The following is a 142,908-nucleotide window of genomic DNA, read 5'->3' on the forward strand; positions in this document are numbered from 1 at the left end:
TTTGTTTTTAAGGCGGTACTGGGATTGAACCCAGGACCCTGTACATGGAAAGCAGGTGCTCAACCACTGAGCTACACCCACCATTTATTTATTTATTTATTTGGTACTGACATTTTTGAAGAATACAGTTATTTTGTAGAATATCCCTTGGGCTTATCAAAGGTTTCCTCCTGAAGTGGGAATACAGTTATTTTGTAGAATATTCCTTAGTTGGGTTTATCAGAGGCTTCCTCCTGGAGTGGGGTTATGCATTTTTGGCAGACATATCAGAGATGGTGTGTCCTTTTCAGTGCATCTTATTAGGAGGCACACTATACCTACCTGACTCATTTCTGGTGATGTTAACTGTAATTAGTTTGACCACTCATCCCACTAGGTTTTGCCTCTGTAAAATCACTCCTTTTCCCTTTTTAATTATAGGTAATTTATGGGAGGCACTTTTATCTGTAAATATTCTGTTCCTCTAGTTTAACCATCCATTGTTTATTTTATAACCATGGTGATTATTATCTGGCATTCTACTGCAAGGGCTTTCCTTACTCCCCCATTCACTTATTTACTTTTTTACGTCAGTAAACACTCATGGTTATTCTATTCAATTACTTATAACTCATTCATATCATTACGTATTTTGATGCTGAGATTGTCCGGATGTGGCCAGTAGGATCCCTTTAGAGTTAGCTCCTGTGTCATTTAACATTTTTAGAGTACTTTCTCACATTCTTGTGCAATAGGATGTTTCAGGTTCATTTGATACTTTTCTTGCCCCGACTCTGCAAACGACTTTTTCTTCAAAGAACCCCGACTCTATCTGAAAAACTAACAGCCGCTGCGTCCCTACGCTTCCGGTCTGCGGCGGAACCTTGGAATCAGGGACTTAGGCGGGAGAACTGTACGGTGGACAAACCTCTTCCGGTTAGGGCCGGAAGTTTTTCGGAGAGGGGAGGCCCTGCGTCAGGTGACCAGAGTCCGCGTAGAGTCAGAGGTCCTGCGGCGGAGACCGAAGGGACCGGCTGTCTGGCGGGTTGGCAGATAGGCCAATAGACTGGGTCGGCCTTGGTGGCGTTAGCTGCGCGGAGGAGGCAGGTATGTGAGGAGCTGGGGCGGTGGTTAGGAACCGTCGAGGTTGGGAGTCGGGGGTCGGGGGTGCCGGCCCTCCGCCTCAGAACGTAGGTCATGTTGACGTTGTGGTCTTACTTCCTGTGATTACAGAGTGGGAAAACTGAGGCCCGAGAAGTCGCGGGGCTCCCACGAACTCCCATCCAGACAGAGACTTATCTAAGTGCCTTTTTGGCCCTCGCGCGGATCCGCCCCTCTCACGTTAGGTTACTTTTACGAGTTTACCCTGCGTGAAGAACCCGAGGCTGGGAAGCGTGGTGAACAGAATTGGTTTGGAAATTAGAAACCTAGGTTCTAGACCTCGCCATCCACACGCCACTGGATTGTACGTTTTGGGCCAAATCCCTTCCCTGCCCTGGGCCTCAGTTCCCTTTTGTAAAGCGGGACAGTGTTTCTCAAAATAAGGTTCTACACCAATAGCTTCGAAATCTCCCGGGATGCATGCTATTTAAAAAAAGGCAAATTTCTGGGCTTCACATCGATCTCTGATTTAGAATCTGGGTAGGAACCGGGGGTTCTGCAGTTTGAACGTACCCTGAGGTGTCCTGATATGAGGTACTGATATTTGAAGCCCTCCGTCTGCTTTCTTGCAGTGAGTACTAGATATCCATTTTTCACTTTGAGGCATGTGGAACATGTGTAGGATCTTGAAAGAATTGGGATATTTAGTTCAGAAAAGAGCACTGGAAGGGAACTCTCTTTAAAGAATTATTATGGTGAAGAGGCTTTCTAATTCATCCTTGGGGATGAAAGAGGCAGAACTAGACCAGTCGGTGAATTCCACAGGAAGACAAGATTTGGACTTAATGGAAGAACTGTCAGAGGTGATCAGCAATGGAATGGTTTGCCCCCAAAGGAAGTGAACTCCCTCTCAAGGGAGGAATACAGGTATTAGATGGAGTTCCTTTCCAACTTGAAAGTCTTTAGTTGTAACTAGTTCTTTAGATTCTTTATGATACTGACTCTGCCCACAGAGTAAATGTGAATCTTCTTTTTTCTTCCTCCTTTTCTTGACACCCCACCCTCCAAAGTAGGGCCCACTGGCACCCTCCATCCTCCATCTCTGGGAGCAAGGAGCGTTATAACCTTATGTAATTTCTTCCTGCCTTGTCCTTTGAACCATTCTTCTTTTCAGGGGCTTTGGAATGGCCCAACATCTGATAGGGTCTTGAATGAAAGCAGGGCCCTCTCTCCATGGCTTAATAGCTTATTTTCTTAGGACACCTTGGAAATGCCTCTCAAGTCTTTGCATTTGATCAGGAAAAGCCAGTGAACTCTTTAGATCACAGAATTGAGTTCTCAGTTGGAAGGGCCCCTTAGGGTTGTTCAGGCCGGCCTTCTCCTCTCTAGGACATAAATCCCTCTAATCCTCTCTTTAGCAGTGTGTTGAATAGATATCATGCCAAATGAGAGAATTTTTAGAGTCATCTGCTAACTTTCCATCCAGCATATAAAATCAGTCTTCTGGAATTGCCAGTTCATTCTCACTTATAGAAACAGATAAAGTTGCTAGCATATCATTAGTTTTCAATCAAACAACAAAACTTCTTTCAAGGAGATCCCTTAAAAACCTGATAGAGTGCTTAAAAATGTTTAAGTTGCTCTATGGACAGAGATTCCATGTTATGACCCAGTTCTGCTGATGTGCCAAAAAAAAAAAAGGGGGGGTTAAGCCAAGACTTCCTGCTTGTGTTTATCTACTTGCTTGTTTATGTTCTCCAGGACTTTAAAAATTGTGAAATGCTTGTTCAATATTAAAATGATCTTAATTTGGTGGTGAGGAGATAAGTGTTTTTAAAACTTCCCAATTTGAAAGTTTCCTTTTAAAGAAGTACGTAAATTGACTGTTCTGAAGTGTGTCTTTTAGGCCACTGGCCTGAAGAGATGCCTCTGAAAAAAATGATTTTATGGTAAAAAGAAGTTTGAGGAAAACTACATGTTTTCCCTTCTTGGAGTTTCTCAGTGTATAGTACCACATAATGGCACTGAGAAATTCTACAATAAAGAAATATGTTTAATCTTAATTTAGTGATGCCAGATTTATTTGATGTGAAACTTTTTTTTTTTTTTTTTAATCTCACACTGGTAAATTCTGACCTAGAGCACAAGAGTCTGCAGACTTTGACCTATGGGCCAAACCTGGCTGCACTGCTAATTTGTATGGTGCATGAGCTCAGAATGGTTTTTATATTTTTAAGTGGTTAGTAATAAATCAAAGGAAGAATTATATTTCATGATATGTAAAAATTATAGGAGATTCAAAGTTTAGTGTCCAGAGTAAAGTTTTATTGGAACTCAATCATGCCTTTTCATTTCTGTGTTATCTTTGACTGCTTTGTGCAACAGTGGCAGAGTTGAGTAGTTGCCAGAGAGACCATATGGCCCACAGAGTCTAAAGTATTTATTATAAGGCCCTTTTCAGAGAGAAAAAAAATTTGCTGACCTTCAGCATATATCATGTATAATTTTTTGAAATATATTTTTATTTATTTTTAAAAGATACATAGATTACATAAAATGTTACATAAAAAAATATAGGGGATTCCCATATACCCCACTCCCCACACTTCCCACTTTTCCCACATTAACAACTTTTTTCATTAGTGTGGTACATTCCTTGCATTTGATGAACACATTTTGCAGCATTTCCACACAGCATGGATTATAGTCTGCATTGTGGTTTACACTCTCTCTCACTCCATTCTGTAGGCAATGGCAAGATATGTAATGCCCTACATCTGTTCTTGCAGTTTCAGGACAATTCCAAGTCCCGAAAATGCCCCCATGTTATATTACTTTTTCCCTCTCCCTGCCTTCAGCAACTCCGGTGGCCACTGTCTCCATCTAGAATCACAATAAGTCTATAGTAGAATACCAGTAAACCCACTCTAGTCCATATTTTATTCCCCAGTTCTGAGTATTCTGGGATGGTGATACCCGTTCTACCTCTGATTGAGAGGGAGCTTTGATCCCATATGGCTGATGAATGGGACTCTCTTGCTTGCAGTTGTAGACACTCTCGGTTCCTTGGTGTGGTGGTTGTCCATCCTTCCCTCCTTTTTTTTTTTTTTAAATATTTATTTATTATTATTATTTTTTAATTACATTAAAAAAATATATGAGGTCCCATTCAACCCCACCGCCCCCGCCCCCCACTCCCCCCACAGTAACACTCTCTCCCATCATCGTGATACATCCATTGCACCTGTTAAGTTCATCTCTGAGCATCACTGCACCCCATAGTCAATGGTCCACATCATAGCCCAGACTCTCATGTTCCATCCAGTGGGCCCTGGGGGGATCTACAGTGTCCCGTAATTGTCTGTGAAGCACTATCCAGGACAACTCCACATCCCGAAAACGCCTCCACATCTCATCTCTTCCTCCTGTTCCCCACACCCAGCAGCCCCCATGGCTACCGTTCCCACACCCATTCCACATTTTCTCTGTGGACATTGGATTGGTTGTGTCCATTGCACACCTATGTCAAGTGAGGGCTTAGATTGCACATGGGTACTGGATGCACTCTTCCCGCTTCTAGTTGTAGACACTCTAGGCTCCATGTTGTGGTGGTTGACCTTCTTCAACTCCATGTTAGCTGAGTGGAGTAAGTCCAATAAGTCAAAGTGTAGGAGCTGAAGTCTGTTGAGGCTCTGGGCCTGGGTGTCATATTATCAGTCCAGAGATTCAAATCCCCTACATATATCTTAAACCCAGCACCAACTACAATTCCAATAAAGTAGCATGCAAGTCTTGTGAAAAGAGATCCCCTCTGAGTCCATTTCCATCACGCAGAAACACCAGCTCCAAAGAAGGGCCATCTGTCATGGCAGTGAACCCCTTCTGCCATGACCATAGAACCCGTGGGTCTCTTTATCCCTCAAAAGAACCAATACCTGGGGTTGTATCTACCTTATCTGTCTCTTAGACTCTGTTTAGTTGTACATAGGGGTAGTCCTTCTGACAACCTCCAGACTCTTTTTTAGAGACTCACAGCCTTATAATCTCATTTCTCCTTTCCATTTCCCCCTTACATTAGGTCAAACCGCTTCCCGAAGTCATGTTATTATATGTAGACAGGTATATTCTGCTGTTCCGCATTGAATCTTTAATTCAAGGTCATTTTCTAGTTGCTTCTTCAGCTGGTATGTGGTAGTGATCCCTCGGTGCCAGGGAGGCTCATCCCCGGGTGTCGTGTCCCACGCTGGGGGGAATGCATCACATCTACACACTGAGTTTGGCTGTGAGAGTGGCCACATTTGAGTAACATGAAGGCTGTCAGGAGGAAACCCCCAGGCACAATGCTACTCTAGGCCTTGTTCTTATTGCAGGTGCATAGGCTCAAAAGTGTAGCCATTAGTATCAAGAGCCCACTGTTGGGCCCTCCTTCCTTCCTGGTTCTTGCCGTTGCACCTGGAGGATTGCCGCTGCTCTCCCAGGGCCCACAACGGTGACCCCCCGGCCAGGAGCCCAGTACCCCCCCAGCTGTTGTTTTTAATTGTTTCCACTATGAGTATATATAGACATTACCATATACCCTGGGCATATGCCCTGTATAACTCCCTGTCAACCATATATATCCTGTCAATAACATCCCATATCAGTATTCCTCCGCTGCCATTGTTGAACCACTCTGTGATCCAAAACTTCCCTTAAAGTGAATCCCAACATAATGTCAGCTTCAGAAGAGTCTTAGATCACCAAAATTCATATATACAATATACAGTATTTCCCCAGATCCACCATTAAACCTTTTCCCTTCCACAGCAATAATCTTTTAACTTATTCATATCATATTTCCTGAAACTGATGTACAGATTCCGAAACTATAGTTTTCAAACAAGGTAACATTTGTGCTTACTATGTGGTCCATACTTTAGGTTGTACAGTTTTCTAAATTTTTTAGTTATCCTATGTTTTGTCTTATGGTTTTCATTATTAGTCTGTCATCCCCTATATGTTTTTGGTGTAATATTAGCTGTTTTATATTCATCCTCGTGTACTCTCACATAACTCCTCTTTTGCCCCCTTATTTACCTTTGTTCCATCCATTGCACGTCCATTTTCCCCTCCCCTTAGGGCCCACAACGCCTGCCAATCTAATGCCCTGGGAGCCGTCCTTTCTCACGAGAGATACAGTTCTCTCTATTCGATGGCATTAGTCTTCCCCAGGATATGGGTCCACCCCACCCAATGGTAGAACCCACCTTGGCAAAATGAGCCTTCAGCTATTCCCTCCGGAGTCCGTCCCGCATCAGACCATACCCCCTGAGCGTCCTAACCAGGTAACCCTCCTACTTATACTTTGATACGTTTTACTCAACATTTAGTTCTCAACGAACTTCTGGCACTCTCCCATGTTTGTATGTTGCCCCTCCCTCCCACCTATTTCTTGGACCATATTACCCCTCTTCCCATCCCCAGCCCCCTCAAACCCAGAAAACCCCACCCGAAGGTAACCCCTTGCCCCCATTTTGTCCCTTCTTTGTGCTCATACTTACCCCCAGCTCATCACAGATTCCACCCCTACAGACATTCACTCACATCCTTCCTCCACCCCCTGATTTCCAGTAAGCCACATCGTTTCAGATGAGAAATCAGCACTTAATCTTATGGAGTTTCCCTTGTATGTGATGGTTTTCTTTTCTCTTGCTGCTTTTAGAATTTTTTCTTTGTCTTGAGCATTGGATAATTTGATAAGTATATGTCTTGGGGTGGGCCTGTTGGGGTTTATGACCAGTGGAGTGCGCTGTGCTTCTTGGATATGTACATCTGTCTCTTTCAGTAGATTTGGGAAGTTTTCATTCATTATTTCCTGCAACACTCCTTCTGACCCCTTTCCCTTCTCTTCTCCTTCTGGAATGCCTATAATACGTATGTTTGAGCGTTTTGCGTTATCATTCAGGTCCCTAAGTCCTATCTGGATTTTTTCTACCTTTTTATTGACCACTTCTACTATCTGTTTGATTTCCAATGCACTGTCTTCCACATCACTAATTCTCTGCTCTGCCTCTTCTAGTCTGCTGATATTTGCTGCAAGTGTATTTTTGATTTCTTGAATTGTGGTGTTCATTTCCATCATATCTGTTATTTTTTTGCGCATGTCTGCAATTTCCCCTCCAAGTGTTGTCTTCACGCTGTTAACCTCTTTCATTACTTCATCAAATTTGTCGGTGATAAATGTTCTGAGATCTTTCATTACTTGTGCGAAGTCCTGCCCCCCTTCCTGTTTGACGGGTTTAATCAGTTCCTTAGCTTCTTTGTCTAGTCTTGGAGATTAATTAGCTGTTGTTTTTGCGTAAGTGTTATATCTTCTCTTTGTCACTTTGTTCTTCTTATTCCAATTTCTTATTGCTAGTTAAGCTCACTTTAAAGGAAAGTATTAGTGCTGGGGAAAGTCAATTGTGTAAGGAAGGAAAAAGTGTGAAGTAGTATTGGTGATATATGTTTACAAAGCAACAATATGAGTTCTGGGAGGATGGAGGTTAGATCATGTAAATTGTGTAGAGTTATAGTAGTAGGAAAGTACCTATAATGAGGTAGACGACTGAATATGGGAGGAATGTGGTACGTACTAAGAGGCTATTGTTTTCGTGAGACAGGGAAAGAGAAAAGAAAGGTAATAGTTTCAGGGACGAATACCAGATGGAAAACTAAACAAAGGTATTAGAAATTAAGAGTTAGACACTTTGTGGATCAAAGAAAGGGAGATGGAATATAGGAGAGATAGCAGATGGTGGAGGATATCAAGTTGTAGGGGAAAGGGGATAGTGTAGATAGGCTAAATCTATTCACAGAGAAATGAGGCAGTGGAGGGTGAGGAAACCCAGCAAATGTGAGGTATTTCCTGTAGGACCTATTGTATTGTTAAGGTAAAATAGTATAAGAAGAATATTGGGGACAAGAAAGAGAGGATTGAAAAAAAGAAAAGAGAAAAAAAAACAACAACAAGAACAACAACAACAACAAAAAATAAAAAAAACAAAAAACAAAAAACAAAAAAAAACAAAGAACAGAAACCCCACCGCCAGGCTCGGCTGGGCTCAGCTAGGCTCCGGTCCCCCGCCCGCCGCGGCTCGGCTGGGCTCGGGTCCCCCGCCTGCCGCCCACCGCGGCTCGGCTGGGCTCAGCTTCCCCTCCCGCCGCGGCTCGGCTGGGCTCGGCTTTCCCGCCCGCCGCCCGGCGTGGCGCAGCGCGGCTCGGCTCTCCCGCTCGCCGCCTGGCGCGGCGCGGCTGGGCTCAGCCGAGCTCAGCTGGGCTCGGCCCCCCCGCCCGCCGCGGCTCAGCCGGGCTCGGCCGGACTCAGCTTCCCCGCCCGCCGCCGCGGCGCGGCTAGGCTGGCTGGGCTTGGCTCCTTTGCCCGCCGCCCGCCGCGGCACAGCGCGGCTTGGCTCTCCTGCCCGCCACCCGCCGCGGCGCGGCTAGGCTCGGCTGGGCTTGACTCCCTCGCCCGCTGCCCGGGCGGCTCAGCGCGGCTCGGCTCTCCCACCCGCCGCCCACCACGGCACAGTGCGGCTCGGCTCTCCCACCTGCCGCCCGCCGCGGCGCGGCTGGGCTCGGTTGGGCTCGGCTTCCCGGCCCGCCGTGTCTCGGCTGGGTTCGACTGGGCTCGGCTGGGCTCGGTTCCCCCACCTGCCACCCGCCGCGGCGCAACGCTGCTCAGCTCGGCTCTCCCGCCTGCTGCCTGCCGCGGCGTGGCTCGTATCCCCCGCCCGCTGCCCACCTCGGCCCAGCTAGGCTACCCTGGCCGCCTCCCGCCGGGGCTCCGCGCGGTGCTAGCTGCCTTGGCTCCGCCTACCCAAGGAGGGAGTCCTCCACACGTAGCTGGGATCTCCGTGTATATTTCACAGATGGATCCTCTCTGTTACCTTCCCTCCAAATCGATGTCCAGACACCTCCGGACCAGGAAAAATCCCGAAACAGCCGGTCCCAAAGAGTCTCCGACACCTCCCAGCCGATTCCCCCCAGGAGCTAGTAACCGGGAAGTTCACTCAGCCGCCATCTTGCCTCCCCCTCCTGAAAAGTCCCAAATTATATCTTATAGACCAGTCCTTTCCGTTACCTTCCCACCAAATCGATGTCCAGACACTTCCTGCCCTGAAAAAATCCTGAAAAAGCCTGGTCCCGGAGAACCTCCAGCGGTGCCCAGCTGCCTCTTCCCAGGAGAGACGGCAAGGCAAGCTCACTCAGCCACCATCTTGCCGGAAGTCTCCATCCTTCCCTCCTTGTTAGTTGTCCTGGGTGAGTCCAGTGAGCTGGAAAGTAGGCGTTGCATCTCCGCTGATGCTCAGGGTCCAGCTGGCACATGGACAGCCCAGAGATTCAAGTCTCTTGGATATACACCTACCAACTCTAGTGCCAACTGTAGGTTCAATAGAAGGGACAGAAGAGACGTGTAGAGAAGTAACATCTGAGTCCAACTCTGCCACACTTAGGAGTACAAACTCCAAAGTAGGGCCCACTGGCAAGGCACCAAACTCCAGAGCTATCTGCCATGACCATAGGACCTGGTTGTCTCCGTAGCCCTCAGGAACCCCACTATTTGGGATAGTATCTACTTTGACTGTCTATGAGATCCTCCTGAGACATGCATAAGTGTTACCTCTCTGATGACCTCCTGACTCCTTTTGAAGTCTCTTAGCCATATGAACACATTTGTCTTTACCATTTCCCCCTTTTATTCAAGTCTTTTTCCAGTTGCGTCACCTGCCAGTATTTAGTAGTAATCCCTCAGTGCCAGGGAGGCTCATTCCCAGCAGTCATGCCCTACTCTGGAGGGAAAGTAATGCATTTATATGCTGAGTTTGACTTAAAGAATGGCCATATTTGAGCAACTTGGAGGCTCTCAGGAGGTAACTCTTAGGCACGCCACAACACTGGCTTGAAATTTTAAGCATAGTCATCAATATCAAGGCCCATCAGTGGACCATCCTTCTTCACTGGTCATTGCCCCTGTTCTTCAGGGATTGCATCATGTATAATTTTTAACTTGTTATTTTGAAATATCTTAGACTTAAAAAAGGATTGTGAACATAATACGCAAACTTCCTATGTACCCTTCATCCATCTTTCCCTAATGTTAACATCTTATATAACCATATTAAAATTATCTAAACAAGAAAATTAACACTGATGTAGTACTAGTAACTAAGATATAGACCTTATTCAGTTTTGCCTTTGTCCCACTAATGTCCTTATTCTGTTTCAGGACTCAGTTCCAGATCCTACGTTGCATTTAGTTGTCAAGTCTCCTTGGTCTATTCTAATTTGAGGCAGTTCCTCAGCCTTTTTTTTTTTTTTTAATTTGCTTGCTTGTTTTTCATGAGTGTTACACTTATGAAAAACAAGCCAAATTTTTTGGCAAGAGACTTGCCAATTATTTGGCAAGAGAATGAATATCTCTCCATTTTTTTTCGTATAGCATTTTAAAGTGTACAATTCAGTGGTTTTTAGAACATTCATAAGATTGTGCAGCTGTCATCACTGTCTGATTCCAGAACATTTCCATCATGCCAAAAAGATACCCTGAATGGCTGTTATTAAAAAATGGAATATAAGTGTTAGCAAGGATGGAAAGAAGTAGGAACCCTGGTACATTTTTGGTGGGAATGAAATATGTAGCTGCTATGAAAAACAGTTTGTGGTCCCTTCATGAGTTAAAACATAGAACTACACATATGACCCAGCAATCCCACTTCTAGGTGAACACTATTAAGAAATGGAAACAGGGATTTAGACAGATATTTGTATGAGGTTGTTCATTGGAGCATTATTCACAGTTGCCAAAAAGTGAAAGAAACCCAAATGTCTTTCAGTAGTGGATTATATGGGAATCCCCTATACTTTTAAGGTAACTTTTCTGTAATCTAAAACTTCTCTAAAAATAGAGTATATAAAAAAAGAAATAATAGGAATACAGACTGTAAGTTTGATATCAATATTAAATTTCTTGCACTTGATAACTAAGGTGATTACATAAGTGACTATCCTTATTCTTAGGAAATGTACATGGAAGTATGTGTTCAAGGAGCATGTTTTTACAATCTACTATCAAATGTTCAGAAAACAGATAAAGTGATAGGTGGATGGATAGATGAATGGATGGCTAGAGTGATATTTGCAAATGTGACAAAATGTTTAGAATTTGTAGATCTGGGTATCTGGGGCAGGGGTTCATTGAAGTTCCCTGTATGGGTTTTGTATTATTTTTGCAACTGTCCTCTAAGTTTGAAATTATTTCAGAATAAAAAGTTTAAAGGGAGAATAAAAGAAACCCCCAACCTGTTAGCAGTCACTCTCCCTTCCCCCTTCCATCATCCCCTGGCAGCCACAATCTATTTTCTGTCTCTATGGATTTTCCTATTCTGGATATGTCATGTAAATGAAATCATACAATATGAATCTTTTGTGTCTGGCTTCTTTCATTAAACACGTGTGTATTTTTTTATTAGAGAAGCTGCAGGTTTACAGAAAAATCATACAGAAAGTACACTGTTTCCATATCCCTCTCTTAACACCTTGCATTAGTGTGGTATATTTATTATAATTAAAGAATATTACTTTTTTTTTTAAAGATCTATTTATTTATTTATTTCTCTCCCCCCCCCGCCCCACCCTGGTTGTCTGGTCTCTGTGTCTATGCTGTGTCGTCTTCTTTGTCTGCTTCTGTTGTTGTCAGTGGCACGGGAATCTGTGTTTCTTTTTGTTGCGTCCTCTCGTTGTGTCAGCTCTCCGTGTGTGCGGCGCCATTCCTGGGCAGGCTGCACTTTCTTTCGCGCTGGCTGTCTCTCCTTACGGGGCACACTCCTTGTGCATGGGGCTCCCCTACGCGGGGGCACCTCTGCGTGGTAGGGCACTCCTTGTGCGCATCAGCACTGCATGGGCCAGCTCCACACGGATCAAGGAGGCCCGGGGTTTGAACGCGGACCTCCCATGTCGTAGACAGACGCCCTAACCACTGGGCCAGGTCTGCCACCAAGAATATTACTTAATTGTACTATTAATTATAGTGTGTGGTTTACATTAGGGTTCCCAGATTTTTTTATTATTATAATAAAGTAACATACAACTTAAAATTTCCCCTTTTAACCACATTCAAATATATAATTCAGTGTTGTTAATTACATTCACATAGTTCACCATCATCACCATCCATTACCAAAATCCATCCCGACCCCTGGTAATCTGTATTCTGGTTTCTGACTCTATGAATTTGCTTTATTCTAATTATATCAGTGAAATCTTTGCAATATTTGTCCTTTTGTGTCTGGCTTATTTCACTCAGCATGATGTCTTCCAGATTCATCTGTGTAGTGGCATGTATCAGAACTTCATTCCTTTTACTTTTTACTGCTGAGTAATAGTCCATTGTATTTTTATACCACATTTTGTTTATCCATTCATTGGTACATGGGTGCTTGGGTTCCTTCCATCTTTTGGCAATCATGAATAATGCTGCTATGAACATTGGTGTGCAAATATCCATTCAAGTCCCTGCTTTCAATTCTTTTGTGTATATACCTAGAAATAGGATTGCCAGGTCATATGGTAATTCTATGCTTAACTTTCTAAGGAACTGTCCAACTGTCTTCCACAATGGCCGCACCATTTTACATTGCTACCAGCAATAAATGAGTGTGCCTATTTCTCAACATCCTCTCTAGCACTTGTTATTTCCTTAATAACAGCCACTCTAATGAGTGTGAAATGTTATTTCGTGGTTTTGAATTGCATTTCCTTAATGGCTAATTATGTTGAGCATCTTTTCGTGCTTTTTGGCCATTCATATATCTTCTTTGAAGAAGTGTTTATTCAAGTCTTTTGCTCATTTTTTAAGTGGATTGATAGTTGAGTTAAACATAGTGTTTTCAAGTCTCATCTGTGTTGTAGCATTCATTCATTCTTTCTTATGGCTGTAATAATATTCCATTGTATGTATATAACATTTTTTTAATCCATTCATCAGTTGACGGATATTTGGATTGCTTCCATCTTTTGACTTAATGCTGCTATGAACATACATGTACAAGTTTTGTGTTTTTTTTGTAAAACATATGCTTTCAGTTCTTTTGGGTATATTCTTGGGATGGAATATACGTAAGAATATACCCAACTCCATGTTTAACTTTTTGAGGTGTTTTCCACAGCACCATTTTTACATTCTCATTGGCATTGTATGAGTGTGCCAATTTCTTCACATCTTTGCCAACACTTGTTATTGTCCTTTTTTTTTTTTAAAGATAGTAGTCATCCTAGTGGTGTGAAGTGGTATCTTACTGTGGTTTGATTTGCATTTCTCTAAAGTCTAATGATATCTTTTCATGTGATTATTGACTATTTGTAGTCTTCTTTGGAGAAATGTGAATTCAAAGAGTGTGCAGATCCCTTGAGGTCCCTTGAAGTAACTAGAGTGAACTGAATGACAGATTCTGAGGCAATGCCAGTAACTCCGAGATCTGAATGTTATTGAATGTGAAATGTTGAACTCCAGTGTAGGTTGTCTGTTTGAGACTGCTGAGCATGCAGAGTTGGGGTAGCCATGGTCAAGTGAAAGGGGTGCAACTTGAGTCCAGGAACAACAGCATCCTCCAAGATATGAGGAGAACTCTAGGAAATCCTGCCATTTGGTGTCTGCTCTGGTGTTTGGTCATAGCCAGGGGGTAGAGGAGTCAGTGGTGGTTTGGAATGCTCAGGATTGCTGATGGTCTTGGTCAGCTGCTCTGCCAGTAGACTACTAGTGCGCCCAGGCTTCTCTTGACCCCACAGCATTTGGCTGTAACCAGACAAATCTTTGACATTTATTTATAAAAGAAACAAAACATTAAAGTTAATTATAAAATAATAGGTGCACTTTTTAGACATTTTGTTGATTACAGAAAAGCCCCTCTCCATCTCCCACCCTACCCCAGTCACCCCTAGAACCAGTATCAACTATTTCCTTCCTGTTTTCCTGGATCACCTTTTTATGGTTATCATTTAGTGTACACAGTTCTATATCCTGTTTGTTTCTATTACATTTTTTCTCCTTGTTTTGTTGCCAACTTCTTTTGTAAACATTACTTCTAATACCTGCATAGAGTTCCATTTACTTAACCTTTAACTTATTCACTAAGTCAGTAAGCCAATAATTAATAGTGTAGACAGAATGTTAACAACTTAGCATGGTCTTAGTGGAGTGGAAATGGCGTTTTTAAAGTAGGAACCAAATGACTTCTAGCCACAGAGTCTCAGAGGTGGCCCTGTGCTGCATGACTGTCATAGACGCTATCCCTCTCTCCTTCACATCTGCTGGGGCAACATAGATCCATCTCTTCATTGGTCAGTGGGAACAAAACACCTGAGTAGTGAGTCCTGGTCCACCATTGGCATAAAGACACAGAGGGAAGCAGATGTGGTTCAAGTGATAGGGCTTCCACTTACCATATGGAAGGACCTGGTTTCGATCCCTGGGTCTCCTGGTAAAAAAAGAAAAAGAGAAAGCTTGCCTGTGTAGCAAGCCAGTGCCCGAGTGGCAAGCCAGGTGCCCGCGTGAGTGCCCGCATGGCGAGCTGAGTGCCCCGGTGGTGAGCCAGTGCCTGTGTAATTGAGTCACACTGCAACAAAAGAGAAACAAAGGGGAGAGTCAAGGGGAAGCACAGCAGGAACCAGGAACTGAGGTGGTGCAAGTGACAGGGAACTTCTCTCCACATCCAAGATCCCCAAGACCGAATCCTAGTGAATCCTAGAGAAAAAAATGAGAAAAGAAGACAAAAAGAGAATCAGATACAAGAGATTGTGCAGCGAGTGAACACAGACAGCAATAACAGCATGGCGGGAAGAGGGAAGAAAGAAAAAGACACGTAGAACCCAGAAGCAGCACTTGTGTAGTCATTGAATCAGGCTCTGTCTGATTCTATGGAAATGGCCTAGGGGACTGCACAGGCAATGCCTGCCTGGGACCAGTTGCCAGGTTGACCCCTGTCTCTAGCATCTGGCCATTTAATATCCACTCTTCCAGTTGCCCTTCAGAAGTCCCTTGTGGTGGTGTAGGAATGGTGGAGGTTATTAAAGATGGACAGCTTTGTGAATGTGGGAGTGGACCCTGGGCAAAGCCCAGGAAAGTTTTCTTGTTTTTTCTCAACACTATCACCTCTGCCCGGGTGCTTCTGAGTGTGAGGCGTTTTTTTAGAATAACGGTTAAATTCTGACTAAACCATGGACTCCATGAGAGCAGAGCCAGAATCTTGCCTAATTTTTGCCATTGAGCCCTAGGCATGCTATTCTCTAAATGTTTGCTCATAGTAAACACAATTAATGGAGGTTTGTGAAGGTCAATATTATAGACTATTCAAAATACTCAAAAGGTATCATTTTGATTTTATTATTTTTAAACACAGGTAGTATATCATAATGTTCTCCTGATGGTCCTCTTCTGAACCTATTGAAAGGAGAGATGAGGTAGTTGTTTTCTTAGAAAGTTTTCAGGAGCAATCTGTTGTCAGTTTTAGTCATTTTTATTTTGTACTCTGCCTTCAGAGTATTTTACAGGTCTTTAGCTCAACCTCTGGTAATATCTGAATTAATGAGATATGTAGACTCTGAATTAATGAGATTTTACTGATGGAGTGAATACAAAAACAACTCTCGGGAAGCAGATTTGGCTCATCTGACAGAGCATCCGCCTACCACATGGGAGGTCCAGGGTTCAAACCCAGGGCCTCCTGACCCATGTGGTGAGCTGGCCCACGTGCAGTGTTGATGAGTGCAAGGAGTGCTGTGCCACACAGGGGTGTCCCCGCGTAGGGAAGCCCCATGCGCAAGGAGTGCGTCCCGTAAGGAGAGCCGCCCCGTGTGATAAAAGTGTAGCCTGCCCAAGAGTGGCACAGCACACACGGAGAACTGACACAGCAAGATGAGGCAATAAAAAGAGACACAGATTCCTGTGCTGCTGACAAGAATACAAGCACACACAGAAGAACACTCACCGAATGGACACAAGAGAGCAGACAACTGGGGGGGGGGTAGAAATAAATTAAAAAAAACAGCAACTCTCATTTTGTAAACTTTCCTGATAACAAAAGAGAAGCAGCAACAGTGATCCCCGTTTTCAGGTAAGGACACTAGCTTGGTAAGTGGCAGAGCTGAACCTCACACTGAATCCTCTGGTTCCAGATTGTTCCTTTCCCTGTATTATACTAGAAATCCACTCAGATTTCTTCACTTGGATCTGTCTGGTCTGAAGATCTTTTCTTTAATACAATATTTTCCTCAGCTGTGTTGGTTTGACTTGAAAGAGGCCAATCCCTGTCTCATTCACATTTATTGAGCATCTCCTCTGTGTCAGGCACCATGCTGTTACCTCTAGGAGGTGTCTAACTAGAATGGGCAATGGACACTTCAGTGAATAATTAGTCTTCTGCATGAGTATTTTATGTCTACTGGAGGTGGACACCAATTTAGGAAAAGTTGAACCTTTTTCTCGTCGATCTTCCCCCCTCCCTTTTTTTTCATTTACGAGTTTTGGGCAATACTTAAAACAAAAATTACCCATTCTAAAGCAGTTACATAATGTTTCTAGTTCTGAAAAATATAGTCACTGAAGAATGTCTTGTTCTTTTAGAATAATGATTTTCCACATATTTAGTTGGCCAAATTGACTTACTGAACTTTGCAGTTGTAAATATTCCTGGGTGTCATCAGATCTGTCAACCCACATACTTTTATGTGGTGCTTCTGAGGTGCTTGACCCTGCCTGAGTGAGTAAAGCATCTGGAAGCTAGATCCAGGCTTAGGAAGACAGACACACAGTCACATCACTGATATGCCATTTGTTAAGCACATTGGCTTGGGGGTTGGGAAACTTTGCCTCTGACTGGTTCTGTGACCGTGGGCAAGTGACCTCACTACTCTGAACCTTAACGTCACCATCCCAGGGGAGGCTAATGATGATCGTAGTGTAAAGGCTGAGCAGAGTGTTAGCTGATGTTATTCATTATACTTTGGGGGAAATCTGAATTTGTCTGGATCAAACTGTGTCCCATTCTGGATTTCCTCTCAGTGCATAAACACGTACAGTTCTGTTGTCTCACCTTTGGCTTCAAGGAGCATTGTTCGTTCAGCAAATCAGCCAATTACCTGCTAAGATTGCATAACTCTGTGGAGAATACAAAGAAGCGGTATACCTTCAGTGTACTCAGAGAACTTACAACTGTGGGAATTAACATTTCTTGGGTACTTCTGCCCCTTTATTTTTTTTTTCTTTTTTAAAGATTTAGTTTTTATATATTTTTCTCCCCTTCCCCTCCCCCCCTTGTCTGCTCTCTGTCCAGTTGCTGCATGTTCTTCTGTGTCTGCTTGCATTCTTGCCAGTGGCACCACAAATCTGTCTCTTTTCGTTGTCATCATGCTGCGCCAGCTCTCCATATGTGTGGCATCACTCCTGGACAGGCTGCACTTTTTTCACACGGGGCGGCTCTCCTTACGGGGTGCACTCCTTGCGTGTGGGTCTCCCCTACGCGGGGGACACCCCTGCGTGGCATGTGCACTCATTGCGCGCATCAGCACTGCCCATGGGCCAGCTCACCTTATGGGTCAGGAGGCCCTGGGTTTGAACCCTGGACCTCCCATGTGGTAGGCGGACGCTCTGTCAGATGAGCCAAATCCTCTTCCCTGTCCCTTCCTTTTGTAGCTCTAATCCTTACAGCTATCCTGTGAGGAAGTTCACAGATGAATAAAACAAAGTCTTAGTGAGTAAATAACTCACTATGGAGTAGTGACAAAGCTCAGACTTGAACCCAGGCCATCAGATTCTGTGTACCATGCTAGTTTTTTGTTTTCTTTTCTCTCCCCTTCCCCCCTCCACCCCCCAGTTGTCTGCTCTCTGTGTCCATTCGCTGTGTGTTCTTCTGTGACCCCTTCTATCCTTATCAGCGGCACTGGGAATCTGTGTTTCTTTTTTGTTGCATCATCATGTTATGTCAGCTCTCCGTGTGTGCGCATCATTCTTGGGCAAGCTGCACATTCTTTTGCGCTGGGCGGCTCTCCTTAAGGAGTGCACTCCTGTGTGTGGGGCTCCCCTACATAGGGGACACTCCTGCATGGCACGACACTCCTTGCATGCATCAGCACTGCACATGAGCCAGCTCCACACGGGTCATGGAGGCCCGGGGTTTGAACCGCGGACCTCCCATGTGGTAGGCTGATGCCCTATCCATTGGGCCAAGTTCACTTCCCCCATGCTAGTTTTTAAGGACAAAAGTCCATAAAAGTTAAGACAGTGATATTAGGAACAACAAAAATTAACCTCTTGGATGACTTAAAAGCTTGTGACACTGGTAGTCTAAATCCCATTTTACCCTTCCTTACAAATCCTGGTAATCCTTAAGAAAAGTTATTGGAGGGGAAGCGGCTGTGGCTCAATCTGTTGGGCTCCCATCTACCATATGGGAGGCCCTGAGTTTGCATCCTGGGGCCCCCTTGTGAAGGCAGTCTCACCCGCACAATGCGGAGAACCACCAGCTGGCCCAGGCTCCATGGACTGCTGCCTGGTCCACCCACAAGCGCTGCTGAGAGCCAACTCAGCAAGGTGACGCAACAAAGAGGGAGACAAGCAATAACACAGAAGAGCACACAGGGAATGGACACAGAGAGCAGACAGCACACAAAAAGCCACAAGGGGAGGGATAAAAAAAAAAAAGTTATTGGAGGGAGTAGATGTGGCTCAATTGGTTGAGCACCCATCTCCCACACAGGAGGTCCCGGGTTCAGTTCCCAGTTCCTTAAAAAAAACAAAAACAAGCAATATAAATGGAAAAAACCAACTTAGGGAAGCTAGTGTGGCTCAGTGGTTGAGCACCACCTTCCCACATACACGTTCAAAAAAAAAGTCATTGGAGTTTAAAACCAAACAATTAAAAAAAAAAAAAGCTTTTCGGTTCAGAAATAGTGGAAGAGAAGAAAATGTGAAAAAGCAGGAACAGTTGACCCTAGAATCTCCACCTAAATATTTGTTGTATTTGAAAATTGCTGTATCTCTAGGGCTTAGCACAGTGAATAAAACTATCAGTCTCAGTAACTAGTTAGTGAACAAATTATTGAATTTAAAATATCTTTCAAAACTGCCAGAAATTATACATTCCTTGTTTCAAACACATGTTATTGGCAAAGACATCAGGAAACAAGCAATCTTTCCTAAAGGGTATCCAAATTACGAAATAGACATCTTTTTGACCGAGGATTTCTATTTCTAAGATTTATCCTAAAGGTATTGTCTAGTATCATTGGTCTCCAAGGTAGGGAATGGGGTAGCTGGTGCCAGGGATGGGAGAGAAACTTTTCAATTTATATCCTTTTGTTTCTTTTGAATTTTGAGCAATGTTAATATGTAACTTATTAAGATGTAAATCAGTAAGTTTGAAAAATGGTCAAAACTCCGGGAGAATTATTCTGCTAAGGACCATTTATACCTTACTGAGAACTACTTTGCTTTCCTTTTTGTTTTCTATCAAGATCTGAAGGGACGGGTCTTTTAATATTTTCCCTTATTTTTTTCTGGTTATTAAAACAATAACACAGGGAAGCGGATTTGGCTCAATGAATAGAGCATCTGCCTACCACATGGGAGGTCCAGGGTTCAAACCCAGGGCCTCCTGACCTATGTGATGAGCTGTCCCACACGCAGTGCTTATGTGCGCAAGGAATGCCATACCACACGGGTGTCCCCCGTGTAGGGGAGCCCCACGTGCAAGGAGTGCACCCTGTAAGGAGAACTGCCCCTTGTGAAAAAAAGGTACAGCCTGCCCAGGAGTGGCACCGCACACATGGAAAGCTGACGCAGCAAGATGACGCAATAAAAAGAGACACAGATTCCTGGTGCCACTGACAAGAATATAAGTGGACACAGAGAGCAGATAACTGGGGGGGGGGGAGGGGAGGGAAGGGGAGAGAAATTAAAAATAAGTCTTAAAAAAAATAATAACACAGAGAAACATGTTTATCGCTCTCCTCAGTTAGCACACATCATGGCAACCCCTGCCCAGCAGCTTCCTCAACCTATTGGTGGGAAGTATTAAGGGAAGACGCAGTATGTGCAGGGCAGACAGGCTCGGCACTGCAACACTTGGAGCCTGGGCTATAGGACATCCTTAACACCTGAAACATGAATAAGTGCAAATGCATAGAGGAAGCTTACAGCCTGCTCAACAAATATGGTGGTGACATGCATGGGCCGGAAGAGTTTATAGAGAAGTATCTGCAGGCCCTTTGGAATTGAGGAAGAAGACAATGATATGGAGGCTGCCTTGAAGAAAGAGGTTGGTGACATTAAGGCATCTGTAGAAATGAGGCTGAGATTCCATTCATTGGAGAGTGGAACAAATAATGTAGTCTTCATCGGGACATTTGAAATAGAACATGAGAAATTGGTACATCATATCCTCCCGGATATGTACAAAACCAAGAAGACTCCTTAGGTTATTCTATGAATGTTACCCATCTCTAGCACATGGAAGGCTTTTTTAGAGTATATAAAATACATGCAGAAACATTTTTGGAACCCTGGTTTAAAGCTCTAAATAAAAGGGCATTTAAAATAATATATAAATCTCAAAATAAGTCACATGAATAGAGAAGTAATCAAAGAATTGGCGGGAATTGTTGGCAGCCTCAATTTGGAAAATAAAGTGAATCTCACCAACCCATGGTACGCAGTGGTGGTAGAAATCGTCAAAGCTGTCTGTTGCCTGAGTGTTGTGAGAGATTACTTTTTTTCCAGAAAATATAATCTCCAGGAAGTGGTGAAGAGTGTTAAGGACCTGTCATGGTGTAACCCAAAGCAGACAGCACAAGCAGGAAATGTGAAAGAAGCTAAATTGGAATCTGTTGACAAATCAAATCAAAGTGACCCAGAAGAAGGAAAATAACCAGTAGCAGGTGATATAAGAGAATAGTGAGGAGGTGGAGCAGACAGAACCAAAATCTGAGACACACTGAGTGAGTGAGGCAGGAGCTAAACGTGAACTTCCAAGTCAAGTCACAGAAGAATCCAGTCAAATGAAAATGACCTTTCATAGGGAAAAAATATGATCTGGTGGGGGCGAGTTTTACAACTTGGGTTCCATTAATATGTAAAATTAACACTGAAAATACTGTTTTAAACTTTGTGTGCTGTACTCCCAAGTAGTGAACAGTGAGCTGCTCTGTTAACAATTTTTCATCTTTCAACCCTGTATGGCAGTGTGCATTTAGGCCCACGTGCATTTGGTGGGAAGCTGTTGATTATTGGTGGAACACTGTATTATATGGAGGAAGAAAGGTAAAACAATAATGTTGGCCTCTCCCTCATGATTACCTTCCCCAGCCTTCTTCATGCCCTGCCCTCTGACCTGGGAGTGAACGAGCTCTGTGTAATAGGAAATTTCCCTTCTAAGGAAGGAATTTTTACTTGACAACTCAGATGTCCCTGCCATTTTGTTGTAAATCTTTCCAAAATGTGGATTGTATAGGTTAGAAATTGTTTTGTGAAATTTTTGTATTTTTGTATGAATTTCCTTAATTATTATGCTAGTTTTTGTATTTTATTAACATTTGTTTGTTAAAAACAAATCTGATGTGATCCAGCACTATGCTGTTTGAAATCATGGTGTGTGATAAAAGAAGACCAGTCTAGATCTAGATCTAGATATAGATCTATAAGGTTAGTGATGAAGAAGTAAAATCTTCTGAGTTATTTCAGTATACTAGTGCAATGGGACACAAAGTTGTCTTCATAATGAAAGCTCCTTATCCAGGGTTTTTTAGGTACTCGCAAGTTGTCCTGTTCCATTGTGCAATGTCTGTGGCATACACTTAAAAATACAACAATTGCTCCAACAATTGTAACTATAAATCAGAGGCATTTGACAAGTAAAGATGTTGATTATTTTAAATGGCTATTGGAATATCAAAACATAGTAAATTTTGTTTAAAAAGTTACACACATTGAAAAGGCTTAGGAAGCAAGTTATTTTGTTAAAGAACTTACCCCAGAAAAGAAAAATTTACAAATCTGGTAGGAATCTAATAATGCCAACATCAAAATGCTAGGTGAATAAAGTGAAAAGACTTATTCTTGGTATAGTAGGTTGACTTATTGATAAGTCTCATCATAATGAAGAGGTTTTGTGTAATTAACTAAAAAGGAACAGCTTCTTTATCTCGGTTGATGAGTCAACAGATTTCACCAATATTTGTCCTGCTATAGCATTTGTAAGATTCGTAAATGATGGAGAAATTCAAGAAAAGTTTATCTGCACAGGGCTGCCTGAAACAAATGGCAATATATATTTAATGTAGTGTCTCTTATCTGGAAACCAAGTCTGTCTTCTATACTGTTGGTACATTGGTTGGCTCCATGACAAGTATTGTCTCGTGAAAAAAGAAAATCCAAATGTTAACATTACAGCACATTGCTTTCTTCACAGAGACCTGCTGCTGTCAAAAACTTGGAGACTGAAGAAAATTCTGAATAATGATATAAAAATAGTTAGCTTTATTACCTGCTCATGTAAAAATATTTTTAAAAAACCAAAAATAACTAAAACCCGAACAAAGCACATAAATTTCCTACTACAAACAGAAATCCAGGGTGGGAATTGAGTGCTTTTTTTCTTTAAAAAAATAGTCAATTAAAAAAAAAACCAAAAAACTCTAGTGTGATTTAACTTGTTTTGTTCTAGAAAGGAAAGAGTGTTAAACTCGGTATATTTTTAAACATGTTTCTCTAAAGTTAAACATGATTTTCAAATGTTATTTGTATTTCACTTTTGCTACAGCCAGAATATTCAGCTTATTTTTCATAGTCCCTAATATTTTCAGAAAAAATGAAAATAAATTTTTCCCTAAAAACAAAACAAAAAACGAATAACACAGTACTCACTATAGAAAAACTGATAAGTTCGGTTAGGTGTTAAAAAAAGAAATTTTCCCATAATTCCACTATCTGGAGATGACTGCAATTAATATTTTTGGCCCCATCTAGTTTTTTTTTCTATAAATTTTCAACCTGCTGCTACACAATATATTCACTTTTGTATACAATTATGTGTCCTCTTTTTTGCTTAACGTTATATTATGTAATTAAAATTCTCATGTAAGCAAAATCCCTACCTAAGTATCATTTTTAGTGGCTTTGTAGTTTGTCATGTAGATGTACTAATTAACCCAAGAATGAGATTGGATGGGGAGAGAAAGAGACTGTGGAATCATGAAGCCCTTTGGAAGGCTGGATGGTTCTGGGTTAGGTGCCCCAATAGGGAGTGTGAAGGTCAGGGCCGAAGGGCACTTGGCATCTAAGCTTTCTGTAATGAATGGCATGTGACTCCTTCATGATCTGGCCCCTGCCTGCTTACTCCTTCAGTCCCAGCCCTTGCTGCCCCCACACCCTCATTGTGCCCTGAATGGCACTGGGAGTTGTCCACTTGTCCCGCCTGCTGTGTCTACCTCCTCCCCTGCATCTCCTGCCTTCATGCACTCTACACACCCCACTTAGCATCTGACACACTGGTCCTGAATGCCTGGTAAATAATAGGAGTTTAATAAATCTTTGAAGACAGGAGAGGGGGTTGATTGAGTAGATAGGGAGATAAGAGGTTACCAGAAAGGACAGACCCAAGAAAAAGAGGCTAGTCCTCTCAGCCTCTTCTGTCCCTCTGGACCTGAAAGTCCACCTATGCCCTTTGTCTTGTCTTTGAGGACCAGGCCTCTGCCAGCCAACCTAGGAGCCCTAAACACCAGTTAGCGTCTGAACTTTAGAGCCTAGTTTCTGTGTGTTCCAGGTTCCAATCAAGTTACTCAGATTTCTTCTCCAGTCTTCTGTGAGTGTGATGTAGACATTCTCGGAATACATATCCCATCTGCTTACATGTGGTCCAGCAGCAGCCCAGTGAGCAGCTCAGACAGATTCAGGAGTGCCAAAATTCCTTTGCAGAAGGCTTCCTCGTGAATAAGCATGTGTCGGCAGGAACAAGACCTCTGCTGGGTCCCCTTTCAAATTGCGCCATTTTTTAATCAACCAATTTTGGAATCTTCCTACCTAGAATGAACATTTCTAGGGGCCTCTGTGCACCCTGCTCCTAGAATTCTTAGAGTTAAAGGGTCAGAGAAGGCAGATTATGTACATCTTCAGTTCTGTAGAACCTGAGAAATGAATAGGAAAAAGCTACAAAGAGATTTCCTCATGAGGTCAAGTTCCCTGGTGGTTCCTGCTGGCATACACAACTCTTGGATTTTCTCCCTTGCTCATTTCTAGTCCAATGCAGGGCAAGTGGACCAAAGGCCAGCTTTGGGGAAGGTAATAGAATGCTGAGTTAATCAACTTAGCTGCCAGGATCTGCATTTCTAAAGAATCATTTAGTATTGCAAATCTGCTCTAGTCCCAGGACTACGTGTGTCACCCTGGGCGTCATAAGTTGGAATTTTTTTTGTATGTTTTCAAAATAAGGTGTAAACTAGTTTCTTAAAATAGCTCTGTCCCAGGTAGACCAGGTGCTAGCTGGTCTGGATCTTAGCAGACTTACCCCTCAAGTTTATCTGGCTTTATTGTGGTTCCTCTGGACAGCAGCTAGGGCATGTGCGTTTCTGAAGGTGAGACCCCAAGGTGACTATCCCTCCTTAAGCACTACTGCTGTGGTGTTACTTTGTAATTTTGGTATAGTTCTTTGTTCTAGAGCTGAGTTTCTAAAACTTTGCTTATCAGAATTATCTGAGGTGGCGTTGGGGGGAACACTTATTTAAAAATATAGATACTTGGAACCTATCTATATCCAGATTTTAAGTCCTTGGAGGAGTCTGAGAACGATTTTCTGGGAGTTTGCCTGTTTAGGAAAAACAGGCAAGAAACAGGTGAGTTTGATGTTTAAGAATTCTTAATTATACATGTGCCTTCCTTAGCTCCTGTTCTAGTCTACAGGACCTCAACTTGGTCTTGCTTTTTTTTTGTACACATCCCTCACTCCCACCCCTCAATCTCCCTCTCTCCCTCATTGGAAGTACCAGGGCTCCATTGTAGTTGGTACTGGGGAGCTGTTGGTGGAATGAATAAATTGATGATTGATGGTTTTGCTCTGTATTTATTTTTTTTTAAGATTTATTTTTAATTTATTTCATTCCCCCCCCCCCCCCCAGTTGTCTGCTCTCTGTGTCCATTCACTGTATGTTCTTCTGTGACTGCTTCCATCCTTATCAGCGGCACCGGGAGTCTGTGTTTCTTTTTGTTGTGTCAGCTCTCCGTGTGTGTGGCACCATTTTTGGGCAGGCTGCACTTTCTTTTGCGCTGGGTAGCTCTCCTTACGGGGTGCACTCATTGCACGTGGAGCTCTCCTACGTGGGGGACACCCCTGCATGGCACGGCAGTCCTTGCGTGCATCAGCACTGCGCATGGGCCAGCTCCACACGGGTCAAGGAGGTGTGGGGTTTGAACAGCGGACCTCCCATGTGGTAGGCAGATGCCCTATCCGTTGGGTCAAGTCCGCTTCCCTGTATTTACTTTAAAGAGCTCAAAAGTTATAGCATTGCACTGTGAATTTAAGGAGAAACATACCAGGTGTTGAATTTTGTGCATATTAAAGGAATAGCACAATTAAAATTTTAAGTGTGGGAAGAACACTGGATCTCATGCTATGTAATCTGAATTTGTCACTGTACAGTGTTTTTCAGTTCTCCGGCAAGATCTCTAACCTCCTTGGCCTGATGTCCTCATAAATGGGTGAGGATCAGAAGAGGTGATAGAAGTGAATGTGCTTTAAAAACTAGAAAGTGGGTTCAGGTCAGGGGTGAAGAATGATTAGGGTAATGAAAGGGGCATAGAACCAGCCCCAACAAAGTTGCTGTATATTTAAGTCAAAGTCTGTAGGCCCTACAGGGACCAGAAGAGATTTTTGCCGGACATAGATCAGGTTTTAGAGTCTGCTTCCCTTTTGCTCTAATTTCTGAGCTGACCAGGCAATTCTGGACCCTCTGTCCTCTGGGCCGCTATCCCGTCATGCTGGGCTCACGAGGCTATGGCCACATTCTGTGGTTCTGTAGGTTCTCAGTGGACAGTCTCCTGGGGATGCTGCTCACTTCTGCCATGCTGCCCTGGTGTGGTGAGGTTCCCATGGATGGGGGTAGGGAGGAGGTGAGGAGAGGAGGCCCCAGGGTTGTGGGCGTACTACTTGGGGACCCTGACTGTGTGGCAAAGAGGTTTGTGAGTTGCTGGCCAGGGAGTTGACCAAAATCAGTCATACATGCCTGCATTCAGCAAATATTTGAATACCTACTGGACCTGAGGCTCTAGGTCCTGGTAGGCTGTAGGTGCCATATGGTCAGTCTACTTGGAATTAGAATGATAGTTGTATTATTTATTGGTCCACAGAGAGTTGGGATGCATGAGCCTGCACAGTGCCTGACCCCCAACTGCTAGCCTGTTGGAAGGTGCCACTCCTTGAAAACTCTTGAGCTGACCTGTTCCCGTCTCCAGATCATTTCCACCCCTACCTCCTGCCTTGACCCTCGTGGTTCCCTTGTGCCTGTTGTGTAAGAATGTGGGCCAGGCAGAACCCGTGAGCCCAGGCACTGGGAAAGGCAGCAGGCCAGGGGAAGTGATATGTGTGAGCACCTCCCCAAGAGCAGAGCCCTCCAGGTCACTGTGTTATCTCATGGGGCCACCTCAGCAATCCTGTCGGAGGCATGACACCTTGCTTTTCAGGTGAGAAAAGAGATTCAAGCCATTAAGGGATTTACCCAGGGACACATATCTAGTTAGTGGTAGAATCAGAACTTGAACTCAGAGCTTTTCAGGATTGGGAAAACCTGAAATGTTAAAGATTTTTAAAAACTTGTTTTTGTTATTGTTCTGCCTGATTTCAAAAGTAATACATGTAAAAATGCCAGTATTATAAACATGGAGGACTTAGAAAATAACAGTCATTCTCCCAGCTCCCCACCAATTCAGAGAACCTGTCTTATTTGTCCTGTGGAACGTCCCACATTCTGAATTTGTCTGATTGCATCCTCATGGAGTCGTTTCACACATTCATTGTCTGCCCGTTTTCTTTGAATGGGTAATTTGTTTTAGAGGCTTGATTAGAACACATCATAGGTATTAGTGTGTACTTCAGGAGGCTGACTCATGGGCCAGTGAACCTAATTTGTATTGTTGCCCTTTCACATCTGTGCACATAGTTCTTAATTTTAAAAAGATACATATTTTTAAACAAACATACATGGGTTGGTACTTGGGGTACTTGACCCATAATGCAGCTCTCAAAAGCAGGCTTCACCCCAAAGAAGAGAGCAGATGGTCGTGTGTAGAGCAAGAAGCACCAGGCGAGGGGGAAGGTCTTGGAGCCGAGGCCGGGAAGGCACAGTACTGCAGGCAGCCAGCTGCCCTTCTGGGACATCATGTAAAATGATGTAACTGACGGAAAAGTGGTAGTGAGCCGGCCTCCTCTCCCTTCTCCAGTCACTAAGCTCCTGTCGTGGTGAGGGATGCTCCTGAGCCCAGAGCCCTGAATCCGTAGTGTGAAGGAAAGCTTCTTAGTCTGAGGCAGCCACGGGTCCTTATCTCCTCTTACTCAGGAATCTGAAATTAGGGTAGTCTTCCCGTGCTACAGTGGTGAGTCCCAGACTTGTGGAGGGAGGGACTGCCCTGTTTGGGCGGGGTGGGTAAAGTATCGTGGAGTAGCAGTCTCAGAGATGGAAGGGGAGACCTTGGAGACCACCTAATCCAATGCCTCATTTTACAGATGAGGAAAGGGAAGGGAAGTTTCCCAAACAAGCTGGCAAGCTGGCTGAGACCAACACCAAAGCTCTGGTTCTCTGACTGGTGCCCAGCTAGTATTTCCTACTGGGTTTCTGAGATGGTGAGGGTGGCCAGATCAGGCTTCTGACAGATTCTTAGTCTGTACCTAGAGTTTCTGGGTCTCTCTGGTGTTGGTGTTCTCCTCCTTCCTGTTCAGCTCCTGGCCAGGTTCTTTGACTTGGAGGTGGTAGTGAGCAGCACTTTTGTTTCTACAACATTTGGTAGCCAGCTTGGTCTGTGGTGGTACAGTTGTTTGAATATATCTTGAACATCTTGAGACTCATCTCTGTACTAGTCAGCTAGCTGCACGATCTCAGACCTCAGTTTCCTAAAGAGATTGAACCAGATCAGGTGTTCCTGCAGTGTGCCAGATGATTTCAGGTGGTATGGAGATAAACAACTTCTTTTTCATTACAGTCATTACTTAAACTTCCTCTTTAGATGTATTTGGCTAGAAAGTTGATAGATTTAAACAATATTGGTGTTATTCTAACATGGCAGAAGGGGACACACAAAAGATTGAAGTGTGGAAGATACTGAACCAGATGACCTTTCTGGTCTTTCCCAGCTCTGACCATTCACAGTTATGGAATTTTCTTTTTTAAAAAAAATATATATTCTGGCATAGGCCAATCATGAGCTTCTAGCCCAAGCAGATTCATCTGTCAATATAGTGGTTGTCGAAAGAGCTAGAGGATATCCTGAGGGTTCAGTTTGGGATGGTTATCATGGAAGAGTATAAAGACAAATGAGATAGGGTCCTGGTTCCTATGGAGAATGATCCAGAGATGGTCTCTAGATTTGTGCAATTCAGGGTATTTGTGTGCTGCATTCCAGGCTGTGTACATGGGAAGTTTCTGAGTCATTGCCCTCCAGGTCATTCTCCACCGCTGTCTTCCTCTGTTACCTCTGGGAAGTCTACACAGGGGTTTAGCCATAATCTGAGCTTCTGGTGCTGAGAAGAGGTGGGGGTGTTAGCATGGAAGCTGGGAAGAGTGGGCTATGGAAATGGGCAATTAAGTGCTATCTGCCTTTCAGGATTTCCCTGGGGAGAATCTTCACTCAGAGCTTTGCTGCAAGCCAAGGATGGCGAGCAAGGGGCCCTCGGCCTCTGCTTCCCCTGAGAACTCCAGCGCAGGGGGGCCTAGCGGGAGCAGCAACGGTGCTGGCGAGAGCGGAGGGCAGGACAGCACCTTTGAGTGCAACATCTGCCTGGACACAGCCAAGGACGCTGTCATCAGCCTGTGTGGCCACCTCTTCTGGTCAGTACCCTACCGCTGCCCTAAAAGACACTACCAAGTTTGGAAAGTCTGTGGCGCCAGGCAATTTTGGAGCAGAAGGCTTTCTGCTCCTGACACACCAAGTCCAAGAGGCCTGGGTTCCCATTTCACCCCTTCTCCTGATGAGCATGGTATCCTCAGACAAACCCTGTCCCCATCCTGTGCTCCAGATTCCCATCTCTAAAGTAATAATACTGACCATTTAGTGAGCACTAACTGTGCCACTTGCTGTGCTGAGCAGAGAGGCCATTATTACCTGTTGGTTAAGAGCTCGGTCTGTGGAGTCTAACTGCCTTGTCATGTCACCTCCTCGCGTGGGGTTCTTGGGCAAAGTGCCTACACGGTCTGTGCCTCATTTTAGTTGTTTGTGAGCACTAAATGACTTCACATATGTAAAAGCATATAGCACAGAGTAAATACTGTTTTTGCTGAGCACATCATAATTGTTACTATGGTTTATGTATGTCAGAATGAACTGGGAGAGAGAGAAAAGAGAAAGGAAAAAAAAAAATGAACTGGCCAGTCAGTGTTCATTCCAACCTGGATGATTACAGAGTTCCTCCTGGGTCTAAGAATCTTGATGAATGTTGAGATTTTATGTTTTCTTTTGAGATTTTGAGCTGGACATTGAAGAGTGGGTTTGTGTAAGTAAAGGGTTGAGAATGTCAGCTAAGGCAAAGGATGTGCTGCCTGAGGCAGGCACGTGCACTGTTGGGTACATCTGTGACCCCCAGAGCTACTGCATACCATGCACAGGCCCCTGGCTGGGGAGCTGGGAGTGTTAGGAAACAAGAATGGTTAAGGGAAGATCGTGCCAGATTATCAAACCCAGATTTGACTAAGTAGGATATGGAGCAGGGTAGGGATGTGAAGGATCATTTAAGCAGTATTTAAGGAGTTTAATTTGGCAACAATGTATAAGATAAATTTATTGCTGAGCTACTAGAACAGGGCAGAGTTTTTTGTCCTGAAGGCTCTTGCTCTAGTCGTTGTTTTACACAAAGACTTTGTTGTGATTGAACCTTCTAGAAATTGTAGCTATTCTGGGGTTTCATAAAGCCAGCACTTGAAATGCATGACAAAATTAAGAAATAAGAGAGACACGTAATCAGAGGAAAGAACACACTCCAAAATGAAATGGATGCTTCCAGTCCAGGCTGTATGTCCCTGGATGTATGCTAGCTCTTCAGTTTCCTCATCTGCAAAATGAAGATAATTATACCCCTGGTAGGTTCATGTGACCATTCAAGACTGTAACAAATCCAAAGCTATTCAGCCATAGTTCAGTGCACAGTAGGTGCTTAGTAAGTGGCAATAATCATTATAATTTTTCTATCCCAGGTAGTTTCCAGGAGTGTCATTCAGTCACCTCCACTTCTCCCCCACTGCTTTTGGGGGAAAATTGCCAGTGGAGATCTGCCACAATTGGGGGTGTTATCACCTCAGCTTGGAGTAACATTGCAAGTTTAAGGTTGGAGCCAGATGTCAGGCTTCTGTACATCCAGGGAAATTGTGTGTCTGGTTTGTGAAGCTAAACCTCCTTGGTTTCTTTGAATCCATATTTTACTCAGCTAGAGAAGATGCATGTTATGTGAGAGACAGAAACCATGTCTCCATGACTGCTGTCCTGGCACATAGTAGGTGTGCCGTAGATATTTGAGTGCATGTATATGTGAATGAATTAGAAAGCAAAAGAAAAATAAAGAACGTGGAGTTAGAAAACTTATTTTTCCTTTCAAATCCGTAAATGTCAGTGTAACTCACTGAGCTGAAGTTAGCCCTTTCTGCCAAGTAACAAAACCCATTCTTTCCGTTATTTAAAGAAGTTTTTAGAATAGGCCCAAATTTTTATCCTAATCCTGCCAGCAAAGCACTCAAGGCTGAGGGTAGCCTGAAGATTTTGTTAAACCGGATCTGGACTGCCTGGGAGTTCACACATTCCATGAGGCTGAGGAGTCTATGAATCCACTGAAATTGAGTCTAAAATAGTGTGCAGGTGTGTATGCACGTGTATGCTTGGGAATGCTCCCATGTATTTTTCTGCGCAGAGCTTATTGGATTCCTTCAGAGGCCATAACCCCCCAAAGGCTATTGCGTAGGGAAGCTGGCTCTGGGATGCTCTGGGACCTGGGGTCTCACATGGAGTGTTACCCCTGAGCAGAGACTGGGATCTTGTACCCATTGCTGCATTTTTCCTGTGGTTTTAGTCTACTCTTGCCTTTCACATTTCTACTTCCTGACATCTGCCAACGGAGCCCCTGGTAAGGTAGTTCCAGGAGAAGAGATGAGCTGTCTGTTTGGGGGTGGGGGAGTGGGGGCAGTGCTCCCTAGTCTCATCCTTTTCCCATCTTACTGCTCCCATCACTGTTATCTGCTAATGAAAGCATTTTTCTTCCTTTCCCCCTTTCTCTTTCTCCTTGATGGCTGGTTGCTCTGGGGATTTTGGCAGTTGGCCGTGTTTACATCAGGTAAGATGCATTTCATTTTACTTTGTCTTTCATCAGCTGTGGTTGCACAATATACCTCTGGTCTCAGGAGACTGCTGTCAGAAGTCGCAATCTCCCCTGCTTGTGGGCTCATTTACTTGTTTCCCCCAGCCCTCTTTATATAGTTACTTAAGTAAGGGGCCAGTGTGGTAACCAGAATGGTCCTAGCTCTGCCACCAACAGCCTTTGTGGCCTTTGCAGGCCACCACCTCTCTTGGCTCAAGTCTGTGTTTGTAAATTGGGTTGGATTTGATATATGTTAAGTCCTTTATATTTTTGAGAATCTACCCCTAGAAAAAGTACCTCCTATCATATCAATAATCTCCCCCACCGTTAAAGGTATCTTGAAAATGTTAGGAAGGGAAAACTTTTAAAATTTTAACAGAATGCTTTTGTAAGGAGAAAAAGTGTTTTCCCAGCTTTATATTATTATGCAAACCAGTTAGTATTCACCAAGACCCAGGCACCTGCTCCGTGAGACAGAGCTGGGCCTGGCGTTCACAGTCAGCTGAATTCACTGCAGGCTGTTTCTGCATAGTGGGCAGTAGAGCCCCATACTTTATAGGTGGTTTAGGAATGTGGGGGCCAGACAGAAGTTCCAGACCTCTAGTGCTTTGGAATCTGGATTGAAGAAGAAAGAAGGGGACAAGAAAGGCATCTCCATTATACCCAGGGGTGCTCATTCTGACCCAAGCAAAGCCTGACAGAACAAGTCAGCTCTAAGTTTATGAAGAGCATATGACATGTAGGTTTTGGAAGTACTGGCAGTAAGAAAGGAGGTAAGATATAAAATCATTAAATGCTCCCTTCTCCTCATCCTGAAGTCCTAGGCTGATATTTTTGTATACAATTGAGTCTAAAGATGGAATTTATATTTGAAAATAAATGTCAAGAAAAAATGTATATGTATTAAATATTATTTAATGTCTATAAAAACACTACAGGAAACACATTTTATCATTTTTATTTGTTTTTAAGAAAGTTAAATGAAGTGTTTTTAATATAACCAGTGAAATATCTGGGAAGCCCAAGACAGGATTCTGGGTTTTTTAATATTGAAAGAAATAATTGAATGCAAAATCAATAAATTAAAAAGAGTAAGCAAATTTAGATAATGAGTAAAAACTATCCTTTAGCATAGAGTAAATCACCAGAAAATTATCAGCTTATACCTGGATGCTGATGTCTGGGATACAAGGTTGTTGGGGAAGTATTGTAGAAATAGGAAATCACTGAAAGAAAAAAATGACACCTGAATAATAAAAAGTTGATCCACTGGGGAAGACAGAGATTTAAAGGTATTATGCCCACATTGGCAGCCTAAACTGAGGATGGGTCTGTCAGAACTCCTGATAGAGCCCCAGGCTTATGGTTCTTTCCTGCTCTATTTCTGGGAACCCCAAGAGAGAAAGCTTAAAGAAGCCTATTTCATGTTAACAGAATTTAAAGGCAATTTTGATTTCACTATTAATAAATATTGATTGAGTGCCAGGAGCAGGAATCAAAGAGTCAGGTTCCTTGAGATATTTCGTAGTTTAGAGGCCTCTGACCCTCTAAATCAGATCTTTGTGCTCGCCTGGGGTGGGTTGTTCTGCTGCTGAGTCTGACTGGCCACTGTGTCGTGGGTTGCAGGCCGGTCATGCATTTTTCTCTTCCATTTGCAGTGGTTGGAGACCAGACCTAACAGACAGGTGTGTCCTGTTTGCAAAGCTGGCATCAGCCGAGACAAGGTCATCCCACTTTACGGCAGGGGCAGCACTGGGCAGCAGGACCCCAGGTGAGGACTTGGGCCAGCTCTCACATGACCCCATGGACATGAATTCATTTGTGTTCAATACCACACCCCACCCTTTACTGACTACTTGCCGACTGCTCAGGTCTGAGACAGTCAGGATCCAAGTGGGCATTGGCCATGTGGGGAGAGGAGCCAAATTGCCACTTGTTGCTCTGTAAAACAGATATCCACTGGGCGTCTCCCAGTGGGCAGGCACCGTGTGCTGGATCTGCAACCCAGCAGTGCCCCAAATAGCACAACTGCAAGTGTGCAAAGGGCTGTGAAGGAGCAGCCCGGGAAATGGGATGGACGGTAGGTGAGTCTCCAGACAGTGGAGTGGCTCCAGCAGTGAAGAGGGTATATAAAGTAGGCAGAGAGAAGAGAAAGGGGGTCTGGTAGGCTTTGTGGAGGTGGGGATTTCCAATAATGGAGGCAAGTGGGTCCAGCATTCTACAAAGAGGCATGCTGAAAGCCCTTCAGGGTCTGGCATCTGCTGACCTCTCTGGTGGCTTCTCTCACCTCCTCCACACCATTCTGGCATACCCTGTACACCGGCCATATTGGACTTCCCCTGGAGGGACATACACTTTCACAGTGATGAGACTTCATATTTGCACTGCCTCTGCTTCTGTCCCTCCCGGTCTTGCTTATCCCTCTCTTCCTCCTCTAACTTCTTCCCATCTTTTATGAGCAGTCCTAAAGTCATCTCCTCCTTGAAGCAGTCTTTCAGTCCCACAGTAGTTGCTCTCATCTGTGTTCCCACCACACACACCCTTAGTTTATAGCTCTGTTAAAGAAATCCCTTCCCCTAAATCATGAATACATCAAGAGTAGGGTCTTTGTATTGTCTTAGTCTTGGGAGTGTCCCACCTAGTGCCTGACGTGTATTCACAGTGAGGGATGGGAGGCTGAAACTGCAAGGCAAAAAGAATAGTGTGGGCTACTTGCCCAAGAGCAATGGGAAGTAAAGCTGAGGTTAGATAGGGGCAGATCAGAGAGGTCCTGACTATCAACCCTTTCTGCTGATGAGCTGTTTTGGTTTGGGGTGAGGATTTCTGACATCTTTGCCTCCATGACCCCTGTATCACAGACTCAGGAAGGGTCTGGCCATCTTTCATAGCCACCAACCAATGAAAGGAGTAGGCTGCAATCTGATGAATATCTCATAACAAGCTGGTTTTCTACCTGGTTTCTTTACAGTTAGGAAAAAAATTGCAGGTTGAATGAATTTGGCATAAGTTCATTTGGGCCAGGTGCTGGGCAGGAAGGGGACACAGCCAAATATAGAGAAACTTTAATGCCCTGGCCTTGCTGGGGAAGAGCCTCTCAGTTCACAGCATATTATAATTTTACATATTTCTGTTTCAGAGAGAAGACCCCACCCCGTCCTCAGGGACAGAGGCCAGAGCCGGAGAACAGAGGGGTGAGGAACATTCTAGGAGAAGCTTTTAGAATTGAGCCCTGGCTTTAGAAATTTCCCTCTTGGCCGTACAGTTTTTCTCTCTGATTGTAAAAGTGAAGGAAAATATTTAAAATACAGAAAGGAAAAAAGGGGGAGAAAATCACTTACAAGCACACCAACTGGAGATAACCCCTGGAAGATAACCACTGGAAACTGTTTGGTCTATTTTCTTCTTTTCTATTTTTCTATATACACACACATACACTTTATAGAGCTATTCATGTGTATGTGTGTTTTGTACCTACAGAAAATGTATGTCTCTCTCCCTAAATATATATATATAATTTGGCTCCTGTTTTGTAAGCCCCTTTTAAAATGTCATTCATTCTACAGATACTTAAGTGCCTTCTATATCCTGAGCATTATTCTAGGCACTCGCAATATGTCAGTGAACATGGCAAAGATCCCTTAACCGAGTTTATATTCTCCGAAGGGAAACTTTCAACAGTATGTCTTGGAATTTTACATTTCAGTAATATTGTGTTATGGACTTAATTTATTTAACTAATCCTTTGTTGGACATATAACTGTTTTTTTCCCTCTATTTTAAAAATAACTCTTAAGAGCTTATAGATAAATCTTTGAGCAGACTCACAGTTATTTTATTGGAAGACAATCTTAGACGTAGGATTACTGCCTCAAGAATGTTTCACATTTAAATAAGACCTTAGTCTTAAAAAGCCATTTCTTGTTAAAATGTCATTGAAGAAACTTTAAAGACAAAATTTTCATCCATATGGTCAGAATCCCAGCATAAGTATATTCTCATTCCTCCATGTTCTCATCATCTGTATGCTTGTGATACGTATGTTTATGAAGCTATTGCCATTCTGTTTACTGGAAGTATTTTCCATTGGCCTTAAGTATTTTTAAAGGCTGCTGTTTATTCTATTGAATTTTGATACACTGTAAGTTTTGTTCTGGTTTTCCTCATTGGAGGACCTTTCAGTGCATTCCATATTTCGCTACTGTAAATAATATTTAGAGACCACCTTTGTATACATTTTTTTTCTTGTTTGAATTATGGCATTTCCTTAAGATTCCTAGGAGTAGGATTTTTTAATCAGGGACCCTGCTAGAAATTGAGGCTCTCTTTTCCAGATGACCCTTACTAATAATGGCAATCACACTTGTTGAATGGTTAGTATATGTGAAGAACTATTATATTAAGAGCTTTATGTGCAGGATCTCATTCACTTCAATATCAGCCTTCTAATAGAAGAGGAAACTGAGGTCCAGATAGGTAAAGTGACTTGTCCAGGGTCACACAGGGCTGAAACCCAGACGGGGCTGATTCTCAAGTCCCTGTTCTTGACTTTTAGGCAACACAAATTTAACCTTTCCTAGGCACTGGTTCCCCACAGACCATTAGCTCCTGCTCAGGGATAAGAGGCCCCAGGAAGCCAGACACGCTGGCCATGACGACTGCATTTCACATATCTTCTGCTTTTTTTACAAGTACCTGCGTCCACCTGTGATGCTGTTTGCATACCTTGCCCCAGAAACATAAAATCACCATATGTGAGAACATGTAGGATTGTGTAGATGTTGCTAGAAGGAAGGCCAGAGGTCAGTCCTTAGTATTGCGCTAAATGAAACAGTGGTTCCTGATGAAACAATTGCACTTTCCTGGGTAAGGCAGTCACAGTCCCAGGAGCCCTCAAACGCTGCCATGCTGGGTCTGAGCAGGAGGCAGAGGAGATAGAAACTGGTTGTTTTCCTTCCCTGTAGGTTTACTGTCTTACTAAGTCAACCATTTCATAGGTAGTGCCACACAGCAAGAAGTTTGAAGCTGGGTGCGAGCCTGCTCAGCATGGGACAGGGTGTGACCACTTTTGTGACTTGCCAGTGACTCAAAAATGAAGTTCATTTGGCTTACTATGGAAGCACTTGCTTTAAGGATCTAGCAAGGGAGGCAGGGGATGAGAGAAATTTTTTAAGATGTACACAATCATTAAGAGTGAGGATTTTCCAGTCAGGTTGACCTAGTTTTAGATTTAAACTCTACCTCTTACTAGCTGTGTGACCTTGGTTAATTTATTCTACCTCCCTGAGCCTCAGGTTGGTCATCTGTAAAATACAGATAATGCTAAAGTAAGAATTAAATGTGACACTGGTGTCTCAGTGCTTAGCACGGTGCCCAGAGCATCATTTGCGCTTACAAAATGGTGGTTATTGATTCACACTATTGTTATTCCTACTGAAGCTTTTCAGTGAAAGGTGATGCAGTGTAGAATGTGCATAGGGAGAAAATGCTCAAGACAATACACCAAACCGCTAACAGTGGTTATTTCTGGGGAAGGGAGGTATGAGATGGGAGGGCCAATAAGGAGACCTCTGACTTTCTGTATCAGTTATTCTTGTAATGTTTGAATATCTTAAAACAAGTAAACTCTACTTTTGTCAGTCAGAAAAAGTTTTAAATTTTGAAAATTATATGTAGCAATATTAAAAGAAGTTTTTGAGGGAAAAAAACTAACCCATATCTTATCTACACACCTACCTATTATCAAGTACTTGTGACCGTCTTATTCAAACAATTTTGTTTCACAACTTTATCCCAGAATATTTCTGTGTTGCTGCACAGTCTTCATAATGGTCCTTAGAGAGCCTGAATCAAGATTTTGATAATGACTTCCATTGTTTGCTAACTAGGGTTCTACTTTTTTTGCCATTACAGATACTATGTAGTTTGTTTTGACATTCTCTTGTAATCAAGCAAATAGTGCCATTTTTTTGCTCTTACAAAAATGTAGATAATGTCAGTAGCTAGTGTGGGACTTTGGGAAAGAACCTCAAGATCTGAGAGGTCAGCAGGGTGTTTCACTTTGGATCAGAGCCATTCCTTTTGGCCCATTCACACCTTATTAGCTGGAATCCAAGGCTAGAAGGGCAGGGGGGCCCCAGAATTCCTCTGCTTTATAGTCTAGATTAGAGAAGAAGATGTATTCTCCCTTGGAAACGGATGGCAGGGGAAGGGAGGAGAGGTAGGGCCCCATGAGTTTAAGTGCCCACACATATAGTGTGCTACATTTGATAGGTGCAGGAGACACTTGCGTCTCACCTTAATTGCATTTCTTCCACACAGGGCTTTCAAGGGTTTGGATTTGGAGATGGTGGCTTCCAGATGTCTTTTGGAATTGGGGCATTTCCCTTTGGGATATTTGCCACAGCGTTTAACATAAATGATGGACGGCCTCCTCCAGGTAGGAACCTATCTCCTTGAGAAATCAGGAACATATCTTGGTAATCCTGCTTGAAGCCTCCTTAAAATTCAGCAGTGTATCCCTTACAGATAGTCATCACAAGATGGATTACAAGCCTTTTCAAAATGTGCTCAAGTGTTTTCAGATTACTGGCAGTCATGCCAAGGATAGTGAGTGCCTCCTGAGGTGGGAAACAGTGTACAGAGCCCTCACCATCACCTGTGGGACAGGTGTGCGAATTGCTCCATTTTATAGGAAGAAAATGCTCAGAAAAATTTATCCAAGATATACCCTATGTCCATAAAATAGAAAATTATAAATGATGCTCACTTTGAAACAGTTTGGGGGTGGGGAGGGTGAGGTGATCCGCCAAGGAGTCAGAGCCTCTGGAATCTCTGGCATCACAGTCAGCATCCCCCAGGGCTACGGCATGGGACTGGTCTCGAACCTCAGCTCTTTGGGAACCCTGCCTAGGGGTGCCACCTTTTGCTGCATTTCTCCTTCCACCTAACTTGAGAGCGCCTTTGGTGTAGAGCTGGGTGGTGGGCTGGGTGGCCCAGATCCTTATCAGGGAGCCTGAGGAGATGCCATCGCCAGTTGAGCTCTCTTCGCCCTCCTTGGTGCCTCATGTACACTGAGCACAGTGCTGGATACAGAAATGACCAGTGTGTGGTTCCTGATGGCAGAATCTTCTGAGCTCGGGGCTCACCTGGGTTGTCTTAGTTGCTGCCCATCCCACCCTGGTGCTTGGCACATGGCAGGCCATCAGTGAGCCTCTGTTGCCTGCCTGCATGGATCCATGAGGGCTTTCACCTAGTGAATCTGGTACAGCACCGAGAGATCTTGGGGATGCCCTTCCTCACCTTATATGCCTTAAAATTTTCTGCTTGGTGCATGCATTGCTTTTTCAGAGGAAGGAGACCCCAAGGGGCAGGGCATTCTCTGCTCTGGGCAAAGGACAGAGTCCTGTGGAGGCAGCCAGAACCTGCCCAGTTCCTGACTCAAGGCTCATACTGTGTTCCCCAGTTAAATAGCATTCCACAGCCAGCTGGGCTCTGGATTGCTTTATTCCCCTGCTACAATCACAGGAAGTTTTCTCCTGTCATGTTTGGATATAGTTTCCCCATCCTGGATATAGATTCTCTTCCCCTCAGTCCGGACAGGGATCTGTAAATTATAGCTGTTCTCAAAGCAGAGAGGAGTAGAGCCCAAGGTTCTCATCCCAGTTTGCCCCTAGCCTGTTATGTGATGATGGAGATAAGTCACTTTCTCCCTCTGGGCCCTAGTTCTCCCATCTGGAGAAAGAAGGCATTCCAGTGCAGGGCTTTCTGAGGCCCCTCCTTGCTCTACAGTGCCAGAATCTTGTGACTCTGTGACACAGGGGGACTGTTGTGGAGAGGTTGGGAGTATGACTGTGGAGCTCTGCCAGATGAACCTCATGAGCTTGGGCAGGTCACCTCATACCCCCCACTCCCATGCTTTGGTTTTGTCTTTCATAAAATGGGAATAATAGTACCCACCAAGGAATGATGTGTACAAACCACTTGTCACATAGAGGATGTTTAACAAACAGGTAACCTTTCTGCATCTCAGGCCAAAATGTTTTAGGACAATTTGGAGACCTTGTCCTCATTGTTCTGTTGTTCCACATGTTTTTGTTTTGCCTGGTATTTGGGGGGTTTGGAAATCATGTGCAGGATTTTGTTGTAACAAAGACTGATGTTCTCAACGCCTGGGCTGAGTGGGCAGTGTGTCCAGTTACAGTAATCTAACAGCCTCTCTTCTCCCTCCTGTGTCTTCAGCTGTCCCTGGGACGCCCCAGTACGTGGATGAACAGTTCCTGTCACGCCTCTTCTTGTTTGTGGCCCTGGTGATCATGTTCTGGCTCCTGATTGCCTAATGCTGGGCTCCCAGCCTGCATCTGTGGCAGGGCCTCTGGACTGGTGATGCGCTACCCCCACTTTGGTGTTTGGCTCTTTGGCTAATACTGACCTGTAGAATCAGTGGGGTCAGTACACATCAAGGAATCTTGCTTCTTTATCAGAGCTTTGGGACTCAGGACCATTTGGTGAGGACCCTTGAGTGTGATCATCACTGGGAAGACCTACTATAACTTTACTCAGGCCTTGGCGTTGAGTCCCCTCTCATGAGTGACACCATGAAATCCTGTTCAGCCAACTCAACAGGTTCTGGCTCCACAGGAACGAGGCAGGAAAAGAAAAACTGCCAGAATACAATTTCATTTGAGGCTAATAGTACAAAAAACAAAGGGATGAACCAAATGGTATTTATGGAAACTTTCTTTCATCAATATAAATACCCCTTGGTAAGTGGCCTCCAAAGCCAGTGGGGCTCCTCAGACAGAAAGGCTCCCTTTCCAGATCTCAGTGCTGCTCTGTCCTCCTCCCTCCCCCTCTTCCTTCACATCAGAGAGGCAAGAAATTGCTCTCCCGTAAAGATCATAATTGCAGCAGCTGAAGTTGGAGGTTGTCTAGTCACATCATGAATTCACCAGAGACCCAAAGATCTTTTATCGGCCTTGGGTCATGCTCACAGTCTTTGTCCCCAGAGAGCAGCTTGAATGACCTCCTGATTTCCCAGTATAGCTTACCCCAGTGAGGCATGTGACATAACTCACAGATTTCCCATCAGCTTTCCTTCCCAGACTGTGCACATCCACCTCTCTTGCCAGAGGGAATAGAGCTCAGACTCCAGTGAAGCCTGGACTGACTGCTGCATGGTAGGAGAGACCTGGGCTTGGGGCTCCAGCAGGATTTGGAGCTTTGATGCAGGAGCAACTGAGTAAGCAGTCCTGAACTTGAGGCCACAGAAACTCTGTTGTATCCTCTCCCAGAAGTCATGCAAAGGAGTCTTCTCAAGTCAGCTTAGCTGCATGTTAAAGACTACTCTCCTCAGAAGCCCGTTTGTCCTTGATGAAGAGGCAGGGAGTGGGGAGACCACAAGTAAGCCTGATTGTGGTATGGCTTGATGGACTCCCCTGAAAACTCCTTGTAGGTGTGCTAAAACCAGGGATGCATGTGACTCCAGAGCACGCAACCCCTGATGATTTCCAAAGCCAGATGGCAGGCCCTGGGACCCTCAGCACAATGATAATGATTTCTTCCTTCCTGTGGAATCCAGGGGACATTATACTTTCCAAGCCCCCCTTATTATTTTTTATTTCACAGGCTTCTTTCTCTGAATCTGATCAAAGGAATTTGGTGCTGGGCAGGTAGGACAGTTCACCTTGTGAAGTAGGTCTTGCTCTGCCTGCAAGGCCTGGAGACCCGAAGAGGGGAAGATGGATTTCCTCTGGGGCCTCTCCTTCACGTTGTCAGTCTGCACTGCTCCTGGCTCACCCCCAGCAATAGCCAAAAAGTGGCAAAAGCCCCACCTAGTGCTTTTGTCCAGACATGGCTCTGCATAGTGAATGGTAACCAAGGTCTTGAGGAAGACAAGAAGCTCTTTTCCCCACAACCCTCTCCCCTTCCCCTTTGCACCTATCTACACCAGAGTTCAGTGTTTAAACAGATAAAATACAAGTATTGAGTAGGTGGTTCACTTGCTGATCTATTCTGTAGAAATAAGCCGCAGCTTTACTGTGTGCCTGATGGATTTTAAACATTCTTGGGGCACCCACTCAAGAGTGCTCTTTTCATTACCTTCCAGAAATCCCCATGGTCAGATGGGGTCCTGGAGTTTCAGCTCTAGAGAGGATTGGTGGGATACTTCGTTGCAGTGGCCCCATCTAGTGGTGGGAGAGAGGACTTCAGTTGGATGGCCACAACAGAAGTTTATTTACAGAAGAAAGGTTCAAGAAGGGTTCTGGTTAGGAAGATTAATCATTTGGACTTTTTAACAAAATGGAGTGAGCCCAGGAGAGTTCCACCAGCAGAGGCATCCCAAGAACCTGTTATCAAAATCAGATTGGCTGTGTGCCCTTTCTTTTTAACCTTGTAGTTCCCCACTCATCCTCTGCCAGGAGCTGGGACAGGAGAGCAGTCTTGGGATTGCTGGCCCAGCCCCAGCAGGAAGCCCCTTTCCCCCCATGCACCGTCAGGCTTACCACCTCATCTTCTGCCAAGTTAGTTTTCCTTTCTTTTGTGTGTCTGTGTCCATCCCCCTTCCACCCCTCCGCCACCACTCTGTGGACTTGGACCAGATCCCAGCCACAGTTAGACAGTGACATTATGTACAGTGGCACACCTTGACAGTCACTAATTTTCACTGTTGTGAAAGTGATTTGATTTAGAATTAAACAAATGGTTTTACATTACTGTGAGCTGTAGACTTGTCTGTCATGGGGGACGTGGATGGGGGGGAGTAGTCATACTGGTCTGGCCTCTGGGACACATCTGCATCCTTGGAAATGTCACACTGAGGATGAAAGTTTTCAGACAGCTGTTGGTAATTAGAGACTAAGAAACTTCATTCACTGCCCTGCCCAAGGTGTGGCCTATCTGACAGGCGGCCCCAGTCCTGACAAGTACATGGAATTCCTCAGTTTGCAAGTGACAGGCTGCCAAGATGGAGCTGAGTTTGTTGACAACCAGGGCCTTGAGGATAATACAAGTTTATTCAGGGACAGCACCTCTCTGCATGACAGGGTAGGTGGGTCCCTGAGCAGTCCACCTGAAAGAGGGGGTGTGCCCCTCAGGGAGGTTCCTCCATAGTGGTGTGAGTTGGAAAATGTTGGTGTGATTACAAAGTTGACCCAGCCTCAGGCTTTGGAACGTACCAGAGCCACAGGCCATCAGAATGCAAAGGTAAGGAGGCAGGCATGTCCTCAGAGAACTAAGTCAATGGATAAGAACAAACCATGTGCCAAAGTAGAATAGGGCAATAAAGCCTCCAAGTGCAAATCACCCAACTCCAATGACTCAAGTCTAGGCTTGTTTGCATCTATCCTCCCCTCACACTGCCCTGGCAGAGGGGACTATTTTGACACAAATCCCATCATCTGCCTTATGTTAGTACTTCAGTATGTACCTCAAAGGGGTTTTTAAACAAAAAGTACTATTCTGTACATTCAAAACAATAATTCCTTAATGTTATCACTTACCTAATCATTGTTCATATTTTCCAGGTTGTCTCATAATTTTTATATGGTTGATTTGAATTGAAATCCAAATCAGATCTGTACTGGCATTGGTTGTCTCATTATTATTACTGTTATTAATAAGTTGAAGGTTTACAGAAAAATCGTGCAGAAAGTAGAGTTCATTGGTTGTCTCTTAAGTATCTTTTGCATTTATAGGTTCCTCTTCAATCTCGTTTCTTTCCCTTGAAGTTTATCTGTTAGGGAAACCAGGTCATTTGTCCTGTTGAGTTTCCCACAGTCTCAATTTTGTTATTTGCATCACTGTAGTGTCTACACTACAGTAACTAATTTAATAAGCTCCTCTTACCCTTGTATTTCCTTAAGTTGATTATTAAATCTAGAGACTTGGCCAGATTCAAGTTTGATTTTTCTTTTTTTAAATAAGACTGTGCCATAAGTGGTGGTATGTGCTTTCTATTGCATCATATCTGGAGGTATATAATGTCTGGTGGTCCCGCTCTTTGTGATGTTAGCAGCCATTACCAATGATTGTTTAGAACAGCACTCTCTTAATACAACTACATCTGCACTTTCCAACACACTGGCTACTATCTACATGTGGCTATTGAGTACATGGAAGGGTCTAGTGCACTGAGGAGCTGAATTTTTCATTGTATTTAATTCTAATTTAGATAGCCACATGTGGCTAATGCCTTTCATATTGGACAGTGCAGATTTAGATTCATGGGGTTTGCAAAATGATTTAATTGAAAATATTTTAAGAGTTCAGTTTTTAAGCAAGTCTTTAAACAAGATTGCACTTCTGGGCAACAAAATTACAGAACACATGGGAGGCAGTGGTGATTGTAGAAATGGCAGAGTGATGCAAGGGCAGACTAGGCTTAGAAAAAGCTGAGTCCTGAAGTGAGGGAAGTAAGGAGAAAAAACTGCAGGATTTAACAGAAGTAGCTCATGAGGGCTTGGTTCGCCCTTTGTTTTGTAGGCAGTGAGGAGCAATTAAAAGTTTTGAGCTTTATAAGAGACAAACTTCTGCATGATTAATCAGGCCATCTTAGATGGAATGATTTGGGGAGAGGAGGGACTAAAGGCCAAAGACTGGCTCAGTTTGAAGTGAGTGACACTGGGAAACTGGTTTGGCACCAACAGACCAGTACCCTCAGGATGGCAAAAACTGGAGGTGGTCCTCTTCTGTCTGCTTAGAGAGTTGATTGTAAGTCAGCCAGTAGGGACTGAACAAGCCACAGCAGGATAACCAGGACAGGTGACTTGGCTGCTAGAAACCCAGTAGGTCCTCTCCCTGCCCAGCCCTATTCTGCCCTCCAGAAATCCCTCTCAACTTCCAAGTAGTTTTGAAGTGTTCTTTGGGTCCATGTTGGAAAGATACATCTTGGTTATATCATTTCCAGAGACAGCTATTCTATTCCTTTACATTTTAACTTGCATTTCTCAGGGTTATCTGAACTTCCTTGGAAGGAAGTTGGGGTGTTGGCTATCCTTCGGTTCCTCCTGGTGAAGACCATTAGGCCAAAGCTAGGAGAGAATGGGACATGAGAGAGGGAGGAGGCAGAAGAGATAGACCTGAGTGCCTTGCTGTGGAGCAAGATGAGTAATACCCCTGCCCCCTTCTCACTTTTTGCTAGCCATTAGATGGCTTCTCAGGGAAGTACCTTGGTATCTCTTTATTAAATTGAATTCAACACACAACCTTGTGATTATCAGAGATTTCCGGTGGAGCTGTCTGCTGAAGAGTGTTCCCAGAAACTGGCAGAAATCAGGACCGCCCCTCAGCATTTAGTATTTTCTGCACACTTAGGACATGAGAGCCACCATACCCAAAGGAGAAAACCTGATCAGCTCCCAGTTTGGATTAGATGGTCAGGGCAAGAAAGAAAGAGAACTCTTCACCTTTGCTTACCCCAGTACTAAGAACCAGAGACTGCTGGTTCTTACCCCAGTGCTAAGAACCAGAGAACTTTATCCTTGGTGGAGGCAGCAGGATCCATTTGCCTGCCCCTTCCTGGGCATCTGGATTCTTTTTCCTTGACCTGAATCTGATCCAGAAAAATGGCAACTGCCAAAAACCCAGATGGGGATGACTTCAGGGATGAGCTAACAGAGGCCAAATCTTCATCCAGCTCCCCAAAATCCTGTGAGGGGAGATGGTCCTCAAAGCCACTCAGCCTGCCAAAACCCAGTCTCCTGTCCTGACTCCCAGTCTTTTTTCTCCACATAAGAGGAGCCTAAACCAGCAGACCCGCAGGGTAAATCCAGCCCACAGGAGTGTTTTATTTGGCTTACCTGGCATTTAACTTTTTTTTTTGAAAGCTATCAACAAGTTTAAAAGTAGGAGGTTTTACCTAAATACCTGAATTCTTGGCTTTCCTTGAAACTTTGGAAGATTGGGAATAGCAGGCCAGCGTTCCAGCAGGCCTGCTCCTCTTCCTATAGGCCTGAGTGCTCTAGTGCTCCGGGCTTAGTTATATCCGTACTTGTCCTCCGCTAAGCATCTGCAGCTGGAATACTGGTTGCCACCTCTTTACCATCTTTGACCTAGATATTACCTACTATGTGTCAACTTTCTTATTGTGGCACAGAGAAGTGGCTTCTCTGAGCTGGAAGCGCTTAAGGAAAGCCCACCTTCAATCCCCTAAAACTATTTGTTGGGTAGTCCTGGCTTCTGATATTCATATTCCTGATTCCAACCATACTACTGCTTAGAGCTTTCGACTAGGAGTCAGGAGACCAAAGGTCCCATCCTAGTTCTGCCCCAAAATAGCCGAGCCATTTCGAGACAGTTGAACTTATCCTCTCTGGTCCTCAGTTTTCCCATCTGTAAGATAAGGGCGCTGAGGGTCCTCTGTGTCGAGTCCTCTGCGCGCACATGATCAGCCTTCCAAACTCCGGCACCCGCGGAGGGCGCCGTTCGCGGATAGGCGGCGCTAGGGCCGCTGCAGCCAGCGGGGCGGATCCGGATCCAGGGGGCGGGCCCGAGTTACCAGGTGCGGTTTGGTCCTCCCCGGGCGCCGTAGGCGGTGCATCCCGTTCCCGCCCGGGGCTGAGGACCTACCTCGCCTAAGGCGGCCCGGGAGCTCAGGGGAGCGGCAGCCGCCCTCTCCTCCTCCTATTTCTTTGCACCCTTGGGACCATGGCGGCGCAGGCGGGTAAGGAAGGGCCGCGCCTCCGCGTCCTGCCGTTATCTCCTAAACCCGGGCCCAGGGCGCTTGAGGGGAGATCAAAGCCCCTCCGGGGTTTCGGGCTCGGGAGACTAGCGAGGTTCCAGCTTCCCGGAGGGAGGACTTGACGGGTGGGCATGGTGCTTTCCGGGAACTGGGAGGTTGCGGGGCTCCGTAAATTGGGGGCCCGGGCCGTGGTAGGGAACTGGGGGCTCCGAGAGACAAGCGGGTTGGGGGACTTCCCGGGAGTTAGAATGCCCGGCAGTGAGGAATGCTGGCTCGGCTTGGTTCCAGTTTTTTGTTTTTGTGTGTGTGTGTGAACCTGGGTCGCAGATCCCCAAATTGAAATCCTCTCCAAAGAAGTTGGGGGTCCTGGGTTCCCTTGGGGTGGGGACTTCGTAGAATATGGGGAGTATGGAACATTAGGGTTCGGACTGTTGACGAGGGAATGGAATGTGTACCCTTTCTGTGGAGAATGGGGGGAGAGTATGATTTCCCCGACGGGATTCAGAACTTTTCGCAGGCATCTGGCTGCCTGGAGTCCCCTGGGTCCTGGGGCTCTTTGCAAGAAACAGGGGAGCGTGGGCTCTCATGGGGTTTAGGACGTGGATTAGGGGTAGGGAAAGATTGCACAATTTTTAAAATCTCTACCACAGGTGGGAAAGGTACCTCCTGGGGTTCCCGGCACTCTGGGCCCTCTCAGCCCTCTCCTAGGCGCTGGGTAAGGCCTCTGAAGCAAGGGAGGGATGTGGACATACGTCTCCCGGAAGGGGGAGTTGTCTGAGGGTGAAGGGCAGCTTCAGGGTTGGGTTAGATTAGCAGGCCTGCAGTCCCCTCCCAGTCACCCTACACACCACGCTGCAGCTTCCTGCCTTTCCCCATAGTCCCCCAGCACCAGGAACCTTCTGTTTGCTGCCTATGATTTTCAGCCTCTGGGTTGGTGAAGGTCATCCTGCAGAAGCTGTAGAGATGGCGGGAGGGAACAGGAGCTGGGTAAGGAGAACTGTCCTGGAGATGTCTGCCCCCGCTTCCTGGCTTTTGGTGGCCCTGGGGACAGTCACTTCCTCCATCCTGAATACAAGGACCAGACCACTGGTGGGTCACTTCCTCACGGTGAGAGCATGGGATTTCTCTCCATTCTTCATAATAAGCGTCTGCTTTTTTTTTTTTTTTTTTTTTTTTGAGCTTTCAGAGTTTTTCAGCTCAAATGATTTCCAGCGATTTTTTCTAACTCCTTTGTTACATAGGTTCCCTATCTTGAACCTTGTTTCCCAGAAACTTGTGGAAGATCTTAGAATGCAATATCACATTTTCTCTGCATGTACCAAAAAGCTTTCTAGAGGCTTTCTCATTGTATAATGAGCAACCTAAAGACTGACCCCTTTGCTTAGGGGCCAGTGCAGTAAGGGGTAAAGGACTGGCCACTTTTCACATATTTATTTGTTTATGCATTCATCCATTCATTCAAAAAATATTTGTTGATTCTTCTGTGTCTTACACTCAGCGAACCGTTGAGTAATACAGTGGTGGGCAAAACAGACACAGTCCTTGGGCTGTGATGCTTAGAGCCCTAGAGATGGACAATAAAAAAATTGAGGTAATAATTGAGATGAGAGAGCTATAATAATTGAAATAAACAATTGAGATACATACTATAAGAGTGCACCAGGGATGGGAGTAGGATATAGGGAATACTTTCCTAAGAAAGGCAAGTTTATGCTGACCCCAGTATAAAAAGGTCCTAAATTAGAAAGGCACATGGTACCTTTGAGGAGGTGAGAGAAAGCCAGTATGGCTTTTTTATGAATGAGGGGACTAAGGCCCAAAAGTGACTTGTTCAAGGTCCCACAGCTAAATCAATGGTGGTGGTCAGAGTTCACATTTTCCAGCTTCAAGCCAGTGCTTCATCCTCTCTATGCCATAACGACCAGAATGAGGTTGTTTATGGAGTCAGAGAAGGAAGTAGGACTTAAACTTTTACTTGTTCTTTCCAAACTGTGTTCTAAGACAATTCAGATTCCTCTTGTGTAACAGGAGAATCAACAACAAAGAAATCAAATATTTACTAAGTGCCTGTGGTATCTAAGACACTGAGCTTGGCCAAGTTTTACCTCATAAATTTTAACAGATGCTAGAACCAGGAGAGACTGTGAAATAATGTACCGTCTCCTCATTTTACATATGAGGAAATAAGCCCAGGAAGGGAAAGGGACACTCCACTAGTAGTAGAGCCAGGACTAACTTATGTCTTCTTTCAGTATTCATTCCAATATTCTAGGCTGCTTGAGACATATAGGGTCTGGCACATAGTAAGCCTTTGATAAATATATGTGGAAATGAATAATATGTGGTTTGTGCCTTTGAGAAATTCATTATTTAGTTAGGCTAATTAAGGGGGAAAAACTTACAAATCAGAAAAGCTCTTATAAGACCTCTGTGTTGGAAAGTGGACTTGGCCCAATGGATAGTGTGTCTGCCTTCCACTTGGGAGGTCCGCCGTTCAAACCCCGGGCCTCGACCCATGTGGAGCTGGCCCGTGCACAGCGCTGATGCGTGCAAAGAGTGCTCTGCCACACAGGGGTGTCCCCCGCGTAGGGGAGCCCCACACGCAAGGAGTGCACCCCATTAGGAGAGCCACCCAGTGCGAAAGAAAGTGTAGGCCGCCCAAGAATGGCACCGCACACAGGGAGAGCTGACACAACAAGATGACGCAACAAAAAAAGAAACACAGATTTCCGTGCCGCTGATGAGGATAGAAGCGGTCACAGAAGAACATACAGCGAATGGACACAGAGAGCAGACAACTAGGGGATGGGGGGAAGGGCAGAGAAGTAAATAAAAAAATAAATCTTAAAAAAAAAAAAGATCTCTATGTGATAACATGGAATTTCAAAGGTGGGGAAGAACTCTGTTCATAGCTTCATTCCACAAATATATATTGAGTTCCTTCTATGTGCCAAGCACTTTTATGCCCTGGGGGAATACAGCAGAGAACAAAACAGTCAAACCCCTTCCTTCATGAATTGTATGTTCTGGTGAGGAGAGATAGACAGTAAGTATATAAATATCATATGTCAGGGATAAGTGCTTTGAGAAAAAATAGGATAAGGGGATAGTGGTGTGGCAGGAGCAGTGGGTGGTTAGGGAGTAAAATGAAAATGTGGACAAATTTCAGGATCTTCTTAAGGGATGATGAACTGATCTGTGTGGTAGAGCTATGGATTGGGAGGTTGGGGAGTGAGGAAGAGGACAATAAGGCTGAGAGTGGCTGAAGCCAATCTGTCGAAGACTTGTGGGGATTGTGAAATTTTCTGGTTTGCAGTAGAGACCGTAAGTGTAGAGGCAGAAGGAGTCCTGATGTGGGCATATAGTTTTTAAAATGTTAGCTTGGCATTGGTGGGCAAGGTGGATTAGAAAAGAATAAGTCGGGTACCTACCTCCACTGTACCTACCTCCAGGTACAGTGGAGGTAGGTACAGTGAGTCCTGAGCTGGGATGTTGGTGGTAGGAATAGAGAAGAAGGCACTTATCAGTGGGAGATGCCTTATGTCATGGGCTAGCCAGAGTAAGCTGGGAAGTCACTGGGTATGGGGTGGAGGAAGCAGGTTAGAGTCTGAGAGGACTACAGGATTTCAAAGGTGAATAGGAACCCATCAGGTTCAGGGAGCTTTTCTACGTTCATGGTTGCATTTCTGCATCTTCTTGAGGATGGGTGAATTCCCAGCCCAGGGCTATCTTCTGGTCAGTGCCTGAAGGGGGTGCTGCTAAAGTGCGATGGGGCCCATTCCTAGGTATTGCTGGCATTTCAGTGAGAAGGTTTGCAGCTTTGGCAGTGTCTTACAGGTCTATCTTCTTTCTCACTCTTGACCTTTCTTTTTACATTAGCAAGAATTAGACACGTTTACCTATAATAGCTAGAACATGAAACCGTTGCCCAGGTCCATTAAAATATTCCTTGAGCGTCCACCCTGGGATTCTATTTTGTGAGGTCTTTCTGCCTGTAATTTATTTTTCCAGGAAAGAAAGTCTAAAAAGTGGTTAAGAACATAGGCTTTGGAGTCTGGTAGACTTGTGGTCTAATCCCAGTTTATTGGCTGAATGTTTCAGTTTCCTCTTTAGTAAAAGGGGAATAATAATATTCCTTCAATAATAGTTCTTATCTCTTGGGATCTTTATATTAGATTAGTTCATGCTTGCCTAGTGCTAAGGCACATAGTAAGGAGTTTTTGTTTGTTTTTGTTCCCCTTTCACTGACTACTGGTATAGAACTGCTGTAGGGAAATATATAAATTGGTTAACCAGTTCTCTGATAGAGATTCCTTGCAGAATGTCCCCCCAGATAAGAAAATGCCTACTCATTCACAGCTGCGTAAACGGATGGTTGGAAGTAAGAACCTGGGTGGCTCGAAAGTCACTGGAACTATCTGTCTCATTGGTTTCTGTATTGTGTATCCCATTACTGTACTGAACTGCCTTGCCCCTAGCACCTGATTTCTGCCTCTCTGACATATGTGCATATCTTTGTTCCTTACACCCCATGAGTAACACACCAAGGGCCCCAGCATTTCCTGGCTTAGTCTGTGCTTTGCACATGAGTGCATAGAAAAAGTTTGCTGAATTCGTTTTGAAAACCTTCCCTTCAGATTTTAGAGGGTCGTGTATTCAGCTCAACCTTTTCCCTGGCCAGTCAACCCCATAGACATATATGAAGGAAGGAAAACCTACACACAGATGGGTTGCCAACTAAGTGCCAGGCACTGCAGGAGGTTTTTTAACATCTATTATGTTATTTCTTTTAATTCTTTGGTAACCCTGTAAGGTAGCTGGTATTATTATCCTCTTTTTAAAGATTAGGAGACGAGCTCAGAGAAGTTAAATATTAATAATTTGCCCAAGGACACAAAGGCAAACAGTGACAGATCCAGGGTTTAAACCTTGGTCTAACCCTAGTTCTTTCACTTGATACAAGTTTTTCCTAATGAATAAAATCTTCTAAGATGCCTGTCTGTACCTTAAGCTGAAAAATGAGAGGCCCCTGGTTTGGTGTCACAGTTTCTTAGAGCTAGAAGGAATCATTTGATCCCTCCTTTACAAGAGGGAAGAATTTCAAGTCCAGAGCAGTTCAAAACCTCCTTAGTTTATTGTTTCTTCTTTCCCAAGACACTCCCTTTGGTAATATTTGGTAAGCTAGTAAGGAGAGCCCTTTGGGCTACAGAGGAGAATATTTAGAGGAACATTATTCATTGCTGTTAGTCTTGTTGGCAGTCACGTCATTAAAATGTGATCTTTCCTCTTGTCTGTTCCCCACCAGCTCCTGCCCTGCCTCTCCACTTCCTGCTTCACCCTAGAACAAGCAGGATTTATACACCTGTCCCTCCAGTTCCCAGGGGCCACAGTGGTTACCGTACTTGTTTTATGCTACACTAAATTGACTGGGTTTTATTCCTGGCTCACATTGTCTGATGGAACATGAGACCCATCAAAGATTTTTCTCAAATGAAATGATAGGATCTGTGCGTGTTGGTTCAGGTTGGACATTACGGTCTCATGGGCTGTCAGTGCTTGGGGATTTCTGTCCACTTTTAAGCCTGAAAGGGACTAGTTTGCAGAAACTCAGCTCTTAGACCAAGTTTAAGGTGAATGTTGGTATGTTATAGGAACAGCACTGGCTCTGAGCTGGTATATTAGGCCAAGCCCTTCTTCTGAGTAGCTGTGTGGTCTTGAGCAAGTCTCAACATCTCTGAGGTTGCATGGGTTAATAAACATGCAACTGGCCTGGTAGTCTCAGAACATGCATTTGAGTCCCTCCTGGATCAGTTTTCACTAGCTTTATGATGTTTGGACAGTTCAGTTCTTCTTCAAGCCCGCTTCTCTCTCAGAAAAATGAAACAGTTGGATTAGATTAGATGATTTTTAAAGACCCTTTCAGCCTTACCATTCTGTCATCCTCCTGGCTGCCCATTGGATTCAGAGATATTTGAGGGTCATTTCTCCAAATTGGGAGAGAGAAGCTCCTCAAAGTGAGGACAGTTGTAACGAGCCATTTGTTACAATTCTTTCCTCATTTGCAATGCACATTTACCACCATTTTTTTTTTAAGATTTATTTATTTATTCCCCCCCTCCCACCTCATTGTCTGCTCTCTGTGTCATTTACTGTGCTTTCTGTGTCTGCTTGTCTTCTCTTTAGGTGGCACTGGGAACCAATCCTGGGACCTTCTGGAGTGGGGGAGAGGTACTCAATCTCTTGCACTGCTTCAGCTCCCTGATCTGCTCCATCTCTTATTGTCTCTCCTCTGTGTCTCTTTTTGTTGTGTCATCTTGCTGCACCAGCTTTCTGCTCGGGCCAGTTTGCCGTGTGGGCCAGCACTCCTGTGTGGGCCAGCATGCCTGCACGGGCCAGCACTCTGCTCAAGGTAGCTTGCCGCCCGGGCCAGCTTACATTCACCAGGAGGCCCCCAGAATAAAACCCCGGACCTCCCATATGGTAGACAAGAGCGCATTCACTTTAGCTGCATCTGCTTCCCTTTACCACCTTTTAAAAACAACAAATTCCAATAATAACTGTGTAGCACAGTTTTCTGATTATTAAACACCTGGTAAGGGCCCCTTGTTTCAGGTGTCTGTTGGCATTTACTTAATCAAGCTCCCTTTCTGGACTCTGACAATCAGTAGTTGTTGTGGATAAGTCTGCAAATATGAGAGGCAAATATAATAGAGGAAGAGGTGAACAGCCTGGTACAATTAGGTGTTTTCCTAAAGGACAGACTTCCCAGAAAGACAGACTGAACTTGTATTGGTCTTCCATTTGGCCTCACAGAAATCTCCAGAACTTGGCATTATTATATTTCTCTTACGTTTTCTATAACAAAGGTTGTAAGAGAATTAGAATCATTGACTTGCAGGACTGTAAGGAAGTTGAAGAGGCCAAGAGTGTTCTGTTGAAGAGAACCTGGCCTTCGGAGGCTGAAGGCTTTAGGCAAATATCCTGGCTGAATTACTTTCTGACAGAAAAACAGGTAGCCTAAGGCCTCTATATTTACATAAGTCTTTACTCTTAGGTAGTAGCCTGGGAGCCAGAACACTTACACCAGTGGAATCATCCCTGCTGACCATTGGAGCATCTCTTTGGAAATTACCTTTAGCGCTGGCAGCACCTTTCATTTGGATTTGCCACACAAACAGATGTCTGTTCTGTATCAGACCCTATACCAGACCCTGGAGATATGAAGATGATCAGGATGCAATCCTTACCCTTTGGAGCTGGGGGGTGGGGAGTGGCTGAGGGAAACATTCACAGAGAACCGTAATTACAGTACAAATGATATAAAATGAGTGCAGACAAAGTAGAAACAAACATTGCCTGCCTTTGGGGACCATCCAGGAAGGGTAGAAATTTGATTCAGGGAAAAGTATCCTAAACACAGAGTGCTTGAAGTGTGAATGTCAGGGTGCAAGAATATTTGTCGCAGGAAAAGAAACTAGATCGATATGTAACTAGAGCATCTCTTTGTAAGGGATGAGAAAAGATAAAGGTGCTTTGGGGCCACCTTATAGAGTGTCTTTCACTCCTTCAATAAATGTCTGCTGAGCCACTGTAATGATCCAGGAACTGTGAGTGCAAGTCCTGGAGACATGGGGCAGACTGGTTCACCTAGTCCTTTGGAGCTGACAGACTAATCTGAGAGATAGCCAAATTTAATGATATATAAGAAGCTTGTATTCCTGCCTCAGGGTCTTTGCATATGTTTTCCCACCTCTATCTCTAGTGTTATCCTTCCTTCCTCTCCTTTTTTGCCTAGCTAATTTATATTCATCCTTAGAGCTCAGCCTGGAAATTCCTCAAGGAGTTTTTGTTTGCCACCCCCACTCCCCATTTTCCTAATTATGAACTTGATATCTCCTTTTTTTAAGATTTCTTTCTTTCTCTCCCCTCCCCCTGTCCCCCCCCCTCCCCGAGTTGTCTGCTCTCTGTGTCCATTTGCTGTTAGTTTTTCTGTGTCTGCTTGCATTCTCAGCAGCACTGGGAATCTGTGCCTCTTTTTGTTGCGTCATCTTGCTGTGTCACCTCTCCATGTGTGCGGCACCACTCCTGGGCAGGCTGTACTTTTTTTCGCACGGCGTGGCTTTCCTTACAGGGCACACTCCATGTGCATGGGGCTCCCCTACGCAGGGGACACCCCTGCATGGCACGGCACTTCCTTGTGCACATCAGCACTGCAGGTGGGCCAGCTCACCACATGGGTCAGGAGGCCCTGGGTTTGAACCCTAGACCTCCCATGTGGTAGGTGGATGCTCTATCCGTTGAGCCAAATGCACTTCCTTTGATAGCTCCTTAATACCACTTTCCCCAATTATAGTTAAATAATTATATTTTTGTTTCATATCTGCTCTATGTTTTATCTTTCTCTTGTTTGCTGCTTGTTTCCCCAGCACAATGTTAGATTCATAGTTGTCACACAATAGTTGCTGAAAGAATAACTGAAGAGTGTCCATTAAATTTAGCAATAAGCGATCACTATTGACCTTGATGAGACAATTTCAGAGTAATGATGGGGGTGGAAGCCAGAGTCCAGTGGATTATACATTAAGTGAGAAGTGAGGAAATGGGGCAAGGATGTGTATACAACTTTTTCCTAAGTGTGGCTGTGAAGGCAAAAAGCAAGTGTGGTAGCTAGAGGGGGAAATGGGGCCAGAGGGTTTTTTGTTTGTTTTTTAATGGAAAAAGACTTGAACTTATTTAAATACTGTGGGGAAAGAGCCAGTGGAGGGAGGAGTGGTGACTAACTGAACTGTGCAGATCTTTTGAGGAGGTGAGATAGGATGGAATCCAGAAAAGGAGTGTCATGCTAAACAGGCAAGCTTTTGTTCTGTAGACTTTGGGGAGTCTGGCCTGGAGCTGAGATAGCTTGGAGTCTGGACAAGCCAGTGAAAATTATGCAGTAGACAGGGAACAGAAGCCCAAGACCTGAACTAGTGCTGGGGTAAAGGACTGGGAATAATCAGAAAGGCATTTGGAATAATTAGATGAGGTAGATGTGAGAGGAGGGAGTAAGGGGATCTCGATTTTGTAACCTAGTACCTAGCACAGAGCAGGTGCTAAATACAAGTTGATTGATTGGTTTGACTTTCCCAAGACTGGAGCAGGTTCTAGAGGGTGTGGCAGCAAGTTATTTTGAATATCCTCTTATGGGAAGATCCTGATCCTTTTTGAGTTCTGCAAAGAGCAGAAGTCATTCAGAGCCAAGACGTTTACTTGGTGAGTAAGTGGATGGTCAAGTTAGAGAATATTTATTCCTCTTGGGTTAAAAGGTAAAAACAAGAAAGGAGGAGTAGCTGTAAAATAAAGAGCTTTGCCAGGGGTGGGGTAGGGGGTGTGGCCATTCATAAAAAGTCCTTCCATGTAAGATTTCCAAATATGTTTCAAACATGTACCTCTTGAACTTGGAAGACTCATTTGGATTTCTTTGTGGTGGTTTGTTCATTAAAAACCCTCTTACTAATTCATTATTTTACCTAATATCAGTAATCTGACCTGAGTCTGGTTTAAGTTTCTCAGACTTTCTGCCTTGGCATTTGTGAGGATGATGGCACACTCTCTGGTCACTACCAGCCTGCCACCCAAAAAACACAAGCAGAAAGACTCCTCTTGGGAGTTTGGGAATTTTCTGTGCAGGAGATATGATCACTGGGCATATATGTCCCTATCCCTCTAGAAATGGAAGAGAGGAACAGGTGGGTGAAGGGGGTGTTGTAAAGCCTCTGCCACCTTACATCTCTGGGATATGAGGAGGACAGTTCTCTGTGCACTGGCTGCCCTGGAATGCTGCTGAGTGATCTCGAAGTGCCCTGAGCTATGAATTGTCTATTCATGGCTATTGTGCTTGTGAAACCCGGTTCTGTGGCAGTCACTGTGCTTGTGCCTGTGGCCAGAAAGACAAAGCTGCATACATAGAGTGCACAAGGGAGTCTTGTAACAACCTTGTCCCGCTTTCTAGGGCCGAGTCAGGTACCACAGCTTTATCTTAGCGGCCCTCTTTATTTCAAGAAGTTAGCATCCGAGCCATGCTGGAATTCTTGTGTTTTGTTTGGACACCTCCCTTTGGGAGGCACATGGACAGACTTTATACTTCTGCCCACACTAATGCAGCCTGCACACCCCTTCCCCAGCTTTTGATAAATCTTCCCCATCTTTCAAGTGTCAGCTTCCTCTACAACAGGGGTGCTTAACTTTTTTTGTTCCATGGATCCCTTTGCCAGTCAGGTGAAAACGATGGACCCCTTACTAAGTCCACACTATACTCTTTATTATTTAATAAATATATCACACCCTCACTAATATATCCCAACAAGAATAATGTGTTTTTTTTAACATTTCTATTCAAGCTTATAGACCCCTGCTCTACAAAGACTTCCTGGGTTTTGGAAACCTAATTGGTTTCCTAATTGGAATTAACTGGAATAACATGGTGGCAGGTAAAGCGCATGGACTTTAGAATGAAACACGCCTGAGTTTGAATGGTACCTCTACCACTTGACCTTCCACTGCCCTGTGCCCTCAAGTTTCAATTTCCCCGTCCATTAAAAGAGTATACTAATACCTATTTCACTGGATTGCTTTGAGAAGTAAATGACATGGAGTCTGGGAAAGCACCTAGCACCATTCTCGGCATATGGAGGTATTCATTAAATGTTTTTTCTTTCTCTTCTATATGCTTAACTTTCCTTTCTCTGAACTAAAATAGCATGTTGCTTTTACCTCTGAAATAACATCTAAGTGAAGAATTACAGTATGAACAAGTTTCTTTTCCACTGACTTTGCTCCTTGAGGAAGAGCACCTCAAGACCAGGGATGATGTCCACCATAAAGAGAACCCATGGTGTTGATGGAATGAATGAGTTCCTGGACTAAGTGATAGAAAATCTGACACTAGAGCTTTTGAAGAACAGTAGAAGGCAATAATGTGCTTAACCAAGAAAGAAGTTTCTGGGACTAGCTGAGAACAGCTGTAGGAAGGGCTAACATTGAAAAAGGGGAGACCTTTGGGGAGCGGATGTAGCTCAGTGCTTTGAGCATCTGCTTCCCATGTATAGGATCCTGGGTTCAATCCCCAGTACTGCCTTAAAAAAAAAAAAAAAGCTGAAAAGAAAAGGGGAATCCCTGTTCATGACTGTACGTAAGGGTTATTAATCAGAGCCATAAGTAAGGGTTGACTGTTTTAGGAAAGGGCACATTTGGTTTTAGTTGTAAAAGGGACAAGTCACAGCTGTTTAAAATAATGGAATGAGACTATCTTTGAAGCCATGAATTCCCTGTCCCTGGAGAGGTGAGCAGAGGCTGGGTAAGTGCTTATCAGAGATCCTGTGGAGTGGAAAATTGTTCATCTAGCCGAGCATTGGCCTAGACCTTGCATGAGGAGATTCTCTTAGCTAAGTCTTATTCCACACAGTGGGAATCCTGTGCCTGTGCCCCCTGCCTTTTTGGGTTCTCTTTCTGGCTTCATGAACCTCTTGGCTTTGTGTGCAGATGAAGATGCCTGGAGATGTCGGGGCTGTGGGGACCATGTTGCTCCAAGCCAGAGGTTGTACAGGACTGCCAACGAAGCCTGGCACAGCACTTGCTTCCGGTAAGTGGGTCTGTCCTCCTGTCTTTGCCAGCGCATTACAGGCCGGGCACTATTTCATGTTCTGGAGAATACAAAAGCAAGCTACTGATATTGAGAACTTCAGTCTTGGGCAGGAAAGGAATGTACCGAGGAAGAGCCCCCTGAAGCCAGGTTAAAGAGGCCCTGGTAGAGTGAAAGAGCCACAAATGGCTAGCTACAGGTAGAGGTAGGGTGAGGGGATGGAGGGAGCCCTTTCCAGGGTTTCCTAGCACCCTCATTTTATAGATAAGGAAACAGACCCAGAATGGGTGACTTTCTCACAGCTGTACCACTGATTATGTAGGTCCTTCAAGGATTATTTTTAATGTGAATGGTAGAGCCATCTCTTCTTCACCATTGGCTCCCTGCCTAGGTTCCTGTTTTTGTTATTAACTTGATTATAGGTCTTACATTATTCTTTGGAGCCAGCTTGATGTCTTGGAAAGAACATAGGCTTTATAATCAGACTTGTTCTTGTTGTCTCAGGCTTAGTTTCCTCATCTGGAAAACAGGGATGCTAATGATCTGCCCCAAAGACTTGTTAAGACTGCATGAACTAATATATGTACATGGTAGGCACCCAGTGAATGGTTATTCCTTTCTCCAACATGTTTGGAATTCTCAAGAGTAGGAGCTTGTCTCTGTATTGCAGAACATAAAACAGTGCCTGGCCCAGTTATTTAATGTCAGTGGAATGAAAGGAGCCATCCAGTTGGAGGCTGGTTGGGCATATCTGGCCCCTGTGGTCTGCAGTGGTGGAGCTGTGCTCCTGTCTTGAGAATGAGACAGCACTGTAGACAGGCACCATGTGCTATAGATTCCAGCTCCCACACACAGCTATTGTCTCAAAGCATCCCCCACGCTGATATCGAGTAATTTAGTTGACCTTTAAGCACTTGCCTCCACTAGGGAACTATGTGGGGGGTTGGCCAGGAGAGAGCTTGCCTCTGGAAGGAGGAGAATTGGAGAGGAACCAGCATTTTTCTATCCTTTTATCTCTAACTAAGGGCCCTTAGATCTTCTCTGTGAATCTGATTGCTTGGTTCCACCTCCCTTTAGCTCCAGGGAACTTGATTCTTCCTTTTCCGTGCAAGTTAGTATGAGAGGAGCAGAATGTTAGAGGTGTAAAGAATCTTATAAGGAGGCGGATTTGGCTCAACTGATAGAGTGTCTGCCTACCATGTGGGAGGTCCAGGGTTCACACCCACGGCCTCCTGACCCATGTGGTAAGCTGGCCCACGCGCAGCACTGATGCGCACAAAGAGTGCTGTGCCACGCAGGGGTGTCCCCTGTGTAGGGGAACCACATGCACAAGGAATGTGCCCCACAAGGAGAGCCGCCCTGTGCAGAAGAAATGCAGCCTGCTCAGGAGTGGCACTGCACACACGGAGAGCTGACCCAGCAAGATGATGCAACAAAAAGAGACACAGATTCCCGGGTGCCACTGACAAGAATGCAAGCGGAAACAGAAGAATACACAGAGAATGGACACAGAACAGACAATAGGAGGCAGGGGGAGAGATATTAAAAAAAAAAATCTTATAGATAAAGCCTTTGACTAGACCTTTATTTTTATAGCTGAGGCTAGTGAACCAAATTGGACCTAGACTGAGTCTTTCCTTGGCATCCAACCCATATGGTCCCATTTTTCCTGCTGTTTTCCTATTTTTGTGTGTTTGTTTGTTTGTTTCTATCTAAAATAAGCCAAAAAAAAAAAAAAAAAAGACTAAACTATGCCAAGATAAGGTAGAACAAGCTAATATTTGAAACTTCTGGATTTTCCTAGAGTTAAAGAACTTCAGGACTAGAAGGGACCACTAGAAGGGTCTAATCTCTTCACATCACAGATTAGATGCCTGAAACCAAAAGGACTTCAGGGTTACACAGGCCATGAATGGCAATAGTTGGTCTTAGAACTGAGATCTTGGATCACTTATAGTTATGACCAGATGCTAGCTTCTTAGAGAACACTCTGGTATGTTGTGTGTATCTGTGTGAGAGAGAGAAGGAGAGAGATACACAAATACATGCACATAAAGAAGTAAGACACATTAACATGGTGGATAAGAGTACAGGCTATGAGATGAGACTGATTTCAAATCCTAGCTTAGCAATTTATTAACTGACATTTGGTGATTTTCAGGCATTTCATCTGGAAAATATAGATAATAAGAGTGCTCATCCCATAAGGTTGTTTGGGAGAATTAAGTGAGATAATCTATACAAAGTGCTCAGCATAGTGCTGAAATGTAGAAAACCCTTTAATAATTACTAGCTGTCATTCTTAGATTATTTTGTGAGCCTTTGTCTCTGGACACCTACATGTATCCATTTATCTCTCTTATTTATACATTTAGTAGTCTTCTGATGCAGACCCTCAAGGATTAAGCTCAATTATACCAAAAATCATGCCTGTGGGAGAAGTAGGGTGTCTAGGTTTGTCCTTCTATTTGTCCTTCACCTTGAGGAGACTCTTAAATCCAGCTTTGTTGAAAAAGCTCATCTCCTGACTCCTGAGCTTTCTCACAAAGTTCAAAATGGATGACATGATACCTTCAGGTGGAGCTTGATAATTTGCTCTGAAGAGACTGGCTGTTTTGGGGGGCCAATTTGACTTTTGCTCAAATTGTAAGATCTTGAGGGTTAGGAAAGACCATATTTATCTGATTTTAGAGGTAACCTTTTGTTAAGAGGAGCATGAAGTATCAGTCTGAATGGGCTGTTAAGGTTTCTTCCATCCCAGCTCTTCTGTGTTTCTCTGACAAGTTCAGAACATTTGGGTGCAGGCCTGCTGAAAGCAGGACCCTCCCTCCTGGCTACCCAGAGAAATTCATCCTTCATGACTTCCTTCTAGTCTTGTTCTCACCCAGCTGGGCTCAGTTAAAATAAAGGAAATAGCTTTTCTTTTCCCCTTCCCCCTACACTTTTGTTTTCTTAGTCACAGGGTAGGGCTGGATATTGAATTGAGAAATTGTTGGGGTTCAGCCCAAACTCCTCCTCTTGCCTCCTCTTTATGCTGCCCCTTTCCTCTCTCTGCAGTCACATCCGTAATCCTTCCTCTGCCTTCCACTAGATTCTCAGTTGCCCAGAACAATAGAAAGCCACTTAAGACTGGAGCCTCAATAACTTAGACTATAATGGTACTGGTGCATTTGGGTGCCTAGCCAGGATCCTTCTGATCTTCTGGACCCATGGCTGAGCTGCCCTTCTGCTTCCTCTTCCCAGCCTTCCTGTAAGGCCTGTTTGGACTCCGAGTACCTCTGGCCTTCCCTTTCCTAGAGCAGTGCCATTGGTTCTGGAGCTGAGGCCATTCTCTCTGAAGCTTTCAGGAGCTCCCCCCATCATTGGGGTGGCCAAGAAAGCAGCTGGAATGCATGTTGTTTGTGGCTGAGGTTAAATTGCAGAGATGTGAATGGTGACCTGGCCTCTGGGCATGTCCGCAAACCTAAAGAAACTTGACAAGTTTTCTGATGATGGTTTCTTTACCCTCTGTTAGAGGTGTTTGGCCAAGGAGGAGGGGAAAGCTGCCCCTGCTAATCTTTATGGCCCTGATCTAGGTCTCTGTTGCTTGACCTGACAGCCTTAATCACTACTCTTCAGTCTCCTGGGAACTGTTCAGGACCTCCTTTCTCAAGATTACCAGCCCAAACTACTTGCATTTTCTCTTTTGAGAAGTGATTGCTAATGCCTATGCTCTGGAAATGGGCTAATGCAGATAAAAGGCCATGATCACTTCATCAGGCAACAGAGACTATTTCTGCTAAATCTATGACTCCAGGAAGACTGGTGAAGAAATAACATATGTAGTAACCAGAAATTGTGGGGTAACGGCCTGACTGATAAGAGTATTTTCTGTCCTGCTGAAAGCCACATGTATTATCTCACTTCCCAGCCCCCATCTTAACAAGCGAGGTAGAATCATAACCATGGTAATAGGTGCCATTTATTGAGTGCTGGCTGTGTGCCAGACACAGTCCTGAGTGTTCCACATTTAATCCTTATAGCAACCCAGTAGATGTACTACTAGTTTTACCTACTTTATAAATGGGAAAATAGAGTTTACTTGCTCAGAGTCCCAGAGCTGGTGAGTAGCATAGCTGGGATTTGAACCCAGGCATTCTGACTTCTTGCTTACAAGGGTTTCTTTGTATTCCTGAATATGAACATGTCATTTAACCTCATTGAGGCTCAGTTTACTCTTTTACGATATGAGAGTGAAAGCAGTCTTTGCCTGCCACCCACTGGTGGTATCAGAAAAAATGGAAGCATATTGATTCAAAGGCTTCATGAACTCTAAAGTATTGATAAGTTTTAAGCTGTTAAGTTTCTCCTGTTAGCCGATTTCTGGTGTGGGAGTCCCTGGAAAAACTACCATCTGCCATTACACTGTTGATGTGGCTGCTGCATATATTGACCCAAGCCTTTGATTCCATCTGTGGCCTTTTCCGGAAAATGTTTGTTCATTTTTCCAGTTTATCGCTGGACAGCCAGCCAGAAGGTCTCCCTGCCAGAAGAGGGGAAGGACAGCCTAAGCTTTCCTCTCCTTTATGAACAACTCCGCTGTGAACACTGAATGGACTCCTATGATGTAGCAGCAGCATATGACCTTCAGTGCCTCAGTCCTGCTCTGTTCTTTGGAAAGAGAGAACTAAGACACCCATGAGAGCCCTACATCTTCTTTCCAATGCAGAAATCGAGAGATGTAGAAGGGTGGGACAGGATGGGACCAGGGATGGCCAACTGATATTCATTAAATATTGTAATGGGAGCATCACTTAGATTATCTGGTTTGATCATCACAGTAACCCTGTGATCCCCATTTTGTACTAAAATGGTCGGAAGCCCAGAAGGTGAAGTAACTGGCCCAGTGTCACACAGAGCTGGCATTTGAACCCAGGTCTCCCTGGCTCCCAAGGGGGATCCTCTTTCCACTGGCATTCCCAGGAAAGAACTGTGAACTTGGAGTCAGAATATTTGGGTTTAAGTCTTAGCTGAGCCAGTTACTGGCCAGCTGTGTTAACTGTGGGCAGGTTCCTTAGCCACTGTGAACCTCAGTTTCTTATCTGTAAAATGGGGCAAAAGTAATCCACTTCATGGAGTGGTTATTAGGCTCAGGAAAGAAATTGATAAGAAAACACTCTGGAACATTGGGATGGTACAGTGTGAAGGGTTAGCAGCAGCACATCTCATCATTGTGCTGCCCGTATTAAACTGTGCATCCATGATGTTAAAGGAATTGAATTAGGTACTCTTAGGAATACAGAATTGACACGCTGGCCTGGTCACCTAACTGGCTCCCTCAGACAGCTGCAATCAGGTAATAGCATGGAGAGTTCCTAGCAATGGGCTCCAGTCTGGTTTGTTTCTCCCTTGAAACAACTCTCTGAGTAGCGTTCTAGGGGATGTCCTCACTCGGTCATTATACTGGCTGCTCTTCATTCTTCGCATACATAACCTTTCACACTGCATTAGAGATAGTAGAAGACAGTGAATCAGAGGTTGGAGTCAGTCTGCTTGAGTTTCTGTCCCTGCTTCACCACTTACCAACCACCTGACCTTGAGTCAGCTGCTTAACCCCTCTCTGCCTCAGTTTCCTTATTATAAAAGTGGAAAATAATAATTCCCATCTCAAAAGGTCATTACATAAATTAAATTTATTTCATCATGTATTCAAAGCCCTTAGCACAGTACCTTGCCCTAATTAGGACTTAATAGATAGAACTCTTGAAAAAGTCTCTCCCCTTGGTTTCCATGACATTCCACACACTCCTGATTTTCCTCCCAGTTTCCAGCAATTCCTGTTTGCTCATCCTCCTCTATCTTCTTCTGAAATACTGCCTTTCCTCAAGGTGCTTTCTTTCTCTTCACACACTCCTGGTTTTCCTCTCAGTTTCCAGCAATTCCTGTTTGCGTCCTCCTCTATCTAGCTCTGAAATGCTGCCCTTCCTCAAGGTGTTTTCTTTCTCTTCTCCCTAAGAGTCTCATCCATGTCCGTGGTTTCAGTCATCCTTCACACAGATGATCCAAAAATCGGCTCTTCAAGCCAAACCCCCCCCATATCTCCTGTCATCAACTTGACGTTTGTATGTCTTAACAGGCACCTCAGCTGGATATTTTGTCCACCCTCTCCCCAAACTGGCTTCTCTTCCATTGTAACCTATCCCACTGAATGACAGCACCATTCACCCACTGCCCAAACCAGAAACCTAGCAGTCTGTCTGGATACTGATACTTTTTTTTCCTTTTAAAAAGTTTTAATGACAGTCTTTATAGAGCAACATCCAGGCTCTAGACCCAGCTGTCACAAGGAAACCCTTTATGCATTGCCTCTTTGTCTCCTGGCTTGGCTTGCCAAATATGTTAGCAAAATGTTCTAGGTTCTGGCCTTCTAGGTTCTTGGCTATGTCTCATCAAGGAATTTAACAACATGCCATCGGGTAAGCAAGGAAGTAAAGAGTTTATTAAGAAACAAAAAAAGGAAAAACAGTACACAACTCTAGACATGGTTGCAGGTGTGCCACAGGGTAAAACGCACCCAACTGGATACCTTTTTTCTCTCATCCTCTATGTCCAGGCTTGTCAGTTTTATCTCCAGAATGTATTTTGAATGCATCTACTTCTTTCCAGTTCTGCCAATACCACTCTGTTCCAATCTACTGTCATCTCACCTAGACCACTTGAAATAGTGTTCTCTTCCCATATTTACCTCCAGTCACTTTGGCTCTCCACCAATTCATTCTCCACAGCGCAGCCAAGCATACTGCACTCCGTCATCTCTCCTTATTTTTGCATTTCCATGACTTTCCAGGGTTCTTGGATAAAGACCAAAGTCCTTAATGTCTCCCTTCCTTTCTCCCTGCCAGGTCTGACCTCTCCTTTTGTCTCCGCAGTCCCCTGTGTTCTGTACTTCAGCTTCACTGCTCTTCTTTATGGGACCCAAAGTGCACCGTCTTCCCTCCTGATAACAGGTCTGTTCATGCTGTGCCATCTGCCTGGAATGTCTCCACGCTCTCTTTTTGTGGAATTAACTCCTGTTCATACTTCATATTTTTACCTGGGTGTCTCAGGGAAATAGCTTTTCCTCACCCTCGAAGTCTAGGTCAGGTCCCCTGTTTTATGCTTTCATTGAACTTGCCTTTGAAGCGTTAGCACATTAATCATGGGATCATCTCCTTCATGACATCGTGAGACCTCTAATAGTCATTAAGCATAACTAGACCAGGAACCTTGGGCTTTTTGCCTCTCATTGTGTCCCTACCGAGTACATAGTTGGCTTGGGAGGTATATTTGTTGAATTAATTACCAGATGGGCCAGGAGATGTGATGTAAGTGAGGGCTTTCCCTGCCCTTCCCCTTTCCCACATCCTTCCCTTTGTAGCTACCATGGCCGCAGTTACTGTAAATGGCAGGGAGGAATCAGTTCCGGTCATTGGCAATTTTGGCTGATTGCCTGCATGTGTAGAGGTGAGAATTTAAGGCTTTGTCTTCTGCCCCCAGAGGAACCATCCCACAGTGAGGAGGAGAAGACAGAGGGGCTGACCCAGGTGTCCTCATCTTCCTTAGCAGGTCTTTAAGTTGTGTTTCTCTGTAGCTACAAACCAGAGAGGTAAAAGCCTTGGGGTTCCTTCCGGAGAGAGAGAAGCAATAGGAAGAGCAAGTTCAGCTATGCTGACCCAAACTAATTGTGAATTTCTCTTAAATCCTGGAAATCTCAGTTCCAACTCTAAGTTGTTTTCACTTTTAATTTTAGAAAGCTTTGACAAATAACATTAGGTATATAGTGGGGAAAATATGAAATACTTAACATAATATCGTTTACTTGATAAATGAAATACAGGGGAGAACAAAGGGCAGGGGAGAGGTGGTGGACAGGATGGTGACTTCCAAGAATCTGGAAAAGAGGTTTGTCCTTTGTGAGTTAAACCAATTAGATCTACATGTAATGAGCAAAATTGTGTAGTAGTTAAGAGCATAGACGCAATAACCAAATGGTATTCATATCTATGCTCTCCCATTTGTTAGCTGTGCACCTTGGGCAAGTTACTTAACCTTTCTGTGCTTCATTTTCTCATCTATAAAATAGAGATACTAACACTGCTTACCTCATAGTGTTATTATGAGGATTAAATGAGCAAAATCCTGTCAGGCACCAGGAACAGAGTCTTGCATAGTGAGCACTCATGAGTGTTAGCTGTTCACTGTTAGCCATGAGGAAGGCAAAAGTCTCTCAGGACTGAATTATATGAATTAGCCATTGTGAGGTATCTAAAGAAATAGTGATTGTTTTCAATTAAAATTTAGTTTAAAAACCAATACAGGGAAATGGACTTGGCCCAATGGATAGGGCGTCTGCCTACCACATGGGAGGTCCATGGTCCAAACCCCAGGCCTCCTTGACCCGTGTGCAGCTGGCCCATGTGCAGTGCTGATGCGCGCAAGGAGTGCCCTGCCACGCAGGGGTGTCCCCCGCGTAGGGGAGCCCCACGCGCAAGGAGTGTACCCCATAAGAAGAACCACCCAGTGCAAAACAAAGTGCAGCCTGCCCAAGAATGGCACCGCACACACAAAGAGCTGACACAACAAATTGATGCAACAAAAAGAAACGCAGATTCCTGGTGCCACTGATAAGGATAGAAAGTGGTCACAGAAGAACACGCAGCAAATGGACACAGAGAACAGATAACTGGGGGTGGGTGGGTAAGGGGAGAAAAAGAAATAAAAAATAAATCTTAAAAAAAAAAACACCAATATAATAGGGAAGCAGACTTGGCTCAATGGATGGAGTCCGCCTACCACATGGGAGGTCCATGGTTCAAACCCAGGGCCTCCTTGACTGCGTGGAGCTGGCCCTCACACAAGAAGTGCCATGCCACACAGGGGTGTCCCCAGCAAAGGGGAGCCCCACACGCAAGGAGTGCGCCCTGTAAGGAGAGCCGCCCAGCCCAAAAGAAAGTTCAGCCTGCCCAGTAGTGGCACTGCACACACGGAGAGCTGATGCAGCAAGATGATGCAACAAAAAGAGACACAGATTCCCCGTACTGCTGACAAGAATATAAGCGGACACAGAAGAACACACAGCAAATGGACACAGAGGGCAGACAACTGGGGCGGGGTGGGGGGAAGGGTAGAGAAATAAAAATAAAAACCTAAAAAAAAAAGAGAGAAAGCCATTATAATAGGGAAATGGATGTGGCTCAAGCAGTTGGGCTTTCACTTAACACATGGGAGGTCCTGGGTTCAGTTTCTGGTGCCTCCTGGAGAAGGTCACCTGGTGCAACAAGGTGACGCAACAAAAGAGGCACAAAGAGTAAAGGCAATGAGAGAAGCAACAAACCAGGGAGCTGAGGTGGCTCAGGTGATTGTGTGCCTCTCTCTCACATGGGAGGTTCTGGGTTTGGTTCCGGGTGCCTTTTAAGAGAAGACGAGCAGACACAGAGACAGCAACCGCAAACAACAGGCGTGTGTATGGGGAAAATAAATAAAAACAAATCTTTTAAAAAACTAACAAACCAATATAATAAATAATGAATGGCCAACAGTGAACAGAAAGTGAAAAGCCAGTGAGCTAAAATTAGTGATATGTCTTGATAAAGATGCTGAATGTGGATTTGGTTACCAGAGTGGAGTTCTTGTGGACAGGGCTGGTTTGGCTGGAATTTCTCTCATTGCTTTTCATTTCTCTTTATATAAGTCTGTCACAGTGCTGCCTAATTCAGCTTCCTGGGACCCTTAGTAACAGGAAGGGTCTGGAGATAGGACCTTCTAGGAGATGTGGACATTTTGATTTCATTTGTAAATTCATAAGTAGACAGTCAGGTTGATAAATGGTTAGGATGGAACCATCACAGAATGTACCTTTCTGGGAATTATGAACCTGCATGGCAAAAAACCAGACCCAAAGTAGGGTCATTCACCAAGGTGATGCCAGCCTGGGAGAGGTCTCTGAGTTGTCGGCCAGTTAACTTTTCTCTAACTATATCCCCTTCCTCATTTCTCCTTCAGCACTGAGCTCCTGGTGTGAAATTTTTGTCCACCTAATTCCTTCCTTTTACAGAGGAAGAAATTAGAGCTCAGTGAGGCTTACTGGCTTGCCTAAGATCACACAGCAAGTTTGTCATTAGCCAGGGCAAGTTTTTTGGTCTTCTCTGCCAGGCCAGGGCTCTTCTGGTACCACCCGAGGATTTGTTCAGGTGTTCAAAGCAATTTTTTCCACTGTAGCTGGAGAATAATGTCTGAACACAACATTTGATGCTGAATGTTAGATGTTCAATTTTTCAGTTATTAGTATATGGAGCAATAGTGGAATGATTATACACAGGGAGTTGTGATCTCATTCTTATGTGTCTACAGTCCTTATGGGCAAATCTTAGCCATTAAAATAAACAGCTGTATAGATGTTTGGCATCAGGGTGAAGGCATAGACTGCTGCTTATGAACACTAAATGGTGAACAGCCTTCATGTAGATGTGTATACAGCCACCATAGACTTGTGGAATAATTGCCCATTTGGGGAGACAAGCTGCCAACTAAAGACCATTGTTTCAGATTTTATATTCAACTATTCATTGGAAACCTCTGCTTGCTGAAATGCCTCTGATAAGTCTTCACTGCCGTTGGGCAACTCTTTGACCCTTGCAGATCATCCCCTGCCCTGTCCCACCATCTAGCCTCCTTTCTGGCCACTGCCCATGTGTTCCTGCACTGCAGCTGACTGGCCTGCTCACTATTTTACCAAGCCTACCATACTGTGTTATGCCTCAGGACATTTAAACATATTGTTCCTTCAGGCTGGAAGGCCTCTTGTCTGCCTGGCAATCAGCCTATTAGATTCAGCTGATACTTTCATCCTTTCTGGAGGAGCCTCCCCAAATCTCCCTTCCCTTTTTCCCATTCCTCCCCCCAGTCCCCACGCAGAGGAGACTTCTGTGTTATTATCCTCATACCTCAGTTCTAGCTCTGTCACTCTAGGAGTAGGAAATTCTTTAAGGCTAGAGCCATATCTAGGTCGTCTTTTTACCCCAGAGCTTAGCAGACTACCTAGAGCGCAGTGGGCACTCAGAGTGTTTGCTTGGCCAATGATTTATTTGTTGAATTACCGCCTTCTTTGGACACTTGGATAAAGCCCTTCCAGCATACATCATCACCATCTCTTTGCTGTGCAATATTTATTTTAGAGTAGGGAGATAGGACAATAACTCAGCCTATAAATGTCCTTCCAAAGTCTGTGAGTATCAAAGCAAGGGCCTTGAGGAATAGCATGCCTCCTTCACTCTGGCAGCCCACTGTGCTGATTTGCCTTGTTTTTTTCTTCCCCAAGGACTATTACTGGAAGGATACTAAGAGATACTCCTCTAGACCTCACTTACCACCACTATCATTACAAAAAACAGAGCAAAATCCCCCAAGTATCTCATATCAAACTTGGATTAAGATTGTTTTCTCCTCTGTGTCAGTCGTATTCTGGTTCTGCCTTCCTGAGGATACCCTGGAGTGATCTTGTTTAGATCAGGGCTCCTCTATTCCTGTCAGTATCATGGACTCTTGGCAGCAGCACCAACTGCTTCTGAAGTTGTGTGTGTATGTGTTTTAAACTTATTTCAGTTCCAGAGATGGCCATTTCATGGTGTGACCTCCTATTGAGGGGTCACCTTTATCTGTAGTATCCTAAGCACCACTACACTGTCACTGTGGAAGAGAGACAGCTCCTGTGGGAAGTTACCAGTGAGAAAGAATGGCACCAGGAAGATTGAAGTCCCCAGTAAGCCACTGCTTTCAAAAATGTCACCAACCAAACATTTATTTACTAAATTGCAGTAATAATAATTAGATGAACGACCTGTCTTGATTGCCCCAAGAATAATGATTATTCATTCCACATCTACTATATACTACACTACTATATTCCAGGTGCTGGGAATCTATTAATGAAATAAAAATAGAAATGGCTAAATGGCCCAGTTTTCAAAAGGGAGGAAAAAGAGATCCCAGAAAGAGTGAACTTATGATCGTTTTGAGTTGACTCCCTGGGTATACAGTGAGCACTTAGAAAAGGAGCTGATCACTAGAATTCAGTAGTAGCAAATTAGTCATGACTAAGTAGATTTGACTTTATGCTTTCACTGGGTTACTAGTCACAAGACCTTCTCTTGATTTCCACAAGGTATTTGATAAACCCTTTCATGACACCCTGACATTAAGAATGTGGGCCGTGGGAAGCAGATTTGGCCCAGTGGATAGGGCATCTGCCTACCACATGGGAGGCCCAAGGTTCAAACCCAGGGCCTCCTGACCCATGTGATGACCTGGCCCACAGTCAGTGCTGATGTGCGCAAGGAGTACCGTGCCAAGCAGGGGTGACCCCCACATAGGGGAGGCCCATGTGCAAGGAGTGCACCCCATAAGGAGAGCTGCCCAGCCCGAAAAAAGTGCAGCCTGCCCAGGAATGGTACCACACATACGGAGAGCTGACGTAGCCAGGTAATGCAACAAAAATAGATACAGATTCCGGGTGCCGCTGACAAAAATACAAGTGGGCACAGAAAAACACACAGTGAATGGACACAGAGCAGACAACTAGGGGAGTGCGGGAGTGGGGAAGGGGAGAGAAATAAATAAATAAATCTTTAAAGAAAAAGACTATGGTTGGCAGGGAGTCCTACAGGACATATATCTAGGGTACATAAAAATGTTTGGATATTTTCATAGTGGTTACAATTAAAAACAACAACTGAGGGAGTGCTGAGTTCCTAGCCAGGGGAGCTCTGTCACAGTCCCTGAAGGAACAGCAACAATCCCCCAAGTGCAACGGCAAAGACCAAAAAAGAAGGAAGGTCCAACAATGAGCTCTTTATACTAATGACTATGCTTGTAAGCCTGTGCACCTGAAATAAGAACAAGGCCTATAGCTGTAGGGTGCCTAAGATTTACCTCCTGGGAGCCTCCGTGTTGCTCAGATGTGGCCAGTCTCGAAGCCAAACTCAGCATGTAGATGCATTGCCTTCCCCCCAGCATGGGACATGACTCCCAGGGATAAGCCTCCCTGGCGCTGAGGGATTACTACTAAGTACCAGCTACTGATATAACTGGAAAATGACCTTGAATAAAAGGGTCAATTCGGACCAGCAGAATATCTTAGTCTACGTATAATACCAGGAGTTAAAAATGCTTTTTGACCTGAATAAAAGGGGGAAATGGAAAGGACAAATGAGTTTATATGGCTATGAGTCTCCAAAAACAGCCGCGAGGTTATCAGAAGGGTTTCCCTTATGCATATCTGTGCAGAGTCCCAGAGACAGATGGAGTGGATACAACCCCAGGTACTGGTTCTGCTGAGGGCTTCAGAGACCCACAGGTTCTGTGGTCATGGCAGATGGAGTTCAGTGCCATCTCAGTTGGCCCTACTTTGGAGTTTGTGTTTGTGTGTGATGGAGCTGGACTTAGATGTGATCTTTGTCCACAAGTCTCTCCTTTTACTTTTACTGGAACTGTAGTTGGTGATGGGGTTCAATGTATACCCAGGGGACTTGAATCTCTGGACTGACCATGTGATAGCCAGGCCCTGAGCCTCAATGGACTTGCAGCTCCTTCACTCTGGTTTGTTGGACTTACCCCACTTATCTAACATGGAGGTGAAGAAGGTCAACCACCACACCAGGGAGCCAAGACTGCCTGCAACTGAAAGCAGGAGAATTGCATCCAGCATCCGTCTGGAATCGAAGCCCCCTCTTGATATAGATGTGGAGTGGACACAACCATTCTAAGGTCCACCGGATGGAGGAATAGAGTATGGATTAGAGTGGACGTTCTGATATTCTATTCATGAACTATTGTGATTAGTAATCGAAGAAAATGTGGCATTGGTGTGGAGAAAGTGGCCATGGTGGCTGCTGGGGTAGGAAGTGGGAGGAAGAGATGAGATGTGGGGGCATTTTCAGGACTTGGAGTTGTCCTGGGTGGTGCTGCAGGGACAGTTACTGGACATTGTATGTCCTCCCATGGCCCACTGGGTGGAATGTGGGAGAGTGTGGGCTATGATGTGGACCATTGACCATGGGGTGCAGCGGTGCTCAGAGATGTGTTCCCCAAATGCAATGAATGTCTCATGATGATGGAGGAGGTTGTTGTTGTGGGGGGAGGAGTGGGGGGAGGGGGGTAGGGGGTATATGGTGACCTCATATTTTTTTAATGTAATATTAAAAAAATAAAAATAAAAATAAATAAAGAAAACGGCTGTGGGCAGGAAATCCAGAAAAACCAGATGCAAGAGTTCAACCTGCTCGGCAGTTTGGGGCCTGGTACTATCGAAGCAGGATTCCTTGTCTTGCTAAGGCCCATGTTGTGGAAAGAGCATGGGATTTGAGGTCAGCAAACCAGGCTTTTTATCTCAGTCCTGCACTTGCCAACAGTGTGACCCTGCATATATTCCTTACATCTCTGGGCTTCCATTGCTTTGCCTGTGCTATCGGTACTCCTCAAAAGGTTGTTGCAAGGACTAAACCAAATGATGAGGGTACAAAAGTCCTCTAAACTGAAAATGTTTTATTAACATTAATTATCATCACTCTTCTAGTATTGTGATTGCTCATAATGGGGGTCCTGAATCATGTTTATTTACTAAGCATCTGGATGACCGTTGCAAGCCAGGCCTATTCTGGGTGCTGGGAGTACCCAGCATCTGTCCTCACATAATTTGATCTGGCAATGGACAGATATGGGCACAGAATCCTTCCTGCGTGATTACAGAAGTAGGTGTGACGTATATGGAGATGCGTCCAGGGAACCCAGAGAGTGAGTGCTGTGCCAGCATTGGGCCTGGAAAAGGAAGAAGACAGCTACTAGTTGAGGCAAAGAAGGCTGCAGAAGGGACTAAGCAAGCAAAGGCATGGTAGACTGCCAGGGAAAGCATTCTGTGGCCTGGGCAGGAAAAGCAGTGAGGAATGGCGTGGCCAGAGCAGTGACCCTGGTAGGGAAGCTGGAGAGGCAGCTCAGGGGTCTGGAGTGGAGTGCATCCAGGTGGGCTTTGACCTTTCGACAAGAGCACTAGGGAAGAAGTGTGAGGAAGTGTTTGCACTAACTCTTGGGATTTCTTTTTGTTATTCATTTATCATTTAAAAACGGCAGTTCTTTAAGTGTAAAAAAAATGTAAACAATATCAAAATGGTAGAAAATGAATGTTGTTTCATCCTTCCCTCCTTGTCTCACTAGTCTAAAGGAAAGACTGGGAAACCATTTGGTGGATAGTCTTCCAAGTAGTCCTTAAGGATTATAGGTTGTAGGCTTTTTCTTTCTTAAACTTTTTATTCTGAAATAATCTCAATCTTATAGAACAGTTGCAAAAATAATACAAAACCCATACAGAGAACTCCAGTATCCTCCCAGACAACTAGATCCACCAAATTTAACATTAAGTATAGTTATCAAGTTCAAGGAATTTAATATCACTGTAAAGCTTACAATCTATATTCTAATTTTTTTCATATGTCCCAATAATGACCCTTTGAGCCTTTTCTTCTCCATTGTTAGACCCAGCTCAGGATCATGTACTGCATGTCATTGTCTTTTTTTTTTTTAATTGTGAAAGTACATATACAACATAAATTTTCCCAGCATAGCCACTCCCAAGCTTACAGTTCGGTGGTATTAATTACATTCACAGTGTTGTGCTACCTTCATTTCATCCATTACCAGAACTTTCCCATCACCCCAGACAGAAGCCCTACATCCGTTATATGCACATAGACTTTTTAAACAATGGGGTTATGTTAAACCTTCTTTCCGAAGTTTGAGTTTTTCACTTAACACTTTATCCTGGACAATTTCTGTCTTAATACCTACAGTTTCTCTTATTATTTAAACAGCTGCGTTTATTCCATTGCATGGATGTGCCCTTGTATTTATTTAGCCTACCCCTATTGATGGACACATGAGTTTTTCCTGCTCTTTTAGTATTAAGCATTGCTGCTCTGAAAATCATTGAACATGGCTTTGCATATGTAAGAATACTTCTCTAGGCCAAATTTCTAGCCTTGGAATTGCTGGAGTCCCCATTTTGGAAAGATGACTGCTGCTGTAGTGTGGAAGTTGAGCTGGAAGAGGAAGGGACCAGAAGCAGGAAAAATGGTCAACAGCTAGAAGTGGCCATGCTCACCTTTCAGGGCTCCAGAGTCCAGGTTGGAGTCCTCCCAGCCAATAGAGGGCCCCACACTAATAGGACACTACTAGTGTTCCATGGGCTTCGGATTGTTTGCTCAGAGCTGTTAAGGGAGAGGTTGGTATGATTCATTCATTCACCACTGCTTCACACAGCTCACTTAGAACTGCTGGCCTTGGAGGCTGTGGTAATGCAGCCCCGTGCAGATGCCTTGAAGCTGGTTGTCTCAACTGCTTCCAAGGAATCAGTTTACTCTGTCCTGGGCCAGGTTTCCAACTTGTGAAATATGCAGGAGATTAGCACCTGTCTGCCATTTTATCTTGAGTCTGCTGCCAGTCTTAGGATTCCTACAGTTGCCTTCTGGCAGCTGTAACTGCTGAATCCTCTGCCACCTGCTCTTGGGACCTTAAAGAGCAGCTTTCTACCCAGGACCAGTGTCCCAGGGCAGGAGGGGGAAATAGATCCTTAAGTGTGTCCTTTTCATCTCCTGCTTCGGGTGGTTTGGGCCCTTTGAAGTTGGCCTGAGGAACTACAGCTTGGGTCTAAGCAGCCGGCACCTTATCACATCTGGTGATCAAATCTTCAAAGGCTTTTCCTGAAGTCTGGATTTATGGGGGTCAAATGGATTCCACCTAGGGAGGGGCTTCCACTTCAGCACTGGACATAGGGAGAAGGCTGCCTCTCTTCCAGTGGAGGCAGTTTTTTTGGCATTGAGGAGTCCTCTAACTAGGTACCCCCACCCACCCACCGAGTCTCCAGAGTTCTTTGTAAGGGGAGGGGGAAGAAGAGAGCCTGCAGCCTGCTGCTTGCATTCCCAGACACCGACTCACTGTGCGGCCGCCACTGGAACAGCAGAGCTGTGTGAAATGTCAATAGAAGTTATGCTCACAGCTCCCCGGTCCTGGTCTCTTTGTGGCTTGCTCTTTCCTCCATTACACTCAGTTCATCAGATGAAAATCAGAGGGTGCAATTAGAAGATAATTTGCTAGTTCCAAACTTAATTTGGGGCCCCATCTTGCCTGATTGAATTACAGCAGAACATAATAGATTTTGGGTAAGAAATGGGCTCTGTTGTTGGGAGAGAGAGCTCCCAGCTCTCCAGCTGGACAGCCCTTAAGGTATCCTGTGTGTTGAGCTCACTCCAGCTCTGCCTTCTCTGTGGTTCCTGTGTGGCCCATAGGCCAGGGTCCTGATTTTGCCAGGGCCAGCTCAAGAGGTTTCAACTCAATTTGAGACCCAAAGAAAACAGGGAGCCCTTCACCATTTTATACGACTTAAAAACTCTTGAAGCTGGGAGGTATTTTCAGACCTAGCCAAGGTCCAGACAGAGGCAGTGGATTGCTGAAGGCCACAGAACTAGCTCTTGGTGGTAATAACAATAGGCTTAATGACATTAACAGCAAACATTTATCAACCCGTAATGTGCTCCAGGCTCTGTGCCAAGGGCTCTATGTGCAGGGGATTGTCACACTCAAACCCAGACACTCTGGCTCTAAGCCCAGGCCAGGCTCCACCTTTCACTTATACAGCTGGGTGGCCTAAGGCAAGTGATTTAACCTCTCTGTTCATCATTCCTTCATCTGTAAAGAGGGGGAAATCACAGCTCTGCCAGATAAGGTAAGGTCGAATGGGCTAAAATTCATTCCCACATATAAGCGTTCAGAGCGTTGCCTGGATCCAGGTGAGTGCTCAGGGCATTATGGGTGTCTGTGTGAGGGTGTTGTGTGTGGCGGTAGATAGGTAAGGCCCAGTTCTGCACAATTGCTCAAAGCTGTTCTTCACCATTAGAGGTACTATAACAGAGTGGTTGAGAGCTTTGGGGGGTCTGAAACTATGGCCCATTGTCTGTTTTTGTCTGGCCTATGGTTTCTACATTTTTAAATAGTTGGGAAAAAACACACAAAAAACAACAATTTATGACATGTGAAAGTTACTACGAAACTCAAATTTCAGTGTCCATAAATAAAGTTTTATTGGAACACAGCAACGCCTGTTTGTTTACATTTTGTCTATAGCTGCTTTCACACTACCACAACAGAGTAGAGTACCTGTGACAGTTTGTATGGCTTGCAAAGCCTAAAATGTTTGCTATTTGGCCCTTCATAGAGAAAATATGCTGATCCCTCTCTGGTCTAGAGTCAGAGCCACATGGTTTGAAACCCAGCTGCAGCACCTATTAGATGTTTGTCCTTGGGCTAGCCACTTACCTCTCAGACCTTTGGTTTTCTCATTTATTAAGTGGGGATGATAGCACCTACATCATAATGGGTTGGCAATTTAAAGATGATAAATAGGGGAGGAAGAGCACTCAGGGCCTGGAACATAATAAGTGCTCAGTAAATGCTGCCTTATTAACGGGTGGAAACCAAATCTTTCTTATCACATTTAAGGGAAAGCGCCCTTGCAAACCCAGCCAACACTGTTTACCACAGACTTTTCGCTGTGGTCTAGAATTAGGGATGGCAGCTGGAGGGTATCTTCTGGTTCTTTTCAGTGGAAAGGAGTGTATACCTGGTGGGTAAGAGCCAACATTACTTTCCAGAATTTAACAGTGAGCTCTGGATGTGTCCCAGTCTTCTCTATCGGCCTTGCTTTTCCCATCAAGGTCATGGAAGCAGTGTTACTGGATTTTATCTAGGTTCTTGGCTGTGCTGCAGAAATGAATTTCAAGAGCACACCCCGTAAGTTAGGCCAGTAATTTATTCAGGTGGGGAGGGAAGAGAAATGGGAGAAAATAACGGCAGGGGTCCCAGGTATAGAGGAAGGCGTGAAAAGGGATAAAGACGGCTGATTTACAAGCTACAATTCCCCATTATAGATTATAAATCTCCGGGATTACTTGTGTGGCCATATGGCAGAGGAAAAATGGTGAGAGCAGCACACAGAGGGTGGGGAACAGGTTCAGAGGCAGGAGAGCAGGGCAAGGGCACGCTCAAGCCTTGCTGTTTGCTTTTAAACTTTTAATTATTCCACCCCTTTGCTAATGGCAGGGGAGGGGGTTCCAACTGTTTGCTGTTTTGATTGATTACTCCACCCATCAGTCCCTTAGTGAGGACCCAATGATAAGTTCCTAGGGAACAACCGGGGCTTTTCTTTGCTCCCAGGAAGAAGTATTTGTTTTGGATAGCAGAATCTTGGGGGTCTTCCAGCAGCCGTCTTGGGGGTTACTGATGTCCACATGGACTCTCTGCCAGGTTCCAGATCCATCTATTAATTCCCTATCTTACTAGCCTGCTTTAGCAGGGAGATAGGTCTAGAAGGACTTCCTGCTGGTGAGTTCTAGTTTGGTCATCCCTGAACCTGGGGTTCTCCAGATGCTGAGGCCCGTCATCCTCATAGGCACCCAAGGCCTTGTCCTCCTTTATGCCCCATTTTTCAGTTTGAGAAGCTTGGCACCACTGCCCACTGAGGCTGATGGGTGGCATTGTGGGAAAGAAAGAGGGAGAGGATGAATACAGGGGGACAGGTGACCCAGGCTCCAGTCCTTGTGCTCTCTCTGATTTGCAGAAAGCTTTGAGCCAGTTGTTTTCCCTTGAAGAGGCAGCACGAAGTCAGTGGCTCTGGCGTCAATGGGTCTAGGTTTAAATCACAGCCTTGCCACCGACTGGTTTTTTGACCTTGTGTAAGTTACCTAGTCTCCCTGTATCTCGCTGTCCTCATTTATAAAGTGGGGGTAATTCCTACCTTGGAGAAATAAGAGTGCATATACAGTGTTGGGCACACAGAGAAGGAGAAATGTCCGGTGTCAGGGAACACTATGGGCTTTAGTTTCCTCATCCGCAGCTCCCACTGGCCAGTGGGGCTGTCCCTGAATCCAGCAAAGGGGAGGGATGAATGGGGGCCCTGGTGCCAGGACACAGCCGGTGCCAGCTCTGAGCCAGAGCAACTGTCCTGACCTGCCTCTCCTGTGCAGCTGGAGCTTTTCTTCACCTCCAAGCTGAGTTAGCGTCCTTAGGGCTGCAGCTTGGGGATGGACGCTCGGCAACCCCAGCAACCCGGGTATTGTCTGCAGCAGCGCCTGCCGACAACGTCCCTCCAGCCCGGCTCCACCCCTTGCCTGCAAGGTCTGTTTCCTAATAGCTGCTCCAACCACACACCTCGGTTCCATGAGGAGCCCCTCCTCTTCCTCCCTCCTTCCCTCCCTCCCTCTTTCAGGGGTGGGACTGAAGAAGAAAGCTAACTTGACAGTAGCGTTTCTTTCTTAGCTAGTCACCGGCCCCAGCCCAGAATCCCTGTGTGTGTGTGTGTAGCCTCCGCGGAGAGGTGGTTCTCCCCGAGTCCCACGGGGCTGCAAAGCTTCTGAGAACTGGGGAGGAGCCATCCTAGCCTTGAGCCCCAGTGGAAATCTGCCGGGGGGTGAGTGGTCTGGAGTCCTCACACTGCTTCTTGGGCTCCAGAGGGAGAGGTGAGGGCTTGGCAGCCGCCTTCAGCCAGAAGTGCCGGGAGCCGGGCCTGTCATGGTGGCTGTCTGCAGCCGGCCTGAGGCACTCCCAGACGGGTTTGCAGCTGAGCCTGTTTATCTGGTGTGGGAAGAAGATGGGAAGTTATTTGTCAGTCCCGGCTTACTTCACCTCCAGAGACCCCTTTCGGTAAGTTGGGCTGCAAGCCCCCTGCCCCCTGCCCCCGGCCCCTGGTACAAAGGGGAGGTAGTGGTCCCCCAGGTGTGCGTCTCAGACCTCACTGCTCGACCACTGGGTCTGGTAGGCAGAAGTCAGTAGCTGAACCGGCCTGGTAAAGACTCCTCCACAGGGTCCTGGGAATGCTGAGGTTAAGGATATGCTCTGGAGGAAGCTCCTGGGGAGCCCTGGCTCCCCTTCATTCCCACACACACCTGGAAGAGCCTCCAAAAGATGCTGCTACCGTGCCCTGCTCTGCCTTATCTGTGGGCCATATTGCCTGCCCAACAAGCAGGCTGGACAGGTTTTGCCCAATAGTGTGGATGCAGGCAAGGCCTGGGTGTGGGCAGCCTGGCACACAGTAGGCAGGCACATTGGCCTCTGGCCTTGAAGGGCTTCCAGGACAGGTACTATTTATTGGCTTTGGAGTGTTCCTGAGCTGCTGGACTGGCCCCCACACTCCTCATCCCCAGGCCCAAGTATCCTTGTGCCCTCTTTGGGAAAGGCCTGGGGCTCACTATAGAGCTTCTCAGAGGGAGGTGTGGAAACTCTCATCTACCTCTGACCTACTTTTCTTTGCTCACCACCCCACACAGCCACCCCACACAGCCACCCCACACCACTCCCCACAGAAACTCCCCAGGGAGTTTCTGGCCCTCAGGGTCGCTCCTGAATGGAGCCATTCCTGTCTGGGGTGGGGCTTATTTTCATTCTTTGGGAGCCACCTTGTTGTTCCCAGGGCTGCCTCCCCCTCACCATTGTCCCTGGTCAACTTTCCCCTTTAGGTTTCCCAACCCAGCCCCATGCCCAGATCTTGCTGCTGGGGTATTAATCAGGGGAAGCGCCCTGCGGTCTCACTGAATTACTTGGACCTTAGTAGAATGGTGGGATTGGGGGAGGGAGAAGGGAACTGGCCCGCATGCTGTCTACCGGGCATCCTGCTAGGCACCTTAGTCTCTCAACAGCCTGACCAGATTATTTTATAGATGAGGCAGCAGCTTTCAACAGCGTTAACATGCGAGGTCTCCCCTTCCAGCTTTTTCTGTCTATGTTTCTCTTATCCATCGGGATTGTACCTGCCTCTGTCTGTACAGAGTGTTCTCAGGCTTGCTTTCCTCTCCCAGCAGAGGCAGAAAAAGGGCTACCATAGCTTGCCTGGCATATTGAAAGGATGGCAGAGATTCTTTTCTCAAGAGCTTATGGGAATCTTAAGTTTAGGAGGCAGCTTACATAAAAAAGAACAGATACTTTGCACGAGAATAAATACAGAGTGAAAATAAGTACACACACACACACACACAAAAGCAGCTTATGCAGTGTGGATTCAAGAATCAAGAGGGACCTAGTGGTTGAGTAGGGAATCACTTGTTTAGGCCAGGGACTCTCATCAATCCATCTCATCCTTAATCCTGGAAAGGTAGCTTGGGAGAGAAGTTATTCCCTTAGGAACCAGAAATGCTGTGTCCCTTTTCATCTTTGGGGCCAAAACAAGGCTTTCTCAGCAGCTGGAATAAGAGCAGCTAATGCAACTCTCAACCTGAATCTTTGAGGGCTAGGCCACTGCTGCCAGGTCTGACCCTCCTTTGTCTTTGTTAGCCCCTCTGGGGAACCTGATTAACTCTCCCTTCCCCACCCACCCCAGCTATTTGCCCAGCTGGAGTCGGGGCCTGACTGGTTGAGTGATTATAGGCCCTCTCCCCACAAATGGAGGCCACATTTCTGAATCTGCTTCTGAAGAGAGAGTGGGCACTTGGTGTCTAAGCCCCCAGGAGGGACCCCACAGACCCACTGCTCTCCTGGGTATTGGTCTAATCTGTCACCACCCTCACTGCTAGTCAGAACGCCACATCTGCCATCAGCCCTTTCCCTATTACTGAGCAACCCTCAAGGACTCCTCTTTGACCAGGTGCTTCTCTGTACCCTCCGTGGGCGTCAGTTTCTTCCTCTGCAAAATGTAGGGGCTAGACTTTTGTGCTCCTGAACAGGACCTTTGCCAGTTTCTGTGGAACAAGTTAAGTCCTTGACCCCATACCTCTGGGAAGTATAGAGTCCATAGGAGTTCCAGAGCTGTGGTTGCAAGAAAAGTGATGCAACCAGATTCCATGGGGACGTGATCAGGCGTGACAGTGTGTGAGGGCAGGAAGAGGGGGCAGGGAATGAAGAATGTAATTTCTGTGTCTTGTACACTCCTGCCTGAAGGTCACACAGCAGAGTACGCTGTCTTCCTCTGCCCTGCACTTCCTTCATTCATGTGAGGAATGAAATGCAGTTACAGGTGTGCACTGAAAAAAAAAAAAAAAAAAAAGCACAAAAGAACTTTAAATTGGAATTTACAAAAGAGGTAAATTTGGGAGCTACTTTTTGACACTTGTAAAGGATTTTTCTTTTTACAGAATTTCCCTTAATATCCAACATTGGTTTAATGAACTTGGTTTATACATTATCTCTTGAAGAAAACAAGTATGTCTTTGTATTCTAAAGCAACCCATGTTTAAAGGGAAGAATTGGGAAGCAGATTTGGCCCAACGGATAGGGCATCTGCCTCCCACATGGGAGGTCCAAGGTTCAAACCCAGGGCCTCCTGACCCCTGTGATGAGCTGGCTCATACGCAGTGCCGATGCACATAAGGAGTGCCCTGCTACGCAGGGGTGTCCCCCATGTAGGGGAGTCCCCCACGCAACGAGTGCACTCCACAAGGAGAGCCGCCCAACACGTAAAAAGTACAGCCTGCCCAGGCCAGGATGGCGCTGCACACATGGAGAGCTGACACAGCAAGATGACGCAACAAAAACTAGACACAGATTCCAGGTGCCGCTGACAAGAATACAAGCGAACCCAGAACACACAGCGAATGGACACAGAGAGCAGACAGCTGGGGGTGGGGGGGCAGGGGGGGGGAAGGGGAGAGATTTAAAAAAAAAAAAGGGGGAAGAATTATTCTTAACCCTGTCCAGTTTAGCAGGCAATTTTGGCTGCTGACTTACACCCTCTGGGACTCTTCTTATCTGAAAAAATGAAGGGCTTAGATCAGGTGAATGGCTCCTAACTTCACAACTCATAGGGCTCCTTGGAGGCACAGCAGCTCTCTTTCATTTTTCCAAATAGCATGAGACATCCTACCTTTAACTGCAGGTAAAGGTAGCCTACCTTTAACTGCACTAGTTACTTGAAACACCAGGCTTCTGGACTTTAGGTTGGAACTAAATCAACATAATTTTGGTAATACTTCTTGCTCATTAGAGGCTAACTATGTGTTTGGTTAGTTTTTTTAAAACAGTAACAATGTTTTTAATCATTACAGCCTACTTGGCAAACTTTCAGTCCACAGGGTCTGTAGGAAGGAGGAGTAATAAAAGGATCTTTGGTGGCAAAAGGCTGGGTTCTGACGGGCCAGGGTTTCTAGGCCGCTGTATGAGCTGCCCTTGTGGGCCCTGGGGAGAGTTGGCATTAGTGGTCATGGCGCTGTCAAACCATAGCAGAGGAAGTTGCCCATTCACCCATTCTCCCATTCAGCCCTGGCAAGAGCCAGAGGCAAGAGACTGGTCAGAGGGAAGAAGCTCTTCTCTGTTTGCTCAGGAGGCTAAGGATGAGAGCATCCAGCCAGATCTTCACCAGGACAGGGAGGACTTGTTCTTTAATGTGTAAACCTACTATAATAGTGACACTTTGGTTCCCTGAACCCCAGGAGGTTGAACATTTACCTGAAAACCTTTGGTGTGAAGAATTTGGGTGTGATTGAGGGTGGGGCTTATGTCTTGTCTTATCTTCTCCCAGCATGGGGCCTGCCTGCTTGTTCTTACACATCCTAGATGCACAGTAACTGTTTCCTAATGGATAAGAATCTACTGGTTTCAAAATGGGCCAAGAAGCAAGTCCATGTTGCCTGGGAGGGAAAGGTTGCTATCTACCTTTGCCCTTGGGTTCTCAAATTGAAACAGGGAGAGGGGAAACAAGCATTTACTGGGCACCGACTGAGCCAGGCATCTTGCTAGGCATTTGTGCCTAGTTGAATTCTCATAACTCTAAGAGAGTTTATCATCACCGATGTACAAATAAGGAAATTGAGGCTCAGAGTTGTGAAGTAATTGGCCTATAGTGACAGGCAGGGTGATGGCAGAGAAGGAATATGGACCCTGACCTTAAAAGAGAAATTAGAATCTCAACAACTGATTATCTCTGTTTTCTTTCTTTCTTTTCTGAGTGTTCTCTGCTGACTCAAAAAGCCTGACTCACTGATCCAAACTGACCCCTGGGTTCAGTTCACTTCCAATCAACCCAGGCTGTGTAATATTTAGGAGAGGAGTTTTTGGAGGTCATCCTTAGGTGCCGCCTCAGCTCATGTGGACATCCTGATGATCTCCCTAGCTTAAGGGTTTCAACTCCATTCACTCTGGCTCCTCAGGAAAGTGTGTGACAGATGCCAAAGCCTTGGGTTCAGACCCAGCTCCACCACTTCCATTTTGTATGTCTTGGGCCTGTAGCCAGGGCAGATTTTGACTTTGACTTGAAACCATTAAAAATTGAAAACCGGAATTTAAAAAAAAAACACAAAACTTGGCTTTGGAAGAACATATTATGACCATGGCCTCTGAGAATCTGAGGTGGGATATTTTTGAGTAGCACCTTACATTTCCAGAGTGTGTTTTGGACTCCTTTCTTTTAAAGGTCAGAAACTTCTAGGGAACAGTGCTGCAGAGTAAATGAAGGAGGAGAATTAGCCATGCCAATAATATTTGGTACTTGGCCTTAAGGAGAAGCAGCACCACAAAATGTTAACACTTACAATGACAAGAGTTAGCAGAACTCCAGCCTCCTTATTTTCACAGTTGAGAATACTGAGGCCCAGGTGTGTGAGATGTCCTTATCACCCAGGTAATATATACAGTGGAAATGGATTCATAGCCAAAATACACATAGGTTCCAATTCCATATCCATCAACTTAGGTATTGGGCAACTTTGCAGAAGTGACTTGACTCTGCTTTTCAATCTTCTAGACTGTAAAACAGGAATAACTCTACCATCTTGCAGGGTTTTGGTTAGAATTAGAGATACTGTAAGGACCTCATACATTGCCCGGAATATGTTTGGCATTCAAGTAACAATAGTTTTGTTAATAGCTCAGATAGGACCCTTAAGTTTTCATGACACCTTCTCCAGTGGCCTAAGAATGCAGTCGTGTTCTGGGTCAAAACAGAGCCTGGGGACCCACAGCCAGCCCTCCTGTTAGTTGTCTGCCTTCCTGTTCTTTGAAGTTACCTACGGTGGCAGACTTTGTCACATAACAGGTATGCCCTTCAAAGGCATTCCTTAACACAGAGCTATGTATTGGTGATGTCGCTCTCCAGCCAGGTGTTCCTCCCACCCGGCTGACGTGGCTCTCTCCTGCATGCCTGCACTGGCTTTCTCCCTGCCTCCCTCTCCTGGGCCTGGCCAGGACTACTTGCAGCAAACAAAAGCAGGATATTGGCAATGGAAAGGAGGACGTGTTCTGGGGCTCCCATGCCCTGCGGCACACATACCATTGTAAGGGCGTAGCGGGGCCCAGGCCTGCAGTTGGGTGCTAATATGTCTGTACAGTTTTCTCCACAGCAGATAGGAAGAGGGCAGAACCTGGTGACCATGAACCGCAGAACCTGGTGACCATGAACCACAGAACCCTTGCTCCCACCTTGACTGCTGGTTCTTGCCACTCGCACCATTTTCAGTTTAGAAACGCTTGCTAAGGGTCTCCTTTGCCAGGCCTTTTGCTAGGTACTGAGTCCACCAAAAGTAAATGGACCATTGAGTGGCTGTAGCTCATTGGTCGCATGTGTGCTTCACATGTATGAGGTTCCAGGTTCAATTCCCAGTATCTTTTTTTTAAAAAAAAGAAAGGACTCAATGGGATACTGCTCCTGTCCTAAGCTCACATTTTAGTGAAGGAGAAAGACAGGCACCCAGGAGTTTTAAGTCAGAAGGTAGGAGGCAATAAGGAAACCCCTCTTAGTTCTGGCCCTCTACTAGGCACCTCACAGTCATTCGGAATCTCATTTAATATTCACTGCTACCCTGACTAGTTGGTGGTGGTGATGCCATTTCACAGGTGAGAGATGAAGATCACTTAGTTGGTAAGTGCAGGTACTGACATTTGAACATTGGATCATCTAGTTCCAAAGCCTGTGCTCTTGCTTCTGTTCCAGGGATTACAAACTCAGATTGTCTCAAACGCTAGACACATAACCTAAGCATGAAGCCGGAAGAATATAAGACAAATGGCCCTCTTTAATTTTTCTACTTTTGATAGAGATACAGTTATAGAAGAGTATTTATTATGAGGAAAGGAAGCACAGTGATTGATGACAATAAACATTTGGCTTTGGTGTCAGAGAGACGATTGGGAGAGGTGAAGACTGGCAAACTAGAAATCAAATGGCTCATCTAAAAGGACCACTGCTCCTCACTCAGCTCCTGCCAGTTGTTGCCACATGAGAATGCTGGCCCAGTGTTCCTAATAGTCAAAAATCCAGATTTTTATGTGCAGCATCCTAATTTTTAAGTATAGATGGAAGATTTTTTGAACACCCATTCTTAGAATCTTTCTAGACCTGGCTATGTGCCTCTTCTTCCATATGGCCTTGAGCAAATCCCATAACTAATTTGAGCCCATTTTCACGGCTATAGAATGTTTTCTTTTGAGGGATTGACTGTCACAATGTGACCTGGAGATGGTTGAGAGAGTAAAAGTAGCAGAACAAGCAGTAAAGACCTTCCAGAGAGCCTGACATTTGAACTGGGCAAAGAAGGGGGATTTACTTGGCCTCAGAGCAGTGCCAGGAGCCAGGAAAGTATTGATCCCTTCTGCCGTGATCTTCATGGGCCCTGGGGTCCTGGAGGTGGGGGAAAGCCATTTTATTTTCTGAGATCTCAGATAAGTGGACATGTGCAATATGGTTTCTGCTACCAGTTAAGTTTATCATCTGGAGAGTTCTAGGTGCAAGGGTCCATCACAGGAAAGATGGTGCAGATGGAAAGATGGATCTCTACTGGATCAAGTAAAGAGTGCAGGTTGGAAAGGGCTGTTAAACCAAGCTGGGGTGGTAGGATAGGCCAGAGAGTGAGGGACCTTCAGTGCTAGGCTTAAGAGTCAAAAACAGTTGGCAGAACTTGGTAAAGAAAGCTTGGTGGATAGGAGCTGGGACCTGGGGAAAGGAAGGCAGCTTGGGGTAGGTGGGAGAAAAGTAGATATCCACAGAGCTGATGGAATTTGGGATATAGTCTAATTCCCTCATTTCCCAGAGAGAGAAAGGTTGGTCTGAAAGCATGTAGTTCCTAAGAACTTGAACCCAAGTTTCTCTTCCCAGTTCATCCAAGGCACCTCTTAGAGAAGAGTTTGGCCCACATGCCCAGAGCCAGTCTTCCCCTCAGCCTCCTATTAATGTGTGGCTCTCACTGCATAGTTTTATTTATTTATTTTTTATTTCTGTTGTGTCATCTTGTTGTTTATTTCTCTCCCCTTTCCCCCAATTGCCTGCTCTCTCTCTCCATTCGCTGATGTGTTCTTCTGTGACTGCTTCTATCCTTATCAGCGGCACGGGGAATCTGTCTCTATCTCTGTTGTGTCGTCTTGCTGTGTCAGCTCTCCATGTGTGCAGCCCCATTCTTGGGCAGGCTGCACTTTCTTTCGCGCTGGGCGGCTCTCCTTACGGGGCGCACTCCTTGCGCATGGGGCTCCCCTATGCAGGGGACAGCCCTGCATGGCAGGGCACTCCTTGCACACATCAACACTGTGCATGGGCCAGCTCCACATGGGTCAAGGAGGCCCGGGGTTTGAACTGCAGGCCTCCCATGTGGTAGGCGGATGCCCTATCCATTGGGCCAAGTCTGCTTCCCTCACCTTGCATTATTAAGTTTAGTTTAGACTTTCTCTTCCCCAGCTAGTTATAAGCTCTTGGAGGGTAAGGTAGTGGACCTCTTTTATAGGTATAATGCTATATATACAGCTGTAGTGCTGTAATAATGCACTTGCCTTGCTCTTCACAGTTTACGGAGCATTTTCTCATACATTAATGTAAATAGTCCTCACAGTGGCTCTTTATAGTAGGATGCTATTAGTTACATTTTTTTCAATGAGGAAAAAGTATGGAGAGAAGTTGTACAAAGCTACCTAGCTGGTGGCAATACTGGGCCAATAATGTGAAGTACTATTTTTATTGTCTTAAATAGCAGTTAACATTTATTGTGTGCCTATTACTGTAGTAGGACTTTCACATAAACTGTTTATACTTTGTGTATTATTTCATTTAAGTTTCATAGCAATCCATTTTACAGAGGAGGAAACTGAGTCAGAGAGGCGAAGTAATTCTAGCTTGCCCAAGGTGACATAACTAGTAAGTGGCAGGGTCTCAGGATGCAAACCCAGCTCCATCCAGCTCCCCCCTACCCCTGCGTCTCAGAAGTGAGGATGTACCCAGTGTGAGTGGGATAGGCCTTGATACCAAGAGCGAGGAGTCTGCTAACTGGTAGGAGACAGGCAGGAGGCTCAAGATGTGGAGCAGGTTGTCCTGTGCAGGCCTGACCTGATTGAGAGGCAACCCTTTACAGCCAGGTGAATGTAGGGGAGGAGAGCTGTGGATCCAACATTTACATTGCGAGCAGTGCTAATAGTTTGTTTTTTCCAGTATTTTTTTTTTTTTGAGAATTTTCAAATTTACAGAAAAATTGAAAGAATATTTCAAAGAATACTCATATATCCTTCACCATTTGTTAATACCCTTCATCATTTGTTAACTCCACCACTTTCTCTTTTTCTGTGTGTGTATATGTATTGGTTTTTTGTTGAACTGTTTAAAAGCAAGTTGCAGGCATCTTGAAATTTCATCCTTAAATAGTTTTCTTCTAAGAATTCTACATAACCAAACTATCATTAGCACGTTTAAGAAAAGTGATAATAAATTCATAATATAATTTGATATATGGTCCAAATTCAGATTTCCTCAGTTCCAGAAATGTTATTCATAGCTGTTTCCTGGCTTTGGATCAAAAACTTTGGCTTTTAGACTGTCCATTTTGTTAGGCCTGGGAGCCAGGGATAGCCTGTGTGACCTGGTTCCAGAGATCCAGGAGTTTCTGTACTTGTCTTGCCTTTCAGGTGTTCAGAATGTCAGGATTCCCTTACCAACTGGTACTATGAGAAGGATGGGAAGCTCTATTGCCACAAGGACTACTGGGGGAAGTTTGGGGAGTTCTGCCATGGCTGCTCCTTGCTGATGACAGGGCCTGTCATGGTGAGTAAATCCCTTCATCCCTGTCCCTCTTGGACATCAGAATCCATGGACAATGCCTCATTTCCATTGCCTTTCATCTTTCTGGACTTCTCATCAGCCAGGGTGTCTTCCATTAATGTATCCATTCATTTCCTTTTATGTATCCATTTATTCAACAGATGTTTTTTTGAGCACCTGTTAAGTGCCAGATAATATCCTTCCCTCAGGCCAATGTTGGGATTTAGTGAGTTGGCAGGCAGGAAAAGGAGATGTTTAAATGGGATAGGGGCCATAAAAGAGAGGAAGATGTACCCACATAGTGTTCTGGAAATCAGAAAGGGAGACAGGCTAGTAAAGAGAGGTTTTGCCTTCTGTACCTGCTCCAGAGAAGAGGCTTTGAGACATAGTCACAGACCTGCCAACCCTGTGTCGGAACGGTGAGATTTTCTAGTGGAGATGATTACTTCTGGGGACTCATTCTCATGGCTGAGACCCTTTTTTGTAATCTCAGAAATGATAGGGCAGGCACCAGTCTGACTTCTTTGAAAGCTCCAGGGCAAGGGTAAAAGGGTGGATTATGACTAAGGTGTGTAGATCCTGAATCAGAGATCACGCACCCCACCCCTACTCCCACACCAGCCATAGCAGCTGAGCCTACTACCCCCTGGAAACTCACTTTATCCCTCTGTGCACCCCTCCTCCACCTTACACACAGGTGGCCGGGGAGTTCAAGTACCACCCAGAGTGCTTTGCCTGTATGAGTTGCAAAGTGATCATCGAGGATGGGGACACATATGCACTGGTGCAGCACGCCACTCTCTATTGGTAAGATGGTGGCCCTGTGACCTGGGGAGAGGGACAGATGGCAGCATGGGGTGGACAGAAAGATTCCTGGGATAGTCAGTGCACTGGATTCCTATCACAGTAATTCTCTTAACCAGCTGTGGGACCTATAAGCAAGTTGATTAACATTTCTCTGCCCTCTGTCCTTACCTACCATGAGAATAATGATGCTTTGCCCTGTGAGTCCTCCCAGAGAGAAAGGCTGGGATAGTGCTCTCTCAGGAGGGTCCCAGAACATTAAAGGCAGAGACCCCTTAGAATCCATTCAGTCCAACTGCCTCCATTGACAAAAGAAGACAAACTGATGCCCAGAGAGGGGAAAGGGTTGGGGTGAGGTTGTGACTAAGTTGATGTCAGAGGAAAGAGAAAACCCACACCACCTTACTCCCAGGCCAGTGCTCTTCCTGTATGCCTCCTGCTGCAGATTCAGCTTGCCACCATATATGGACCCCTGGAGAACTCAGGCTCCTCTTTCTGAGTGGCCAGCTAGAACCATGGCAAAGAGGGTGGTACTGGGGCTATGGGTTGTGCTACTTGAAGCCACGTTGGAACAATAGTCATTGAGGGGGTTCTGAGTGGGGCTCTAGGATCTTAGGCCCCTTTTTGGCCTCTCTTCCTAGTGGGAAGTGCCACAATGAGGTGGTGCTGGCACCCATGTTTGAGAGGCTCTCCACGGAGTCTGTACAGAACCAGCTGCCCTACTCCGTCATACTCATCTCCATGCCTGCTACCACCGAGGGCAGACGGGGCTTCTCCGTGTCTGTGGAAAGTGCCTGCTCCAACTACGCCACCACTGTGCAAGTAAAAGAGTGAGTATATGCAGGACTGGTGGGCCACAGGTCTTCCCAGGGAGCTTGGAACTCCTGGAACAGGGCTTCTTGAGCAGAGTCCATGGATGGACATCAAGGGGCTCAGAACTCCACGTCTTATGCAGAGCCCCTTTTGTCCTCATCTTGTACCTTCTTCCCTGAGCTCACTACATTGTGACCACACCTTGCCCATTCTCTGCCTAGGCTACTTCCCACCCAGACACTTAAGGTTAGAATCTACTCACCTCTCAGGTTTCAGTTTGCAGAAAATGTTTGCTTTTTGATATTATCTGCTTTGATTATGTTTACTTATCATCTGTCCTCCCACCTAGAATGTAAGTTCCAGAAGGAACTTCGTCTTGTTCAGTACTACATGCCCAGTGGCTGGAAGAGTGCCTGGCAAATACTGTGTGTTCATTGGTTATTGTTTGGTTGGCTAAGTGAATGAACAGGGGGTGGAACCCCTGGCCCAAAGGATGTAAAGACCTCATTATATGTCCAGGCCAGAGACCAGGTGGGGAAAGAGTCTGGGTCCATCTAATATCAGTAATGAGAAACCTGTAGCCACTTACCCTGTGAATAATTAATGTACACCTACTGTGTACTGGGCACTGGGCCAGTGCTTGCAGTATAGGTGAGAAATACTTGGATTGGTGAAGTTAGGAGGAGATAAGGTCTGCTCTAAAGCCCGATTAGATGAACAGGAGAAGAAGTTGTGTTCAGGGTAGAAGTAGCAGCATGTCCTCAAAAGGTGGCTGTTAAGCCATGGAGGACATGGATTACAAGTGGGGTCTAGTGAGGGGTTTAAGCAGGGAGGTGGCATGTCAGATTAGTGTTTTAGAAGACTCACTGGTGTGGACGTTGGATGGGAGGTGGGTAAGCCTAGAGGTATAGAGACCAGTTGGGAGGCTGTTGTAGTGAAACAGGTGGGAGATATTAGTAACTATGGTGATGGAGAGATGTGGATAGACCGGCAAATTTTAGAAGGCAGGATTCTCAGGGATGGTGAGAAGAGACAGTAAGGGAACGCAAGATGGAGAGGATGGCATCTGTTTCTGGTTTAGGCCACTGGGTGAGTGGCAGTGCCTTTCCCTGTGGGTGTTCTGGGCCTTATGGGTCAGCAGGGGCCTGGAGCCTGATGAGACTTTCTTGTACAAGTGAAATAGGTCAGGTAGGTATTTAGAATATTTCATCCAACCTCAACTCTTGTCCAGGGTCAACCGGATGCATATCAGTCCCAACAACCGCAATGCTATACACCCCGGAGACCGCATCCTGGAGATCAATGGGACACCAGTCCGCACACTCCGGGTGGAGGAGGTAGAGCGTGTGTCTACTCTGTCCTGTGGGGGTGGGACATGAAATAGACTCTCTGGGAGATCAGGCTATAGACTTTACTTTTGCCCACCCCCACCCTATCTCCTTGTTTTGGCACTGAACCTTGACTACCAGTGACCTGTATCAGCCTGGCAGGTTCCCAGGGCAGTAGGGATAACCTGAAAGATGGGGGAGCTGCCAGGATGCCCAGCAGAGGACACTGAGGATGCTGGTAGCTGGAGACCACCATTAGTCAAGTTGAGCCTTGACAATACTGTATTTGGATCATCTGGGCTGGGCCACTGTGGGTGGTCCTGGGATGGGGCAGCTCATGGGAGCCAGCCTTAAACTGTTCTTGGCCACAGGTAGAGGACGCAATTAGCCAGACGAGCCACACACTTCAGCTCTTGATTGAACATGACCCGGTCTCCCAGCGCCTGGACCAGCTGCGGCTGGATGCACAGCTCTCTCCCCGCATGCAGAATGCTGGACGCTCACATACCCTCAGCACCCTGGACACCAAGGAGAATCTAGAAGGGACGCTGAGGAGACGCTCTCTGAGGTGCTGGCTCCCCTCCCTTTTCTGCTGTTCCCGTGCTCATCCCTCATCTGCAGCAGAGCTGGCTTTTGGAACTCAGCAGTGTTAGGAAGAGAACGACTGGGGCCAGGCTATGAGGATTGTGCTGACCCAGCTGCCCCCATGGGATCACAGTTCATAGCCGGGGTACCTGGTCTGACCCAGCTGTCTGCCAGATTTCCTTAGAAATTAGAGGCTTAGACTCTATCCACTGAACTCCTGAGCTGGATAGGAGGCAGCAGTACTGGATTCTTAGAGACAGCATAGCTTGTGGGGGAAACATGGACTCAACCTGGGGTAGAGGCACCAATGGGATTGAATAAGTGTATATAAGGACTTTGAAGTCTACAGAGAACAGCCATACCAGGGCTTTGCGCTGAGCTCGCTACCCAAGACTTTTCATCTCTCTAAGTCTCAACTGTTACATTTGTGAAGTGGTATTGCAAGATAAAAGTGGCTACCTCCCCTAGTTATGTAAGGATTAAATGTGAAAAAGGATGTAAATTATACAGGCCCTGGGCATAGGTAAATGGGAGGTGTTATTAGTATTACTGGGAATCAGGTTCTTTACCCACACCACCAACCAAACGAACTGAATCACTCAGGTCCTCTCCGCTGGTCTGTGTTGGAAACCCTCTCCACAGATTCTCCCATCACTCCTGGCTGCCTCTTGGCCTTGGTCAGCACAAATGAGCTGGTGAAGCCAGGGCACTAGAGGGCACAGAGGCCTGGGATTACTTGGCGTACAGCAGGACTGTGTGGATATTCCAGAGAGCTACTCAAATATCTCAGGGGCCGTCCTGCAGGAGAGGGGGTGGCTCACCTTGTGTGTTCTCCTGGGCACAGTCAATGGGAGGCAGAGGAAAGGAGCAAGGGCAAGCAAGCCTGCTGGGCAGGACGAGCCAATAGCTATCCAGCGTCAGTTCTTCCTGGGTAGCCCAAATAAAACAGAAGCACTCCCTGGAGAGAAGTGTCTGGGGCTGCATTTCACCTACAGTGCTATGGATTTCAACCTTCTTGTCCCTTTTTCAGTTTAAGTCAAAGTTACAGTTATCTAACATTACTATCACTGGCTCCTTGTAAAAACGTAAGCATTCTGGCTTCATTGTTATAAAAACCATACATACTTATTATTTGAAAATTCAGGAAATAACAGAGGTGCAAATATGTGCAAAATATCACCCAGAATCCCATTTGCTGGTTTTTTGGATGGTCGTGTGTTATCATTCCAACCCATTAATACCTTGAATCAAGTAACTATGGAAGGTGGTGTATTACCATCTACTGTGCAGTCATATATTGAGCATTATGGGTGAGTAGAATCTAGTTCATTGTTCCAGCTGGGTAGAACTCAGAGTTCCCATTTTGAATGTGTTTTTACTGTGCTCAGATGACCTCACATCTGTAGCCCCAAAACAGCACATCTGTCTTGATGTCAGACTCCCCTACCCCCATCCCAATCTCAGCATCTCAGAACTACCAGACCTTGGAATCAACAGGTTACTCCTGAGGTTTCTCCCTCCAGAGTTTCTTAGCAGGTCTCTTAGACTACCCTACCCCTAACCTCCATCTTTCCTCATTCTCAGGCGCAGTAACAGCATCTGCAAGTCCCCTGGCCCCAGCTCCCCAAAGGAGCCAATGCTGCTCAGCCGGGACATCAGCCGATCGGAATCCCTCCGCTGCTCCAGCAGCTACTCACAGCAGATCTTCCGGCCATGTGACCTGATCCACGGGGAGGTCCTGGGGAAGGGCTTCTTTGGGCAGGCCATCAAGGTGATCACAGGCAGCAGCTACTTTGCTCTTCTACTCCCCACCCCTTCTTTCACCTTTTGGGGAGTTCTCATCACATGGTCTCACCTCTGCACCCTATAAGACACCAGGCCTCCTTCCTGGCTGCAGGTGGGAGTCCTCAGAAGTTGGTGATGGTGTAGATAGTGCACCTGCCCCCCCAGGCCATCTAAGGGCAACATTGCTGTTGTAGTGAACTTGCTGGACCTGAAGCCCCAGGTTTGGATGAGCTGTGGCCCTCCTACATCCGGTCAGTGGGTATTTATTAGGTATCCACAGGCCTCTCAGTGCTGGGCATGTTTTGAGGAGTACACGGGGTTAGTGGCTCCTGTCTCCCTGATGAACACTCTCAGGGACTAACCTGTCTCTTTTTCTCTTCTCCTCTTCTGCTGAGAGCTGGGAGGGGGGGTCAGGTAAGCAGTATGTCTCCACTTTGGGGCAGTTGGCTGGAGTGCTGGCCCCCAACCAAACAGCCCCTTAGTGCATGTCTGTGGCACTGACCCTTCTGCTCCCAGACCTTCTGTTCACCCAGGGGGCTCACCCCTGGGCTGGATGACCAAAGCCCTGCTTGGCTTGGCAGCATCTCCTCCTGCCTCCTTCCCTAGTTCTGTTTTCTGGATTCTCACCTCTTCTCTGTGCATGCCCATCTCTCCAAGGAAGAGGGCATGTTTGTGCTGAGTCCCCTTTTGCTCCCTGCTGTGTTTTCTACACATGACCTCTGTCAGTCTGATTGGGCTCAGTGTGTCGTCCAAAGGATGAGATGGCCAGTTATATAGATTTTTTTATAAACAATTGCCCTGAGCTGCCACTGTTCCCTGCACTGATAGTCACCCTCCCTGCAGGTGACACATAAAGCCACAGGCAAAGTGATGGTTATGAAGGAGTTAATTCGATGTGATGAGGAGACACAGAAGACTTTTCTGACTGAGGTGAGAAGGTGGGGTGCGTGGGAGTTTGGTGTCACCTTTGGAAAGGGGAATACCTTGCAAATAATGGTTTTAGTAGGAAACTTTGTTTGGAATCACTGTCTTGAAGGCTGAACAGAAAAGAGCTCCAGAGGAAAGCTCCCTCCTGCCTCCCCACCCCCAAAATACAGCATATTTATTTGTTGAATAAACATTTACTAAAGGCAGCACGAGCTAGGTATAGGGCATGCGATAACAAATGAGCTGTGATTCAAAGGACCTCACAGATTATGGGGGTGATGGGCATGGAAACAGATTTAGAACAACTTGATGCTATAATTGCTACTTAAACATAAAGGGAGCCTAGAACGGGGTCTCCCAGAGAAACTAATACCTTTGAGCATTTACACAATTTTACTGCCTCTCCCCAATTGCTCCATTAACATAGTCTTCACTTGGGTACATTTGTGGTCCAGCTGCTGCCCCTCCAGGCCTTTGCTTTGTTCCCAGACCCTCCTATTCTAGCTCCCTCAATGCACTTCCTAGAGAGAGACAGGATCCCAAAGGCAAGGCCCATGAGACTATCTCCATCCGTGTGGAGGTTCTTCCCTCACTGTGATCAGAGTGCCCGCCACCTCATGAGATAGGAAGTAGGAGATGCAGGTAACACTTCCCAAGCCGACCAGCATGTGGGAAGGGATGAGGAAGGCAGGGTGGGAAGTAACCACCCCACCCTCCTTGGCCTTCTCCCCCAGGTGAAAGTGATGCGCAGCCTGGACCACCCCAATGTGCTCAAGTTCATTGGTGTGCTATACAAGGACAAGAAGCTGAACCTGCTAACAGAGTACATTGAGGGAGGCACACTGAAGGACTTCCTGCGCAGTGTGGTGAGCCCACTACCCCCACAATCATCAAGAGCCTTTGTGGGGTCGTCAGTGGGGCATCTGTGCCACACTACCTTGGAACCACAAGGACCAGAGGGGCCCCCTGTTTTGCCCCCAAAGGACCATGCTGGGTGGGACTGGGCACAGAGGGGAGGATGCCCCAGCAGACCATAAGGAATGGACCACAGGCGGGACAGGGCCCAACAGCCTCTGATGGTCATCCTCCCATCCTGTAGGACCCGTTTCCCTGGCAGCAGAAGGTCAGGTTTGCCAAAGGCATCGCCTCTGGAATGGTGAGTCCCAACAAAAACCCTGCCAACGAGGGAGAGCCTAGAGGGGCATAAGGATTGCAGGCAGGTGCTGGAAAGCACCCATCCTGGGTGGCCTATGTGGACTGGTTTTGTTCATTCAGCAGTTATTTCTTGAGTTTCTGTGCCAGTGAAATTTCCACTGGTTGGCTGTACTCAGCTCACAACCATAAGTCTCCAAGGACAAATAAGGCACAGAAAGGCAAATCAGGACAAAATGGCCCAGACTTCCTGTCACAGAGGTTTCTGGTTGCTGAGGACCCTGGAGCAAGCAGAGCACCTCAATGCCTAAGAAATCAAAGGCAGCTTCCTTGGGGGGGAAATGAGTTCTAGTTGAGTCCTGAAGGATCCATCAGAATTGGATAAAAATTCCTATTGGCAGAGAGACCCCACGGTTGAGGGGCTGACAGCAGCAAAGAGCTGGGAGGAAAGAAGAGCAAGTAGTCTATTTACCTGGGGGAGAAAGGATGCAAATCAGAGCAATAACAGTAATGGCTGACAGTTAACTGAGTGCTTCTATATGCTGGATGAGTCTCAGCGCAGTTTTAGTGCAGGGAGACCGGAGGAGGGGACAATGCAACATTTCGGTTTTCTGAATTAAGGTAGTAGCCGTGGGAGCAGAGGACTGGGAGACATGGTGCAGTCAGGATGGAAAATCTCTTAATGGATATAGAGTCTATGTGAGGTGATGAAAAAGTTTGGTAATGGATGGTGGTGATAGTAGCACAGTGTTGTGAATGTAATTAATGCTAGAAGAATGATGGTATCATTTACCGGAAGTTTGGGGGATTGATCAGGGAATGGAATTGGGAAGAGTTCTGGGAGTGGTGATTGCTTGAGGCTGATTTTTTTTTTTTTTGGTCCATTTTTTGTTTTTATTTTTTATCTTTTTTCTTTTTATATTTATCTTTTTATTTCTTGCTGAGGTTGATGTGCTAGCATAACTAAGTGCCCAGGATCCTTGAGGCTGGAGCTTGGGGAGACACTGACAGTCCCCTAGTTATCTGCGGTGGGGAGGCGGCAGCTAAAGTTGTGGGACCAAAAGGCATCCGTGTTGGGGGTAGGACGTGAGCATGTGAATAGAAGATGGCTTTGAGAAGGGCTAACATTAAGGAGGCTAGAAAGGAAGACAAGGCACGAGGGAGTCTCAGGAGCAGGTAGCGTGGGAGGGGGTGGGGCAGTCTTTGAGGAAGGTATCGGCGGGTCACAAACCATAGTGATTCCTGAAGAGCTCCCTGGGAGTGTTGCCTCAAGTGAGCAGCTCCAGGTGCCAAGGGGCTGGAAGCAGTATTGCGGGGGGCTGGGTGCATGTCTGTGTCTATGTGGGATTCCTTCCATGTTTGCTGGGGAAGGAAAGGGAAAAGAAAGGAAGTGGCAAGAGCCAAAGGAGGAAGCCTGAAGCGGGGGAAATAGCAGTCAATTGCTTGGAACCATTTGGTTAGGGACAGGTTGAAGTATAGACGGAGAGGGAGAGGGTGTGCAGAGTCTCGGGTCGGGGAGAGTCTGGAGTACAGAGCTTGCCTGGACCAGGAGATCACAGGAAGGCTCCAAGGTGGGTAAAGCCAGGGAGTGAGAGGAGGGAGCAGTGCATATGAAGATATTCACTTCAGAAGACCTGGATCTTAGTAAAACGAATAGAGAGGAGGAGGGTGCAAGGTCCCAGTGGAGCGGGGTACTTTAGGAGAGAGCAGTGAGGGCTTAGAGTAGTTGCTGAGCTGGGGGGTGGGTTAGCAAACAAAAGAATGGGCAGGTGATAGCAACAGGAAGGGAAAGGGAGCCTAAAGCAGCCTTTGGCTTTCTGTTAGTGTCAAGACAGGGAGGCTGGAGCTGTGGAGCCCAGCTTGGCCTTTGAAGCTGAATGGGGATGGCCTGGGAGAAGAGCAGGTTCTGTCACCCCCAGTTCCAGGGCCAAGGTCTAGTTGATTTGCTGGCCTCGGTGTGTGCTTCTGTTGCAGGCTTATTTGCACTCCATGTGCATCATCCACAGGGACCTGAACTCACACAACTGCCTCATCAAGCTGGTACGTGCTTCTGTTCTTGGCCTGGCTTGGGCCTCCCAGAGATTGGTCTCCCTCTGCCTTCCTTGTCACAAAGGAGGCTGACTGTCCCCTCTTGCTACACACCAGAGGTGTCTTGCCCTTCCTGCTCCCTCCAATCACTTCTTCTGTCTTCTGGAAGCTCCCAGATACATGCAGGCACAGTTCCACATCCTCTCAGTAGCAGCCTTTGGAATCATTTCCTTAATAGGCTTATGAGAAGTCCCTTAACTGAATATATAGAGTTCTGTTGTTTTACCTATTTTCAACCCGTGGGAGTCCTGTGATAATCCCATGGTAGCTCACTGCTGACCCTACTTTATAGTTGTAGCACCTGTAAGCCTCAGCGTGAGGCCACAGAGCTAGTAAATTTAGTTTGAGGCTGCATTTTTCCAGTTCAGCATTCGAACCCCTACCCCTCAGCTTGGTTGTTACAATGTGGCTCTTCCTATTGATTTGCAGTCTGGCTTCCTGTGTGTCCACCAACTGGCACTGGCTCTGCCCTCTGGACCCACAGCAAACAATCTTAATCCCTTTTCCACATGACTGCCCTGTAGCTATTTGAAGAGTTTATCTCCCCCAAGTCCCCCACTGACTGCCTCCACAGTTCTCTTTCTCTGTCTTATTCTAGTTCTAGTCACTGCCTTAAATCCTTCTGAGAACAAGATAGGGCAGGGGAAAAAAAGAGACCCCCTGACCCACCTCTGAATTCCACTCTCCAGGTCCCAGATCCTTACTGACTCAGGGCTCCAGGAGCTCTGCTGTGAACAAAGTCCAGGGAATTTGCCGTGCACACATACCAAACCTTCAGAAACACAAATGCTGAGCCACGTGTACCAGATAGATGTTTGCCTTTTTGCTAGGACCCTTCTTTGCCGCACCCTTTTTCTCCCTTCTAGGTGGTTTCTCTTGCCTTTGTAGGGCCTGGTTTGGTAACATCCCCACCAGGTCCTGACCTGGCCCCTTCTCCTATCAGGATAAGACTGTGGTGGTGGCAGACTTTGGGCTGTCGCGGCTAATAGTAGAGGAGAGAAAAAAGCCCTCAGTGGAGAAGGCCACCACCAAGAAACGCACCTTGCGCAAGAGTGACCGCAAAAAGCGCTATACAGTGGTGGGAAACCCCTACTGGATGGCTCCTGAGATGCTTAATGGTGAGTCTTGAGGTGAAGCAGAGCCCTGGGAAGTCCTATGAAGTTCAGGGCCAGGTCACCTAGAGCTGAGGATGGGCTAATTGTTATCCCTGACCAGTCAAGGCCTTATAAACGCCTTTCTCCCTGAGTTTAGGCTGGGAGCTGGTCATGGGGGTAGAATGAAGTCTGACTGTGGTTTTGTTGCCCCAGGGGTAGCTGAGCACTCAGGCTTTTATCTTTTCTCTCCTTGCTGAGAACTGAAGTGCGGTGCCCTCTGGTGGATGATGCTCAAACCAGCCAGCAGTGCTAGATGGGATTCTTGAAATGCACGGGATTGTGACTCTTCAGAATTGGTCAGATATAATCCTTTTTGGACTCTGAAGCCCATAGAAGTTCAGTGGTTTGCCCAGAAACATACAACTGGCTAATTACAGAGCTGGGATGAAGCCTGGGGTCCTTAAACTATACCACGGTTTCACCCTGGGCTGTGGTGTTTGGTAAGGTCTCTCCAGGGCTGGGGAAAGATGATTTTCATGTGGGGTCTGCCCTTGGCAGCCTTTAAGGCATCCCCGTTGAACCTGTTCTAGCCCTGGTTCTTGGCTGTGACTTGGCTTGGCCCTAGACCCAGTGCAAAGCAGCACCTAAGGGACATGAACTTAATAGCCTGCTTTCCTGTGTTCCCCAAGGAAAGAGCTACGATGAGACCGTGGACGTCTTCTCTTTTGGGATCGTTCTCTGTGAGGTGAGCTCCAACCTGGAGGCCATGTCTGAGGCAGCAGGCCTAGCAGCCCTATCCTGCCTCAAAACTGGGGCTGCTCCTCCTTGAGATGAGTAGCTCTCCATAAAATCACATGGATAATGGGTTTCACAGTTTATAATGCGTCTTGGCATCTGTTATGCGTTCACCTGTCATTGCTCCCTTAGGAAGGACTGGGCAGGGTTTTTACAGGTAAGGAAATAGGCGCAGAAGGGGGCAGTTGTTTTTTCTTAGTCACATGGACAGTAAGAAGCATCTGAGAGTTGGAACTCAGTAGGAAAGGCAGGAGATTTTCAGGTGCCTGTCCATCTAGCTCCGGTCAAAGGTAACCCTTTCCAGTTCCCCTCCATCCCCCTTCCTCAGGACACCGGTGATACCTTCAGCCCAACAAGTCCAAGTAGCCTCTCCAGAAAGTGCCAGCCCTGCACTAGGTTCTATGGGGCACAGGGTAAATCTTCAACATGTTTCCTGTAGTTGGAAAGAAACAGTATAGCTCAGTATATCTCAAAGCATTCAGTTAAATACACAACATGCAAAGACTTCTGTAATTCCCATAAACAAAGTTGTGAGTGAAAGGGAAAATGAGAGACAAGGGATAGTTGGAATAACCAAGGAAGTTTTTTTAAAATTGTTTTAATATTAATAGTTATCAATTGAGCATCTACTGTGTGTTGAGCTCTAGGATGGTGCCAAAGGGCCAGCCTTGAATTAGACCCAGTACCTGATACATGAATCGGACCCAGGACCTCACCTCACAGAGCCTCTCCTCTGGTGGGGGACACAAAACACAAGCTGGAGCCTAGTGGGATGTATGGAAGTTGCCAGCCTCCAGATGCCCTTTTGGAACATGGCATCATGTTTCTGCCACAGATGAGGTCTCTTCTAAATCCTCCTTGGTAGTCAAACTCTCAGTCAAGAGACAGGTCTGGGTTAGCAAGATTTGGAGAGGTAGGGGCAGGGGCAGCTCTACAATCAAGGTTTCCCTCTTCTGCCCATCCTTCCTGTCCATGTACCAGCACCCCTTTCCCTGCCCTATGGCTGCAGCCTCCTTAGTCCATTCCTAACCTGTTGTCTTCTCACCTGCAGATCATTGGGCAGGTGTATGCAGATCCTGATTGCCTGCCCCGCACACTGGACTTTGGCCTCAATGTAAAGCTTTTCTGGGAGAAATTTGTCCCTACAGACTGCCCCCCAGCCTTCTTCCCCCTGGCCGCCATCTGCTGCAAACTGGAGCCTGAGAGCAGGTTGGTGGCCCCTTTCCCCATCTCACATAGTTGCAGGATGCTTGTCCCAGGCTGAGGCTGTGCCCGAGCCCTTCCCAGTCACAGGAGCAGTAGAAGCATTCTGCCTGGGCATGTAGCTATTGGCCACTGAAGCCACCCGGCAACTCTAACGTGCCAGATCAGGAGAGGGACACAAGGGCGTAGTAGCAAGTGACCTGTATATGACGTGCAGAGACACAGCCATTAAAAGAAATTTAGAAAAGAAAATACATTACTCTCTAACACTGTAAATGTCGTCATGTTTCCATATTCCCCTTGTCTTGTCCACACATACACACATTTAAATAGTTATCTCAGGATAGATAAAAGTTTTTGTATTTTGCCCTGCTTTCTCCATGTTACTACCGAGTTTTCCTGTTTTTCATTTTTGTTGGCTATATGAGATTCTACTAAGAGACTTTCTGAACACATTATAACCTACGTAATGTAGATGGTCAGGTTTTTCCAGTTTTGCTTTACAATGAATAATACTACAGTGAGCATAGCTAATTTCTCCTCTACAGAAATCTTTTAAAAATTACCTTTATTCTTCTCAGGTTTTAGTTTTCTTTATTACCAAAATTACCCAGGACCTTTTCAAGTTTGTTCATTAGAAAACTAGAATCTTTTCTATACCTTTTTTTCAGCGGTCAAAAAAAATTTTTTTTTTTTAATTTCAAATTTTACCAAAATGTATAGCACAGGAAGTATGTCTTTAATTTTATAATTTCCCCAGCCAGTCTAACCCTCAGCACTCCCCACAACCCCCAACTTCACTTTCCTAAGATAACCAGTCTATACATAGTCCTTGTTTTAAAGTGATTTCCAGAGGTCCACTTTAGCGTTGGGGTTTGCTGATAGCCCTTCTCAGTCATTCAAAATGTCTTTAATTCATTCAGAAAATATTTATTGTCCACTGTGTGCTAGATACTTTTCTAAGCACTTGAGATAGAGCAGTGAACAAAACAAAGGTCCCTGCCCTAGTGGAGCTAGCAAGGAGAGGTGATAGACAATAGGTATGACTAAATAAATTAGGATGATTATTAGAATGTGATAAATGCTATGAAGAAAGAGTCAAACCAAGTAAAGAGGATTGCTTGGGGGGTGCAAATTGCACTTCTAAATATGGTGGTCACGGTAGGCCTCAGCAAGATGACATGACATTTAAGCAAAACCATGGAGAGGAGGAAGCCTGCAGATGTCTTAAGATCCCAGGGCACTTCAGCCATTTCCATAGCACTAGGAGCCACATGTTTGTGTTCTTGGGACAAGATGCTGAGTCTATAAACTGCCCCTTCCTGGGCAGATTCATTGGTATGGAAACAGGAAGTCTGCGGAATAGAAAGCATCTTTAGAGTCACTTAATCCAGTCCTACCTATGATGATGGAAATTTCTCTGAGACATGGGAGGGGTGTCCATTCTCCTGGACTTTTAAATTTTTTTTTTTAAACTACACCCCAAGCCAGTCACTAGGCCACTGCTTCTCTACTCTATCTCTGATCTTAGGTAGCAGGAATATTATATTATTCTCATTTTCCACAGAGGTATAATGAGATTGTGGGACTTGCACCTAAGCCACAATTCAAACCTTGGATCCAAACCTTGATCTGTCTGACCCTGAGGCCTGGGTGCCTTCTGTACCATATGCCCCCTGACCCAGCCCATATCCCACCTGCCTCTTACCTCACTCTTTTTCTTTTTAGACCGGCATTCTCAAAACTGGAGGACTCCTTTGAGGCCCTCTCCCTATACCTGGGGGAGCTGGGCATCCCACTGCCTGCAGAGCTGGAGGAGTTAGACCACACTGTGAGCATGCAGTACGGCTTGATCCGGGACTCACCCCCGTAGCACTGGCCCAGCCCCCTGCAGGGGCATGTACCACAGCAAGCATTGCCCCCTCTGCGCCCCACCCCTGCTGAGGGCAGGGCCATCCAGGCTTCCTGTGGATTGGCAGCTTGTTCAGAAGTGGAACAAGCCATCCTTACTACCTCCCCAGGAGGCGAGTGGGCACAGCACCAGGGAAACGCATCGCCACAGGTTTTAGGGCCTGGTTACTGTCTCCAAATCCAAAACTCGCCTGAAAGCTGTGAAGAAAAAGAAGCCTGGCCCTTGGGCCAGGAGGAATCTGTTACTCGGGACCACTCAGGAACTCTGTGGCAATGGGTTCCTACCTCCAGAGATTCTGGGAGGCTCTTGCTTAACACTAATCAGCGCGACCTGGACCTGCTGGGCAGGATCCCTGGGTGAACCTGCTTGGGGACTCTCAAGTCACTAGTCAAGCTGGGTGCAGAAGGACTGTGGATGAGCCGAAGGCTGGTAGTGAGAAGGTGCTCTCCGGGTGTGAAACGGCAGTGGTGCTTCTCCTCTTTCCACTCCAGACCCCGCCTCCCCTGGGGCAAGGACTGGGGGAATTGATTTTAGAAGAGTCCCTTAGTGCGTTTGCAGTGAAACTGGTCAAGGGTCTGAAGGGCTGGTTTCTTTACACCAGTCAGGAGATGACTGACCAGCCCAGGGACCGCATCTGTGGGAGGGGGGTCTTTCACCTCATGTTCTCAAACTGTAGTACTGGAGACTAGCTGAGAACATAAGGTAAGTAACCTTTCTGCCTGCAATAAGCAATCACCCACAAGCAGAGGAAGAGCTGGGAGCTGGAAAGAAAGAAGCCCTGACCTCTGGAAATCCCCTATCCTGGCTGCTGTCCCTTATACTCTGGTGGGCTCCTCAGTTGGAGTCCCTGAAGCTTCCTTTTCACTAGGTTTCCAGACTTTTTGCCTAGAGCTACTTGGGTTCTGGAGGACAGGGTGGCTAATACCGGAGAGTAAGGGGAAATGGCTTTGTCTCTTGGCTTTGTCCATCAACAGCCACTGCTCACCCTTCAACACTCACGATCCTGGCAGCAATTTGGGCTGGGAAAAGGAGCAGAGATGCTGAGGGAGACAGCTTCTTGAGCTGGGTCATCTGGCTTCTACCTCCCCACTTGCCTGGCCCAGCTCTCTAGCTCTTGGCTGCAGCCTCCTGAGCCACAGCCAGAGGCATGGGACAGCCCAGCACCCTCCAGCTCGGCTCCTGGAGCCCCAGGAAGGCAGGAAGGGGCTCTTCAGCACTACATTCACCTTCTCTAAGGGCGCGTGAGCTTACACCATGTTTAACAAATTGGGAATGGGTTTGGGGTATTGATGTAAGTGTGGTGGTTGTATTTTTTCGGGATGGGGTGGGTAGGGGTGGGAGTTTCCCAAGAGAGTGGTTGCTGTTAATATTTTGTTATATCTCCTGGGTGATGTGTGAAATATTGTACATAGACTGAGGAGTTGTGGGATCAAATGTCATCTCTGGCCAGAGTTTACTTTCTCTATATACTGTACATATGGAGTTTGCAAGCTTGCTATGGGTTTGATCCCTGGGCTCTGAGTAGCAGCAAGGTTCGCATTGTATGTCTGATTGTGCCTCAGTGTCCCCACCAAGTGTGGGAGTGGTGGACCTGAGCTGGGCCATTGAGCAGTCTAAATAAATTAAGAAGTTAACCTAACTGGCAATACAGAGAGTAAAATAGTGAATAGGGGCCTGGCTCAAGGAGCTCAATGTGGAGGCATCTCCTGGCCCAGGTCTATGCCAGGCAGGGCCTCCCTTGCTTATTTCTGGAGAAACAACACTGCCACCTGCAGGCCCAGGTCACACAGCTCCCTTTGGCAGGTAGTTTTTGTGCTCCCCAAGTATCACACCCTCCTCTTGGATACAAGATACCAACCTGTCCCTGAGAGAGCACCCATCCTACCTGAGGCAGGTCTGACCACATTGTGACCCTACACAGCAGGCTCAACCGTCCCTCTCTATATATACGTATACTTCTCCAGCCTGGGTATCCTGGCGTCCTCCCTGCAGGGCTAGGTGACAGGTTCATAATAGGGTGGAATAAACGCAAGTAACCCCCACCTTTGTCCCTCTCTATGCTGCTTGAAAGGAAAAGACATGATATTCTTCTCACTTCTGCACATGGGGATGTTGTAGAGAGGTGAGCATTGGACAGGATGACACTGGTTAGTCAGGTGCTGAGTACAACATAAATGCGTCATGTCCAAAGGTAATTTTCCCCAAACACTCCCAAAGCTTGAAGAATCCAACTGAAGGACAGAATATGACTCATGGAAAAACTGATGCTCTGGGTGTGCCCCCACTGACAAAACTATAGAGCAGTGTTTAGGAACGGGCAGATATCAACATGGTTTATTCCTAGAGACTGAGAACCTATTGCTGAAATCCCCTGTGAAAAGTTCAAGAAACAGTTCAGTTGGTAGCTTTTCCTTCTGTGCCCCTAGGAGTCACCCCCGCAGGGCCCTTTCTCAGCTAGACCTGCTCCGGGTAGCCCAACCTCCCAGCCTCTGCACACCATCTCTCCTGCTTCTGCTGCAGCACCACTGCCCGCCCAGTCTTTTTTTTTTTTTTTTAAGATTATTTCTCTCCCCTTCTCTCCCCTCTCCCCCTAGTTGTCTGTTCTGTGTCTGTTTGCTGCATTGTCTTCTTTGTCCGCTTCTGTTGTCAGCAGCACGGGAATCTCCGCCCCTGGCAAGGGCTGCCTGGGTGCTCATTTAACTACTTCTACCTTGGACAGAAGGCTGGGGTGAGGGGGCACTGAAGTGACCAGCCACCTTCTTGGGGTGCACATAGACCAGGCCTTCCTGCAGCGTCACCTGAAAGGATTCCCGCCATAAGGCCATTCAGAAGGCAGAGGCTACAGCAACCAACCATTCAACTGTGGCCACCTCCTAGCTTCTGGTTCTAGACCAGCGCTCACCGCACAGGTGCTGACCAGGCAATCTGAAGCTTCTCAGCTAATGGCACAGTTCCTAGCACCCCACAAAAACTTGGCAGCATGGAGTCCTTTTTTTTCTTTTTTAATTTATATAAGTCAAATGCAGAACAATTTCCTGCGCTTTATACGCAGGTGTCAGAATGAGGTATATAAAACGTATACAGAAAAATGCTCTTAGAAAAGTAGAAACCAGTAATGTTCTCTTCTCTAGCATCACTTAAACACCAAGAACCTGCCCTGAGGCCGAGGACCCCTCAGTAAACGGCTCCAGGGAACAGCCTGCTGAAAGGAGCCCGAGGACCAAGCTAAACCCCTCTCCACTGACTCGAGTCCAAGGGGGAAGTGGAGGGGCTTTGGGAAAGCAGCTTTGTGGGTGGGAGCATTACCAAACTTCTGAGTGTGACACCAGGCCCTGGAGGCCCTGTGAGCCCCAGCGCAGGGAGGAATACCACGCTCAGGAAGCTGGGCTGGCTGCTCTAAGACACTGGGCAAGTTGCTTTCCCCTCCCTGGGCTTCTGTGTCCACAGGCTCCTTCTAGTGGTTCCATGATTGTTTTACAAGTTAGGGGCTCTGACCCCCACCCCCACTGCTCCACACAAAGGCACAGGCCTGGAGGCCACAGGGCCAGGCAAACTCAGGCAGGCAGGGGCACTGCAGGGGCAGACTTGAAAGCAGTTTACTACCTTGCCTCTGGGCTTACTTCCCGGTTAATTTCTCAGAAGCAGCTCTTCAGCTGCACAGTGTTCATTCCCCATGGGCTAGTTGGCAGTCTCTCTCACCCTGCAAAATGGAGCCAGGTGGCTGTCTACCCCTGAGGAGAGACTGGGGCACCCCAGGTCCACCCGGGTCCTTGAGGCCTGAGGTAGGAGCATCTCCTCTCCCCTCTCTCTTAAGTGAAATGTTCAGTGCAGTTCTTCCCTCCCTTTCCTTTTGAAACAGGAAGTGTTTTTCCCTGGGCCCAGGCCCAGCCCACGGTGGACAAGGCACATCACCGCCAGCAAGCTGGAGCACATCCAGCAGCCTCCAGTCTAGATCTCTTTCTCAGCCCACTGTTGGGACTTTTGTACAAACTCATTTCCGGTTCTCAGAGGTCGTCAGAGAGTTCCCATCCCAAAGAGATTTTATAAATATGAATATATTTAGACCCTTTCTCGACCTGCTTGACCTGAACTATGAATAACAGTGTGAGCCACTCACACCCACGGGAACAACTGGAAAGGCAGAGACTGAGGCCATCTTAGATAATAAAGGACAGAGGGAGCTTGGGGAACTCCCTGTCCATCCCTGGTTCAGTTCTGGGAACACAGGCAACGTCTGGAAGCCCTTGCAAGGGGGCTGCCGCTATCTCCACCCACAGGCAAACTCCTGCTCCAAGGGATAGAGAAGGAACATTGGTAGGACCCTACCCAGTCTAGCCCTCTGCCCACAGCACCACCTGCTTCTGTCTTACTGGGATTCACCACCGAAAAAAAAAAGTGGGAAGAGGGTTTTAACCACAACGAAAAGTATAGATCCTCCCAACTGTGGGAGGGTGGGTTGTCCTGCACCATTGTCTACGTGGGCTCCTGCCCACTGCGGGGACCTCAGGCCCCAGGAGTGCCAGCCTGGCCCATGAGGGGGGCACTGCCCTCCTGAAGGTCGACTGGAGTCTGGTTGGTATGGACCACGATGGTGTTCTCATCCACAATCTCACAGGTGGGGTTGGTGAATGCAGACAAGGGCAGAGTGATTCGCTGCATCTCCCTCTCACATGCCTTCTGCTCATGCTGCTCTTTCAAGTCCTTCCCCCTGGCAGGAAAAGAAGGAAATGTTTGGATTGTGCCCCTGCACAGCTCTGCTCATTACAGAGCATCCCCGGGGCTCACACAGGGGCAGGGAGCTAGCCTTGGGCACAGTGAATCAGTGGCTGGGTCAGGACTTGAACCCAGGTCCACCATACTAGATTTCCATTCTGCCAAACTGCCTCAGACTCAACAAGGAAGCTCCTCACTCAGCTGCCATGAGGCTCAATTGAGATAATGCTGAGGAAAGAGAATTTTAAAGCAATATATAGTTCTGTTCCTTCAGCCCAGGACTCCAAGAGACTCAGAGACTTATCCTAGCTTCGGGTAATTACCCTTACCCAAAGTTGTCCAGAAAACTGATCCAACCATCCTGTTCTGAAACAGCCTCTCATCCTAAAGGTCAGAAGGTGTTGATCCCAGGCTGGAAAAAGGGGCCATCCCTAACACATGCAGAGGGCAAAAAGGACTCTGAGGCTGCCGAGGTTAATTGGAAACAGACATCCTATAAGACCCCTGGGAGTTGTCACACAGTGCTCAGCAGCCAAACCAGGCCATGGTGTTACCCCATTTTATTCACATGAAGTGCTTCATCTCACTTCATTCTCAGCTCAATCCTATGAAATAGGAAATATTACTCATTTTATAGATGAGGAAATGGTCAGGAGAAATTATGGAAATTTCGTAACATGGTGGGCTCAAACCCAAGCCTGCTGGACTCCGTCTGATGCGCAGAAGTCTTGACCTGATCAGGTTCATCCCACAATTTTCTAGCCCCACATGCAGGGCCCTTCCCACCGAGCCAAGCCATCCCTGATGCAGACCAGAAAATGTGCTGAGGGCTGGGGGTCAGGATCCCAAACCAGCAATAACCAGCCCCAAGAACAATGCGCTCAGCTGTTGGAGGAAATTTTTCCAAAAGTCTCCCAACTCCAAATAGGTCACAAAATGAGTGGCTGATGGATGACACCAGGGCCTGCTTCAGATCCCCTCAGGAAGATGGCTGAGGTCAAAGGGTTTGCACCTCCATCGTGACGTGATGTGCAATGACAGAAGTTTCCAGAGACTGGGAAAGAATATTGGAAAAACAGGACTGGTAGGGAAGAGTTTGCCTGGATGCCTCAGAATTGTCTTTAAATCATTCAAGAGGTTCTAGCTCTGCCATTTAGCTATGCATGACTCTTGGAAAAACACTTAGCTTCTGAATCTTGGTTCTTCATCCTTGAAATGGGGATAATATCTACCTCACAAATAAGGAATGTGAAAGCGTTTTGAAAACTGAGGAACTGCTGTAGAATTCATAGGCAGTTATGTTATTATGATTTGCCCGGAATATGACAGCAATGCTCTCAATTTGGTTTCCCAAGGAAACTCTCCTACTGACCAGCAGAGGCAAGTACTATTTACACGACCTCAGCAGCTCCCATCCTCTCTGGGCCTTAATTTCATCTGTAAAAATAAGGGGTTGGGCTTGATAACCTCTAGGGCCCCTGGCACCCTGTAAGGTCTCTTGCACGTCATTCTGTGATTGCTATTTCTCACTGTAAGGTCACAGGAGATGAAAAGGTGAACTTGTCCCCGGTCACCCTGGATGACTGAGGGTGACTGAGTTTCAGAACGTGCAATCCTGAGATTCTGTCTGCCTTTTGCTCCATCCTTCTTGGCAGTAGTCTCTACTAGACCTCACCAACTCCCAAAGCAGAAAAACTCCCAGGGTGCCCAGAGGGAAATAGAGGGACAGTGTCCCTAGTAGAAAAGGTCGGCTGGACCACGTGTGCCCCCAACTCATAGCCTGAGACTCACTTTACCCTTGGGGACTGTTCATCGATTACAACTGCCACTACACAGAAGGAAATACATGCCTCCACAATAAAACAAAAGCCAGATTCTTTAAGGTTGCCCACATCGGGGAGAAACTTGGAAGGTCTGGGTTTAATTTTATTACGGAAGCCCCAAGCCAGTGGGAGACCAAAGGGCAATTTACAAAAGAAACAGAAAGTATGTGAAGGTCTTTTGCCAAAGTTCAAAATCTAAGGGGCTGGAGGAGGGGGGCAGCCAGGAGATTCCTGAGTGCCTACTAAAGTGCCAGAAATGGCCTTCCTGTTTTTCAAGATGAGAAGGGCTACCCACGCAACTACTGGATGCCAAACATTTTCTATATATAGCATCTCTTTTTAAAATTTTCACATCATCTTTGCAAGATAATAATCTCCATTTTACAGATGAGGAAATTGAGGCCCTACAAGTCTTCCTCCTTTACCAAGCATCTGGCAGTGGCCAGTCAAGATGCTGATGATGGTCAGGTTACATGAGGCTCAAGTCTTTATGGGAAAGAAATCAATTCATTTTAATGGGGCAAAGCAGGGCTGAAAGAGCAGCCAAGGGTAAAGGAAGCAGGTGCTGGGACCAGTCTAGAGTGTAGTCTCATCCATTTAGAGGACTCAAACACACCCAATCCCATGAGACTCCTGGGTGCCTGTGAGTCCAGGAGACGCACCAGCCACCTCCCCTACCTCCTTTCCCTTTGGGAGACATGAGAAAGGCCACCAGGCCTTTGCACTGACCATCAGGCAACCCAGCTCCCTTTCGCTGCAGCCAGACTGTTGTCTGGCAGCCAAGAAAGAACAAAAGGCTTATTGAGTGACTCAACCCCTCTCCTCAGGAGGTGGAATGGTATTGACTTACAGTTTTTCTCTTGCCTTTTTTTATCAGAAAATAAAAGCTCCCTCTGGAGCTAGCTTGGGCCGTCTGAACCTTGTGGCCTAGACAACCAGGACAAAGACCACGCCAGGCTGAGCCCCCACCTGCCGCCCTTCCTCCCCTGAGAGGAAGCCTGGAGCCTGCCCGCCCTTCCCAGCCTGACGAAAACTCCATCCCATTAGCCATAGCCTTGTGGCTTTTGGCAGAGATCAAGGCTCGCAGTAAATTCTATCCCTGACAGCCCTGGTGCCAGGGTCCAGAGTCTGGCTGTCCAGAAAGACCAGGCTCCAGAAAGACCAGGCTCCAACGGAGCTGCTGCCTGCCTCGGGTTTCCTCTTCCGGGGTGATGAAGGCACCACAGGGTTCCTTCAGGCAACGCAGGTTTTCATCAAGTTATTACACAACTCTGATCCCCTGCCATTTTCCTTGGTTGGAAGCAGTGCTGTGCCACACAGCTGGACAGGGAAGTTCCTCAAGGCAGCTCCAGGTTATGAACACCAACCATACACTCTAACTAAACAGTCTAACTTCATCTGTGCAATCTATGTGGCAGACCTATGTGGTATCCATTAAGATCTCGTTTCAGAGATGGGGAGGCAGATGCAGAGAGGTTTAGATCATCTGTTCAAGCAAATGGCAGGGCTGGAATTTGAACCCAGGACAGCAATACTGTCTTCTACGGAAACATCAGGGCTGGAAGGATCAACATATTGAACTGCTGCCCCTACGCTATTTTACAGATGAGGAAATTGAGGCCCAGAGAAGGTAAGTGACTTGTCCAGTGTCACACCCAGCATTGGTGGCAGTTCCAAAAATAGAGGCTGGTGCTTTTTGACTTCTAAAAACCCCAGCCATTTTTTCTCTTTTATGTTTCTATTTTTCCTACTTTCATTTGCAATTCGAAGCAAATTTACATGAGGCTACTGGGCTACACCAGGCTTTTTTGGAGATGTTAGTGATCCTCAGACACCACTTACTAGCTGGGTAGCCTGGACCTGGTACCCAACTCCTCTAGGTCTCAACTCCTCCCTGTAAAAAGGTATAACAATGCTCCCTCTAGGGTGGTTGTGAGGCTTGGGTGAGATCATCTGGTGAGAACATTTGGTAGGGCCTTACTCATTAAGATAGCAGGCAATAAATCTTGGCTGCAGTTGTGATTATTACCTGACTGATGTTCTACATTAGTATTTAATCTTTCTGATCATCTTTGGTGGGTGGGTATGGCTGCGTATGGAGGGGTGTATCCCCAGACAAGAAACAGATTCCGAGGAGTGGGGAAGTCTACATTCAACCTATAAGTCTTTCTAAAACATTCTGTTCTCTGACTTTGGGGAGAATTTTAAAAAAACAACAAAAAGCTGCCTCACACACACGGGAGCTGGGAGTTCGTCTCTAGCCCACATGTGGTTTCCTGTTGTACAGTGTGTTCTCAGAGCACTTTTCTCCTGAAGACAGGGGTAGTCCGCTGGTTAGTGACGGGGAGTCTGGTGACTTGGTGTCTTGCCCCAAGTTCAAAGGAAAATAAAAGTTAAAGCCTCAGCACAGACCCGTGACAACCTGGAGATGCAAACCTTAAAGAAAAAGGCCTGCTTTCCCCTCTGGGTGCTAGAACGTAGCTGAGAATTAAGACTGTTACCTCAGTTCCAAGCACCTGGAGGCCTGGAAACTGTCACCTAAGTTTGGAGGAGAGCCAAGTGCTGTCCAGGAGCCAAGGACAGAGGAAATATTTGCAGGGCTAAATTTGGCCAACATGTTTTGGGTCTGACTGTGAACTGGAAGGCCAGGGCCACCATATTATTTCTTCTAAGTCTGTGACACGGTAAAGGCAATGAACAAGCAGAGGTTTCTGGACCTGCCACATCAATAACCTTGGGCTGGGAGTCAGAAGGTTGTTTCTTGGGTCAGTCACCTCCCCTCACAGAAAACCAGAGAATGAACGGGGCTCAGAAAGCACTAGTCCAAAAACACCCATGTTTTATAAAAAAGAAAAAAACTGCAATTGCTTACTGACCACTTACCATGTAACACGCTGCACTAAGCAATTGCATGTGTCAGCCCTGAAGAAATATTATGGAGGAGAGAATAGAAACAACTTGCCCAAAGTCACACAATTAGCTACTTAGGGGCAAGTCTAGGACCTGACTCCACCAAATGCTACGTATGTGACCTCGGAGAAGGTGCATATCCTCTCTTGCCTCAGTTTCTTTATCTGTAAACTGGGGACAATAATAGCATTTACCTCATAAGATGATTGTAAGAATTAAGTATATAAGTGCTGAATCTGTGACTGGTAAATATTCATTATTGTTATTATTACTATTTTTACCCTACTCTGTCCCTTTTTCATCTGTAAAATTAGGAGGTGACTAAATCACTTCTAGGGACCCATCCAGCCCTGACATCCTAGGTTAACATGCTGTTGGGTGACTCACCAGGACTGTGGACTCAGTTATGGCCCTCACCAGTGGAAAATGCAGGCCACTGAGTCACTCCCTTCAGGGAAAACCTCAGACCACAGAGGAGAAATATCACAGATACTCAGGGCTGGATGTCAAATCCCCTGATTTTGCCCAGGAACAGCAAACGAATTTTCCAGAGTCATCCAGTGCTGTAAAAATGAATGCAACTCTGGTTTCTTGTCTTGTACCCATCACTGACTTTGAGAGCCTTTCCCACAGGGTATTTCTGGGGACCTTTAAAAATGAGCATCCCTAGTTTCCCAAGTAGCCTTTTTGGCTTTCTCAGACATGATGAGGACTGGCAAAATAACTCAGGGTCTGTTCTCCAACTCATTTTTTCCTCCTGTCTTAGAGGAGATTCCAGAATGGCTCAGGAAATTCAAAACCCAACTGCAGAAAGGGAGGTTGGGAAACCCTTTCTAGTAGCAGAATTTTATAACTCACAGAAAGAATTCAATGAGAGCCCAGGTTGATTTCTGCAGTGCTACTCACTTCCATATCAAGGCACAGCCAGGAACTGGGTAGCAAAAGAGCTAGTCTGATGCACGGTGTGCCACTCCCAGGCAGTGTGACATTAGGTAAGTCAAGCCAAGCCTCTGACACAGCTTCTTCTTCTGTAAATTGGGAAATAAGAATGCCTACCTGCCAAGGCTTTGGGTGAGGAGTAAAGGCACCAAAGAAGAGGGTCTGTACAACTACCTGGTGAAGACCAGAACCAATTCTCTCCATCTTGAGCTGGTTTCTCCTCCCTTAAGACCTTGCTTCCTTTTTTAAGTAAGAGTGCCGAGGAATCTGATCTGACTTTGTACACCTTCCCTTCCTCCTCCTCTCATAAGAACCCAGAAAGGAAGCTACTGACCTCTTATAGGTGTAGCCCAAGATGATGCCGGCTCCAATGGCAATGATGACGACCATCATGGTGATGCCCAGCACGTAGCCTGCCGAGGAGAGGAAAAAAGGTCCCATTAGCCACAACCTGAACAATCAGCGAATGGCATCTCTTGATGGATTCGAACAAGAACAGGGTTGGGGCAGTCATACCCAGGGTCCCCAGGTCCTTCTTCTCCTTGGAGTTCATCCGCACTCGCTGGCTGATCCCAACCACTGGCTGCACAGCTGCTGCCTCACTCCGGGCAGGGAGGGCATTGGCAGGAGGGAACACCTGCTCCTCATCTTTGCCTGGCACTTCAGCTGCCTTCTCCTCCTCCGTTTCTGTTTTTGAGGATGGCAGGGCCTGGGAAGGAATCTCTGGAGATGAGGTGGGAAATATCTTTCATCAGAGACTGTCCTGAGGAAACGGACTTTGGCCCAGTGGTTAGGGGGTCCGTCTACCACATGGGAGGCCGGTGGTTCAAACCCTGGCCTCCTTGACCCGTGTGGAGCTGGCCCATGCGCAGAGCTGATAAGCGCAAGGAGTGCCCTGCCACGCAGGGGTGTCCCCCGCGAAGGGGAGCCCCACGCGCAAGGAGTGCACCCATAAGGAGAGTCGCCCAGCGCGAAAGAAAGTACAGCCTGCCGAGGAATGGCGCCGCCCACACTTCCCGTGCTGCTGACGACAACAGAAGCGGACAAAGAAACAAGACGCAGCAAAAAGACACAGAAAACAGACAACCAGGGGAGGGGAGGGGAATTAAATAAATAAAAATAAATCTTTAAAAAAAAAAAGAGAGAGACTGTCCTAAGTGAATTCCACAGCTGAACTTGCCCTGAGTGCGGGAGCACTTGAGAGGGGAGTCCAGCTTAGACTCACGGATATCAAACTGTGCCCCAGAGTCAGGCCTGGAAAGGCCAGGCCTGAGAGGGCTGCACAATCACAGCCCTTGGGACAAGGCAACTGTGAGGGGACAGCCTACTGCCTCCCATGTCTTCGTCGGTTCAATTCCTTGCTATCCTCCAAGGTCCAGCTTAGCTGCCATCTTCTCCAGGGAGTCGCCTTCCATGCCAGGAGGCATTCCAAGATTCCTCCGAGCAGCTCGCATTTATTCAGCCCACACCTCCCTGTGTTAAGATCTCTACACCGATTATCCCATTTAATTTTAGACAATTATCTTGTTTCTCCGGAGTCTAGGTAACTCGGATTCAAATCTGAGACCGTTCAGTGCCCTTGGGAAGCTGCTGAGTGTCCCTGATCCTTGGATCCCCCACTTTCTTCCGGGAGTGGGGACTGTGGGCCTGGCACACAGTGGATGGTCCCTAAACTGCCAACAAACGCTGAGCGGGGCGCCAAGGCCCACCCGCTGGGGAAGAGGGTCCGGGTGGCGCACCGTAGACGCGCGCGGGGCGGGGCGCGAGCGGACGAGGGGCGGGGCCTCGCCTCCCACGGTTGTTTACAAGGCGCTCGGGGAGGATGAGCTCACTCCCAGCGGCGCCGGCGGCCAATGGGCTTTGGGCCCCGGGGCCTGGAGACAGCCCTGACCAATCGGACGGCGCGGGGGCGGGGCGGGGCCGGCCGGCGTCGGGCGGCCGCACGTGCGCGGCGGGTGTAACGGCCGCTCCCAGTCGGTCCCGGAACGCGGGGTTCCGGGGGGCTCGTCGGGTACCTGGGCAGCGCAGGTCCTCGCAGGGCCGCTTCTCGGGGGCGCCTGCCTCGCCCCTGACGTAGCACCAGGGCCCGCGAGGGTCCCGGTCCGGGTTCCGGCAGTAGGTGTGGTTGCCCGCACCTAGGGAGGGGCGAAACGGCGCCATGGGCCGGGGGCCGCGGCCGGAGCCGCGCGCCCACCTCGCCCGCCGCCTCCGGGGTGGACACTCACCCGCCCCGGGGGCCGACACCAGGCCGCTCTGCGCGTCCAGCCAGTTGAGGCAGAGAAGCCCCGGCGCGGGCGAGGGCTGGTCCGACCGGTACAGGTGGCCGTTGTCCCAGAAGCAGCCTGTGAGGAAAAGGAACACCGCCCCACCCCGGGCCTGAGAGGCGGGCGGTGAACGGAGGCGCCCACCCTGGCCGAGCCCCTGCCCTGCTGGGCCTGTCTCTCCTCAAGTGGAAAACCGCACCTGCCTCACAGGGTGGTTATGAGCCCCGAAAGCGAACAGGAAGAGAAAACGCCTGTAAAGAAAGCTGATGTCAGGCCCTCAGTCAGCGCTCAGAGAACATTAGCTTTTTTTTTTTCCTCTTTTAACCCGGAAAGCGCTGCAGAGGTGCAAGGAGGTGGTTCCTCTTGAACTTGTAGGCACTTTGGAGGAGACGTGGGCCTGGGTCCCTTCGTGGGTCAGTGGGCGACCAGACCTGAGGTTCCTCCCTGGGCTTGTAATGTCCGTGTTACGTAAATTCCGGCGGATACGGCCACCTTCTGCCACTGTCCCACAAACAGCACTCCTTCCTGACAGAATTCACCAAAAGCCTTGATGCAGTCAGGCAAAAGATTCAAGAGCGCATCAAACATTGGGAGCCTTCCTCATCGCTGCCTTTGGATGTGACTCCAAACTCCCACTCCCTTCAGCCGGAGAGCCATGAGAGGAGGCGGGGAAAGGAGGGCCTGGGTTCTGGCCACACCATGCAGAGACCCTAAAAGGGTCAGGACTTAGGGAGTAGGAGAGATGAACCCCTGAGTTCCATCAACTCTTGAGCCACAGGCAAGGAAAGGGAAAGAGAAAGTGGCTACTTGTCTTTGTTCTTAATGGCAAAGATGGAGCTGCAATCCCTGTCAAGGAAAGGAGGAGGGAAAAGAAAAGAAAAAAAACTTACATGGGACAACAGATACCAGCTAAGAGCTTCATCTCCTGGCATCTTTCTGTCTAGCCTGACCGTGTTTGGGAAGTGGGGAGCTTCGTGTGAGTTTGCTGCAGAAAGGAAGGAAGGTACTCTCACCTGCGGATCCATAGGCTTCTGCTAGGAGCATGTTGCTGATGAGGACCGTTTGTGCCCAGGCCCAAAGCATCCTAGCCTCGGTCATGCTGCAGGTGTCCAAAGTGCCTGGGAACCCAGGGCCCCTTGGCTGCAGCGCTGCCTCCGGTCCCAGCCTTGCAGTCAGACCTGCCCTTGTTATGGTCTTCGGGTAAACAGCCTCTCTTCAGAACTGGGAGCTTCCCAGCAAGCTCGCTGCAGCAGTGCGAGGTTGTTTTCGGCTGAAAGGCGCCCCCTGGGTCCTAAGCCTCCTATGCCAGGCAAGATCGCTAACTCTGAGCCGAGGGAGGAACTGAGCCAGGCGAAGAGAGGCAGTGAGGTTTCCCGTTGTGCTTAGCAGCGCATCAATTTGAGACCTGCACAGCCTGCATCCCTAGGGCTTTTCATATCTTCTGTTTCCATTTGTGTGAGTACAGAAAGAATAATTACGACAAGAGGCATTGGTGGTGGTGGTGGGGGGGGGGGGTGGATCATAAATACTGACGCACAGAACAACTTAGGGAGGAGATATGCTAGCTGCACAACCAGGAGGAGTTTAGAGCCACGCCAGGGGGCAAAATAAGAGTATCCGCGTGGATGAAACTTTGATATACGTCCTTAAGAAAAAGGGACTCTGCAGTTTATACATGTTAATGCATTCGGATGCTTTTTATCTCTTTCTTTTACACATTGCCAGGGTCACCTTACTTACATTTGGAATTTAGGGTGTGGGGTATCATATATGGTAGGGATAGAGAAAGGGTCTCTAGTTGAAAACATGTTAAACCAACAATGGGAAGTTTGCTCAGCTATATTGTAATACTCTGTCCTTTCTACCAGCCCGGAAATCATAGAGAGGAAGTTAAGTAAAATGTTTTTCCCCCTCTGCCTTGTGGAAAATCCATTTGCAGTGATTTATATCCATCATTAAAGCTCACCGTGTCCATATGACTTAGGCTTTTTTGAGTTAGGCAGAAGGCCCCTCTTCCTGTTTGGCTGATAGTTCAAGTTCCAAGGCAGTTTCAGTAAACTGAGAAATTGAGCAGTGATTCGCCAAGACTACCTTGTGACTCAGGCAAATCCCAAAATAGAAATGGGAGACACTGTTTCAATCTGTGGGATTGCATTTTGCAGGCTGTAATTTAGAGAGGGAAAAGAAAAGATTTTTACTAAATTAATCTCAAAAGCTTTATCAAGGAAGAAAGCTAATGTCAATCCAATTAACCTGAAGTGAATTTGAACTTGTTACAGTCAGATTTCAGACATAAAAGGACAGAGAGAAATTTAGTCCGCTCTAAAAGAGTTTGCTGACTGTGTTTGATTCCTTCAGTCCATTTAGTAAGACATGTTGCTTTGTTTTTGCCATCACTCTCATGTCTTCCCTCACAAACTTCTGATTCTCTGACTGGGTCTACACTGGTAATTATGCATTGGAGTCTGTAAATTTACTCTTTCACAAACACATACACAGATATGTCAAAATTGAGAATTCAGCAATCCCAACATAATATTCAGGGATCTTGTTTTCTTTTTTAACACTTGCATTACTTTTACAAATATTTTTGAGAACCTGCTACTTGCCAGATATTCAAGATTCTGAAACTACTGTGAACAAAGTATTTGATGTTTCTGCCCCTGTGGAGCTTATATTCCATTGGAGAGAGACAGGTGATAAATATGTTAAATGTCAGGTGTTCTTAAATGGTATGTAAAAAAGTGAAACAGGGTAAGAGAGAGCACAGGGTGGTGTTTCACTTGTTTTTAAAAAGCTTATACTATTCTCAGAGAACCTGTAGGTTATTTCTATGGGCAAAAGACTGAAGGGGAAGGGCTTTTGCACAATTTTCCTTGAGGATACCATACTTACTCTTATACCTCTGCAGGAAGTGTATGAGTACTTTGTTTCTTTATATAAAATATAGAGGCTTGCTAAAATGGTGGTGTAGTTTTTAAATTAAAAACTGCGGGTTCTTTTGGATTGCGCTCTCAGCACCTAATCTGTTGTCTCAATTTTTCTTGTCTGGGTGTCCCTTCTCCGAAAGGCTGTTGCTGCTTGTTAATTATACTTTTCCCTCTAAGATAGACAGGCTATTCACAATTCTAGCACTCGTACTACTCTTAGATTATCTGCTGTATTTCTACCTAAGGAGTCAAAGATTTCCTCACCTATTAACTATTATCATCTGATTTTCCATTAAACTGCTATCTTCCCTAACATACATACCTTGATAAATACAGCAAAACCGTATTTGTGTCATGTCTTATCAGGAATAGCACTGCCTAGGAAAGACAGACCAGACTGAGATTTTGCTCAGATTAGTCATCTCTATTTTTTCTCCCCTGTAACTAAGACATTTATCAGTGTAATTTGATTGTTTTGGAAATGAAGAATTTGTTTCTCTCCTTCAAAGGCAGATTCTATTATAATAGGCTCAGTATCTTCCTTCCTCAAGGAAATCAGATTTAGTTCAGAGTTGTGCTTGTTGTCACCATTGACATTGTTTTAGTCTTTTTTTTTTTTTTTGGTGATCCATTTTTAAACTTTGCCCCATATATTCGTGCAATATTTTCTACTGTAGTTACTCCAAAATTCAGATTTCTTCTAGAAATATTACTGCAGTAATAATATGCCTCTACTCACCTACTCACTTGGAATTATATCCCTGAAGACAACATTGTCAAACATAATATTCATATTTTACTAAGTATTTTAGGGATGTTTGGCTCTTTCTGTATTAAATGAGCACTAATCCAAAGAGACAAAGCTCTTACCCTTAAATGAGGGAATAGCCTCCAGAGCATTTCCCAAATAGGGAGGGCAGTTCATTTCGATAATAAGATATATTGGTAGGGGAGCTCTAATAAGGAAGACATAAAGCTGTTAAAAGGCTTAAGAATCCTTTTATCAGCAAAAGAGGTTTAAAGTGTTGATAAATACCTTTTGAGTAAGATCTTATGAGTTGGCTCCAGCTATTCTCTCCATATGAAGTATTGCAGAAGTAGTCATTGAGATTGTGCTGGAAGATATTTTGGTGTATAATTTCAAATTGAGTAGGGGATGATTTTATGATGCTTAATAAAGAAATAATATTCTAGTCAAAATGTTTAAATCTCAAGACTGTTTCCTGGGAAGCAGACTTGGCCCAATGGATAGGGCATTCGCCTACCACATGGAAGGTCCGCCGTTCAAACCCCAGGCCTCCTTGACCCGTGTGGAGCTGGTCCATGCGCAGTGCTGATGCGCGCAAGGAGTGCTGTGCCACGGAAGGGTGTCCCCCGCGTAGGGGAGCCCCACACGCAAGGAGTGCGCCCCGTACAGAGAGTCGCCCAGCATGAAAGAAAGTGCAGCCTGCCCAAGAATGGCACCGCTCACACGGAGAGCTGACACAACAAGATAACGCAACAAAAGAAACACAGATTCCTAGTGCTGCTAATAAGGATAGAAGCGGTCACAGAAGAACGCACAGTGAATGGACACAGAGAGCAGACAACCGGGGGAGGGGAGAGAAATAAATAAAAAATAAATCTTAAAGAAAAAAACTATATTAAAAAAAAGACTGTTTCCTTGAAAGTGTGGCCTTCAGTGAGCTAGCAAATTTTGTATGTGGTTAATGGGTAATTAGGTGTTTAATAAATGTTTGAAATAAAGGGAAAGGCAAAGTGCCATGTAAGGAAAAAGAGTCTAATAAACCTGCAGAGAATAGAGAAAAAAAAATTGAAAGATAAACAAAACAGCCATGAAGTCTTGTTAATCTTAGGTTACTTTGACAAATAAGACATTCCACTCTGGAAAATACAGGAGCCACAAAACCAGAGAACTTGGGGACATCACTGATCTTGAGAAATAAAAAGAATAATAAATTCCTTAATGAGAATGGATTTTGACTTAGACGCCAGCCCTAGAAAACATTGCTTTAATGAAAACGGTCTTCGGTGTTGTGGGGAGAATGTTAGAGACTATATATTGTATTGCCAACAATAGGATGTCACTATTTAAGCTGAATTAGCCCAGCAGACTACAAGTGTGCTTCTTTTGGAAGGTTATCTGGTATTCTCCAATCTCAGTAAACTGGTCCTGCAGATTTAAAAATTTATCAACATCCAGTGTGAGTTTAGTACTGACTTTTCAAGGAGAAAAAGCAGCGTATCAAATAGTAACAAGTGTAGACTTTGGAAAGATCCTGGCTTCTAGTCTCAGCACTGTAGTTTGACCTTGTGTAAGTAACTTACCATCTATGATTCTCAGTTTCCTAATTCTGTAATAGTGGTTAAGAGTAAAGGCACCATTGTCAGGATTCAAATCCCAGCTCTGTCAGCTACTAGCTGTGTCATCTTGGGCAAACTACTCCATTCTCCTTTATTCAGTTTCCTCATAGAGGGGGAGGGAGAAATAAAAAGAGTATCTACAATATGGGATTGTTGACTTTCAGTGAGCTTTGAATAGCTGTTATTATTAGGAATTTGTGTTAGTGGCCTCTAACTTAGAAGAAATACTGAGTATATTTACTATCTTCAAGAAGCTTTCTCTAATGAACATAGATGCAAAAATTCTCAAGTACTTACAAGTCAAATCCAAAGGCATATTAAAAGACTTCTACATCACAACCAAGTAGGATTTATTCCTGGTATGCAAGGCTGGTTCAACATAAGAAAATCAATCAACGTAATACACCACATGAACAAATTGAAGGGAAAAAAACACATGATCATCTCAATCAATGCAGAAAAGGCATTTGACAAAATCCAGCATCCTTTTTTTGCTAAAAACACTTCAAAAAATAAGACTAGAAGGAAAATTCCTCAATGTTACAAAAGGCATATATGAAAAACTCACAGCCAACATCATACTCAATGGGAAAAGATTGAAGTTTTCCCTCTAAGATCCAGAACAAAATAAGGATGCCCACTGACAACATTATTATTCAGCATTGTACTAGAAGTTCTACCTAAGGCAATTAGACAAGAAAAAAAAAAAATTAAAGGCATCCAAATAAGAAGTAGTAAAACTCTCACTGTTTGCAGATGATGACATGGTCCTGTATTTAGAAAATTCTGAAGTATCCCTGGCAAAGCTAGTTAAGCTAAGAAATGAATTCAGGAAAGTGGCAGGAAACAAGATCAATATGCAAACATCAGTAATGTTTTTGTACACTAGAACTGAACAGTCTGAGAAGGAAATAGGGGAAATTCCATTTACAAAAGCAACAGAAGACTCAAATACCTAGGAATGGAATTAACCAAAGAAGTACAGGACCTATATGCAGAAAACTATAAAATAATACTAAAAGAAAAAAGACCTAAACAAATGGAAAGACATTCTGTATTCATGGATTGGCAGATTAAATATTGTGAGGATGTCAGCCTTACCCAAACTTAATTTATAAATTCAATGCAATACCAATCAAAATTCCAACAGCCTAATTTACAGAATTAGAAAAGGCAATTACCAATTTCATTTAAAAGGGAAGGTGCACCCAAATAGCCAAAAGCATGCTGAAAAAGAGCTACATGGGAGGAATTTCACTGCCTGACCTTGAAACATACTACAGAGATACAGTGGTCAAAAGAGCATGGTAGTGGCATAAAAATAGACACATCGATCAGTGGAATAGAATTGAGAATCCAGAAGTAAACCCTCACTTACATGGTCAACTGGTTTTTGACAAACCTCCCAACTCCATGTTAATAATGGGACAAAACAGTGTCCTCAAGAAATGGTCCTGGGAGACTGGATATTTATAACCAAAAGAATGAAAAAGGACCCCCTTTCTCATTCCCTATACAAAAACCAACTAAAAAATGGATCCAAGGCCTAAATATAAAAGTCAGGACCATAAAACTACTAGAAGAAAATGTAGGGAAACATTTTCAAGAACTTGTAGTAGGGGAAGCAGTGGTGGCTCTGGCAATTGGGCTCCTGCCTACCACATGAGAGGTAGCTGGTTCAGATCCCGGTGCCTCCTAAAGAAGACAGTGAGCAGGCATGATGGGCAGGTGAAGCGAGTTGACACAACAACAGACACAAGAAGAAAAATCGTAAATGAGAGACCCAACAAAGTAGGGAGTGGAGATGGCTCAAGTGATTAGGCACCTCCCTTCCACATCATAGGACCCAGGTTTGGCTCCCAGTACATCCTAAAGAAACAAGACGAACAGACACTACAAGTGAAAAACAAGGCAGTGGGAGAAATAAATAAATAAATCTGAAGGAGAAAAAAGGGCCTTGTAGTAGATGGTGATTTCTTGGACCTTATACCCAAAGCATGCTCAACAAAAGAAAATAAGTGGGACCTCCTCAAAAACTAAACACTTCTGCAACTCACAGGACTTTGTCAAAAGGATGAAAAAGCAGCTGACTCAATGGGAAAAAATAGGGAAGCGGATTTGGCCCAACGGATAGGGCATCTGCCTACCACATAGGAGGTCCGCCGTTCAAACGCTGGGCCTCCTTGACCCATGTGGAGCTGGCCCATGCACAGTACTGATGCATGCAAGGAGTGCCCTGCCACGCAAGTGTGTCCCCTGTGTAGGAGAGCTGCACGCACAAGGAGTGCACCCTGTAAGGAGAGTCACCAAGCGCAAAAAAAAAAGCACAGCCTGCCCAGGAATGGCGCCGCACACATGGAGAGCTGACACAGCAAGATGACGCAACAAAACAAGACACAGATTCCAGGTGCTGGTGACAAGAATACAAGCGGACACAAAAGAATACACAGAGAATGGACACAGAGCAGACAACTGGGGTGGGGGAAGGTGAGAGAAATAAATTTTTTAAAAATCTTTAATAAAAAAGGGAAAAAATATTTGGAAATGTCCAATAAGGGTTTAATATCCAGGATATATAAAGAGATGTTACAACTCAATAATAAAAAGACAAATGACTCAATTAAAAAATGGGCAACAGTCTTGAAAAGACATTTGCCCGAAGAAGAAATACAAATGGTAAAAAAAAAAAGAAAAAGAAAAAATGCTCAACACCATAATGATTAGGGAAGTGCAAGTCAAAACTACGATGAGATATCATTACACACCTATCATAATGGCCACTATTAAAAAGAGAACTACAAGCATTGGAGAGGATGTGGAGAGATAGAAACACTTACTCACTGTTGGTGGGAATGCAGCATAGTACAGCCACTGTGGAGGACTGTCTGGCAGTTACTAAAGAAGTTGAATATAGATTTATCACATCACCCTGCAATACCACTACTGGGTATAGACCCAGAAGAACTGAGAGCAGAGGCACAAATCTGTGTACTGATATTCATAGCGGCATTATTCACGATTGCCAAAAGTTGGAAACAACCCAGGTGTCCATCAACCAATGAACAGATAAACAAACTGGTATATTCACACGATGGAATATTATGCAGCTGTAAGTAGAAATGAAGTCATAAAGCAAATGATAACATAGATGAACATGGAGGACATTGTTGAGCGAAGCAAGGCAGATGCAAAAGGACAAATACTGTATGATTGCATTACGATGAACCAAATATATTGTGTAATATATTGTATGATTAAAAAAAAATTTGTATGTGTCCAGTACATTTAATTGAGAAATGTTTTTATTCAACTGTGTTTTCTTTTTATTATTGTTTATATTTTCAATGATTAAATATACAAAATTTAAAAAAAACATTTAATCCAAAAAATAAAATAAATAGGGTAATAGATGAATTGCAAATGCAAATATTAAGGTAACACAGAAAACTTAGAGTTAGGTTATAAATATTAAACAACAAAAAAGATTAAACAACACAAAAAAATAAAAACAGGGCAGAATATAAGTAGATATTAAAGAGTATAGTACAGATGCTAAAAGTTTATTCATTTAATGACTATTAAGTATCTACCGTGCACCAGGTGTGCACAAAGCTGGATACTGAGGGTACAAGAGTGAACCCTTCATAATCATTGTTCTCAAGGAGTGCACAATCTTGTGATGGAGCAGATAAATAGATGGATAACAACACATTAAAATAAATGCTGTAGTAGGGATTAATACCAGGAGTTGTGGGAGCTTACAGGAGGGGCATCTGGTCTAATCTTAAGTGATCAGAGAGTTTATTAGAGGAAGTAAAATCTGAAAGTGGGAAGGAGTTACTATTTTTGGAAGGTGAAATGCTGAGCAGAAGGCTGGAAGTACAGGCTGTCATGGCTTGGGGAGCATTTGGGTCATAGTTAAAGATGAGGCCAAAAAACAAAATCATGAGGCCAAAGAGGTAAACAACTGCTGGCCAGGTTATGGAGGTTCCTCAAAGCCATGTGAAGGCAATGAGGAACCAGTAAAGAGTTTTAAGCAAGAGTGTCACAGAATCAGACATGTTTTAGGAAGATCAGTCTGGCCACAGGGTGGAGGACTGGGGAAGGTCAAGAGAGAAGGCTAGAAGACCAGTGAGGAGGCTGTTGCAATGACCTGGACACACAACTGAGTTGTAAGAAAGAATTCACACTCTAGAGCCAGATCACCAGGGTTTGAGTCCTGTTTTGCTGCTTAGTAGGTATGCGACCTTACACAAGTTACTTAACCACTCTATGCCTGTTTCCTTATCTGAAAATTGGAAATGATGACATAATTTATCTTATCTTATAGGGGACTAGACGTGGCTCAAGTGATTGAGCGCCTGGGTTTGGTTCCCGGTGCCACCTAAAAAAATAAAAACAACAAGCAAAACAAATGAAAAAAACAACTCAGGAGCTGATATGGCTCAGTGGTTGAGTACTGGCTTCCCAAATACGAGGTCCAGGGTTCAATCCCTAGCCCCTTGCACCTAAAAAAGAAAAAAATTTTTTAAATTATAGGCAAACTCTATGTGCTAGATGTGTATATGGGGACGCTGCCTAATTTTTCTGTAAACATACAATTACTCTAAACAATAAAAATCAGAAAAAGAAATTATAGTCTTGTGAGGATTAAAGCATTCAGAACAAACTTGCCTGACACATAGTAAGGGCTTCATAAATATTGGCAGTTAGAAAAGCAGACTATTTCGAAAGAAGAATTAGCAGGACTTCATGATTTAGATGTCAGGAGTTAGCAAGTAGGAGGAACTAAGGAATGTGGCTTCTGGTATGGGAGTTTAGGAGATGGGTGGCGCCATTTGTTGAGATAAGGAACAGGAGGAAAAGCAGGTTTGGTGGGGGAAGGGGGTTGCTGAGAAAGTATAGCCAGAGGTGGTTAGATTATAACCAAGAGAATATAGTGTTGGAGAAGCTAAGAGAAGAGAGTATTTCAGGGAGGAGAGAGTGGCTAGCATTGTCAAATGCTACCAGGAGAGTCAAGGAAGGTAACTAAACACAGTCCATTGGTTTTAGTCACAAGAAGGCCATTGGCAACCTTGTCAGGAACAATTGCGGTAGTGGTGGAATTGCTTAAATGTATGGATTATGGAATGAAAAGGTGGTGATTAAGGGAGACTGTGAGAACAGACAACTCTTTCAGGAAGTTTAGCTAAGAAGGACAGGGCAATAGCTGGAAGAATTATCAGCAGGGCTGGCATTGGACCCAATATGGTTATTTGGCATACTGACTTGTAGATTCTGAGTGGTTGCGCACCCATTCTGATTTTTCAGTGGCCATGGTGTGCCAGGGAAGTTAAAAAGGGGGGGGGGGCGCTAGTCTGGGGAAAGATAATGGATCTGGCCTTAACTGGTTTGAATTTGACATAAGGGCAAAGTATATAAATCGGAATACCCATAAGCAACTTGATATGGGACCAACCGTGGGTTGACTGGACAGAAAAATCATACTATCAGGTGAATGGGATGATAGGATGGGTTAGGAGGCACTGGTGCAAAGGCCTGCTGGCAGAAAGACACAAAGTAGCTCTGAGTCTAGCTTTAGCATTTACAAGCATATTGAGAATGTATGAACTCCATGATGCTACATCCTGGTGAGGTGGAAATGGGTTGCAAAGTAGTAGTAAATAACCAAGCCTCAAATCCAGGCTTCATAGGTTATAAGGAGCATTTATTAAAAACAAGGAAGGGAAGTGGATTTGGGCCAATGGTAGGTAGGGCGTCTGCCTACCACACGGGAGGTCCAAGGTTCAAACCCAGGGCCTCCTGACCTGTGTGATGAGCTGGCCCACACGCGGTGCTGATGCGCGCAAGAAATGCCTTGCCACGTAGGGGTGTCCCCTGTGTAAGGGAGCCCCATGCGCAAGGAGTGCGCCCCGTAAGGAGAGCCGCCCAGCTCGAAAAAAAAAGCGCAGCCTGCCCAGGAATGGTGCTGTACACGCAGAGAGCAGACACAGCAAGATGACACAACAAAACGAGACAGATTCTGGGTGCTGCTGACAAGAATACAAGCAGACAGAGAAAAACAGATAATGGACACTGAGAGCAGACAAATGGGTGGGGGGGGAGGCGGGGCAGGGAAGGGGAGAGAAATACATTTAAAAATCATAAATAAATAAATCTTAAAAAAAAAAAACAAAAAAAAAACAAAACAAGGAAGTTCAGGGATGGAGGAGAAGTTCTAAACTGTCAGGGTTAGAAAATAGGCAAAGGAAAGACCCAGATTTTGAGTGTGATTGACCTTGATCAGAATAGGCCTAGTCTAGGCAGTCCTGGTTAACTGTAGGAATGCAGTACTTTTGCCCTGATCATTTTTGTATCTTCAGAATGTAAAAATGTTCATTTGTATAATTCATGTGTGTCAAACCCTGAATGTGGTGTTTGGCATGAATATTTTTAATTCATCACACATTGTAGTTAACATTTGTTTTTGTTTTTGTTTTTTAAAGATTTATTTATTTATTTAATTCCCCCCCTTCCCCTGGTTGTCTGTTCTGTGTCTATTTGCTGCGTCTTGTTTCTTTGTCCACTTCTGTTGTCGTCAGCAGCACGGGAAGTGTGGGCGGCGCCATTCCTGGGCAGGCTGCACTTTCTTTCACGCTGGGCGGCTCTCCCTACGGGTGCACTCCTTGCGCGTGGGGCTCCCCTACGCGGGGGACACCCCTGCGTGACACGACACTCCTTGCGCGCATCAGCACTGTGCATGGGCCAGCTCCACAGGGGTCAGGGAGGCCCGGGGTTTGAACCACGGACCTCCCATGTGGTAGGTGGATGCCCTAACCACTGGACCAAGTCCGTTTCCCAACATTTGTTTTTATATTAAAAATATGTAAATCAGATGTTAAACTAATAAATATAGCCTAATGTATTAGTAAATCCCAGAGTAGCTGGGACAATATCTCTGCTCCCCCTCATAATCCTGATATTTCATTTTATTATTGCTGTTTATTCTTCCAGATAGCAAACAGCTGTTGAGTGCTTCTGTGCAGGACTGGTTTTCCCTTTATCACTTCAGTTCCCTCCTAGCTGCCTCTCCCATTCTGCTCTATCATGTAGGCTGTTACCGAAACTTTCTTTACTCATCTCTTCCCATGATTGGCTCCATTCCATGTCTTTTTTTTTTCAATCTGTTTACGTCATCGTCTTTTTTGGTATGTTGCTTCTCCATGTGGGGGCCTGTGCCTTTCAGCACCGCACAGGTCTGGGATGCTGTATTAGTCAGTCAAAGGGGTGCTGATGCAAAATACCAGAAACGGGTTGGTTTCTTTAAAGGGTATTTATTTAAAGGGTATTTATAAAGGGTATTTACCAGGCCATAAAGCATAAGTTACTTCCCTCAACAAAGTCTATTTCTACGTGTTGGAGCAAGATGGCTGGCACTGTCTGCCAGGGTTCTTCTCTTCCCAAGTCTTGCTTCTCTCTGGGCTCAGGTCCTCTGTTTTCTCCACAAGGTCAGCTGTAGACTATGAGGCTGTCTAGGCTTTGCCTCTCTCCACAAGGTCAGTTGTAGACTCTCAGGCAAATGGCTCTGTCTCTCTCCCCAGGGTTTCTGCTGTGTCTAAGGAGCTCTCTCTAATCCTCTGTGTTCTTTTCCTGGCTCAGGTCCTCTCTTCCTGGGGCTTGCTTCTTGCGAAGTGCTTACTTCCGAGGGCTCTAGCTCAAGACTCCAGCATCAAACTCCAACATCAAAAACCTTCAACTCTGTCCTTTGCCATGTCTTTTATCTGTGAGTCCCCACCCATCAAGGGGTGGGGACTCGATGCTCTAGTGACGTGACTTAAAGCCCTAATCATAACTTAATCACACCCAGGAACAGATCAGATTACAAATATAATCCAATATCTATATTTGGAATTCATAAGCTTATCAAAGTGCTACACAGATGCCTTTTTTCTTTTTTTTTACCAGGAGGTCCTGGGGATCAAACGCAAATCCTCCATATGGTAAATGGGAGCTTAATTGTTTGAGCCACAGCCGCTTCCACCATATCCTCTTAAGAGATGTTCTTTAAAGACTATTTATCGGGAAATACTGAAAAATATTCTAATATATATTCTTCAGCCTCCATTAGAGTCAATAACATGGAGAGAGAGGGAAAAAAAAAATCCCAAACCAGAAATGTCAGAACAAGAATAATCCACATCTTATTACTGTAAGATCCAGCCAGAAGATCTGATTGCTGCCCTTCTCACCCTCTTGAAGCTTAGTAGAAGTTAGCAGTGTCATGGGGGTATCATAAGTGGACTCAGATTGGCTTCCATATAGCAAGACCCTGACTTCATTAAGAAGAGGTTAAATACCAGCTTCAGACACTCACAGTGTATTCTCTGAGTATCCATTGATGTTTCTACCAGTAGCTTTCTTCTACATTTACCTTAATGATTCATTGAGAAGTGAGCCATCACTGCTAAATGTCCTTGAGCTTTACATAGCATTGTCAGCAGCTTCCCTATTATACTGACATTAGAAATAGAAATTCTGCCTGTTGCAGCCAGTCTGTTGCCGACCAGACAATTATTAAGCATTTCTACTTTCTAGGATCTTATGCTTTCCAATATTGAATGACCTAACCTTCTGTCACCTTCAAGAGTCACCAAATTTCTGAGAAAGCCTCCCTATTCTTAGAGTGGTTCTGACCTCAGCTAGCAACCTGCTTTTGACTTAGAGTTTCTGGTCCCTTGAATACAGTGGGAGAATCTGCTCCAGTGAACATTAAATTGGTAAATATATGTAAATTAATTAGAAGAGTTCCTCATACATATTAAGAGCTATAGAAGTATTTACTTCTGCTGTCATTATAATCATTGCCACCATATAGCATCAAAAGCCAGAGCCCAGCTGACCTCTCATTTTGTTCTTGTTATGCCAGGTGGCTTAAGCAAATACAGTTTATGTGGAAATATGGTGAATAATATTTGGTTTCCACTCAATTTTGTGGCTATCGTTAGCTCAAAGAGTCTTTTTATTTTTTAAAGATTTATTTATTTATTTCTCTCCCCTTCCCCCCTCACCCCAGTTGTCTGTTCTCTGTGTCTATTTGTTGCATCTTCTTTGTCCGCTTCTGTTGTTGTCAGCGGCACAGGAATCTGTGTTTCTTTTTGTTGCGTCATCTTGTTGTGTCAGCTCTCCGTGTGTGCAGTGCCATTCCTGGGCAGGCTGCACTTTCTTTCGCACTGGGTGGCTCTCCTTACAGGGCGCACTCCTCGCGCATGGGGCTCCCTATGCGGGTGACACCCCTGCATGGCAGGGCACTCCTTGTGTGCATCAGCAGTGCGCATGGGCCAGTTCCACACGGGTCAAGGAGGCCCGGAGTTTGAACTGCGGACCTCCCATGTGGTGGACAGACGCCCTAACCACTGGGCCCAGTCTGCCACCTCAAAGAGTCTTAAAAAGGTCAAACTGTTAATCACTTTAGTGTTTTTTCTTTTTCAGGCTCTCTGGATTCCTAAGAGACTCGAATTCTGACTTGATAGTGGGATGGATAATCTGGCAATCCCTGAATAGAATTATGTACATTTCATCCAGTCATCCAGCATTTACCAAACACTAGCTCAATGTGGAACCATAATAAACACCATAGCTAACATTTTTGAACACTCAGTATGTGGCCAGATACTTTTGTGAATGCTTTACATCTACTGTCTCATTTTTTCTTCACAATAACCTTTTATGTATTCCCATGTCATAGATTAAGTAACTTGTCTAACGTCACAAAGCTAACAGGTAGAATAGCCAAAATGTGTATCCAAGCATTCTGATCCAGAGCCCATGCTACTAACCACCTCACTGCACCCATAGGGGGAACACTGGATTTGAGAGGCAGAGTCCTATCCTGATCTTACCATCTCAGTTCCATTACTTACCAAGTTGCATGACCTTGGGAGAATTACTCAACCTTCCTGAATTTTAGTCTCCAATGTTCTGTAAAATGGTATGGCAATAAATGGTATGGCAATATATACTTCACAGAATGGTTGTGAAGATTAAATATTATGTGCCCAGCACCTATGAGGCATTTGGTAAATGTTAGTTTCTTTTCTTCCTACTCTATTCCTAGCACTACACTAGTGCACAGGATATAATAGGAAAGTTGTGGGCTCTACCTCCCTGGGGTCCCAATCTGGGCAGAGAGAAGAGGAGAGAAGATGACACCATGGGACAAGATCAATCCAATATAGGGTGAAAAATGTACATTCAGAGAGACAGATAAAGGAACACTTTCAGAGATGGGGAAGAAGGAAGTTAGAGAAGCTTCAAGACACCAGTGACATTTGTGTTGGGTGTTAAAAGATAAGATTGGATGGTGTGGTGTTTGCTTCATCAGCACATACACTAAAATTGGTACAATACACAGATTAGCATGGTCCCTGTGCAAGGATGACATGCAAATTTGTGAAGAGTTCTGTATTTTTTAATGGATGGTGGTGATGGTAGCACAATATTGTGAACATAATTAATACACTGAAATATATATTTGAATGTGGTTAAAGGGGGGAATTTTAGGTTGTATATATGTTACTGGAATAAATTTTTTAAAAATCCATAGGAGTGCATGACACAACAGTGAACCCTAAATAAACCATGGACTATACTTAATAGTACAATTATAAAAATGTTCTTGCATCAATTGCAATAAGTGTACTGCACTAATACAAAGTATTAAAAATTGGGTGGCTTATGGCAACTCTGTATTTTATGCATGACTTTTCTGTAAACCTACAACTTCTCTAATTAAAAACAAAAAGATTGGGTTTGATAGATGGAGGGTGCAAAACGTTCCAGGCAGAGGCACAGCACTTGCAAAGGCACTGAAGTACAGAAGAACTTAGCAATATGTATTTGGGTAGTAGCACGAGGCTTGGTATGTGATTGGGGATTGAGGGTGGGATGGGAAGGGGCACACAGAGCAGCCTTCAGAAGAAAGTGTATACCTGCACCATTAAAGACACAGACACACGGCAAAAAAAAAGTAATGAATTTAAGCAAATATAATAACAAAAAATTATGAATGCTCTACCTCTTTTTTTTTTTTAAGATTTATTTTTTTTATTTGTTTCTCTCCCCTTCCCCCCACTCCCAGTTGTCTGTTCTCTGTGTTGATTTGCTGCATGTTCTTCTTTGCCCGCTTTTTGTCGGTGGCACAGGAATCTGTGTCTCTTTTTGTTGTGTCATCTTGTTGTGTCAGCTCTCCGTGCACGCGGCACCATTCCTGGGCAGGCTGCACTTTCTTTCGCGCTGGGGGGCTCTCCTTACGGGGCCCACTCCTTGCGCGTGGGGCTCCCCCAGACGGGGGACACCCCTGCGTGGCAGGGCACTCCTTGCATGTATCAGCACTGCACGTGGGCCAGCTCCACATGGGTCAAGGAGGCCCGGGGTTTGAACCACGGATCTCCCATGTGGTAGACGGACGCCCTAACCACTGGGCCAAGTCTGCTTCCCTGCTGTACCTCTTTTAATTGAGATATAACTCAAATACATGAAGTTCACTATTTAAAGTATATAATTCAGGGTTTTAGTATATTCAGAAGTTTGTACAACCAACATCACTATCTTATACAGAATATTTTCATCACTCCAGAAAGAAACCCTGTGTTAGCAGTCATCCACTAACAGCCCCAGCCCCTGGCAACCGCTAATCTATTTTCTTTTTTTTTAAAGAAATTTTTTTAAAAAGATTTATTTTATTTCTCTCCCCCAACCTCCACCCCAGTTGTCTGTTCTCTGTGTCTATTTGCTGCATGTTGTTCTTTTTGTCAGCTTCTGTTGTCAGCAGCATGGGAATCTGTGTTTCTTTTTGTTGCATCATCTTGTTGTGTCAGCTCTCCGTGTGTGCAGTGCCACTCCTGGGCAGGCTGAACTTCCTTTCGTGCTAGGCAGCTCTCCTTACGGGGTGCACTTCTTGCGCATGGGGCTCCCCTACGCAGGGGACACCCCTGCATGGCACAACACTCCTTGCACGCATCAGCACTGCACATGGGCCAGCTCCACACGGGTCAAGGAGGCCCAGGGTTTGAACCGCAGACCTCCCATGTAGTAGACGCACGCCCTAACCACTGGGCCAAGTCCGCTTCCCCTAATCTATTTTCTGTCTCTATAAATTGGTTCTGGACATTTCTTATCAATGGAGTCATATGATACGTGGCCTTTTGTGTCTGACTTCTTTCACTAGGCATGTTTTCAAAATTCATCAATATTGTAGCTTGAGCTTGTTTCAGTATGTTGTTCCTTTTTATGCTAATTAATATTCCATTGTAGAGATATATATTTTATTTATCAGTGATGATCATTTGTGTTGTCTTCACATTGGGGCATTACAAATAATGCTGCTATAACCATTCATAGGCAAGTTATTGTATTAACGTGTTCTCAGTTCTATTGGGTATATATATGTATATCTGTTTATAAATATATAGATATATAGATATAGCTATATATACTATGGTGGCTTGAAGTATGTATCCCAGAAAACATGTTCTTAATCTTAATCCATTCCTGTAGGTGCGAATCCATTTTAATTAGGACCATTTGATGAGGCTACTGCAGTTAAGGTGTAGCCCAAATGAATCAGGATGGCTCTTAATCCTATTACTAGAGACAATATAGAGAAAGCCACAGAGAGGAAGCCACAGGGAGTAGTCAGAAGGTGGAGGTCAACGGAATTCAGAAAAGAAAGAAGACGCTACCATGACCATTGACATGTGACAGAAAAGCCAAGGAACCCTAAAGATTACCAGCGTAGCCACAAGTTACACCGCCAGGAAGAAGCAAGCCTTCTAGCCTCTGAAACTGTGGGCTAGCCCATTGTGGAGTATTTGTTCTTAGAGCCAGGAAAGGAATACGTATACATAAGAGTGGAATTGCTGAGTCATATGGAAACTGTGTTTCCATCATGCCAAAAGGAAACCCCGTACCCATTAAGCAGTTGCCCCACATTCCCCTCTTCTGCCCCTTAGAAACCACTGATTTGCCCTCTGTCTCTAATAATTTGCCTGTTCTGGATATTTCATATAAATGGAATCATACAGTATGTGGTCTTTTGCGCCTGACTTCTTTCACTTAGCTTAATGTTGTCAAGGTTCATCCATGTTGTTGTATGAATCAGAACATCATTACTTTTTTTTAAATGTAATCATTTTTTATTCTTTTTTTAAAAAAAAGATGAATAGATCACACAAAAAGCTACGTCAAAAAACATAAGAGAGGAAAGCAGACTTGGCCCAACGGATCGGGCGACCGTCTACCACATGGGAGGTCCGCGGTTCAAACCCCGGGCCTCCTTGACCCATGTGGAGCTGGCCCATGCACTGTGCTGATGCGCGCAAAGTGTGCCATGCCACACAGTGTGTCCCCGTGCAGGGGAGCCCCATGTGCAAGGAGTGCGCCCCGTAAGGAGAGCCGCCCAGTACAAAAGAAAGTGCAGCCTGCCCAAGAATGGTGTCGCACACATGGAGAGCTGACACAGCAAGATGATGCAACAAAAAGAAACAGATTTCCGTGCCTCTGACAACAACAGAAGCGGACAAAGAAGACGCAGCAAATAGACACAGAGAACAGAGAACTGGGTCAGGGGGGAGAAGGGGAGAGAAATAAATAAATAAATCTTTAAAAATAAACATGAGGTTTCCATATACCCCACTTCCTATACCCCCCTCCTCCCACATCAATATCCCCTTTCATCAGTGAGGCACATTTACTACATTTGGTGAATACACCCTGCAGCACTGCCACACTGCATGGACCACAGTTTACATTGTAGTTCACACTCTCCCCCAGTCCATCCAGTGGGTCATGGCAGAATAAACAGTGTCCTGCATCTATCCCTGCACTATCATTCAGGACAACTACTTTTTATGGCTGGTAATATTTCACTGTATGGATATACCATATTTATTCATCAGTTGATTGACATTTAGGTTGATTCCACTTTTGGGCTCTTATGACTAATGCTGCTATGGAATATTCATGTATGAGTTTTTTATTTAACACCTACTTTCATTTCTTTTGGTATATACTTAGTAGTGGAATTTCTGGATTATGTGGTAATTCTGTGTTTAACTTTTTGGGAAACAACTAAACCTTTCCACAGCAATTGCACCACTTTACATTCCCACCAGCAGTACATGAGGGTTCCAATTTATCCACATCCTTGCCAACACTAGTTTTCCATTTTTAAAAAAAAGTAGTGGGTGTGAGGTGATATTTCATTGTGGTTTGTTTTGATTTTCATCTCTCTAATGGCTAATGATATTGTGCATCTTTTCATGTGTTTATTGGCCATTGGTATATCTTCTTTGAAGAAAAGTCTAAGTCTTTTGTCCATTTTTTTTTTGGTAGTTGATTATTGTATTTATTCAACACATAGAGTTGTTCAGATATTTAACGTAATTATATGTATCTCAGCAACCTTTATTCACTCATCCCACTAAGCACTCATGGCTCTCCTTTGAACATGTTCTTACTGGTAATATCCTATTTTCCTGTTTTTTTAACTTTTTATATTGAAATAATTTCAAACTTAGAGGACAGTTGCAATAACAATACACACTTCATACAGAAAACTCCATCCCCCCCAAAAATACCCAGAGCCACTATTTTAACATTTTGCCACCTTTTCCTTATCATTCTGTCTATCAATCTGTCATCTATCTATCTTCTGAACATTTGAGAGCAAGTTGCATGCATCATAATCTTTGGACACATAATACTTCCATGTACATTTTCTACAAACAAGGATATTCACTTATGTAATCACCTTAAGTGCTGTTATTACCAAATTAAAAAATTTAACATTGAGGGAGTGGATGTGGCTCAAGCATTTGGGTGCTTACCTCCCACATGGGAGATCCCGGGTTGTTTCCTGGTCCTCCTAAAGGAGATGACCAAGACAGTGAGCTGATGCAAAGGGCTGGCATGGTGAGCTAACACAATGAACTGTCGCAACGAGCTGTAGCAACGAGATGGTGCAATGAGGAGACACAACAAGGAAACACAGCAAACAGGGAATGGGTGTGACTCAAGCAATTGGGTGCCTCCCTCCCACTTGGGAGGTCCCAGGTTCATTTTCTGGTCCCTCCTAAAAGAAGACAAGCAGACATAGCACACAGTGAATAGACACAGAGAGCAGTCAGTGAGCACAAACAACAAGGGGGGACCTGGGAGAAATAAATCTTTTTAAAAAATTTAACATTGATATAAAGGTTACAATCTATATTCCTATTATTTTTTTATATACATTTTATTTTTAGAGAAGTTTTGTGTTTTTTTGTTTGTTTTAGGAGGTAATGAGGATTGAACCCAGGACCTCATAGATGGGAAGCAGGCACTCAACCACTGAGCTACATCCACTCCCCAGTAAGAGATGGCTTTTTTCATTTATTTATTTAAGCATTTTTTAAAAATTCATTCATCCTTCACCCCCTAGTGGCTTGCTTGCTGTCTGTTCTGTGTCCATCCACTGCACATTCTTCTGTGTCTGCTTATCTCCCTTTGTTGTGTCATCTTGCTGCACCAGCTCTCTGAGGGTGTGGGCTGTCAGCTCTCTGCGGGCGCAGGCTGTCAGCTCTCTGTGAGTGCAGGCCAGCATACCTTCACAAGAAGGCCCTGGGACACAAACCCAGGGCCTCCCGTATGGTAGACAGGAGCCCAGTGGATTGAGCCACAGCTGCTTCCCATTATTTTTGTTTTTAGGAGGTTCCAGGGATTGAACCCAGAACTTTGTAAGAGGGAGGCAGGTACTCAACCACTTGAGCTAATCCATTCCCTTAGAGAAGTTTTAGATTACAGAAAAGTTACATTGAAAGTGTAGTGGGGGAAGTGGACTTGGCCCAGTGGTTAGGGCATCCATCTACCACATGGGAGGTCCGCAGTTCAAACCCCGGGCCTCCTTGACCCGTGTGCAGCTGGCCCATGTGCATCAGCATGCAAGGAGTGCCCTACCACCCAGGGGTGTCCCCACATAGGGGAGCCTCACGCGCAAGGAGTGCACCCCATAAGGAGAGCCACCCAGCGCGAAAGAAAGTTCAGCCTGGCCAAGAATGGCGGTGTACACACGGCTGACACAACAAGATGACGCAACAAAAAAACAACAACACAGATTTCCGTGCCGCTGACAACAACAGAAGCGGACAAAGAAGAACATGCAGCGAATAGATACAGAGAACAGACAACTGGGGCAGGGGGGATGGGGAGAGAAATAAATAAATAAATAAATCTTTTTAAAAAAAAATGTATAGTGGATTCTCATAAAATTTATCCTCTCCCCCTCTCACATTTTTCCCTATTAATAACATCTTACATTAGTATGGTATATTTGTTACAATTGATGAACCAATCCTGATGCATTGCTACTAGCCAGGGTCTATAGTTTGCATTATGGTTTATACTTTGTGCTACATGGTTTTATAGGTTTTGACAAAATGTATAATTGTCTGTATCTGCCATTGTAGTATCATGCAGAGCTACTCCAATGCTTTATGTTCCACCTATTCTTCCCTCCCCTCCCCTCATAACCTCTGATAACCACTATCTTTATTATCAATATTCCAAATTCTTCCATTACTACAATACTAATAAGCCTACTTTCTTCCCTTACATTTGTTCATTCCTCAATTTTGAGGCTTTTGGGATGTTGCCTTTTCTGCTTCAGATTGGGAGGGACTTAGCTCTTATGGGCAGATGGAAAGAACTATTATGCTTGCAGTTGTAGATAATCTTTGTTTTGGGGGATGGGAATTGTCCATTATCATCATTTTGTTAGTTGTCCTGGGCGAATCCGATGAACTGGAAAGAGATTCAGGACTCAACCAGCACATGAACAGACCGAAGATTTAAGTCCCTGGGACATATATTTAATGGGTATAGCACTAATTATAGGTTCAAATAAAAGGAATAGAAGAAGCATGAGTAGGGAAATTATAAATGAGTCTAACTCTGTTATATTGGGGAAACAGATTATTGTATATTTCAGGATAAGGCCCACCGACTGGGTCCTATTATTTCTTTTTTTTTAACCAAGTCAATTTTATTGATTCGTATTAATAAAGCATATAATTCATCCAAAGTGTACAATCAGTGATATCTGGTATAATCACATAGTTGTACATTCATCATTTCAGTCATTGTTAGAGCATTTTCATTCTTTAATAGTAATAATAAATAGAGAAACAAGAAAATTCATCACTGCTCAATCTTTTATGTTTCCGCTGTTGTACATAGCTGCTATTTCTGGCTATTCTTGCAAATTTATTTATTTATTTATTAAGCAGTTTTATTGAGATACATTAACATACCATATGATCTATTCACAGTGTATAATCAGTAGCTTTTAGTATAATTACAATGTTGTACATTCATCACCACAAAAAATTTTAGAACCATTTCATTACTCCAAAAAGAAAAACTCCATACCACTTAGTATGCCTTCCCCAGCCCTATATAACTAGTAATCTAATTTCATCTTTATAAATTGACTTATATAATAGTGGCCATTCTGATAGGTGTGAAATGATATGTCATTGTAGTTTTGATTTGCATGTGATTGGTTTGTTAATTTCTTGTATTTCTTGTAACATCAGTGTAGGTTGTTTGTGCATTTCTAGAAATTTGTCCATTTCATCTAGTTGTCTATTTGTTGGCCTACAGTTTCTTATAATATCCTCTTAAGATCCTTTTTATTTCTGTTCAGTCAGTTGTAACTTCCCCCCATTCATTTCTGATTGTATTTATTTGCATCTTCTTTCTTTTCCTCTTTGTTAGTCTAGTTAGGGGTTTGTCAATTTTACTGATGTTCTCAAAGAACCAGCTTTTGGTTTTGTTGATTTCCTCTATTGTTTTTATTGTTGGTCTCAATTTCATTTTTTTCTGTTCTAATCTTTATTATTTCTTTCCTCCTGCTTGCTTTGGGATTGGTTTGCTGTTCTTTTTCTAGTTTCTCCAGTTAGATCTTTGATTTTAACTCTTTCTTTTCTTTTTTTTTTAGATTTATTTTTTTATTTTTATTTATCTCCCTCCCCCCTCCCCACCCCCCAGTTGTCTGCTGTGTCCATTCACTGTGTGTTCTTCTGTTGGAATCTGTGTCTCTTTTTGTTGTGTCTTGCTGTGTCAGCTCTCCGTGTGTGCGCAGCGCCGTTCTTGGGCAGGCTGCACTTTTTTTGCCCTGGGCAGCTTTCCTTACGGGGTGTACTGCATGCGCATGGGGCTCCTCTACACGGGAGATACCCCTGCGTGACAGGGCACTCCCTTGATGCATCAGCACTTCACATGGGCCAACCCACCACATGGGTCAGGAGGCCCTGGGTTTGAACCTTGGACCTCCCATGTGGTAGGCGGATGCCCCATTCAGTGGGCCAAATCCACTCCCCTTAGCTCTTTCTTAATATAGTTGTTTAAGGTTATAAATTTCCCTCTTAAGACTGCCTTCACTGTATCCTATGTGTTGTTTTTTTTTAAAGATTTATTTTATTTAGTTACCCCCACCCCCATTGCTTTGTGGTCGCTGTCTGCTATCTGTGTCCATTTGCTGTGTACTTTCTGTATCTGCTTATCTTCTCTTTAGGAAGCACTGGGAATCAAACCTGGGACCTCCCATGTGGGTGAGAGGTGCTCAATCACTTGAGCCACCTCAGCTCCCTGGTTTGTTGTTTCTGTCATTGTGTTTACTCTTTGTGTCTCTTTGTTGCATCATCTCGTTGCATCAGCTTGCCTTCTCCAGGAGGTACCAGGAACTGAACCTGGACCTCCCATGTGGTAGGCAGAAGCCCACTTGCTTGAGCCACATACACTTCCTCCATAAGTTTTGATAAATTGTGTTCTCGTTTTCATTTATCTCAATATATTTACTGATTTCCCTTGCAAAATTTACCTCTTTCCTGTCTATTATTGATTTTCAGTTTCATTCCATATGATCTGAGAAGGTGCTTTGTATAATTTCAGTCTTTTTATATTTATTGAGAGCTGCATGGTGCCCTAACATGTTGTCTCTCCTGGAAAAAGATCCATGCACTCTTGAGAAGAATGTATAACTTGGTGAGTTTGGGTGTATCATTCTGTATCCATCTGTTAGGTCTAATTTATCATGTTCACCTTCTCTGTTTCCTTCTGTCTAGTTCTATCTAATGATGTGAGTGGTATGTTAAGTCACCACCATTATTGTAGAGATGTCTCTTTCTCCTCAGTTTTGGCAGAGCTTGTCTCACATATTTTGGGGCTACCCTGATTAGATGCAAAGATACTTATGACTCTTTTATCTTCCTGGTAGATTGTCCCTTTTATTAATATATAATGGCCTTCTGTATCTCATAACTTTTTTGCATTTGAAGTCTGTTTTGTCTGGTATTAGTATAGCTACTGTTGCTCTTTTTTGGTTAGTATTTGCATGGATTATCTTTTTCCAACCTTTCACTTTCAGCCAATTTGTATCCCTGGGTCTAAGGTGAGTTTCTTGTAAGCAGCATATGGATGGCTCATGTATTTTTTTTATCCAGTTTGTCAGCCTATATCATTTGATTGGGAAACTTAATCTATTCACTTTCAATGATATTACTGTAAATGTATTATTTACTTCCACCATTTTATTCTTTGGTTTTCATATGTCATATCTCATTTTTGTCTGTCTTTTTACTCTTTTGGTTATCCTTTCTGCTATTCTTTCTTTTCTACTCTCCTCCAAGCCTCTCTTTCCTGTCTTTTTCTTTCAGACTCTAAGGCTTCCTTTAATATTTCCTGCAAAGGTGGATTCTTTTTTACAAACTCTCTTAGTTTCTGTTTGTTTGTGAATAGTTTATACTCACCTTCATATGTGAAGGACAATTTTGCTGGATAAAGAATTCTCAGCTGGCAGCTTTTCTCTTTCAGTATCCTAATTGTATCATACCACTGTCTTCTCGCCTCCATGGTTTCTGTTGAGAAATCATCACTACTGGGCATCTGCTGGGCATCCCTTGTATGTGATGATTTGCTTTTCCCTTGTTCCTCTCAGAATTTTTTGTCTTTGACATTTGACATTCTGAGTAGTATGTATCTTGAATTAGGTCTATTCAGATCTATTCTGATTGGGGTACACTGCACTTCTTGGACATGTAAGTTCATTTCTTTCATGAGAGTTGGGAAACATTCAGCTGTTATTTCCTCAAGTACTCTTTCTGCCCCTTTCTATTTCTCTTCTTCTGCAATACCCATGACACTTATGTTGTTGCATTTTGTATTACCATTCAACTCCCTGAGCCCCTGCTCAATTTTTTTCCATTATTTTCTCTCTTCAATTTCAGCTGTTCTGTCTTTGGTCTCACTTATTCTTTCTTCTGTCTTTTCAAGTCTGCTGTTATATGTCTCTAATGTGTGTGTTTGGTTTTTTTTAAGATTTATTTATTTATTTAATTCCCCCCCTCCCCTGGTTGTCTGTTCTTGGTGTCTATTTGCTGCGTCTTGTTTCTTTGTCCGCTTCTGTTGTCGTCAGCGGCACGGGAAGTGTGGGTGGCGCCATTCCTCGGCAGGCTGCACTTTCTTTTCACGCTGGGCGGCTCTCCTCACGGGCGCACTCCTTGCGCGTGGGGCTCCCCTACGCGGGGGACACCCCTGCGTGGCACAGCACTCCTTGCGCGCATCAGCACTGCGCATGGCCAGCTCCACATGGGTCAAGGAGGCCCGGGGTTTGAACCGCGGACCTCCCATGTGGTAGACGGACGCCCTAACCACTGGGCCAAGTCCGTTTCCCTCTAATGTGTTTTTTATCTCACCTATCATGTCTTTCATTCCCATGAGCTCTGTACTTTTCTATTCAGGTTTTCAAAGTCTTCTTTGTGCTTGCTCAGTGTCTTCTTGATATCATTTATCTCTTTGGCCATATTGTCTTTCAACTCATTAATTTGATTTTGGAAATGTGTGTGCATCTCATTAATTATCTCAAATCCTACGTCTCTTCTAGGGCTTTTATGTATTCCTTTTCTTGGGCCATGTCTTCCATTTTCTTAGCATGGCTTGTGATTTTTTGCTGATGTCCAGGCATCTAATTAGGATGGTGAATTTACTCAGATGCTCAATTTTTCTCTCTTTCATAGGGATTTAGTAGTGGGAGACTGTATGTTGCTGTCATTCTTTGATTCTTGGTTCAACCTGGGTCTTTAGAGTTGTCCCTATTATTTGCTCAAAACTGGGCTCTGGACCCAGTAGTGGGTTGCAGACCTGCTTCCTAGGGCCTTGGGGAAGGAGGCTATAAAAGCCAGAAGCTTCTCTTATTTACTTCCCTCCACCCCCCCTTTTTGCTTGCTGTCTACTCTCTTTGTCCATTCGCTGTGTGTTCTGTGTCTGTATTTATTTTTATTTATTCTCCTCCCTTGCAGCTTGCTTGTTTTCTGCTCTCTGTGTCCATTCACTGTGCGCTCTTCTGTGTTTTTGCTTGTCTCCCTTTTTGTTATGTCACCTTGCTGAGTCAGCTCTCTGCTGCACTTGTGAGCTGGTCGCACTCCTCGGCACTTGCGAGCCGGATGGCACTCCTTAGCACTTGCTGGTACCAGGCCTCTCATATGGTAGACAGGAGCCCAACTGACTGAGCTACAGCTACTTCCTTCTCTTATTTACTTTTAATTTCCTCACATGCATTTCCTTTATCTGCCAATAGATGACAGCCCTCTCAGTTCAATGCCTGCTTCAAGTGCATGTGCTGCAACACATACTGGATCAATGGGACAGAAGTTCCTTCCTGGAGGCTAAGAGCCTCTCAATTCATACTTTCTCAGAGACAGTTCTCTAACCTTCTTTGGCAACCCCCTCCCTTTTCCCAGGTAGGAAATAATTCCACTCCCCTCAGTGTCCTCAATAATCAGTCCTGGTTAGTTGAGAGGGAGATTGAGAGGGTCAGATCTCTTTAGTCCTGCATTTCTTGAGTCCCAAACTAGCTCTCAAGGCACACAATGGTGTGGCCCCACCTGGCCTGGAAGGGCTCCTAGGACACAGCTGAAAAAATTTGTGGGTTAAAAGCTGAGTCAGCCTTAGGCTGTGTCTGTCTCTTTTCCCTTTCCTGTGGAGGTGGATCCCTGGGGCCCCCTTTGTCAGTAGCCTCCCAGCCCAAAGGCCTGAAAATTCAAAACTGTCTTTAGTGTGGGGGAAGGTGCTGGCAGTAGCAGCTGCTGCTTCAAATTCAGTTTTGGGGCTTCCTTTGTCATTCTCTTTTCTGGGCAGTGTCCAGCCTTCCCCTGGTGTCCTAAACCCTAGAAGATTTTTTCCAGGCCATTTCTGCCTGTCCTCTAGGCTGTTTTTCTGGGAGACAAGAGAGTGCCATGTCTTTCTAGTCTGCCATCTTTCTAGAAGTCTGGGTCCTGTTATTTCTTAGGTACCATTAATTTCCTTTTGAGCCTCTTCTCCATTCTTAGACCACTTCTAGTATCATGTATTGCATTTAATTGTCCTTATCTCTGTAGTTT

The 142,908-nt window shown here is 45.3% G+C and overlaps 3 protein-coding genes, 1 non-coding gene and 1 pseudogene across 5 annotated transcripts; 4 read left to right on the forward strand and 1 right to left on the reverse strand.

The window, feature by feature from the left end:
- The first annotated feature begins 894 nt into the window (after positions 1-894).
- On the forward strand, positions 895-43,576 carry RNF185 (ring finger protein 185). Its single transcript, XM_004449775.4, has 7 exons — positions 895-1,086; positions 28,952-29,175; positions 31,643-31,661; positions 33,344-33,456; positions 34,822-34,876; positions 38,004-38,121; positions 39,924-43,576. Exons 2-7 carry the CDS (start codon positions 29,000-29,002, stop codon positions 40,019-40,021), a joined length of 579 nt encoding a protein of 192 aa, XP_004449832.1. The 5' UTR covers positions 895-1,086; positions 28,952-28,999; the 3' UTR covers positions 40,022-43,576.
- Positions 20,019-21,230, forward strand: LOC139436981 (THUMP domain-containing protein 1 pseudogene; annotated as a pseudogene).
- Positions 43,577-46,182: 2,606 nt separating the features above from the next.
- LIMK2 (LIM domain kinase 2) lies at positions 46,183-104,153 on the forward strand. Of its 2 annotated transcripts, XM_004449773.5 has the most exons (16): positions 46,183-46,344; positions 57,883-57,982; positions 87,896-88,031; positions 88,726-88,835; positions 89,474-89,662; positions 90,877-90,982; positions 91,345-91,541; positions 93,143-93,329; positions 94,187-94,273; positions 95,005-95,136; positions 95,370-95,426; positions 97,397-97,462; positions 98,454-98,628; positions 99,294-99,349; positions 100,451-100,608; positions 102,331-104,153. In XM_004449773.5, the coding sequence occupies exons 1-16, from the start codon at positions 46,329-46,331 to the stop codon at positions 102,473-102,475; spliced, it is 1,917 nt and encodes a 638-aa protein (XP_004449830.1). In that variant the 5' UTR covers positions 46,183-46,328; the 3' UTR covers positions 102,476-104,153. The 2 variants fall into 2 exon arrangements, with proteins under 2 accessions (XP_004449830.1, XP_004449831.1); XM_004449774.5 differs by lacking the exons at positions 46,183-46,344; positions 57,883-57,982 and adding an exon at positions 78,303-78,739.
- A 1,347-nt stretch (positions 104,154-105,500) lies between these two features.
- On the reverse strand, positions 105,501-116,605 carry PIK3IP1 (phosphoinositide-3-kinase interacting protein 1). Its single transcript, XM_004449770.5, has 6 exons — positions 116,177-116,605; positions 115,125-115,241; positions 114,915-115,034; positions 113,416-113,622; positions 113,234-113,312; positions 105,501-107,222 (listed from the first exon to the last, which is right to left on the reverse strand). Exons 1-6 carry the CDS (start codon positions 116,259-116,261, stop codon positions 107,018-107,020), a joined length of 813 nt encoding a protein of 270 aa, XP_004449827.1. The 5' UTR covers positions 116,262-116,605; the 3' UTR covers positions 105,501-107,017.
- A 14,196-nt stretch (positions 116,606-130,801) lies between these two features.
- Positions 130,802-130,905, forward strand: LOC111761161 (U6 spliceosomal RNA). Its single transcript, XR_002794600.1, has one exon. It is a non-coding gene; the product is annotated as a U6 spliceosomal RNA (small nuclear RNA).
- Positions 130,906-142,908: the final 12,003 nt, after the last annotated feature.

This window comes from Dasypus novemcinctus, chromosome 19, assembly GCF_030445035.2.
Source record: "Dasypus novemcinctus isolate mDasNov1 chromosome 19, mDasNov1.1.hap2, whole genome shotgun sequence".
In the NCBI taxonomy this organism is placed as follows: domain Eukaryota; kingdom Metazoa; phylum Chordata; class Mammalia; order Cingulata; family Dasypodidae; genus Dasypus; species Dasypus novemcinctus.

What these genes read in the sequence shown, in the direction of transcription:
- RNF185 (XM_004449775.4), top strand. Translation starts at nt 29,000, where the DNA reads ATGGCGAGCAAGGGGCCCTCGGCCTCTGCTTCCCCTGAGAACTCCAGC. An exon ending in ACTGGGCAGCAGGACCCCAG is followed by an intron (nt 33,457 to 34,821) that starts GTGAGGACTTGG and finishes TTTCTGTTTCAG; the next exon opens with AGAGAAGACCCCACCCCGTC. An exon ending in TGATGGACGGCCTCCTCCAG is followed by an intron (nt 38,122 to 39,923) that starts GTAGGAACCTAT and finishes CTGTGTCTTCAG; the next exon opens with CTGTCCCTGGGACGCCCCAG.
- LIMK2 (XM_004449773.5), top strand. An exon ending in TGGCACAGCACTTGCTTCCG is followed by an intron (nt 57,983 to 87,895) that starts GTAAGTGGGTCT and finishes CTTGCCTTTCAG; the next exon opens with GTGTTCAGAATGTCAGGATT. An exon ending in AAACTGGAGCCTGAGAGCAG is followed by an intron (nt 100,609 to 102,330) that starts GTTGGTGGCCCC and finishes TTTTCTTTTTAG; the next exon opens with ACCGGCATTCTCAAAACTGG.
- PIK3IP1 (XM_004449770.5), bottom strand. Translation starts at nt 116,261, where the DNA reads ATGACCGAGGCTAGGATGCTTTGGGCCTGGGCACAAACGGTCCTCATC. An exon ending in GGTGTCGGCCCCCGGGGCGG is followed by an intron (nt 115,035 to 115,124) that starts GTGAGTGTCCAC and finishes GCCCCTCCCTAG; the next exon opens with GTGCGGGCAACCACACCTAC. An exon ending in CGAGGACCTGCGCTGCCCAG is followed by an intron (nt 113,623 to 114,914) that starts GTACCCGACGAG and finishes CCTCATCTCCAG; the next exon opens with AGATTCCTTCCCAGGCCCTG.